The 121,896-nt window shown below is 41.8% G+C and overlaps 1 protein-coding gene across 4 annotated transcripts; it reads left to right on the forward strand.

Annotated features, from left to right (window-relative positions):
- Positions 1-46,628: 46,628 nt before the first annotated feature.
- Positions 46,629-117,163, forward strand: LOC115162382 (double C2-like domain-containing protein alpha). 4 transcript variants are annotated; one of them, XM_029713638.1, is made up of 12 exons: positions 46,629-47,162; positions 71,549-71,608; positions 75,538-75,893; positions 76,166-76,245; positions 79,730-79,804; positions 80,078-80,187; positions 88,644-88,770; positions 94,066-94,125; positions 107,079-107,269; positions 108,982-109,063; positions 110,027-110,123; positions 115,317-117,163. In XM_029713638.1, the coding sequence occupies exons 3-12, from the start codon at positions 75,542-75,544 to the stop codon at positions 115,451-115,453; spliced, it is 1,311 nt and encodes a 436-aa protein (XP_029569498.1). In that variant the 5' UTR covers positions 46,629-47,162; positions 71,549-71,608; positions 75,538-75,541; the 3' UTR covers positions 115,454-117,163. The 4 variants fall into 4 exon arrangements, with proteins under 4 accessions (XP_029569498.1, XP_029569490.1, XP_029569509.1 ...); XM_029713630.1 differs by lacking the exon at positions 71,549-71,608; XM_029713649.1 differs by lacking the exons at positions 71,549-71,608; positions 94,066-94,125.
- The last annotated feature ends 4,733 nt before the right edge of the window (positions 117,164-121,896 follow it).

Below are 121,896 nucleotides of genomic sequence, written 5' to 3' on the forward strand. Positions count from 1 at the left end.
ATCTACCTGCAGGTTCAGAGGCATCAGGCAGACACCATACAAGAGCTTTTAAACCTAAGTCCTACTTTCAGCATTGTACACTTTTGTAATTATTATATCCTATGGGAGCAGCCAGAACAGTTTTGTACTGATGTTGAAAATGGATGTAAAAAAAATATGACAGAATTTCCAGACCAGGGGCACACGAGCAATATTTACTTTTTTTTATTTTTAAGATATACCACATCAGTACACATTGCTGAAATTAGGACAGGGATTGGTGTGTGTAATTTTGTTTTACTTGGAGGCAAAAAAACTACTGGAAAATGTGGCTTTATGCTTCAAGTTACCCTTTGAAACTTCTAACTCAGTGTCATCTGTCAACTTTCAGTTAAAAAAACACACTTCAAGCTAATGTAAACATTTCATTAAACCAATTTAATCAAAGAGCAGTTGAACAACAGTTAGCAAAGTTTAAGATCAGGGGGATAAAGTCATTGATGTTGTCTGGCAGCACGAGATTGGCAGTGGTGTAAAAAGTACAACATTTTTATACTTGAGTTAAAGTAAAGATACCTTAAAAGAAAATGACTCAAGTAAAAGTGAAAGTCACCCAGTAAAATACTAATTGAGTAAAATTCTAAAAGTATTTGGTTTTAAATGTACTTAAGTATCAAAAGTAAAAGTATAAGTCATTTAAAATGTCTTATATTAAGCAAACCAGACAAGATTTTCTTGTTTTTTAATTTACGGATAGCCAGGGGCACAGTTCAACAGGGGCACAGTTAAATTCACAAACAAAGCATTTGTGTTTAGTAGTCTGCCAGATCAGAGGCAGTAGGGATGACCAGGGATGTTCTCTTCATAAGTGCGTGAATTAGACAATTTTCCTGTCCTGCTAATCATTCAAAATATAAAGAGTAAAAAGTACATTATTTTCTTTAGGAATGCAGTCGAGTAAAAGTTGTCAAAAATATAAATAGTAAAGTACAGATACCCAAAAAAACTACTTAAGTAGTACTTTAAAGTATTTTTACTTAAGTACTTTACACCACTGGAGATTGGTGACAACATCAAAGAAGCTTCCCTAATGTATCCTGGAGAGAAAGAGCGAGAGCATGTGGCAGTGGAGGGATCATTAAATTATGTGAAAGGATGCAGTATTTTAACACACAGGTAACAAGTTGGAAGGATTACTTTATCCTATCCCAGGTATTCCTTAAAGAGGTGGGGTTTCTGGTGTCTCCGGAAGGTGGTGATTGACTCCGCTGTCCTGGCGTTGTGAGGGAGCTTGTTCCACCATTGGGGTGCCAGGGCAGCGAACAGTTTTGACTGGGCTGAGCGGGAACTGTGCTTCCGCAGAGGTAGGGGTAGCCATTTACAGTAACTACAGTAAATGATTAGCCTACTCCATCAATGAGCATCAGCCAGCCAGAAGATCTAGCTAAGTTAGCTACAGAAAGTAATTTATAAATATCACCTTTCTGTAGCAGGTACCTCTGGCTGGGCAGCTTCATCTTGTAGCAGGTTGAGGGACTGACTTACTTCCACTAGCTAGTTACTACTAGCTAGCTATCCAGTCTGCTAGCTAGCTAGTCAGCCAGCCAGCAGTAATGTTAGCCGGCTAATGCTAGCTAGCCATGTAAAGCTGGCTAATGCTAGCTAGCCATGTTGTGCAAGCCAACTTTGCTCAGTTGTTGAGTATGTTCTATTGGCATGCTAACTTCATGATAAGTTAAGCATCTTAGCTAATATTACTATTTTTATATTCCTGTCACACAAATGTCTAACCCTTTCCCTTTCTCAGCCCAAACTGTAAACAAGCACCCAGATCTTCCGTGAACCTCAATTTTTGCTTGATGAGTAACTCACAATTCTTCCCTGGATTGTGAGTTCCTCATCAAGCAAAAATTGAGGTTCACGGAGGATCTGACCTCTAATTTGGACAGAACTGGGAGGCCTAAACACTGCCTTATTGCCAGGTGAAATCCAGCCTTTTATTTTAAAGAATTTACACAAACACTTGAATGAGAAAAGGATGAACTGAAAACTGTTAAACTAAACACTAACTATGGGTGAATAACGGCTTATTGTAAGGTCTACACAATGCCTCCCCCTTGTGGGAGTAAGAACAATTTGGAAACTTTTTGACCAGTATTTCTTCGTTTTTTGTTGAAGGGGTTAACAATGGTATGGAAATCTTTTGAGATACATATCCTTAGGAAAAGCTTATATTAGCATAACAAGGTTGTTGTTTGAAGTTTGTCTATCTGTTTGTTCAATTAATATCAGGGGTATTTGTAATTTACTCAAACGTAAGGCTATTGTCCTGTATTGCAAAAGGTTTAATGCAGACTTTTACTTTCTACAAGAGACTCATGCTTGTTCTTCCAATTGACCTTTTTGGAAAAATCAATGGGGTAACGATATCTGGTTATCATATGGCAACAACCACTCTGCAGGTGTAGCAGTTTTAAGAGGTGCATTTAAAGGGAAGGTCATCAGTAGTAAGACTCACCACTCTGGACGTTGGTTAATTTTAAAAGTGAATTTCAACAGTGAAATGTTTTTATTAGGGAATATTTATGCATCCAACAATAAGCAAAACAACAGGATATTATTTCAAGAATTTGAAGAGATTAATGGAGTTATATGTGTATTTCAGGATATCAAAATTATCTTAGGTGGAGATTTTAATTCTGTATCTATTGTGATGATAGAGACACATCCCCCCTCCTAACAGATCCAGCATTGTTAATCCTAAATTTAATAATCATTGTCTTGGATTAGTCAACAATTGGAGATCTAAATATCCTGATTAAAAATGACTTCACTTGGAGTAACAAGGACCAGACAGTCAAGAAATGACTTCTGGTTGATTTCTAATTCATTAGATAACACTGTACTCAAGGTATCCTTTGAACCATTAATTCTTACTGATCATAAAGTGATATTTTTATCTTTAAATATTAATGCATCTGAAGTTAATAAAACAAATCGCAGTTATTGTAAACTCAATAGTAGACTGTTGGAAGATAATTTTAAGATGGATGCCAAAGATATTATACAACAAAATTGGAGGAAAGCCCAACTATTTAAGTCTTGTTGGCATTATTGGGAAATAATGAAGTATGAAATAAGACAAACAGTCATGAAGAGAGGTAAAGTAATTGTTTAACTTAAAAGATTGAGGGAAGATCAACTTGGGAAATACTTTCTCTAATCTCTATGGAGGCCCCTAATGAAGAAGGAAAGGGTCAGTTATTCTCTTTACAACTAGAAATGGACCGAATGTATGAAGAGCGAGCAAAAGGGGCATTTGTAAGATCAAGGAGGAGATGGTTGATGGTGAAAAAAACACAAAATACTTTTACAATTTAGAGAGAAATTCTGAATTTACCTCTATTCATAAGCTTAATATAGATGGCAAAGAAAATGAAAACCCCAAAGATATGTTTCAGAATTCTATGGTAATCTTTACACCAGTAATGCCTGTCCTACTAGTGACATATCTGCCTTTCTAGACTCTGTCAAATATTATGCAAAATTCATAGATGAAGTCATTAAAAAGTCTTGTGATACATTTTTTATTTCATTAATAGAAATAAATTCATCAGCAAGTTAAAAGATAACAAATCTCCAGGGAATGCTGGCCTTATTAGTGAATTCTATAAATATTTTCAGGAGGATATTGTTGAATTTATATTTAATGTTTTTAAGGAGGCAATTGATTTAGGGGACCTGCCTGTTTCTATGACAGGCCTCATTTCTGTAATCCCCAAACCAAACAAAGATCCTAGGATGTTAGAATATTGTAGACAATCACATTAATGAACAATGGTGGAAAGATACTTGCATCCATCTTTGCAGAAAGACTTCAAGGTCTTGACCAAATCATTGACGATACCCAGTCTGGTTTTATGAAGGGCAGACATATATGTAATAATATTCCACTAGTATTGAACTTAATAGACTACAATGAGCACATTATGGAAGATGGCTTTATTTTATTTGTAGACTTTTACAAGGCTTTTGATACAGTTTAACATTATTTACTTTTTGACTCTTAGATTTTTTGGTTTTGGTCAATATTTTCAAAGTGTAATTAAGACACTTTACAATAATAGTAAGAGTTCTGTTACATTATCCCATGGAACTTCAGAGATTCGACATTAGATGTGGAACTAAACAAGGATGCCCGATTTCTTTTATTTTTTTATTGGCCACACAAGTTAAGAAATAAGGATTGCATTAGGACTATAATCCCTAATTTAATATTCCAACAGATTGGTGGTCAAGAATTCTTACTCAAATGCAACTTTGATGTGGGTAAGATCCCTATTAACCTTGCTAACTTTCATAAGTACTTCTAACTTGGAACCTCGTGTACAAACATTTTTCACCACATATCTAAATGTTTGTACACGAGGTTTCATTATTCAATAATTGTTTAGCCCAGATAATGCTGTTGTCAAACCAGTTATGGAAAAACAAAGACTTGTTTTTGTATTTTATGTCTTTATTATTCCAGATTGTATATCTATACAATCTGGAATAATAAAGACATAAAATACAAAAACAAGTCTTTGTTTTTCCATAACTGGTTTGACAACAGCATTATCTGGGCTAAACAATTATTGAATAATGATGGACAACTATATGACCAAACCAAACACATTAACTATTTCCAGTTTTTCTACTTCCTGGTTTGAATGGAATTACCAATGAATGGATGATACATGGACCACTACTGACTTCAACTTTGCCACGATTTGCTTAGCTAGATGCAGGTAGACTAAAGTCCCTGATAGGCCTACATCTAATTTCAGATAGCCTACAGTAGCCTAGGCAAGAAGTAAGCTGAATGATTTAGCAGCTTGCTTAGTTCAAATTGAGAGACTAATTTATCCAATATGAAGAGCGAGGCAATTTCGAGGAACAGTGCATTCGGAAGGTATTCAGTCCCCTTGACTTTTTCCACATTTTGTTACGTTACCGCCTTCATCAAAAATGTATTAAAAATATATATATATATATATATATATAATAGGCTACTGAGAATGGGGTCTTAATTTCAATCACTGAATCAAATAATATGTAGCAGAATTTGAAATGTGTTTTTTTACATCGGATAAAAGTAGATACTGAGAGCTACAAAATGATATATCATACACTGCATTTTTTAGGAAAACTTGTAAAGTAATTCTGCTTTGAAAGTTGTTGAACTTGTAAATTAACTTTTGAGAAAAGGGCCTTGAATGTTTTGGTACCTACTGGAGAGCTCTGCTTTGTCTACACCCATTCAGCATTGTTCACACCCATTAAGCATTGTTCACACCCTCTTAAACCAGCCCCACCCATCTCTTTAAGGATTCACATGTGAGGTCATGTGCTAAACAGTGAGTAGTGTAGTAAAGATTAAAAGTGGTAGTAGCCTACAATAAAGAACAATTCCAGGTAAACAGAAAGTGTCCAGATAAAAATATTTTATAAATATTAGATGATGCTCACCCAGACACACTTCATGTGAAAGAAATGCTATAACCCCCAGCCACATCCAGTGGTGGAAAAAGTACTAAATTGTCATACTTTAGTAAAAGTATAAATCATTTAAAATTCCTTATTAAACCAGACGGCACCATTTTTATTTATGGATAGCCATAATTTACAAACAAAGCATTTGTGTTTATTGAGTCTGCCAGATCAGATGCAGTATGGATGACCAGGGATGTTCTCTTGATAAGTGTGTGAATTGGACAATTTTCCTGTCAAAATGTACTTTTGGGTGTCAGGGAAAATGTACATGATTTTATTTCAGAATCTAATTAAGTAAAAGTTGGCAAAAATATAAATAGTAAAGTAATGTACAGATAACCCCCCCAAAATACTTTAAAAATACTTTATAGTACTAAAGTACTTTACACCATTGCCCAAATGCCTTCACGCCAGTACATTAGCATACTTTATATACTGTTACATACGCACTTATCACATGGTAAAGCCATGCAACCTGAGTGAGGTGCACATAAACAGATGCATGCGCCATATGTGGTGGACACTTGATACAGTTACATGATATTGTTGTGGTATGTCACAAAATCATGTTACGACCACACATATCAATATTCATTTTATATATCAATATTTTGCTAAGTCTTGCTAAGTGGATGGGTCTCTACAGAAGGTGTAAACAGTACAGCCAAATGGTTAGTTGCATCGTAGCAATATTATAAATAGTGTCAATATAAATCAAATAATATACAGTATGTACAAAAACAATATCAATAGATAGACGAGGTAGTTATATGCATACAATCAGGGGTAAAGTGGCTGAGCAGCAGGATAGAAAAAATTGTAGCGGCAACATATGTTAGGAGAGAGTCATTTGAATAGAGGCACTGCAGATAGTGCTAATGACTGGTCCGTCTGAACCACGCATGTTTCTGTCCTGCCCTTGACTTTGGTGCAGGGCATGTGATGTCCATATAATATTCTCAAAAATGTAAGTTTGTCTAGCTGTGTCCAGTCCAGGTGGTGCTTGTACAGGCAGACCATCTATGGGAGGAAGGATGGTCAGCGTTGCACATCAATTCACCTCCCAAGTTTAGATAAGAAGAATAACCTCATACAATGCAATGAAAATGATTTTCACCTGAAGTGCTGGTACTGCTTGATCTGTGGCAGTGGCCTGAAGTACAGAGTCAGGTATTGTTGCCAGACATAGCTTTCCACCAGCACCGTATCATCCTCCAGTCCAACCAGCTGTGGGATGTTGACCCCTGTCACAGTGCTGTCCTTCACAACACCAGCAATCTCAGACAAAGTGTTCACTCTGGTCTTTCTGAAGCGCTGCTTGATGAGGCCGAAGCACCAGTTGGGGGCAAACTTGGTGTGGCCTTTGATCTTGGAAGTGAAGGTCCAGTCTGTTTGCTGGTTCAGTAGGGGCCCCCTGAGACAGATTCCTTGTAGAGACGCCACACTGCTGCTTTTGTCACATGGGATGGCAGCAGCTTTCCACCAAAGAGTTTGTGTCCTGGGTGGTGTCCTGGTAATACTATTGCATTATCCTCTGCGTAGTTGTTGAAGTTCACCACTTGCTGCAAGTCCTCATGCTTCAGGTGTAACCTGTGCTTGCTTGGGCCAGCTCTCTTTTTGATGGGAGGCATTAGAACATTCTCCTTGTATGACTGGTGGGGTAGAGTCAGGCATGTTCTACTGATGCTGAAAGACAAATTCCAGATACAAATATTTTATAATTGTTATACAATAGATATGAAATGGCATTCTGAGATATCACTACACACAGTTCATACACGTAATGTCAGCTAGCTAGCCACCTAACGTTATCTAGCTAACAGCAAGCTTTAACTTGGTCTTTTGTTTAGACGTGTAGCTATCTAAATAATGAACAATAAGCCCAATCCATAAAGTACTAGCAATACAAACCGCTTGTCATAGCTAGCTAAAGTTAACCAAATAGGTTTAATGTTCGCTAGCTAACATTAGGCAATAACTAGCAATGCGTACTGGCACTCTGAGAAAACATCACTAACGTTACACACAGTTCATTGATCGCCGTTTCTTCCCCATCACTGTCATCAGAAGACTCTATAATGTCTTCTTCAATAATTTTTTGTAACCTAAATCGGGGATTTCCTCATCGTCTGATTCAGTTTTCAGTCCGAGAGAGTCAGCATGGCATGATCGTCCTCCAGAAAGTAGTCTATCACAACTTTTTTTCACTGACCGTTGTCGATAGCGCCTGATAAATTCAGGGCGGCAATGTTACTGAGAGCAGTAGCAACATATTTGCAGTTCTCCATGGCTAACATATCTTTTGAAAAGCAACTGCAGTAGAAAGGATTATGTACGCATAACGAGCAGCTCATTTTATAGACACAAGATGTTACACCGTAGACCAATCTGAAACTCATCTCTTGGCATGTCCAGCCCACTCATTATCTCAGCCAAGCATGGCTAGCAGGAAGGTTCCTTTATTTTTTCTTTGGCTAAACCAACTAAGCTCGTAATTTAACAACTTTATTCGTATTTACAGATGGCATGAAAGTTCACATGTTCGAGAAGGCATTTCTGCCAAAAAACACATTTTGATAAAACCTTTTTTTATTTATTTTTTTACATTCAAACGGCTCTCCTGTGAAGTCGTGACTTGCGACATACGCCTAGTTTTCTGAAATGGTTCACATATGGATATGAACGAAATATGCTTATCATCAACAGCCAGTGTAAAAAAGGCCGGCCCTCTCAGTCCGATTGGCCTTCAGGATGTTTACATTGCTGATGTGTGAATATCCTTGTTACCCTGTATTATTATTGCATTTGTTGATATGCTTTTATCAGAGCATATGTTTACACATCCTGCTGTTTTGTGTTCTTGCATTCCTATTTACAGTTGAAGTCGGAAGTTTACATACACCTTGGCCAAATACATTTAAACTCAGTTTTTCACAATTCCTGACATTTAATCCTAGTAAAAATTCCCTGTCTTAGGTCAGTTAGGATCACCACTTTATTTTAAAGAATGTGAAATGTCAGAATAAAAGTAGAGAGAATGATTTATTTCAGCACAGTCCCAGTGGGTCAGAAGTTTACATACACTCAATTAGTATTTGGTAGCATTGCCTTTAAATTGTTGAACTTGGGTCAAACGTTTCGGGTAGCCTTCCACAAGCTTCCCACAATAAGTTGGGTGAATTTTGGCCCATTCCTCCTGACAGAGCTGGTGTAACTGAGTCAGGTTTGCAGGCCTCCTTGCTTGCACACACTTTTTCAGTTCTGCCCACACATTTTCTATGGGATTGAGGTCAGAGCTTTGTGATGGTAACTCCAATACCTTGACTTTGTTGTCCTTAAGTCATTTTACCACAACTTTGGAAGTATGCTTGGGGTCATTGTCCATTTGGAAGACCCATTTGCGACCAAGCTTTAACTTCCTGACTGATGTCTTGAGATGTTGCTTCAATATATCAACATAATTTTCCTGCCTCATGATGCCATCTATTTTGTGAAATGCACCAAGTCCCTCCTGCAGCAAAGCACCCCCACAACATGATGCTGCCACCCCCATGCTTCACGGTTGGGATGGTGTTCTTTGGCTTGCAAGCCTCCCCTTTTTCCTCCAAACGTAATGATGGTCATTATGGCCAAACAGTTCTATTTTTGTTTCATCAGACGAGAGGACATTTCTCCAAGAAGTCCGATCTTTGTCCCCATGTGTAGTTGCAATCCGTAGTTTGGCTTTTTTATGGTGGTTTTGGAGCAGTGGCTTCTTCCTTGCTGAGCGGCCTTTCAGGTTATGTCAATATAGGACTCATTTTACTGTGGGTATAGATACTTTTGTACCTGTTTCCTCCAGCATCTTTACAACGTCCTTTGCTGTTGTTCTGGGATTGATTGGCACTTTTCACACCAAAGTATGTTAATTTCTAGGAGACAGAATACGTCTCCTTCCTGAGCGGCATAACGGCTGAGTGGTCCCATGGTGTTTATCCTTGCGTAGTATTGTTTGTACAGATGAACGTGGTACCTTCAGGCATTTGGAAATTGCTCCCAAGTATGAACCAGACTTGTGGAGGTCTACAATTTTTTTCTGAGGTCTTGGCTGATTTCTTTTGATTTTCCCATGATGTCAAGCAAAGAGGCACTGAGTTTGAAGGTAGGCCTTGAAATATATCCACAGGTACACCTCCAATTGACTCAAATGTTGTCAATTAGCCTATCAGAAGCTTCTAAAGCCATGACATCATTTTCTGGAATTTTCCAAGCTGTTTAAAGGCACAGTCAACTTAGTGTATGTAAACTTCTGACCCACTGGAATTGTGATACAGTGAATTATAAGTGAAATAATCTGTCTGTTAACAATTGTTGGAAAAATTACTTGTGTCATGCACAAAGTAGATGTCCTAACCGACTTGCCAAAACTATAGCTTGTTAACAAGAAATTTGTGGAGTGGTTGAAAAACGAGTTTTAATGACTCCAACGTAAGCGTATGTAAACTTCCGACTTCAACTGTAGGTAGTATAGTACTCATCCTCTGGGTCAGTTGGGAAAGCAGGAGGGTCATAGTTGGGGTCAACTCCAGTTCATCGTAGGAGGCAGGTAAAGCCAATACCATTAAACCAGGCATGGTCTTCTTCACTGCCCATTTACCAAGACAACAAAAAACAGTAAAAGCCTATCAACACAGGAACTACAAATGATAAGATACCCATTAAAATCTGGCCCATAACATTTCCAAATTTCCCAGTGAACCATTTACCCATCCTGGTCAGAACATCATCGTCACTAGGGCTGAGAGTATTAGAGAGCTTAGACATATCAAGCAGAATTTTGGTAATGTTATTGGAGGAGTCAGGAAGTAACATTACGCATTCGTCATCGAGGTCCAGTCCCAGGGCCTTACACCCACCTTCCTGTGCTGCCAGCAGGTAATCCAAAGCCAAACTGTGCCTACCCGTAACTGCCTTAAGATTCTGGACATCCAGGGAGAGCTGGCTAAAACCCTTGTAGGTCAAATTAATATGAGCTTGTAGCGAGTAAGTCAAATTATTAATCAATTTACCTAAAATGGATACACCAATTCACAGAGGAAACAACACCCGCGCCAGTTATTTGGAATGACCAGATAACCTCTACTGCCGCAAATCCACATAAACCCCTAGGGTGATCCCATACCATCGTTTAGAGCAAGATAGGTCACTCTAGCGCTCTTCTTCTTCAGGGAATTAGCCTGCGTAAGATCTACAATGCACTGTTACAGCCAAAGAGCCATTGTTACAGATGCATAATGGCGGAACGCGTTCTTGCTTCAGATTCTCTAAATTTGGTTCAGCCACAGTGGTCCCCAGGTTTTAACTCCAACCATACATCACTGGGTGAGTACACATAAGCCTTTTCCTTACTAAAACCCACAAGTTACAGTCCCTATTTAATCCACAGCTTCTGGATTCCCATTTGTCAAACACCCTCCCCAGATCTTGTATCCCCCAGTCCCTTTCGATATGTTCTTATTACCCTGATCAATTTGCTCATGTCCAAAAGAGTCCTTGGGTACAATTACGCTGGCTCTGCTTGTCTGTTGCCCTCCTCATAAAATACAACATTCCACAGGCCTGATCTGTCTCTGCCATTGGTCTACTCATTGAACCAAACAACTCTCTCATGGATTTGGGTTTAGACAAAATTAACACCGCAGTCCTGTTTGGGGACACTTTTCTACCTAAGTCTCGAACAAACTTTATCCACGTCTTGACAGGGCCAGCTTCACCCACATAAACAAGTAGTGTGGATAGAGCCAACACAGTCAACCACCAACAACCACATGCTGTCGTCTTCCCTCTCTTATACCCCCTAAGGGTTTGTTTATTTACAACATAACCTTGCTGATCATGTAAAACAATTGGTTCTTCAGGGCTTTGGTCTTGCCCTTCATATTTTTCAAGTCTTTGGTCTCGACTCACATCTGCTTCTGTCTCTTGTTTCAGGCTGTGTCTGGCTCCATAATCTCCTGTGGGCGGAACACCTTCTGGCAGTGGGACAGGTGGTGCCAGCCGGATCTTTCCTGAACTCTGACCGCCTTTGGTGTTGCCATGGTTACCTCAAATGGCCCCATCCATCTTGGCTGGTTCCATTTTCTCTTGTGGATCCAGATTTTGACCCAGTCTCCAAACTCCACAGGCAGGTAGTCGGGGTCCTCACCTGGTACCCTCTCCTGAGCTTTCCTAGTGTGAGAGTGGAGAGATCTGACAATAGTAGTTAGCTCTTTCATGTACTCCAAGTGTTCTACTTCAGCTAGAGTGAGGTCTATTTGTCTGTCAGTCATGGGTCTGTGTGCGGGAACATTCATGGGTCTTCCTGTCAACATTTCATGTGGTGTACACCCCAGGCCTTTATTAACACTACCGCACATTTTCATTAACACCAGTAGTAAACAATCCACCCAAGATTTCTTGGTGGAGTGGCATGCCTTAGCTAACCCTTGTTTAATGGATTGGTTAGCTCTCTCGGTAACCCCATTACTCTGGGGGTGGTAGATAGACACAAACTTCTGGTCCACTCCCATCATTATGTCTACCTGCTTCACTACATCACCAGTGAAGTGGGTACCATTGTCTGCAGATAATACCTAGATTTGGTTTTCCTGAGGTTTTATCTCCCTCACTAGTAGCTTTGCTACTATCTTAGCATCACAGTGTGTGGTGGGAAATGCCTCCACCCACCTGGTGAACCTGTCAATAAGGACTAAACAGTACCTTTTCCTTCTGCAAGATCTATAAAATCCATGGCAAGATGGACAAATGGTCCTCTTGGCGTAGGGAAATGACCTGGTTTCAGAGGTGTTCCTTTGGCAATGTTAAATTGCATGCACGTAGCACATCGAAACAGAAACTGTTTCACACACTGAGTAAAATTTGGACAAAACCAATCCAAAGAAATTGCCTCTATCATATCCCCTTTGACAAATGGGCCATACCATGGGCCACTTGGCAAACAGAGGCGATAAGACAAGCTGGCAGACACGGTCTGCCAGACAGTTGGTCTCCAAATTTTAGAAACGGGTTCAAGTTTACAACCCCGCTGTTGCCATACCAAATGAGAACCAACATCCAAAGCCTGTTTAGATACTAAATCATCAGCGTCTTTCCCAACAGTAGCAGAGAAGAACATGGAGTGGCTGTGACACTCGAGGCAGCCAATCTAGCAGCCTCATCTGCCATGGCGTTACCCATACTCACAAAATCTTTCCCCCCCAGTGTGAGAAGCAACCTTCACAATAGCCAAAGCAGAGGGCAACATCATAGCCTCCAAGAGATCGAAAACCATAGTTCTATTACGAATAGGACTTCCACAAGCATTGTGAAAACCCCTACTCCTCCAGACACCACACCAGGAGAGACAAACCCCTATTGCATAAGCAGAATCAGAGAAAATTGTAACCATTTTCCTTTCTCCCATTTTACAGTCAGTGGTTAGTGCCAAAAGTTCAGCCTGTTGAGCTGAGAAAGTATCTGGTAATGGTTGTGTGTGTGTGTGTGTGTGTGTGTGTGTGTGTGTGTGTGTGTGTGTGTGTGTGTGTGTGTGTGTAGTTCTATCAATTGTCACAATACCAAGGTTTGGGGTTGCTGCTGATGTCCACCTTATTGTTGGTATCCTCCTCGGTTTCCTCCTGAAATGTCCTCTCCCTCTTCGGTTCACTCCTGGTGTTGTAGCCCATCCTTGATATTGAGGATTAGGTGGACATTGGTTCCTCATGTTGGTTCCTCATGTGTCAATTGTCCACACCCCCAGCATTGCATAGGTGGCATTCTGGGTGATGGTGGGCCCCATGGTTTTGGGCTCCCATAGGTCTGAGGGGGAAATTGTACATAAGGCACTATGGGCTGTGGTTGCGGTGCAGGTCCACTTGGAGGCGCTGTAGGAGCAGGAGTGTTCATCACCACCATGTCAGGCTCACCTCCTTTATTACTCTTCTCCAATTGAGCCTTTTTTTTACTGCACCATCAGCTCCTGTTTTCTTGATTTCTCTGCTTGTTTATCACAAAGCCAGTTCTAGCAGTGGTGTCTCATATAATCCTCGCATTCCCTCCCGCCTTTCTATCCCAGCCCACGATATCCCTCAGTTGCATCTGTACTTTTTCTGGGAGGTTGCGGCAGGCTCTGTCATAAAACATGTTCTCGGTGGCTTCAGAATGGTCATGGCACTCTCCCAATTCCTCAAGCCATTTCTGTTTCAGGTAATCTATCCAATCTCCGAAATCTTAGTCGGGTCCAAATTTATAGTCAGTCTGTCTCACATGGTAGGGGACATATCTCTCAAGCACTCCCGTAGGTGTTGTCTGCACTGATTTAACTCCAGCTCAGCGCGTTGAGACAATAACCCACAACGGATCATTACATCATTGAACTGTCCATGGGTGAGTGCCCGGGATAAAATTGCCTTCATATCTCCAAGGCATAGGTTCTGGTGGCCGTGCCTTGTTTCAAATTCTCTTATCCAGACTTCAGCTCCTTTCGACATTCTTGGTAGGGATTTAGCAGCAATTTTAATGTCTCCAAAACTCTAGGGCTTGTATTCAGCATAAATTTCCCCCCCTCCCGGGCCTTGTTTTTACACTAGAGGGAACACGCCCTTTGGGTCATCTGAACTTCTTGCGCTATATCCTCTATGTTTTCCTCTTCCAGTTTCATTCTTTCCATTTTCTCTTCTATATCACCTTCCATTCTTTCCTCTTCCGTGAGTTGTTCCCTTAGTTTGTCATATTGTCTCCTGTTTTCCTCAGAATCGTCATCCTGTAGTTCCCTCAGTGGTTTTCGGTGTTTGCGGACTTTACGCCTTAAGTCTTTCCATTGTTCTTCGAAAACACAGTATTCTTTTACTCGTTTCAAATTTTGTTCTTCCATCATATGGCAGTTCTCACGGTTTGTATGAGATCTTTATCTTACTGCCTGTTTCCCAGTCCTTCTCCGGATCCCAGGGTCCACTACTGCCCTTATATGAACTGCTGGCCATATGCGGAATCTTCCTCTCTTTGTCTTTGCCTGGGTTTCCTAGAGGGGTTGACGAGGACCCGGGGGACCCGAATTCCGCAATTCGCCAATTACTGAAACTTTTTTCTCCATCTCGTTCTATTCTTATATGTTGTTGTTGTAGACTCTCACCCTCTTCTCCTTCTTCATCTTCTTTCATTAGTTCCCCCTTAATAATTACCTTTGTACCAGTAGCTGTTAAAGGGTATAAACCTTCTCTCACTTCCACACCTCCTTCTTTATCTTCATATGGTGGGGGAGCTGTAGGGTGAAGGGGCCCACATCCTGGGTCTCTCTTTTTCCCTTGTTCCGCCACCCTTTGACTCTTCAACTGTTTCAACTGACTTTGAGCATAAAATGTCTGTCCTTCAGTCCGAATTAGACCAAATATAGTGGCTGACAGTATGGTAACCTTCTTGTTACTCTTCTTCTTACTGCCTTGCCTTCCCTTGACTATGTCACTTATCACATCACACTTAGTCTTATCAAATGTTCCTGTGACCGGATATCTGTACTTTTCTTCTTTGTTTGTCCATTTATTCCATTTTACAAAACACCCAGTCCAGGTCGGTTTTCAAGTAGGGATATTTGTCCTGTAAATATTGTTTAGGACTAATTTGTTTCATTGGTGTGGGACCCACTGTCTCTGCACTGCCTTTGGTTGAATATGTCATGGTGCCCTGTGAGTTTGTTTTATTGGTACTGTAGAAAACTGTATGGTACTGTAGAAAAACCGAGTTCTATCCCCAGATTTTATATTCTTTACCTTTATTTAACTAGGCAAGTCAGTTAAGAACAAATTCTTATTTTCAATAACAGCCTAGGAACAGTGGTTTAATAACTGCCTTGTTCAGGGGCAGAACGACAGATTTTTACCTTGTCACCTCGGGGATTCGATCTTGCAACCTTTCGGTTACTAGTCCAACGCTCTAACCACTAGGCTACTTGCCGCCCCAAGGCGGGAGTTTACATACACCTTAGCCAAATACATTTAAACTCCCTGTTTTAGGTCACATTATTTTAAGAATGTGAAATATCCGAATAATAGTAGAGAGAGTGATTTATTTCAGCTTTTATTTCTTTCATCACATTCCCAGTGGGTCAGAAGTTTACATTCACTCAATCAGTATTTGGTAGCACTGCCTTTAAATTGTTGAACTTGGGTCAAACATTTCAGGTAGCCTTCCATAAGCTTCCCACAATATGTTGGGTGAATTTTGGCCCATTTCTCAACTGTACCCAACGCAGTTCTATTTTCTCTAACCCCTCTTCTTCTTTAGTTTCACTACATTCATTCACTAACCACACTACTGTAAATGGTTCCACATATGTGTGGTAAATAACCACAATTGGTTTCAATTGTATTTTAACTTCAGTACGGGATTCTCCCAGTCTCCTCTCTCGTGGATGTAATGGAAGAGGAAACTCACATCTCTTTCCCAATACGCAATTCACAAATATATCCCTTTCTTGTACTAGTCTTAAAAACGTGTCTATACCAGTCTAGATTTATTTCAGCACATAGAAATTCTTGATATTGACTAGCATATCAATCGCTGTTATCAAACACACTCAACTCATACAACAATTGTCCCACACCAAATCTATAATCCCATCAATTATACATATATCAAAACAAAACCAATGTCTTCCCTCAGGTAAGAACACCATACATAAAACCAGTGTCTTCCCTCAGGTAAGAACACCATACATAAAACCAGTGTCTTGTGGTGGCTAATTTCTGCATTACCAAATGAGGAGTTACAAACACACCAGTCCGAGTTAAAACTACATCTTTAATACTTAATTAAGATACTTTTGCAAAAGTACTTGACCTTCAATAATGCACTCTCGAATGAATCATTACAGAATGGCTACAGGGATCTTTTATAGCAACGATACCCCCTTCAACGTACATTGACAAACCACAGATACTTAGTAACAGTTCACAAAGGTTAAGTTTTGTATGACAGATATCAATAAAACCCATCAGACAGTAACTGCTATGTCAACAGGATTAATGGTATAACCCAGTATCTGGTCTCCTTAGAACCGTCCCTCCCTGGTACGGTATTGAACAGAACTATTTCATCCAATGGCATATATCAATTGTCAACTCTAGATACTCCCATCTCAAGCAAACCCCCTCTTGACCCTACTCCTGGACAGGCTCACTGGGGAGTGAGCCTCTAGGCCATATATTATCACAGGATAAGTGTGAGATCTAAGAGAGGACATACAAGGGTCCACACCCTACATAAAACCAGTGTCTTCCCTCAGGTAAGAACACCATACATAAAACCAGTGTCTTCCCTCAGGTAAGAACACCATACATAAAACCAGTGTCTTCCCTCAGGTAAGAACACCCTACCTAAAACCAGTGTCTTCCCTCAGGTAAGAACACCATGCGCATATAACACTTTCAATCACTTGTCACCCAGTACCTCAGCACTGACTTGGTTCATCCCAATCTATAACCAAGTTCCTCACACAAGGTTCAATTAGACCCTCAGGAATTTTTAACTATTACACCTAGTGTTCTGTGTCATTTATCACATATACATCCTATTACGGGCTTGTACATACATTTAGGTATCGACTGTTCCTGTAATTATCAACCCCATGAGTGAGGTGCCACTTACATACCGGAATGAGTCATCAACCACACAGTGCTTTTTCTAATATCAGACTTTTGGTTTAACAGGTGTCTGCTTACCTTATAATTTGATGCGCTGCACAGTGGGACGAAGATCATCCAGATGCGGTGGTCACTCACTCCTGGCAAGCTCGCCTTATGTTGGTTGGTCCTTTGCATGGAGTGATGTAAGTTTCCTTTAACAATCAGTCTTCCAGATAGATGACACAGGAACCTTGGTATAAAACTCTTTAGTAATAAAATGCTGAAATATGGATAAAACGGTGTACTACATATTCACGGAAAATGATTCAATACATTACAGAGAGTAGAAAGTCAGTCCGATACATGCATGCATACATGCATGCATACATGCATGCATGCATACATGCATGCATGCATGCATACATGCATGCATGCATGCATACATACATACATACATACATACATACATACATACATACATACATACATACATACATACATACATACATACATACATACATACATACGGAAAGTATTCAGACCCCTTGACTTTTTCCACATTTTGTAACGTTACAGCTTTATTATGAAATAGATTGAATGACTTTTTCCTCATCTATCTACACACAATATCCCATAATATAAAGAAATATCCCATAATGACAAATAAAAATAAAAGTATTCACACGCTTTACTCAGTACTTTGTTGAAGCACCTTTGGCAGCTATGACAGCATTGAGTGTTCTTGGATATTACTCTACAAGCTTGGCAACCATGTCTTTGGGGAGTTTCTCCCATTCTTCTCTGCAGATTTTCAAGCTCTGTCAGGTTGGATGGGGAGTGTCACTGCACAGCTATTTTCAGGTCTCTCCAGAGATGTTCGATTGGGTTTCAAGTCCGGGTTCTGGCTGGGCCACTCAAGGACATCAGAGACTTGTCCCAAAGCCACTCCTGCATTGTCTTTGCTGTGTGCTTAGGGTCGTTGTCCTGTTGGAAGTTGAACCTTCGCCCCAGTCTGAGGTCCTGAGATCTCTGCAGCAGGTTTTCATGAAGGATCTCTCTGTACTTTGCTCCGTTCATCTTTCCCTCGTTCCTGACTAGTTTCCCAGTCCCTGCCGCTGAAAAACATCCTCACAACATGATGCTGCCACCACCATGCTTCACCGTAGGGATGGTGCCAGGTTTCCTCCAGACGTGACGCTTGGCATTCAGGCCAAAGAGTTCAATCTTGGTTTCATCAGACCAGAGAATCTTGTTTCTCATGGTCTGAGAGTCCTTTAGGTGCCTTTTGGCATGCTCCAAGCGGGCTGTCGTGCCATTTACTGAGTGGCTTCCGTCTGGCCACACTACCATAAAGGCCTGATTGATGGAGTGCTGCAGAGATGGTTGTCATTCTGGAAGTTCTCCCATCGCCACAGAGGAGCAATGTCAGAGTGACCATCATGTTCTTGGTCACCTCCCTGACCAAGGCCCTTCTTCCCCGATTGCTCAGTTTGACCTGGCGGCCTCACCATCACACCTCCTCCATGCTTCACGGTGGGAACCACACATGCAGAGATCATCCGTTCACCTACTCTGTGTCTCACAAAGACACGACGGTTGGAACCAAAAATAAAACATTTGGACTCATCAGACCAAAGGGCAGATTTCCGCTGGTCTAATATCCATTGTTCGTGTTTATTGGCCCAAGCAAGTCTCTTCTAATTATTGGTGTCCTTTAGTAGTGGTTTCTTTGCAGCAATTCATGTTAAACAAATCAAAATATATTTTATATTTGAGATTCTTCAAATATCCACCCTTTGCCTTGATGACAGCTTTGCACACTCTTAGCATTCTCTCAACCAGCTTCATGAGGTAGTCACCTGGAATGCATTTCAATTAACAGGTGTGCCATTTTAAAGTTATGCTGAACCACACTGCTGACATTTTACGATATTTTTTAAGGTCAGTGAAAACTCGAATCTGGGCAAGGGGTGCACATATTTAAAAAAAAAATTTATTCATTACACAGCTGATTTAAAATAATTAAATATTTATTATGAGTTATTTGAACCAACTGTGTAGTCGTATTAATGCATAACCCCAAAATGTCCACCCCTTGGGGTCCCCAGGACCAAGTTTGGGAAACACTGCTATAGGTTTTTGGCAGAGTCAGCAGTCAGATCAAATAACTCAGCTTGAAAGAAATGGGAGCTTGATTAGTGGGGAGTTGCAGTAGGGTCCAAAAGCAGCTGGTCAGTGGTAGAACCTGCCAAGCTGGGTCATGGTTCTAGGTTGACTCAGAATGGACAGCTCTTTGGGAACAGTAGCATTAGAATAACAATATTGAGTTAGATGTCAGCTGGGCAGCAAGGATGACTTGTTAAACAGAACAAGACATTTGAGTAATTTTATTGAGTCACTCTATAAAAGTTAACAAAAGGAGGCAAGAAGACCAAATGCTGGAACCCAAGCCAATAACACACGGTTGCTGTTCCTGATCACTTGTTAACTCCTTCCATGTGCGAGTGTGAATGGATGACAGGGTGTGTCAATGTGTGTGAATCGGTGCATGTATTGTTTATTCACTTTAATGTGCCATCATTATGCACCAACGCAATCATTATGCAAGTTGTCATAGGTTTCACTTTTAATTTGTAATTTCATACTTCAAAACATTTTTCTTCATAACAATTATCAGATTATCTTGAACCAATAACAAATGGAATAACAATGACTTTTATTTAACTGGTAACATTGCCCAGTCCCTCAACCCAATGGTGCAACAATAGAGTGAGGGAGGGAACTGACTGTAATCAAACATGGAATGCATATATTGACTAGGAAACAACATATTAATAAATGTAGCCAATGATGCACAACACATGGCTTGGCTAGTTAGCAAGCAAGCCTACATGGAGCAGAAAACTGCTAGCCGAATTTCCAGTGGTGGAAAAAGTACCCAAGTGTCATAAAAAGTAAAGATAGCTTAATAGAAAATGACTCAAGTAAAAGTCATCCAGTAAAATACTACTTGAGTAAAAGTCAAAGTATTTGGTTTTAAATATACTTAAGTATCAAAATCATTTCAAACTCCTTATATTAAACCAGAAGGCACCATTTTCTTGTATTTTTATTTATTTACGGATAGCCAGGGGCACACTCTTACACTCAGACATTATTTACAAACAAAGCATTTGTATTTAGTGAGTCTGTCAGATCAGAGGCAATAGAGATGCCAGGAATGGTCTCTTGATAAGTGTGTGAATTGGACCATCTTCCTGTCCTGCTAAGCATTCAAAATGTAACTAGTACTTTTGGTTGTCAGGGAAAATGTATGGAGTAAAAAGTACATTTTCTTTAGGAATGTAGTAAAGTAAAAGTAGTCAAATATAAATAGTAAAGTACAGTTACCCCAAAAACTACTTAAGTAGTACTTTAAAGTATTTTTGCTGAAGTACTTTACACCACTGAGAATTTCTGTTTTTAATCAGATGATGTTACAATTTCTTACCTCTACACCAGTCGGGAAAGAGTGCTTTATCCTGCCATCAAGCATCAATTGCCCTGTTTAGTCCCTGAAAGAAAACATATTGAAAAATATATTTCCAACATTTCTCATTAGCTAGCTAGCCAGATCATCAATTCAGGATTTAAAAACGGAGTGGTTCTTCATAATTTACACATTCCTGAATTAACTAGTTCATTTAACTTTGCTTGTTCATCTAAACAGCTGATGAGATTTGCCTAATATAGTTCGCTAGGTTGGCTAGTGGGCTGATCTCGAAAGCACACACTCTGCGTTGCATGCCCCAATGGTCAAATTGAACATTTATATCAAAGTCATTAGTTTAATATTATTTATTTTTTTGAATAAATAAACATTATACTCACATTTCATGAAGTTGTTCTTTATTTTTATAGTTAGCTAAAAAAAACTTTCTCCCAAGAAATGGCTGAATGAAACACTGCTTCGTGTCATGAATTTGTTCTTAACGGACTTGCCTAGTTAAATGTTAAATAAAAAAATATATAATAATAAATGACAAAGATTATCCCAATGACTGGAGATCGCCGACTCTCATCTGAAGCCACATTTGTGGATTATAATACATGGACAGGCAAAAAAATAGATAAATTCTGTTAGCACAGAATACAGATCCACAAGCACTTTTTGAATGCGCAAATTGACCTTCCGCTGTTGTAAACGTTAGGTATTTCTGAACATTTGCTCACAAATCGTTCTACATTTCTTCTACATTTTACATTCTTAAAATACTGAGATGAAACTGAGATGAAATGTATTTGGCTAAGGTGTATGTAAACTTCTGAATTCAATTTTACATATGAGATGAGTATGTAAGATATGTAAACATTTTTTATTTTATTTTTGTAAAAAAAAATGTACAGGGACAGTGCACATTAATCAACGTTTCAGTAAAAGTGACGGTTTTAGCCAGCCGGCTAATTTTCAACCGCAGTCCCTGGGCAGGTTATTAAAAACAATTACAATATAGACAATCATTGAACAGTGAGCACACGCAGTGTAACATAGGACAAGCAAGACATAGCAACATAGGACAAGCAAGATGTAGCATATTGACAGAGCAACATAGAACAACAAGACAAAATCCATAAAAGCAACAAAGTGTTTCCACACCTCACAAGCTACAGACAACAGACAACATGGAAAGTAGCAATACACAGCTAGCGATTATGTTCACAAATCTGATTGACCTTTAGCCATGTCTTCATGCATTTTGTGAAAGTATGATATGTGGTGCAGTTATGTGTGTCTGATGGCAGTGTATTCCAGACATGGGAAGCTCTCACAGAGAAAGTGGATTTACTAAAGGTGCTTTTCCTTAAGGGAACTATACAGTCACCTCTCATGGCAGACTTTGTGGATCTGCTGCCATATGTTTGGGTTTTCTGTTTAACAAAAATACTGAGTGGAGGGAGAGCCAGGCCGTTTAGGATCTTGAATACAAGACATGCGTCGGTGTATTGCACAAGATTTTCCCAACTCAGGAGCTCATGCTTTCTGAGGATGTAACAGTGATGATGGCTATTGGGCTTCCTATCGAGCACTTTGAGAGCCTGTTTGTAGACAGGCTGAATAGGTTTTAATGTTGTATAGCAAGCTTGGCCCAACTAGTCAAGCAGTGTGTTAAGTGGGGAAGTATCATCGATTTGAAGTACAGTTTTGCTACCTCTGTGGTCAAACAATTTTGTATAAATCGGAAATTAGCTAGGTTGAATTTGGTTATTTGAATTACCTTTTTCACATGCTTTTCAAAAGAGAGGTTGGAATCAAGTATGATGCCAAGGTATTTAAAATCAGATACCACCTGGAGCTTCTCTCCCGACACATAGACATCTGGCTCAGTAGCATCTGTTGCCCTCTTTGTGAAGAACATGCAAACAGTTTTTTTTACATTGAGATGCAAACACGAGTCACTGAGCCACTTTAAAGTGACTAGTGATCCATTTATTAAAGTGGCCAATGATTTCGAGTCTGTATGTAGGCAGCAGCCTCTCTGTGTTAGTAATGGCTGTTTAACAGTCTGATGGCCTTGAAATAGAAGTTGTTTTTCAGTCTCTTGGTCCCAGCTTTGATGCACCTGTACTGACCTCGCCTTCTGGATGGAGAGGGGTGAACAAGCAGTGACTCGGGTGATTATTGTCCTTGATGATCTTTTTGGCCTTTCTGTGACATCGGGTGGTGTAGGTGTCCTGGAGGGCGGGTAGTTTGCCCCCGGTGATACGTTGTGCGGACTTCACCACCCTTTGGAGAGCCTTGCGGTTGAGGGCGGTGCAGTTGCTGTACCAGGCGGTGATACAGCCCGACAGGATGTTGCGCCTTCTTCACCACACTGTCTGTGTGGGTGGACCATTTCAGTTTGTCCGTGATGTGTATGCCAAGGAATTTAAAACTTTCCACCTTCTCCACTGCTGTACCGTCGATGTGGATAGGGGGGTGCTCCCTCTGCTGTTTCCTGAAGTCCACGATCATCATCTTTGTTTTGTTGACGTTGAGTGAGAGGTTGTTTTCCTGACATCACACTCTGAGTGCCCTCACCTCCTCCTTGTAGGCTGTCTCATCATTGTTGGTAATCAAGCCACTATTGTTGTCATCTGCAAACTTGATGATGTGCATGGCCACGCAGTCATGGGTGAACAGGGAGTACAGGACGGGGCTGAGCACGCACCCTTGTGGGGCCCCAGTGTTGAGGATCAGCGAAGTGGAGATGTTGTTTCCTACCTTCACCACCTGGGGGTGGCCCGTCAGGAAGTCCAGGACCCAATTGCACAGGGCGGGGTTGAGACCCAGGGCCTCAAGCTTATTGATGAGCTTGGAGGGTACTATGGTGATGAATGCTGAGCTGTAGTCATAGGTATTCCTCTTGTCCAGATGGGATAGGGCAGTGGTGCAGAGGGATGGCAATTGCATCGTCTGTGGACCTATTGGGGCGGTATGCATATTGTAGTGGGTCTAGGGTGGCAGGTAAGGTGGAGGTAATATGATCCTTGACTAGTCTCTCAAAGCACTTCATGATGACAGACGTGAGTGGTGGCACTGTACTATCCTCAAAGCAGGGCATAAAAGGTGTTTAGTTTGTCTGGAAGCAAGACATCGGTGTCTGTGACGTGACTGGTTTTCTTTTTGTAGTCTGTGATTGCCTGTAGACATTTCCACATACGTCTCGTGTCTGAGCCGTTGAATTGCGACTCCGCTTTGTCCCTATACCGACATTTCGCTTGTTTGATTGCCTTACGGAGGGAATAACTACACTGTTTATATTCTGCCATGTTCCCAGTCATCTTTCCATAGTTAAATGCGATGGTTTGCACTTTCAGTTTTGCTATCCATGGTTTCTGGTTAGGGAAGGTTTTAATAGTCAGTGGGTACAACATCACCTGCACTTCCTTATAAACTCACTCACTGAATCAGTGTATAAATTGATGTTAATCTCTGAGGCTGCCCAGAACATTTCCCAGTCTGCGTGATCAAAACAATCTTGAAGTTTGGATTCCGGTTGGTCAGACCAGTGTTGAATAGTTCTTGACACAGGCATATCCTGTTTGAGTTTCTACCTTTAGGACGGTAGCAGCAAGATGAGTCGTGGTCGGATTTGCTGAAGGGAGGGTGGGGGAGGGCCTTCTATACATTACAGAAGTTAGAGTAGGGGTGATTGTGTATTGCCCACACGAGTCCTACAATCAATATGCTGGTAGAATTTAGGTAGCCTTGTTCTCAAATTTGCTTTCTTAAAATCCGCAGCTACAATAAATGCAGCCTCAGGATATATGTTTTCCAGTTTGCATAGAGTCCAGTGAAGTTCCTTGGCATTTTTCCTATTTTGTTGCCTTACAACCTGGAATTAAAATTGATATTTGGGGGGTTTTGTATCACTTGATTTACACAACATGCCTACCCCCCAATACTTTGTAGAGACACCTTTTGCAGCAATTACAGCTGCAAGTCTCTTGCAGGCAAAACTGCTCCAGCTCCTTCAAGTTGGATGGGTTCTGCTGATGTACAGCAATCTTTAAGTCATACCACAGATTCTCAATTGAATTGAGGTCTGGGCTTTGACTAGGCCATTCCAAGACATTTAAATGTTTCCCCTTAAACAACTCGAGTGTTGCTTTAGCAGTATGCTTAGGGTCATTGTCCTGCTGGAAGGTGAACCTCCGTCCCAGTCTCAAATATCTGGAAGACTGAAACAGGTATCCCTCAAGATTTTCCCTGTATTTAGCGCCATCCATCATTTCTTCAATTCTGACCAGTTACCCAGTCCCTGCCTATGAAAAACATCCCCACAGCATGATGCTGCCACCACCATGCTTCACTGTTCTCGGAGTGATGAGAGGTGTTGGGTTTGTGCCAGACGTAGCGTTTTCCTTGATGGCCAAAAAGCAACATTTTAGTCTCATCTGACCAGAGTACCTTCTTCCATATGTTTGGGGAGTCTCCAACATGCGTTTTGGCAAACACCAAAAATGTTTGCAATTTTTTTTCTAGCCACTCTTCCATGAAGCCCAGTTCTGTGGAGTGGTCCTATGGACAGATACTCCAATCTCCTGCTGTGAAACTTTGCAGCTCCTTCAGGGTTATGTTTGGTCTCTTTGTTGCCTCTCTGATTAATGCCCTCCTTGCCTGGTCTGTGTGTTTAGGTGGGCGGCCCTCTTTTGGCAGGTTTGTTGTGGTGCCATATTCTTTCTATTTTTTTAATAATGGATTTAATGGTGCTCCGTGGGATGTTCAAACTTTCAGATATGTTTTTTTATAACCCAACTCTGATCTGTACTTCTCCACAACTTTGTCCCTGGCCTGTTTGGGGAGCTCCTTGGTCTTCATAGTGCTGCTTGCTTGGTGGTGCCCCTTGCTTAGTGGTGTAGCAGACTCTGGAGCCTTTCAGAACAGGTATATATACACTGAGATCATGTGACAGATCATGTGACACTTAGATTGCACACAGGTGGACTTTATTTAACTAATTATGTGACTTCTGAAGGTAATTGGTTGCACCAGATCTTATTTAGGGTCCTCATAGCAAACGGTGTGAATATATATGCACACACAACTTTCTTTTTTTATTTTTCATAATTTTTTGAAACAAGTTGATTTTTTTCATTTCACTTCACCAATTCTGCCTATTTTGTGTATGTCCATTATATGAAATCCAACTAAGAATCAATTTAAATTACAGGTTGTAATGCAACAAAATAGGAAAAACACCAAGAGGGGTGAATATCTTTTGCAAGGCACTGTATGGTCGGCATTTGATTGTAAGGAATTCTAGGTCAGGTGAACAAAAGGACTTGTTACGATTACACCTTGAGTCGTTAATCATGAAGCATACGCCCCCACCTTTCTTCTTCCCAGAGAGATGTTTATTTCTGTCGGCACGACGCATGAAGAATCCTAGTGGCTGTACCGACTCCGACAACATATCCCGAGAGAGCCATGTTTCCATGAAATAGAGAATGTTACAATCTCTGTCTCTCTGGAAAGCAACCTTGCCCTAATTTTGCCTACCTTGTTGTCTAGAGACTGAACATTGGTGAGTAATATTCTCGGAAGCGGTGGGTGGTGTGAACGCCTTCTAAGTCTGACCAGGATGCCACTCCGTCCACCTCTTCTAAGATGACGTTGTTTTGGGTCGGACTCTGGGATTAAATCAAATGTCCTGAGTGGTGGTACTAACAAAGGATCCGCTTCGGGAAAGTCGTAATCCTGATCGTAATGTTGGTAAGTTGACGTTGCTCTGCTATCCAATAGTTCTTCCCGGCTGTATGTAATAACACTTCAGATTTTCTGGGCTAACAATATAAAAAAAACTAAATACCGCATAGTTTCTTCAGGACTAGAAGTGAGGCGACTGTCTCTGTCGGCGCCATATTTTCTACTCCCTTCCTCCGGCGCTCGATGTCGCCGGTCTACTAACAACCGGTCCTGGCAACCCATTATTATGCACAACCTTCATTATGCACACCTGCACCTCATTAGTCACACCTGGACTTCATCACTTCCCTGATTACTCCCCCTTTATCTAGCATTCTGTTGTTATCACCCATCAGGCAGTATTGTTTCTATGTTTATGTTCAGATGCTACTCTATGTTCGTTCTTATAAAACTCACCGACTGCACCTGCTTCCTGACTCCCTGCGTCTGCGTTACAAACCTTGTATAAAATATGTTGAATTTGTACCTTTAAAACAATGTCAGAAGTTTTATCCACTATCAGAAACAAAATAGGCTGGGCAGCACCTCCTACTGGAGAATTTATCAATCTACAGCTACCCTTTGGTCTCCCATCTAAGATTTTAATCTTCCCTAGCCCTGCTTAGCTATGATATTTGTCACTTTACTATTACCATTGCTATTGTGAGAATGATTTTTGCGAGGTCTCCACTTAAAAACTAAATTGTTATCAAAGTCATTCCAAAAGGTAGGTTTTACTGGGAAATTAAATGTGACCATAATTTATCAATCATTAATGACGACATTTAGGCCTATATAGCATTTGAAAAGTAATCAACAATTCAACAGCAATTGTTTGAGTTCAACCCAGAATTCAACAAAGAATTGACAATACTTAGGGTTTCAAGCTCTCGTTGATTTCCAATGTAATTATATTTAGTGATATTGAATTGTTTGTTTGTCAATGCAACCAAATATCATCATTTTGAAGGAGATTTATCTTCTGCTTGGATAGGTACATCAGTGCCACTGACTTAATCTGACTTTAATTCCAGTTTGTCTACAAAAAGAAAAATATATACGTTGGATTCACATCTCCATCTCAACCCTAAATCTATTTAAAGTGCATTTAAAGTTCAATTAGAATTGATTTAGTCCTATTTTATAAGTTCGATTTTTGGTTGAGATGAAAGATGTAGACAAACTGGAATTTAAGTCAGTGTAACAAGGAACTATCCAAGCAGAAAATACATCTCCTTAAAATGTTGATATTTGGTTGCGTTGACAACCAAACACAATTCAATATCACTTTTTAAATATACAGTGCCTTGAGAAAGTATTCACACCCCTTCACTTTTTCAAAATGCTGAGTTATAACCTGAATTTAAAATGTGTAAAATAAAAAAATTGTGTTAGTGGACTGCTCACAATACCCCATAATGCCAAAGTGGAATTATGTTTTGTCATTTTTACAAATGAATTAAAAGCTAAAAGCTGAAATGTCTTGAGTCAATAAGTATTCAACCCCTTTGTTATGGAAAGCCAAAATAAGTTCAGGAGTAAAAATGTGCTTAAAAAGTTAGGGTTTAATGGCTATGATAGGAGAAAACCGGGAATCGATCAACAACATGGTAATTACGCCACAGTACTAACCTAAATGACAGAGTGAAAAGGAAGCCTGTACATAATAAAAAATATTCCAAAACATGCAATAAAGCACTAGAGTAAAACTGCTAAATATTTGCCAATGAAATGTACTTTATGTCCTGAATACAAAGTGTTATATTTGGGGTAAATCCAAAACAACACATCACTGAGAACCACTCTATTTTTTCAAGCATGGTGGTGGCTGCATCATGTTCTGGGTATGCTTGTCATCGGCAAGGACAAGGGAGTTTTTTGGGGGATAAAAAGAACAGAATAGGGTTAAGCACATGCAAAATCTGTGGTGGTTAATTTCTGTATTATCAAATGAGGAGAGACAAACTTATCCCACAAGTTAGAGTTATACTTAAACTGAATCATTATTAGTGAGAGCTCTGCAATAGCAATGGCTGGTCGACGAACCACCCTCAGATGATTAGTTGAGAGCCGCGACACAAAGGCTACAAAAATATTTTATAGCAAAGATCCACCCCATAGTCTACATGACAAACAACAGATGTGTGGAATGTGTCACAAGGTGAGACTTGATAAATGAGAAAGGAGTATCCCGCAGCCAGAGAGTTATCTATAATACCTAACTAATTCTGATTCTTCTGCCACAAATCCTAGAGGAAAACCTGGTTCACTCTGCTTTCCAGCAGACACTGGCAGACAAATTCACCTTTCTGCAGGATAACAACCTAAAACACAAGGCCAAATATGCACAGCAGTTGGTTACCAAGACAACACTGAATGTTCTAGTTACAGTTCTGACTTAAATCGGCTTAAAAATCTATGGCAAGACTTGAAGATGGCTGTCTAGCAATCATCTAGCAACTTGACAGAATTTGTTTTAAAGAAAAATGTGCAACTATTGTACAATCATAGATCACTTCACCTGTACATAGCCCATCCAACTACCTCATCACCATATTGTTATTTATTTTGCTCCTTTGCACCCCAGTACCGCTACTTGCACACTCATCTTCTGCACATCTATCACCCCAGTGTTTCATTTGCCATACTGTAATAATTTCGCCACTATGGCCTATTTATTGCCTCACCCCCCTTATCCTACCTCATTTGCACACACTGTATATAGACTTTCTCTATTGTATTATTGTGACTGTATGTTTGTTTATTCCATGTGTAACTCTGTGTTGTTGTTTGTGTCGCACTGCTTTGCTTTATCTTGGCCAGGTCGCAGTTGTAAATGAGAACTTGTTCTCAAGTAGCCTACCTGGTTAAATATAGGTGAAAAAATATATATAATTTTAAAAAAATACAGGTGTGCTCTCAGAGACTTACCCAGAAAACTCACAGCTGTAATCGTTGCCAAAGGTGATTCTAACATGTATATGATTCTAACATTTTATTTGTAATAAATTAGCAAACATTTCTAAAGACCTGTTTTTGCTTTGTCATTATTGGGTATTGTGTGTAGATTGATGAGGGGGAAAAAAAACACTTATCCATTTTAGAATAAGACTGTAATGTAACAAAATGTGAAAGTCAAGGGGTCTGAATATTTTCTGAATGCACTGTATGTGTCCCCCCTCCCATCTCTCTCTCGCTCCCTCTTCTTTTCTCCCTCATGCTCAGTCTTGGTACCCCTCTTTCCCTTTCTGCCTCTGCCCATCTCTCTCTATAGAAAATAAAGAACCACATTTCTTCTCTGGTTAACAAGTGCCTCCACATGGTGGCATGGTTTCTTTAACCTTGAGTTCCTTGCAAAATCAGCAGAGATTCCATTTCACATAAAATAGTTATTCAGGATTGGTGTATGATAGCTTGAGGCGATCCCATGACTACTGCACATTGTAATCCAGGATATAAAAATATTTTATCTCAGGGAATGTCTTGATCACACAGAGCTGAGATATTGATGGCTGAAGTATTGGCGATAGCCTGGTGGTAATTTGTTACATGAAACTTAACTGGCCATAAAGCTGATGGAAAGTGGAGATATAAAGTGGTGCATGTGATCCATGTGACGATACTCTTGAATAGAATAGGAGGCTTTTGTCCCTCTTCTAGCTAGAGATATTCTGTCACTGTACCACCATCATCATGGAAACACATTGGTAAAAAATGAAAAGCAAAAACAGCTCATGCACAATGATTTCCACATTTTTCAAATTCTGTTTGTGTGTGCGCACGTGTGTGTGTGTGTGCATGCATGCAAGTGCATGCTCATGTGCATGTGTGTAGTTTGGAGAGCCACATATGGATTGATTTAAATATGTTGTTTCCACACGTCACAGACATTCAATAATTATACATGATCATACACAGAAGCAACCAAGGGGTGTCAAAGTCAATTGAAGTTCACATGATATCCAGATTCAATAGGACTAATTACCAACCAGGCCTATTTGCATTCACCCCTCATGTTCTTTTTAAATGACCTGCTTCAGCTTCGTTCAGCTTTATTGAGCAAAAAAAATCAATGGTTAGTTATGTACTGAGATATACAGTTGAAGAAGCAACCAGCAGTTGTTACATACATTTTTGTACTTATACATTAATGATATGTACTAGGAGTGAAACGGTACGTGTATTCGTATTGAACCGTTCGGTACAGGGTGCACGGCGCACGGTTCGGTACGCACTGCGAACCGAACAATACATTAATCATAAATTATAGCGAGGGGGAAAAAATATATATATTTCATTGTAAAAAAATATATATTATTACGTAAACCAATGGCGTGTAAATTAACGTGGGAAAAATATCCACATAGTAATAAAGTTGTTTCGTCTCGTAGCTGTATGCCGCTCTGCTCAATAGTTATTTCACTCCAGCGAGAACAGAGCTGAGAGACTGTTGAGAGACAAATCAAGCAGCAATTAGCTTATGAAGGAACAGAGCTGAGAGACCATCGTAGCGGCAATTAGCTTATGAAGGAATTAACAGTAAGCTAAATGCAAAGGACCAACATGGCAAGCATTGGCGAGCCACAACTAGAAGACGCCCCAGTATCATTCAGGTCTGCCGTCTGAGAACATTTCGGTTTCCCTGTAAACTATAACGGGATTGCCAAAGAGTGGTGGATAAAACATCTACAACATGTAGGCTCTGTCCATTGCCGATTGCCTATTCGAGTGGCAATACGAGTAACATGACTACTCAAATCAAATCAAATCAAATTTATTTATATAGCCCTTCGTACATCAGCTGAAATCTCAAAGTGCTGTACAGAAACCCAGCCTAAAACCCCAAACAGCAAGCAATGCATGTGAAAGAAGCACGGTGGCTGGGAAAAACTCCCTAGGAAAAACTCCTGAGAAAGGCCAAAAACCTAGGAAGAAACCTAGAGAGGAACCAGGCTATGAGGGGTGGCCAGTCCTCTTCTGGCTGTGCCGGGTGGATATTATAACAGAACATGGTCAAGATGTTAAAATGTTCGTAAATGACCAGCATGGTCAAATAATAATAATCATAGTAATTGTCGAGGGTGCAACAAGCACGTCCGGTGAACAGGTCAGGGTTCCGTAGCCGCAGGCAGAACAGTTGAAACTGGAGCAGCAGCATGGCCAGGTGGACTGGGGACAGCAAGGAGTCATCATGCCAGGTAGTCCCGAGGCATGGTCCTAGGGCTCAGGTCCTCCGAGAGAAAGAGAGAATTAGAGAGAGCATATTTACATTCACACAGGACACCGGATAAGACAAGAGAATACTCCAGATGTAACAGACTGACCCTAGCCCCCCGACACATAAACTACTGCAGCATAAATACTGGAGGCTGAGACAGGAGGGATCAGAAGACACTGTGGCCCCATCCGATGATACCCCCGGACAAGGCCAAACAGGCAGGATATAACCCCACCCACTTTGCCAAAGCACAGCCCCCACACCACTAGAGGGATATCTACAACCACCAACTTACCGTCCGAAGACAAGGCCGAGTATAGCCCACAAAGATCTCCGCCACGGCACAACCCAAGGGGGGGGCGCCAACCCAGACAGGAAGACCACGTCAGTGGCTCAACCTACTCAAGTGACGCACCCCTCCCATGGACGGCATGGAAGAACACCAGTAAGTCAGTGACTCAGCCCCTGTAAAAGGGTTAGAGGCAGAGAATCCCAGTGGGAAGAGGGGAACCGACAAGGCAGAGACAGCAAGGGCGGTTCGTTGCTCCAGCCTTTCCGTTCACCTTCACACTCCTGGGCCAGACTATACTTAATCATAGGACCTACTGAAGAGATAAGTCTTCAGTAAAGACTTAAAGGTTGAGACTGAGTCTGCGTCTCTCACATGGGTAGGCAGACCATTCCATAAAAATGGAGCTCTATAGGAGAAAGCCCTACCTCCAGTCATTTGCCCCGACATCACCCCAAAGTGCCAAATGGTGGGACTAGGCCAAAAATGACACGGCAACCACTTCTCCCCACAGCCTTCAGGCAACAGTATGCTGCTGACTCCGGTAGGGCTAAAGAAATCAACGCAGAGATGGCAAAATTCATGGCGGCAGATATGAGACCCTTCTCTGTGGTAGAAAATGCAGGGTTCAGAAATATGTTTAAAGTGGTCAAGCCGCGCTTCACTATTCCTTCCCCTACACATTTTGCCCAGACATTAATACCTGCCTTATACAAAAAAACTAAAGAACAACTTGACAGTGAGTTGTCAGAAATGCGGTCTGTTGCTCCTAACAACAGACAGTTGGACGTCTAGAGCTACGGAGAGCTACCTTACTGTAACGGCTCATTTCATTACGGCAGAGGGAGAGATAAAAAGCCATGTCCTTCAAACACGTCCCCTTGACAGGAGTCGCACCAGTGTAAACTTGGGGGAAGAGCTAAGGGAAGTTGTTGCAGTGTGGAAGTTGGAGAGGGATAATGTAACGATTCCTGTGACCGCTGACAACCCTAGAAAAATTGTAAATGCAGTTGCACTAGCTGGATTGGGGCCACAGATAGGATGCTTTGCTCACGTTATTAATCTAAAATCTCAAAAAGCAATGTCAGTGAATCCAATCTCTCGCCTCCTAGCAAAGATCAGGAAGGTGGTATCCTTCTTTCATAAAAGCACAACTGCTGCACATGTTTTCAAGACAAAACAGGAGATGCTGGAGCTGCCAAACCACATACTAATCGAAGATGTCCCTACTAGATGGAATTCAAGCCATGACATGGCTGAGAGATACCTTGAGCAGAAAGTTGGTGTATTCTACACGGACTGATCAAGCTGTGAGAAAGAATGTCAAAGATAGTGTGACTTTGTCTGAAAATGACAAGACTAGCTGAGGAAGTTATCAAAGTGTGCAAACCTCTCAAAACAGTCACAACACTGATATGCACTGAGAGCCTTCCATCCGTTTCCATGGTCCTGCCTATGAAAACAATGATCCTGAAATCAATGGTGAAATCTGATGAAGATGAACCCGCATTAAGGGATGTCAAGACTGCTATCAGAGTTAACCTGGAGCCTAGATATGCTGACCCTGGTGTTCAAGACTTCTTACACAAGAGCACCGCTTTGAACCCCCGGTTCAAGTCCCTGCTGCACCTGGATGCTGCTGCTCGTCAGAGTCTACAATGAACTCACTGCAGAGATTTTGACCAATATACAACAAGTATTGCATTTATTTTGTTAATGTGACTTTTATTAATGAGTGATTTAACAATTCATTATAAAGTACTAATTGTAATTGTTATAAGTGTCTGATATATATTTCTAAAAACAAATCATATTTTTAAAGCCACTTCAGAGATAATAATTTTCATATAATTCTGCAGGGTCAAGCCACAGATACCACAGGAGCCAACCCCTCTCCAGAGACGGCAGACGACAGGGGTTGTCCTCCAGAAAAAAAGTCTGCCATGGCTGAGCTTTTTGGGGAGATGTTCACGACCCAGGAGCAGGGAACCAAGTCAAAGGTCATAGAGGAGGAGGTGACCTCATACAGGGAAGTGGACTGTATTCCCCTGGATGCTGATCCACTTACATGGTGGAAGACCAAAGAGTTAATATACCCTCAGGTTACCATGTTAGCAAGGCACTACCTGGCTGTGCCTGGGACCTCTGTCCCTAGCGAGAGGGTATTCTCCACAGCGGCTGACATTGTCACAGCAAGCCGATCTGTGCTCACTGCAGATAATGTGGATAGACTAATGTTCTTAAAGAAAAATTTGAAAATCTAATAAAGTTAAATTTTTTTCAAGTAACCAGTCTCAAGTGGTCCTATTTTGTTTAAGGCACTGCTATGTGACTTAATGTTGATATATGCTGCTGGACTATGCACTCTTGTTGAAGTTCTGTTTTAAATGACTTTTTATTTCATGTTATAAGGCAGGCACCGCTGTTTTTTGTTGTCCCTTTGTTTCCATATGCTCCTGGGAATTCAAGCTACCTGTAACGAGTGAGCTGAGAGTCGGGAAGCAAGTTCAGGGAGTGAAAACATTTCATTAGTAAATCAAGGAACACAAACAGCCCACCGACATAAAACAGGAACAATGACGACTGGGGAAGAAATCAAAGGGAGTGACATATAAAGGGCAGGTAATCAATGAGGTGATGGAGTCCAGGTGAGTGTCATTATGCACCTAACGCTGGTGACAGGTGTGTGTGCCCTAACAAGCAGCCTGGTGACCTAGAGGCTGGAGAGGGAGAACACGTGACACTACCCATGTATACTATTATAATAAATGGAAAATGTAAATCCAAATGACATATTTCTCAGGCATTTATTTTGTCGAACCGTGACACCGAACCGTGACACCACTGTACCATATCGTACCGAACTGACCGTGAGTTTTGTGAACCGCTTTACCCCTAATATGTACCCATTTGATTCTTGAAGAATATAACTTATAAATGTCTCATGAACTTAGTTCAACTGTCACACTCCATCAGAACCCAAAATATATGCATGTTTTACTCCAATGTTTATAAACAAAGTAAATGAAAACAAACACTATAGCCTCAAAACATTGATGAAACTATACATAGATGGTCACTCTTGCATCCATAACTCTGAATTTAAGAAGGATTACATTTCTCGAGCCCCATCCCTCAGCTTTATACCAAACACTTTGTTTCTAATCAAATCAAATCAAAGTTTTTGTCACGTGCGCCGAATACAGGTGTAGACCTTACAGTGAAATGCTTACTTACAGGCTCTAACCAATAGTGCAAAAAAGGTATTAGGTGAACAATAGGTAGGTAAAGAAATAAAACAACAGTAAAAAGACAGGCTATATACAGTAGCGAGGCTATAAAAGTAGCGAGGCTACATACAGACACTGGTTAGTCAGGCTGATTGAGGTAGTATGTACATATAGATATGGTTAAAGTGACTATGCATATATGATGAACAGAGAGTAGCAGTAGCGTAAAGAGGGGGTGGCGGGACACAATGCAGATAGCCCGGTTAGCCAATGTGCGGGAGCACTGGTTGGTCGGCTCAATTGAGGTAGTATGTACATGAATGCATAATTAAAGTGACTATGCATATATGATAAACAGAGTAGCAGCAGCGTAAAAAGAGGGGTTTGGGGGGGCACACAATGCAAATAGTCTGGGTAGCCATTTGACTACCTGTTCAGGAGTCTTATTGCTTGGGGGTAAAAACTGTTGAGAAGCCTTTTTGTCCTAGACTTGGCACTCTGGTACCGCTTGCCATGCGGTAGTAGACAGAACAGTCTATGACTGGGGTGGCTGAGGTCTTTGACAATTTTTAGGGCCTTCCTCTGACACTGCCTGGTGTAGAGGTCCTGGATTGCAGGCAGCTTAGCCCCAGTGATGTACTGGGCCGTGCGCACTACCCTCTGTAGTGCCTTGCGGTCAGATGCCGAGCAGTTGCCGTACCAGGCAGTGATGCAACCAGTCAGTATGTTCTCGATGTTGCAGCTGTAGAACCTTTTGAGGATCTCAGGACCAATGCCAAATCTTTCTAGTTTCCTTAGGGGGAATGGTATGTTTGGACCATTCTAGTTTGTTGTTGATGTGGACACCAAGGAACTTAAAGCTCTCAACCCGCTCCACTACAGCCCCGTCGATGAGAATGGGGGCGTGCTCGGTCCTCCTTTTCCTGTAGTCCACAATCATCTCCTTAGTCTTGGTTATGTTGAGGGATAGGTTGTTATTCTGGCACCACCCGGCCAGGTCTCTCACCTCCTCCCTATAGGCTGTCTCATCGTTGTCGGTGATCAGGCCTACCACTGTTGTGTCATCTGCAAACTTAATGATGGTGTTGGAGTCGTGCCTGGCCATGCAGTCGTGGGTGAACATGGAGTACAGGAAGGGGACTGAGGACGCATCGCTGGGGAGCTCCAGTGTTGAGGATTAGCGTGGCAGATGTGTTGCTACCTACCCTTACCACCTGGGGGTGGCCCGTCAGGAAGTCCAGGATCCAGTTGCAGAGGGAGGTGTTTAGTCTCAGGATCCTTAGCTTAATGATGAGCTTTGAAAACTAACTAAAACATATTCAAAGATGACAAAAAATGTAATGTGATACAATATATATGGTGTTGAACGCTGAGTTGTAGTCAATGAATTGCATTCTCACATAGGTGTTCCTTTTGTCCAGGTGGGAAAGGGCAGTGTGGAGTGCAATAGAGATTGAATCATCTGTGGATCTGTTTGGGTGGTATGCAAATTGGAGTGGGTCAAATCAAAATCAAATTTATTTATATAGCCCTTCGTATATCAGCTGAAATCTCAAAGTGCTGTACAGAAACCCAGCCTAAAACCCCAAACAGCAAGCAAAGCATGTGAAAGAAGCACGGTGGCTAGGAAAAACTCCCTAGGAAAAACTCCCTAGAAAGGCCAAAAACCTAGGAAGAAACCTAGAGAGGAACCAGGCTATGAGGGGTGGCCAGTCTTCTTCTGGCTGTGCCGGGTGGATATTATAACAGAACATGGTCAAGATGTTAAAATGTTCATAAATTACCAGCATGGTCAAATAATAATAATCATAGTAGTTGTCGAGGGTGCAACAAGCACGTCCGGTGAACAGGTCAGGGTTCCGTAGCCGCAGGCAGAACAGTTGAAACTGGAGCAGCAGCATGGCCAGGTGGACTGGGGACAGCAAGGAGTCATCATGCCAGGTAGTCCCGAGGCATGGTCCTAGGGCTCAGGTCCTCCGAGAGAAAGAAAGAAAGAGAGAAAGAGAAAGGTCTAGGGTTTCTGGGATAATGGTGTTGATGTGAGCCATTGCCAACCTTTCAAAGCACTTCATGGCTACGGATATGAGTGCTATGAGTCTGTAGTCATTTAGGCAGGTTGCCTTTGTGTTGTTGGGCACAGGGACTATGGTGGTCTGCTTGAAACATGTTGGTATTACAGACTCAATCAGGGAGATGTTGAAAATGTCAGTGAAGACACCTGCCAGTTGGTCAGCACATGCCCGGAGCACACGTCCTGGTAATTTTTTTCCTTCTGTTTGCATATTTAACATGATAGAAATTTGGTTGAACTGATTTAAGTTTCCCTGCATTAAAGTCTCCAGCCACTAGGAGCGCCGCCACTGGGTGAGTGGTTTCCGTTTTTTTTATTTCCTTATACAGCTGACTGAGTGTGGTAAATAAACAGCCACGAAAAGTATAGCTGAAAACTCTCTAGGCAAGTAGTGTGGCTGCAATTTATCACAATATACTCTACTTCAGGTGAGCAAAATCTAGAGACCGCCCCCCCGTGCTGTTCTATCTTGCCGGTGCAGCGTATATCCCGCTAGCTGAATATCCATGTCGTCATTCAGCCATGATTCTGTGAAACATAGGATACTACATTTTTTGATGTGCCGTTGGTAGGATATTTGTGATCGTACCTCATCTAATTTATTGTCCAATGATTGCACGTTGGCGAGCAGTATTGACGGTAACGGCAGCTTTCCCAGTTGCCTTCTCCGGGTCCTGACCAGGCATCCGGCTTTTTCTCCTCTGTACCTGCGTCGCTTCCTCTTGCAAACAACGGGGACGTTGGCCCTGTGGGGTGTTTGGAGAATGTCCTGTGCGTCCTACTTGTTGTAGAAAAAATCTTTGTCTAATCCGAGGTGAGTGATCGCTGTCCTGATATCCAGAAGCTCTTTTCTGCCGTAAGATACGGTTGCAGAAACATTATGTACAAAATAAGTTACAAATAACATGAAAAAAACAACATAATAGCACAATTGGTTGGGCGCCCGTAAAACTGCTGCCATTTCTTCCGGCGCCATTTTAAACTTCTACTGCTGATTGCTGCTTTAAGGTTGACTGTAAAACTTCCTTCCAGCTCAGCCTTGAGGCCGAGGGAAAAAGTCACATTGCTGGAGCAGCAGAAGAGACTGGAATGCCTGAATGAATCCACACTGCAGTTCCATTGAGAGACTGTAAGGCAGTGGCTTCGTCCAAAATGGTACCCTATTCCCTTTTTGGTGCATTAATTTTGACCAGGGCCATAGTGTGAAGTGACTTAATTTTCCCTTCCTCTTTTTTTATACAGCTGAACAAATAGTCCCACACTTCTTTAAAGTGATATTTGGTTGGTAGGCCTACTCATATTTCAATTCCAACTAAAGATTTAAATTTGATCTCTGCCTGGGTATAGCCTACCAAAAAAAGAACATATCGATGTGTCAAAAAGGAAAGAGTGCATTTTTATATTTCATGTTTGGAGTGTTCCCGAAATGACACCCCCTAATCTTCTTAATCTAACCTGAGGCATTGCTCATCAAATCGACATTGGGTATTGAAACAATGATGTTATGATAAGAGGTTGGCAGACTGGTGGGGCTGAGAAGTAGACAGGTCTGTGCATCGCTGTCTCTCCCAATCAAGCACAGGGTCTAAATGAAGTCCCCCTTTTCATCATTATTCTCAACCAACCCCCTTCACACATTCCCTCCTCTGACCCTCCACCCACGTCCCCACCCCCACCAGGCCACTGCAGTCATGATACAGATGGTATTATAAGTTCAACGGTTGCCTAGCAACTGAGTTGAGATTTGCAAGTAGGACCATACACAGTAGAGAATTAACAGTGTTTAGAGTTGTGTTTGGGGGGGGGATTGTGTATGTGCATAGCAATACCTCAGTCTTAAGTTCTGTTCTATACATTGTAGCTTCTGTTCCCCAAGTATTATTCTTCAGTTCCCCATGCATTAGCCTACAGTTTGTTCATTTGTTACACTTACTTCCACTTTTTCGGAGTTTTGGGGGGAAATAGTGCTTCTAACGAAAATATTACATGAAAGCTATTTCAAGTCCATAAAAGTGCAATGTCACTCTTGACCTATGATAATGTTTAATATATCCTCTTTCTCCCCCTCTTTCCCCTTCGCTATCTCTCTCCGCTCTCTCTCTCTTTCTCCCTCTCTCTTTATTTTCTCTCTCTAATTCATCATCACCGCTGAGGCAGACTTCCTGAGACTCTTCATGAGACTCTTTGTTTAATGAAGCAATCAATTAAACAGAAACTCTTCGAGGGCCATGTCACAATAACGCCTAACCACTCTCTATTAATTGAGTTTTCTCCAATTGGGGCATAATTTCATGCACATTACACGGCATCCACCTTCATACTACTTTCCCTATTCTAAGGGCTCTATTCAAACAGATCCGCTTTAGCCGACATCCGCATAGCTGTTGTTTTGGCGGTGTCGGAGGTGGAACTGTGTTAGAGCTGTCAAATTCACAAGCAGCTCCTGGCATTATACCTAAAGCGGACATTGCCATTGGTTGCAAGGAGTCACATTACGAGAAATCCCATGCAGCCCTGTTTATAAATTTGAACACTGGAATGTGAGATGTAATCTACACCTCCATTAGGCTGATAGAAATCCTCATTTTTTTAAAAATAATTTGCAATTTCGGCATCATTATTTCTTTATAGTCACAACTGTCCCGTGAGAGATTTTTTTTGCACCCCCAAAAAATGTTGGGATTTTAGTTTTAGACTAAAATAACCAGGAATTCAGCATAAAAAAATAATCTGTTGCCAAGTATTCCCACAAATCAAAAAATTGATGTGATCGTGTCTCAATGCTATCAAGGTATTAAATTATTGTCATTTTCAAATAATCTCTTTTGGGCTTAGTTGTGGTCAATTTTGTATTTATTTTTACTATTTATTTTTTATTTCACCTTCATTTAACCAGGTAGGCCAGTTCAGAACAAGTTCTCATTTACAACTGCGACCTGGCCAAGATAAAGCAAAGCAGTGCGACACAAACAACAACACAGAGTTACACATGGAATAAACAAACGTACAGTCAATAACACAATAGAAAAAAACTATATACAGTAGGTGAAAATGAGGTAAGATTAGGGAAGTAAGGCAATAAATAAGCCGTAGTGGCGAAGTAATTACAATTTAGCTATTAAACACTGGAGTGATAGATGTGCAGAAGATGAATGTGCAAGTAGAGATACTGGGGTGCAAAGGAGCAAAATATACATATATATATCTACAATATGGGGATGAGGTAGTTGGATGGGCTATGTACAGGTGCAGTGATCTGTGAGCTGCCCTGACAGCTGATGCTTAAAGTTAGTGAGGGAGATATAAGTCTCCAGCTTCAGTGATTTTTGCAATTCGTTCCAGTCATTGGCAGTAGAAAACTGGAAGGAAAGGCGGCCAAAGGAGGAATAGGCTTTGGGGATGACCAGTGAAATATACCTGCTGGAGCGCGTGCTATGGGTGGGTGCTGCTATGGTGACCAGTGAGCTGAGATAAGGCGGGGCTTTACCTAGCAAAGACTTATAGATGACCTGGAGCCAGTGGGTTTGGCGACGAATATGAAGCGGGGGCCAGCCAACGAGAGCATACAGGTCGCAGTGGTACGTAGTATATGAGGCTTTGGTGACAAAACGGATGGCACTGTGATAGACTGCATCCAGTTTGCTGAGTAGAGTGTTGGAGGCTATTTTATTAAATGACATCGCCAAAGTCAAGGATCAGTAGGATAGTCAGTTTTGCGAGGGTATGTTTGGCAGCATGAGTGAAGGATGCTTTGTTTGCAAAATAGGAAGCCGATTCTAGATTTAATTTTGGATTGGAGATGCTTAATGTGAGTCTGGATGGAGAGTTTACAGTCTAACCAGACACCTAGGTATTTGTCCATTTGTATTTGTCAGAACCATCCAGAGTAGTGATGCTGGACGGGCGGGCAGATGCGGGCAGCGATCGGTTGAAGAGCATGCATTTAAGAGCAGTTGGAGGCCACAGACGGAGAGTTGTATGGCATTGAAGCTCGTCTGGAGGTTAGTTAACAGTGTCCAAAGAGGGGCCAGAAGTATACAGAATGGTGTCATCTGCGTAGAGGTATTTCAGAGAATCACCAGCAGCAAGAGCGACATCATTGATGTATACAGAGAAAAGAGTCGGTCCTAGAATTGAACCCTGTGGCGCACCCCAATAGAGACTGCCAGAGGTCCGGACAACAAGCCCTCTGATTTGACACACTGAACTCTGACTGAGAAGTAGTTGGTGAACCAGTCATTTGAGAAACCAAGGCTGTTGAGTCTGCCGATAAGAATGTGGTGACTGACAGAGTCGAAAGCCTTGGCCAGGTCGATGAATACGGCTGCACAGTATTGTCTTTTATCAATGGCGGTTATGATATTGTTTAGGACCTTGAGCATGGCTGAGGTGCACCCATGACCAGCTCGGAAACCAGATTGCATAGCGGAGAAGGTTCGGTGGGATTTGAAATGGTCAGTGATCTGTTTGTTAACTTGGCTTTCTTACAAAGGCAGGGTAGGATTTATTTTTTATTTTTACTTTTATTTAACTAGGCAAGTCAGTTTAGAACAAATTCTTATTTTAAATGACGGCCTAGGAAGAGTGGGTTAACTGCCTTGTTCAGGGGCAGAACGACAGGTTTGTACCGTGTCATCTCGGGGATTCGATCTTGCAACCTTTCGGTTACAAGTCCAACGCTCTAACCACTAGTCTGCCTCCCGCCCCGGCCTAGGTCTGTAACAGTTTGGGTCTAGAGTGTCTCCCCTTTGAAGAGGTGGATGACCGCGGCAGCTTTCCAATCTTTAGGGATCTCAGAGGATACGGAAGAAAGGTTGAACAGGCTAATAATAGGGGTTGCAACAATTGTGGCGGATAATTTTAGAAAGAGAGGGTCCAGATTGTCTAGCCAGCTATCTGGATTTGGGTGAAGGAGAAATGGGGGAGGTTTGGGAAAGTTGCTGTGGGGGGTGCAGGGCTGTTGACCGGGGTAGGGGTATACAGGTGGAAAGCATGGCCAGCCGTAGAAAAATGCTTATTGAAATTCTCAATTATTGTGGATTTATCGGTGGTGACCATGTTTCCTAGCCTCCGTGCAGTGGGCAGCTGGGAGGAGGTGCTCTTATTCTCCATGGACTTTACAATGTCCCAGAACTTTTTGGAGTTTGTGCTACAGGATGCAAATTTAATTTTGAAAAAGCTAGCCTTTGCTTTCCTAACTGCCTGTGTATATTGGTTCCTAACTTCCCTGAAAAGTTGCATATCGCGGGGGCTATTCGATGTTAATGCAGGATGTTTTTGTGCTGGTCAAGGGCAGTCAGGTCTGGAGTGAACCAAGGGCTATATCTACTCCTGGTTCAGCATTTTTTGAATGGGGCATGCTTATTGCAGATCTCAAGCAACTGCACACACAAACATGCTCTGGGCAGACTCATGTGAACGAGGGTAAGGCCCTACAGAGAAGTGTGTTGCAGGCTGCCTGTCTCCAAGTGGCAACCAAGGACAGTGGGAATGGCGCTTTTGCCACTTGTCTATAGAATATACACTGAGTATACAAAACATTAAGAACAACTGCTCTTTCCATGACATAGACTGACCAGGTGAATCCAGGTGAAAGCTATGATCCCTTATTGATGTCACTTGTTAAATCCACTTCAATTAGTGTATATAAAGGGGTGGAGACAGGTTAAAGAAGGATTTTTAAGCCTTGAGACAATTGAGACATGGATTATGTATGTGTGCCATTCAGAGGGTGAATTGGCAAGACAAAAATGTAAGTGACTTTGAACAGGGTATGGTAGTAGATGCCAGGTGCACCGGTTTGTGTCAAGAACTGCAATGCTGCTGTGTTTTTCACACTCAACAGTTTCCCATGTGTATCAAGAATGGTCCACTACCCAAAGGACATCAAGCCAATCTGACACAACTGTGGGAAGCTTTGGAGTCAACATGGGCCAGCATCCCTGTGGAACGCTTTCGACACCTTGTGGAGTCCATGCCCCGGCAAATTGAGGCTGTTCTGAGAGCAAAAGGTGGGGGGTGCAACTCAATATTAGGGAGGGGTTCTTAATGTTTGGTATTCTCAGTGTAAACTTCTTTTGAATCATTTTGCAGTGCATATTTTACATTTTAGTCATTTAGCAGATGCTCTTATCCAGAGCGACTTACAGGGTGAGTGCATACAGGGTGGCAGGTAGCCTAGTGGTTAGAGAGTTGCACTAGTAACCGAAAGGTTGCAAGATTGAATCCTCGAGCTGACACGGTAAAAATCTGTCGCTCTGCCCCTGAACAAAGCAGTTAACCCACTCTTCCGAGGCCGTCATTGAAAATAAGAATGTGTTCTTAACTGACTTGCCTAGTTAAATGAAGGTAAAATTAAAAAAAAAAACATTTTCATACTGGTCCCCCATGGAACCCACAACCCAAGCACCATGCTCTACCAACTGAGCCACACAAGTTCACTAAAAGCTCACCAAGGCCATTTTGTTTTTTGTGTGAAATTATTGTTTTCTTCTTCAAGATGTCAAGACCATTATGAGTCGGAATATCTTATATAAAAATTGACAGTGTTTTTGGGATCATGGATCTAGCCTATTACCTTTCATTTTTACATTAATTATGTTATTTTAATATGATCTATTCTAGTGTTTGGGGTGGTCCTCTCACAGTATCATACACCAATGTTGGTATTCGTCTAGCTTGAGGGCCAGTCTGTTTGTGATATCATGCTAACTTCTTGTCATGCAAAACATGGCTTGACAATGAGCAATGGAGTTGGCAAGAGCACAAACAGACCTGGGACCAGGCTAGTATTTGTCTTAATATCATTAATAGACTATACTGTAAGTCACACAACAGCCTCTCCTTTATTTCAGGCAGGATCTAAGTTAATACCCGTAATGATGCCAACGTTTCCGTCTGTCACTTCTGTCAGCTAGTGAATCACCCAATACTCCAGGGTGGATCTGGATCACAGAATATGTACTGGAGAGGATGTCTGCTTCCCCAATAGCACCCTATTCTTTATAAAGTGCAGCTCTTTTAACCAGTACTTTGGTCAAAAGGGGTCTACTATATAGGAAATAGGGTGCCATTTGAGATGCAGTCGATGTACCAGAGAGATTCTTTTACAAGAGCCTTCTTATATTTCACTCCTCCGTACATGATCTTACTCGAAAAATATCTTATTCTCAGGAAAATTGCAACAGGAAAACGAAAGAAACAAACCTTCCCTTCTAAGTCCACAAGTCTCTGCGATCGTCGTCTGTGATTTTATTAGGGGTTCACCGCGAAGCTGTGAAATCTATTGTTATTGTTTGAATTATTAATTTAAAAAATAAGATTTACATGGTCAAATAACCTAAGCATAGATTGGTTAAATGTTTTCTAATTTGTCACTCAGAAACTAGAGGATATGAGTAACTTGGTCAAAACGAATGGCACCGATTGGCTTATAGGGGGTGCTATTATAAGCAGTCTCACTTACACCCTCATATCGTCAACCAATTTGACCTACTTTGTATGTAGGTGTCTTTCCTCATGCTGAACAAATTTCCCTCAAGGACCCATAAGGTCCGTCAGCATAGATTTTCCTCAATCTTATTTGTATTTTTTTACAATCTTTGAAAATCTTCTCATGAACCATATGGCCAAATAACACCAACTAAGGGATTGGATAAGGGATAGCTGAGGTATTGATCAATCAGGAAATCAGAATTTGTGTCCATTTAAATCCTTTGTAAATCCACTCCACAATGGCCTATCAACTTGAAACTTTTTAGGGTCATCAAAGGCATTACCAGGATGAACCATGTTACGTTTGGCATTGATATCTTAACAAATAGGGAAACTATTAACATTAACTTTTTTTACTATGCAACACTAATGCTTAAAATAACCATTAAAAAAATCTAAAAGTCAGATTCACTCCAAACGTGGTCTTTGGACTCATCACAAGAGTTTGAGAAAATAACATTGATGCATTCAAAGATGCCAACACTATGCCAGTAGATTCATAATAGCGCATATACTAATATGCAAACATTTTCCCAAAAAATACTTCAAAAATCTTCTTCTCATGAACCAAATGACACCAAATTACATGTACATGTTTTACTTTAGTTTGAGAAAAGCTAAGGAATTTTACATGTCAATTTAAATCACTGTAAAGCCACTCCATTGTGGCGTTTTAACTCAAAACCTGTAATCACTATCATGGACGTCCCTAAGATGAACCACACTGAATTCCTACATGATAGAGTGGTTGCTTTGTTGTTTCTGTCATACTGTGAAACCTGATCATTGCTGCTCACAGCTATATATTTTTTTTCCTTTCACCATCCATCATCAATCATCACTCTATTCCAGAGAGTCTTGGGATCCTTTAATCGATATTGCTGTATTTCTCATATATAGTCTTCTACTCACTTTGAGGTAAAATATTTGTCAGATTGAAACACCTGGTTTGTTATTATGCCAGCCCAATCTTTTAAAATAAATACAGAACTAGACATGTACAGTTCTATAATCCATATAATCCACAGGCATATGCAATATTCCTAGGAGTCGATCAATCGTTTGTAGACTTGGATGGATGGTCATTTTCTTCTAATGTCAACATAGCCAAGCATGACATTGCTGTGGAGATACTGGGTAATTACTTTCATGCTGATAGTGGACCACGTGCATTTTTTACGAGGGGATTTTCACTGTTCATCAACACTAGTGGATGTAAAGAGAAGAAAAGAGCAGCTTTGGGAAAGTGAGATATGAGTGAGGGAAAGAGTAGCGGATTAGAAAAGGTTAGAATGATTGAACACTCTTTTTTTTTAGAGTTTACGGGTATGTGTGTGCATGCGGTGTCTGCGTGCGTGCATGCATACTTGTGCGTGTGCCTGAGAGAGAATGTGACTGTGAATTCATATGCATTTGAGTGGAAGGGGGAAAGAATAGAAAGACATGAACAGAAAGAGACTGACTCTGTGCCAGCTAGTCCTAAAAATGGCCAGCTAGTCCTCATTGCTATACTACCATGCAACTTTGACATTATTTGTGCTGCTCTGTGATGGATGAATAGATTTAGAGAGTGGTGGCCAGGGATTGGGTTGTGAGAGCCACAGAGAGAAAGGGATAGGGAGGGAGGGAAAGAGAGACAGACTGAGAGAGAGGGAAAGACAAGGAGGGAGAGAGTGAGGGATAACAACAGGAAGACCCATAAGCAACACCAATTATGACCCTTTACCAAGAGGAGAGAAGGGGAAACAGCATGTCTGCCTGTGTCTATCACTGCCTGAAGTACAATTAGTTTAATTATATGGAGAGAAAGAGTGAGTGTGTGAGAGAGGGAGAGAGAAAGAGGGGCAGACAGAGAGAGACTGAGGGGTGGGGGGGGTTGACTGAGAGGGGGGAGTGGAGAGTAGAGACAGAGAGACTGGGAGGGGGAGAAGGAGGGGAAGAAACACATACTGAGAGGAGAGAGAGACAGAAAGGGAGACTGGGAGAGAGGTGGATAGAGAAGCGAGTGATATACTGGCACAGTCTGTACTGCATTGCATTGGCACTTGCTTGGAAAGCAAACAGAACAGAAAAGAGAGAAAGAGGAAGAGAGTTTTTCTGGTGATCCTGGAACAACTGCAACACTGCACTGAAGGAGGAGGGAGGGCAAGTGGGAGGAGAGAAAGAGAATGAGGGAGAGAAAGGAAAGACAGAAATAGTCACACACAGAAGCGCAAAACAGACTGTCAAGGAATATCTGTCAAGGAATAATTTTCCTTCCCGTTGACTCACTCTATAATCTTCCTCCTCCAGCATGCCTTTGTTCTTCCTTCTCTTTTTTATCTCAACTTGAGCTATTCATGCATTAAATTTTGAATGCATCTTTCTCCTCTCCCTGACTCTCTCTCACTATCTCTCTCTCTCTCTTCCTCCCTCCCTTCTCCTCACCACCTGTTAGTCTTGATTCTCTCTTCACCGGAATTTCCAGTTTTTTGGGGGGAGTTTCACACTCACGCTATTACTAAGGTAAGCCCATACTTTTATCAGTGGATATTGCATTTTGATCTATTTCTAAGCTCTCTTTTGTGATTGCAATGTTTTTTTTGTATCTTGATCTTTCGTTTATTCTATCACTCTGCTTATTTTACTGTCACATCCCCTCTACTCCTCTCTTTTTTCTCATTATCAGTAGGTCTAATGTGCAGTTTGTCAGTATTAGCTGTTTGAGCTGTCAGTGTCAACCTCACTCAATGTAGTCGTCAGTATGTCCGTTCACTTCATGTGACATTTACTCTCAAAGATTGTCACCTGTGCTACACTGTGAAACGAATACAAAAAAAAACCAATGCGTAGCCAAGTTGGAGGGTGTACCCACCCACGCACACATGCACGTACGTACAGACACATATACGCGTACACACACGTACACACTTTTAAGTTTGATTTATTTAACTCTCTCTCTCGCTCACACACAACTAGAGACTTGATGCTTTATCTCGCCCTCACACATATGCACATTTTTCGGGTCTTTTTTAAATTTAATTTTATTTTTGTATCTCCCTCTAACACACATGCAACCCCTACCCCAGCTCCAATCCTGAAACAAGCACACACAAAAGCACACACACGCTGGAAATAATTTGACTCTAATTGACAAGCGCTCACCGTGGTACTAGGAGGCTGAGGGAAACACAGACTGTTAGGTTCTAATGAGTAGAGCGCACTGCACAATAATGTCTGTCTCCACGGTGTTATTTAAAGGTGAAAAGAGACTGCCGAGGGCCTATTTGTGTTCTATGAAGGACTGGAAAGAAAGTAACACAACACAGGTTGGGGAAAGAAACGCCAAAAAGACTGACTGACAGAGATAATGAGGAAGATAAAGACAGGACGATGCAAGACGAAGGGTTGACGGATAGAGAGCGGAAACGAGGGTGAGAGGATGAAAAGAGGAAAGTCGTGGGAGCGACCATGCATATGATATGAGTCTAATTCAAAGTGAAAGAGCTAACTGAAGAAGGGAGAGGCAGGGTTGAGTTGGAAGGGGGACTCTTGTTGCTAAGAAGTTTTTCTGAGATGTTCTTGTCTGTCAGGGTGGATAAAGCCCTTTTTCAGGTCTCTAAATCTACAATTAGATGCCACCTCCATGCCAATAGGCTTTTTGGAAGGGTTGCCAGAAAAAATCCTTCATTGAGAGCCGGTTCCAATCCAATCCAACAAATGTACACACCTGGAGTTTGCTAAACGCCTGGAGTTTGCTAAATTGCATTGGCACCGGTGCTATTGTCCAATGAGAAGAAAATATAGCTCTTTGGTCATGCACACCAGTGGTGGGTTTGGCATTGAAAGAAAGCATTGAAAGATGCATATACAGAAAATGACCTCAATTGCAATAATGGCAATCATCCATTTTTTTATCACCAGTAACAAACAATTGGCTGCTAACAGCTGAGAACTTCTAGCTAACTGGCAAGCACAAAAACAGTCAACAACTTTGGGAGTAGAGAGACCCCTATAAATTGTCAGATCGCCCTCTAGTTGCGAAAGTAAAGAACCGCCGAAAATGCGGAGTCAAAGAAGAGAATACGTATTCTGTAAAGGAAACGTATATACAATACCAGTCAAAAGTTTGGACACACCTACTCATTCAAGGGTTTTTCTTTATTTTTTACTATTTTCTACATTGTAGAATAATAGTTAAGACATCAAAACTATGAAATATCACATATGGAATCATGTAGTAATCAAAAAAGTGTTAAACAAATCAAAATATATTTTAGAGTTTAGATTTTTCAAAGTAGCCACCCTTTGCCTTGATGACAGCTTTGCACACTTTTGGCATTCTCTCAACCAGATTCACCTGGAATACTATAACAACAGTCTTGAAGGAGTTCCCATATATGCTGAGCAGTTGTTGGCTGCTTTTCCTTCACTCTGCGGTCCAACTCATCCCAAACCATCTCAATTCGTTTGAGGTTGGGTGATTGTGGAGGCCAGGTCACCTGATACAGCACTCCATCACTCTCCTTCTTGATCAATTAGCCCTTACACAGCCTGGAGGTGTGTTGGGTCATTGTCCTGTTAAAAAACAAATGATAGTTCCACTAAGCGCAAACCAGATGGGATGACATATTGCTGCAGAATGCTATGATAGCCATGCTGGTTAAGTGTGCCTTGAATTACTACATAGTCCATGCCTTCACTATTATTTTACAATGTAGAAAATAATACAAATAAAGAAAAACCCTGGAATGAGTAGGTGTGTCCAAACTTGACAGGTACTGTGTATATTTTTTTTAGGCACGCTAAGACAAAAGAAACCTGAGACAGTGTGTAGATGATAACACAGTGCAGGAAATGAAGAAATTGATTAAAATGCTTAAAGTGAATGCTGGAATTAAACAACAAACTATGCAAATGGGAAAAGCAGTGTGCATTAAGGAAATAGACAACTGGCTCAAATAGATGCCTCCCTTGGAGGTTTGGAGATTTTTGCATTGCAAAAACAGTTTGAAAGATCCGCTGGGGGCAATATTTCGATTGGATGTTACATGTTACATCGGGTAGGGCACATTTTGTAGAAAGTCTCTCTCCGGGAAGATGTCAATTTATATTTAACTTTTCTCAGTTCAAAATTATGTAAATATAAAAAAATATATGTATTACTGTAAAACGATAATTAAACGCTGAGTCTCAAATAGCTGCCTTTCCTTTTTAAGAGCTGGGCAACAGCACACGCCAGCAAATAAACAAAAGCCTGTTTTAAATAAATGCCCGATCTAAATTAATTGTTTACAAGGTTATTATGAATTACCATGAATTGTTTTCAATGTTAAACGTTTGATTTTTTTTGTACATGAAATAATTCACTAATGACTTGAAAAAATGATGGCAATCATCCATTTTTATCACCAGTAAAAAACTGCTAGCCATTGGCTGCTGACAGCTGAATACTGCTAACATGGCCCCAGATGAGCCAACTGATCGATGTCCCCCTAGATATGATGTGCATCATTACAATAGTCTTATCTCCAGCTGTTGTGACTCTTATGCATTAATGGATATTTGGCGAGTTCAGAACCCATATGTCAAGCAATTTGTTTGGTTCAAACCCAATGGTCCCAGTAAATCAATAATTAATGATTGGCTAATTTCAAATAATTTAGCCACCTTCAGTTGAAGTCAGAAGTTTACATACACCTTAGCCAAATACATTTAAACTCAGTTTTTTTTTTTTTACAATTCCTGACATTTAATCCTAATAAAATGTCCCTGTTTTAGGGCAGTTAGGATCACCACTTTATTTTAAGAATGTGAAATGTCAGAATAATAGTAGAGAGAATAATTTATTTCAGCTTTTATTTCTTTCATCACATTCCCAGTGGGTCAGAAATTTACATACACTCAATTAGTATTTGGTAGCATTGCTTTTAAATTCTTTAACTTGGATCAAACGTTTCGGGTAGCCTTCCACAAGCTTCCCGCAATAAGTTGGGTGAATTTTGGCCCATTCCTCCTGACAGAGCTGTTGCTCGCATAAGCTTTTTTAGTTCTGCCCTGAAATGTTCCATAGGATTGAGGTCTGGGCTTTGTGATGGCCACTCCTGTCTGGTTGGCTGGGGAGTGTCGCTGCAAAGCTATTTTCAGGTCTCTCCAGTGATGTTCGATCTGATTCAAGTCCGGGCTCTGGCTGGGCCACTCAAGGACATTCAGAGACTTGTCCCAAAACCACTCGTGCAATGTCTTGACTGTGTGCTTAGGGTCGTTGTCCTGTTGGAAGGTGAACCTTCGCCCCAGTCTGAGGTCCTGAGCGCTCTGTAGCAGATTTTCACCAAGGGTCTCTCTTTACTTTGTTCAGTTCATCTTTCCTTCGATCCTGATGCTGCCACCACCATGTCATTTTTATTAAGCTTGCGTTCAAGTGCACCTACCTCCCTGTTGTATACAACAAGCTCCATTCCCCCTGTCTATTGGGGAGTTCTGGCTCATTTAATCCTTAAGAGTGTACTGACATACCCGTGGGTCAATCTTAGTAACATAATTTTTATGCATGGGCAACAATCCACCACATCCGCCTATGACGGCCTTCCGTAGCATCAGAACCGTTTGGGCTAAAAACTAATGTGACCCCACCTTGGAAAGGAGACACTCTCATGAACAGAACGTGTTCTCCGTTTTGCTTTACGACCCCACTAGTGTCACGGGATGTGTCAGAGGGTAGCCCATACAAATGAATGGAAGTATGGAGGTAGTTTTATGCCAACAAAATTAAGGGGTTAAATATGTGTAATATATACAGTGTATTCAGAAAGTATTCAGACCCCTTCTCTTTTCCCACATTTTGTTATGTTACAGCCTTATTCTAAAATAGATTCAACATTTGTTTTTCTCATCAATCTACACACAATACCCCAAAAGGACAAAGTGAAAACAGATTTTTAGATGATATTGAGTATGCCACCTCAGTCACTGGCCTCATCAATAAATGCATCGACGATGTCGTCCCCACAGTGACCGTACGTTCATATCCCAACCAGAAGCCAAGAATTACAGGCAACATCCGCACCGAGCTAAAGGCTAGAGCTGCCGCTTTCAAGGAGCGGGACACTAATCTGGACGCCTATAAGAAATCCCGCTATGCCCTCAGACGAACCATCAAACAAAGTGTCAATACAGGACTAAGATTGAATCCTACTTAGCCTATTCCCCCTCAGGAGACTGAAAAGATTTGGAATGGGTCGTCAGATCCTCAAAAAGTTCTACATCTGCACCATCGAGAGCATCCTGACCAGTTGCATCACTGCCTGGTATGGCAACTGCTTCCAACCGCAAGGCACTGCAGAGGGTAGTGTGTGTACGGCCCAGTACATCACTGGTACCAAGCTTCCTGCCATCCAGAACCTCCAAACCAGGCGGTGTCAGAAGAAAGCCCTAAAAATAGTCAGACTCCAGCCACCCTAGTCATAGACTGTTCTCTCTGCTACCGCACGCCAAGCAGTGCCGGGGCACCAAGTCTAGGTCCAAAAGGCTTCTTAACAGCTTCTACCCCCAAGCCATAAGACTCCTGAACAGCTAATCAAATGGCTAACCAGACTATTTGCATTGCCACCCCCCCCCCCTTACACTGCTGCTACTCTTTGTTTATTATCTATACATAGTCAACTCTACCTACATGTATGTACATACAACCTCAATTACCTCGACTAACCTGTGCCCCCGCACATTGACTCTGTACTAGTACCCCCTGTATATAATCAATCTACTGTTATTTTACTGCTGCTCTTTAATGATTTGTTACTTTTATTTAAAAAAAATTACTTATCTATTTTTTACTTAACAATTATTTTGATTACAACTGCATTGTTGGTTAAGGGTGTGTAAGTAAGTATTTCACTGTAAGGTCTACACCTGTTGTATTCAGCGCATGTGACAAATACATTATTCTTTCTTGTGTTTCTTGGCCCAAGCAAGTCTCTTCTTCTTATTGGTGTCCTTAAGTAGTGGTTTCTTTGCAGCAATTTGACCATGAAGGCCTGATTCACGTAGTCTCCTCTGAACAGTTGATGTTGAGATGTGTCTGTTACTTGAACTCTGTGAAGCATTTATTTGGGCTGCAATTTCTGAGGCTGGCAACTCTAATGAACTTATCCTCTGCAGCAGAGGTAACTCTGGGTCTTCCTTTCCTGTGACGGTCCTCATGAGAGGCAGTTTCATCATAGCGCTTGATGGTTTTTGCGACTGCACTTGAAGAAACTTTCAACGTTCTTGAAATGTTCTTCATTGACTGACCTTCATGTCTTAAAGTAATGATGGACTGTCATTTCTCTTTGCTTATTTGAGCTGTTCTTGCCATAATATGGACTTCGTATTTTACCAAATAGGGCTATTTTCTGTATACCACCCCTACCTCGTCACAACACAACTGACTGTCTCAAACACATTAAGAGGGAAAGAAATTCCACAAATTAACCTTTAACAGGGCACACCTGTTAATTGAAATGCATTCCAGGTGACTACCTCATAAAACTGGTTGAGAGAATGCCAAGAGTGTGCAAGAGCTGTCATCAAGTCAAAGGGTGGCTACTTTGAAGAATTTCAAATATATCATATATTTTTTATTTGTTTAACACTTTTTTTTTTTCATGATTCCACATGTGTTATTTCATAGTTTTGATGTCTTCACTATTATTCTACAATGTAGAAAATAGTAAAAATAAAGAAAAACCTTTGAATGAGTAGGTGTGTCCTAACTTTTGACTGGTACTGTATATTTCTTGAGCTTTCTTATATCTCCTAGATATAGGTCAGACCCTTCAAAACCTTATTACTTATGATACATTGTATGACTGTATTTTTTGCCATTTATGAATGTGTTACTCAATGCGTTTCTATGGGCTATAGTAGTAAAGGCTAAATTCAATATTTTATTAAATCATTTTTTTATATACGTTTTTGATAGTAACTTACCCTCCGCCCCTTTAAAAATGTTTTTGCCTAAAATGACATACCCAAATCTAACTGCCTGTAGCAAGTCTATGCATATTCTTGGTACCATTTGAAAGCAAACACTTTTAAGTTTGTTGAAATGTGAAAGGAATGTAGGAGAATATAACACAATAGATCTGGTAAAAGATAATACAAAGACAAAACCAACCGTTCTTTTATATTTTTTTGTACCATCATCTTTGAAATGCAAGAGAAAGGCCATAATGTATTTTCCAGCCCAGGTGCAATTTATATTTTGGCCACAGGATGGCAGCAGTGTATGTGCAAAGTGTTAGACTAATCCAATGAAGCATTGAATTTCTGTTCAAAATGTTGTATCAAGACTGCCCAAATGTGCCTAATTTGTTTATTAATAATTTTTCATGTTCAAAATTGTGCACTCTCCTCAAACAATATTATTTCACTGTAATAGCTACTGTAAATTGGACAGTGCAGTTAGATTAATAAGAATTTAATCTTTCTGACAATTTCAGATAGGTCTATGTCCTGGGAAATGTTCTTGTTACTTACAACCTCATGCTAATCGTATTAGCCTACGTTAGCTCAACTGTCCCGTGGAAGTGACACCAATCCCGAAGAAGTTGAAGTGGGCCTAAAATTATAAATCAAATAATCCATCCATCTTTAAACAATTCCATATATTAGCTTAGACCGCCTCCAACCCCAACGGTCAACACTGTTATAGTCAAACTTTTATAGTAGTTTTTCTTAATTGAATCTTTTAAAATGGGAAAACATGCTTGTTAAGAAGTTGAACATGTGCTCTTTATGGCAGAATGTAAGAATGTTCTGAAATAAATTAGCTTTGTCAAAATTACACTATCCAAAAGCCGCTCTATTTGTGGATGACACAGTTGTTGCAACAGCTAATGGGGATCCAAATAAACAAATAAATGCGTACTTTGTTAAAGGTGTGGTAGGAGGCTATACTTGGGGTTTGAGCAATGGCAATACATATATAATACATTTGAGGTATTCGGCAATACATCTTCTAGCAGAACGCAAGTACGAGGTGACACTTCCATATGAGTTATGCCTGAGGCAACTAATCTCTAACAGAATCCATAAGAAAGCCATGATAAGCTTAATTGGTGAGGATATTATGAAGAGGCATAATAAGATTAGTAGCCTCATAGTCATCATTTATATACCAGCCTATTATAAACTAGTCTGGTCCCAGATCGGTTTGTGCTCTTGCCAACTCCATTTCTCTCATTGTCAAGCCAAATATGTTTGGCATGACAAGTCCATAAAGAGGTGGTAGGAGAGCAGAATCAGTCTGGCACCCAGGCTACATATTTTTATGAACTATGAATGAATAATTTATTTGTATAAGCTGTAAGTTACGAGGCTCGGCGACTGGTATATAAATTATGACTATGAGGCTACTAATCTTGTACAGCAGCTATAAAAGATCCATGATAAAACCTGACAGCTTAGGATATATGACAATGAATTTGTACTTTGTATGAGCTGTAAGCTTTGAGGCTGGGAGACACATCTGTTTAATGTTCTGGAGCTGGTCATGATGTGTAGACAGTGCTGGTTTACGGGGGATTCTTCGGGCTTGTAGGTGACTGACTGATCAACACCCACCAGCTGCCATGGCGCGTGTGTGAGTGTGTGTTTTTGCGAATGTGTGTACCAATTTCCATCTGATCTTGATGTTGTCTGAGAGTGTGTGTGTGTGCTTGTGTGAGTTTTGCTATCTGTGTTTTGCCAGTTTACATCTGATCCTAAGGATGCTTGAGTGTGTGCGTGTGCATGTGTGAGTGCTTGTGTGCGTGTGTGTGTGTGTGTATGTATGTGCGTGCCAGTGTCCATCTGATCCTGATATTGTTTGAGAGAGTGTGTGTTGTCATCATGTATTGGCATTGCTTTCCAAGGATTGCTTGCATTACATTTTGAAATGGAACCGAAAAGCCTTCATACTCTGATATTTCTGATATCATTGCTTTGTAATGTAGGCTGGGCCCAATAGCGACTATAGCCTGACGGTTTATTCTTGTGGTGTGGTGGTCGAGTTGTTGATCGTAACAAGGCTCTCCTGTCACCACATCAAACCCCCCTACATTATCATGGATGGCGTGTCACAGAAACACAATGTGGATTTAGAGAAGCTCCGGGAAGAATAATGGCCCCTTTTCTTCAGGTGCTGCAATCCAAGATTTGTCTCTCACTATGCCACGCTATTTAATTGAGCGCTGACGAACTCTGACCCCGGGCTTCCAGCTTCAACACGGAGTCATTCATTCTGCCTTTGTGCTCTGATGTTGTCGGCTACGTCCCAAATGGCACCCTATTCTCTATGTAGTGCACTGCTTTTGACCAGGGCCCGTGGGACCTAGCTTCCCATGCTTGGGAAACTGGATGTGCACTGACAGTGCTACAACATTGAGTCAATATGGTCGCAGTCTGCCCCAGCCAGCCAACAGAGTCGTGTTCAGTAGATGTTATTAAGTCCACATAGTTACTCGCTTTATTTCGTTTGAGGCCCGATTCAGACGCCTTTCCTACGCACATCTTTCCTACCCACTTCTCAGTAGTTGGTATTCAGACTTACCTTATGCAGGTCCGTAATGGGCTTTGCAGACGTGTTTCCCTTGCACACGCGGAATACATATAATGAAAACGCTGAAAACACTCCCACTTGCTGGCCAACAGATTTTCTCGTGGAGTTTGCATTCAATAGGGGTTTCAGTACATTTACTGTGTCTTAAGCCATCCCTTTAAATACGGTGTTCTTTTCATTTGAATTTTGACAAACTCACAAGAATACATCGAGAGAATGGGTTCAGAATATAGGGATCAAGGAAAGCCATCTAAATACAGTTGAAGTCGAAAGTTTACATACACTTTAGCCAAATACATTTAAACGCAATTTTTCACAATTCCTGAGATTTAATCTTAGTAAAAATGCCCTGGCTTAGGTCAGTTAGATCACCACTTTATTTTAAGAATGTGAAATGTCAGAATAATAGTAGAGAGAATGATTTATTTCAGCTTTTATTTCTTTCATCACATTCCCAGTGGGTCAGAAGTTTACATACACTCAATTAGTATTTGGTGGCATTGCCTTTAAATTGTTTAACTTGGATCAAACGTTGCGGGTAGCCTTCCACAAGCTTCCCACAATAAGTTGGGTGAATTTTGGCCCATTCCTCCTGACAGAGCTGGTGTAACTGAGTCAGGTTTGTAGGTCTCCTTGCTCGCACATGCTTTTTCAGTTCTGCCCAGAAATGTTCTATTGGATTGAGGTCAGGGCTTTGTGATGGCCACTCCAATACCTTGACTTTGTTGTCCTTAAGCCATTTTGCCACAACTTTGGAAGTATGCTTGGGGTCATTGTCCATTTGGAAGACCCATTTGCGACCAAGCTTTAACTTCCTGTCTGATGTCTTGAGATGTTGCTTCAATATATCCACATAATTTTCCTCCCTCACGATGCCATCTATTTTGTGAAGTGCACCAGTCCCTCCTGCAGCAAAGCACCCCCACAACATGATGCTGCCACCCCGTGCTTCACGGTTTGGATGGTGTTCTTCAGCCTGCAAGCCTCACCCTTTTTCCTCCAAACATAATGATGGTCATTATGGCCAAACAGTTCTATTTTTGTTTCATCAGACCAGAGGACATTTCTCCAAAAAGTACCATCTTTGACCCCATGCGCAGTTGCAAACTGTAGTCTGGCTTTTTTTATGGTGGTTTTGGAGCAGTGGCTTCTTCCTTGTTAAGCGGCCTTTCAGGTTACATCAATATAGGACTCGTTTTACTGTGGATATAGATACTTAGGTACCTGTTTCCTCCAGCATCTTCACAAGGTCCTTTGCTGTTGTTCTGGGATTGATTTGCACTTTTCGCACCAAAGTACGTTAATCTCTAGGAGACAGAACGCGTCTCCTTCCTGAGCGGTATGACGGCTGCGTGGTCCCATGGTGTTTATACTTGTGTACTATTGTTTGTACAGATGAACGTGGTACCTTCAGGTGTTTGGAAATTGCTCCCAAGGATGAACCAGACTTGTGGAGGTCTACAATTGTTTTCTGAGGTCTTGGCTGATATCTTTTAATTTTTCCATGATGCCAAGCAAAGAGGCACTGAGTTTGAAGGTAGGCCTTGAAATACATCCACAGGTACACCTCCAATTGACTCGAATGATGTCAATCAGCTTATCAGAAGCTTCTAAAGCCATGACATCTTTTTTCTGGAATCTTCCAAGCTGTTTAAAGGCACAGCCAACTTAGTGTATGTAAACTTCTGACCCACTGGAATTGTGATATAGTGGATTATAAGTGAAATAATCTGTCTGTAAACAATTGTTGGAAAAATTACTTGTGTCTTGCACAAAGTAGATGTCCTAACCGACTTGCCAAAACTATAGTTGGTTAACAAGAAAATTGTGGAGTGGTTGAAAAACGAGTTTTAATTACTCCAACCTTAGTGTTAACTTCTGACTTCAACATTATATCAACATATTTAGAAAGCTGAGAAACATCCCTTTAAAATTATATGACATATAATAGCACCCACTCAATCCAAATGTAATCAGTTAAGAGAACACCTGTGAAAATGTGTATCGTATATGAAAATCAATGTATTTTTTCCAAACGACTGCCATTTACAACTTTCTAATGAAGATAGAGAAAAAATGTAATCATTCCGAGTGTTCCTTGTTTGGTAAAGATTGAACATCTGAAATCAGAATAGAAATACCTTTTACTGTGAACAAGCTACAGCTGTTTTCGTGACCGACGGTATTTTTCAATAATTCTATGGAATGTTCCTTGATCAGACACTTTCTTATCTGGATAGTATATTAAACACAAATCTACACCAACATTACAAGTAGCATTTAATCTTATATATGATAAGGAAAGACAAAAGCAATGATTATAAAATGAATAAAACTAACTTTATTGAAAGAATGTTAGTGGAATACATTGTCTCATTCAAACCTGTAAAAAAAATGTTTTAAAACGGAAAATGAATGTTTCTTATTATTAAGTCCAGGTTGTCGTCTTTTCTGTTTGGTGCCTAATGGTCTGTATCCTTTGGTCAATGGAGGTTATCTGCCTGGTGTCAGCTTGGGAGATGTTTGTTTGATCCCAGGCCAGAAAAAACTTGATGAGTTCTGCCTCCTTCCACCAATACACTGCAGAGAGCTTGGGCTCAACATGACCAATGACCCTCATGACTTTGTAAGCACTGTCAAAGTCATTGGTCAGTGACCCAAAGTGTGTCGCCACTACTGAACATTTCTTTAATATGTCACATTTCCCTTATGTTCCCAAGAACTCTAAGGCTTCATGCCACAATGACTACTGCCCTATGAAGGGCTTTGAGAGGCTGATTATGGCACACACAAACTCCATCATCCCAGACACCCTAGACCCACTCCAATTTGTGTACCGCCTTAACAGATCCACAGACGACGCAATCTCAATTGCACTCCTTACTGCCCTCACCCACCTAGATAAGAGGGATACCTATGTGAGAACTCTGTTCACTGACTACAGCTCAGTGTTCAACACCATTGTCCCCTCCAAGCTCATCACCAAGTTTAGGACCCTGGGACTGAACACCTCCCTCTGCAACTGTATCCTGGACTTCCTGACGGGCCGTCCCCAGGTGGTGAGGGTAGGCAATATCACCCCCGCCACACTAACCCTCAACATGGGGGCCCAACGAGGGTATATGCTTAGTCCTCTCCTATACTCCCTGTGTTACAAATACACAGAGGCTTGTTGTGCAATTAAACTGATCGTCTTTACTTCAGATCAACATGTTCACAAGTCGTACAAAACTCACTCCTCCCATCCTCGCACAACGTGCCTGATTCATAATACTGAACACAACACCATGGCCACGACTGCGTGGCCGTGCACGACTCCAACACCATCATCCAGTTTGCTGACTACACAACGGTAGTAGGCCTGATCACCGGCGACGATGAGACAGCCTACAGGGAGGAAGTCAGTGACCTGGCAGTGCCGGAACAAACTCTCTCTCAACGTCAGTAAGACCAAGGAGCTGACCGTGGACTACATGAAACGGGAGGGCGAACACGCCCCCATCCACATCGACAGGGTTGCAGTGTAAGCGTATCAAGAGCTTCAAATTCCTCGGTGTCCAAATCACAGACATAAAATGGTCCACTCACACGCGCACAGTCGTGAAGAAGGCATGACGGTGCCTCTTCCCGCTCAGGAGGTTGAAAAGGTTTGACATGGGCCCTTAAATCGTCAAAAGGTTCTACAGCTTGTACAACTGAGAGCATCTTGATTGGCTGCATCACTGCTTTGTATGGCAATAGCACGGCCCTACATCACATTGGCGCTACAGAGGATGGTACATTACTGGGGCCAAGCTCCCTGCCATCAAGGACCTCTATAAATCGTTAAAGACTCCATCCACCCAAGCCATAGAGTCTCTGCTTCCGCACGGCAAGCGGTACCAGTGCATCAAGTCTGACACCAACAGGCTCCTGAACAGCTTCTGTCCCCAAGCCATAAGAGTGCTAAATAGCTAACAAAATGGCTAAACAGACTGAGTTGACCCTTGTGTATATATATTGTGGTGGCTAATTTCTGCATTACCAAATGAGGAGAGTTAAACACACCAGTCTGAGTTAACTACATCTTTAATACTTAAGATACTTTTGCAAAAGCCTCTTTGACCTTCAATAATGCACTCTCTCGAATGAACCAGGAAGGTGATTACACAATGGCTACAGAGATATTTTATAGCAAAGATACACCCCCTTCAACGTACATTGACAAACCACAGATCTTAGTAACAGTTCACAAAGGTTACGTTTTGTATGACAGATATCCATAAAACACAGCAGGCAGTAACTGCTATGTCAACAGGGTTCATTGTATAGCCCAGTATCTGGTCCCCTTAGAACCGTCCCTCCCTGGTACGGTATAGAACAAAAACACCATTTCATCCAATGGCATATATCAATTGTCAACTCTAGATACTCCCATCTCAAGCAAACCCCCTCTTGACCCTACTCCTGGACAGGCTCACTGGGGGGAGTGAGCCTCTAGGCCATATATTATCACAGGATAAGTGCGAGATCTAAGAGAGGACACACAATTCCCAGGCACTACCATAAACCTCCCCACAATAAAGAAAAGGAGGGAGTGACTTGCTCACAGACATTGTGGAGACAAGTCATTGGTTCCCCCTTAATCACGCCATCCCTTCACATGGTTTAAGAATAGGTAAAGACACATTCCCATGACGACAATATCATTCTGTTCTCCTCTCTTGCTGATATTCTGCAGAGCAACAGAGACATGTAAAAAACAAGTCTGACCTCTCCCCTCTCTGGGCCCCAAGTGTCTGAGCCCCAGCTAAGGGAAACGTGCAACTGAAACATACCAGAGTCCAAAGGACACTTTCTAATGACAAGTATCTCACATAAGCATATTATACTAATAAAACATCTTAATTATCTATGTTACCCAACTAATTCTGATTCATCCACGACAATATAATATTTTTGCTCTGTCGCTATGCACACTCACAGGGCCCTACACACTCACGCACACTGACACTCCAACACACACAAACACTCACTTCATAATTTGCTCACACATATGATATGCACATACATTTATACTGACTCTACACACACGCACACCCACTCACAAACAATCATCATACACTGAGTGTACAAAACATTAAGAACATCTTCCTAATATTGAATTGCAACCCCATGTTGACGCCAAAGCGTCCCACAGTTGTCAATTTGGCTGGTTGTCCTTTGGGTGGTGGACCATTCTTGATACACACGGGAAACTGTTGAGTGTGAAAAACACAGCAGTGTTGCCGTTCTTGACACAAACTGGTGCACCTGGCACCTACTACCATACCCCGTTCAAAGGCACTTCACCCTCTGAATGGCACACATACACAATCCATGTCTCAATTGTTTCAAGGCTTAAAAATCCTTCTTTAACCTGTCTCCTCCCCTTCATCTACACTGATTGAAGTGGATTTAACAGGTGACATCAGTAAGGAGTCATGATTTTTGCCTGAACACAGGGCATGGGTGTCTGTGGAGGCTGTTGATATCCCACTGGGCACAGCACATCGTTTCTGTCTATGTCATGTTTTGTACGCTCAGTGTAGGTTGTAATCGACCAAAAATATCAACCAAATATTTATCCACACTGAAACAATGTGGTGTGCCCAGTGGGACATCACCAGCCACCACAGACACCCGTGCTCTGTGTTCAGACAATGTCTGAGTCCCAAATGGTACCCTATTCCCTATAGTGCACTATTTTTGACCAGAGCCCAGACAATGGAAACGTCCCAAATGTCACCGTATTCCCTATATAGCGCAATACTTTTGACCAGAGCCCAATGTAGTGAATAGGGTGCCATCTGAGATGAAACCAATATGAACCACTCAGTACAAGAACCACTGAGACATCTACAGCCACAATGAAGAATTGTCGTCCTCCATAAAGCAGACGTTTTGATAATTAGCCAACTCTTCAATAAGCTTGGTGAGGCAGTGTGCTGCATGTTAAGATAATGTGCATGTTTGAAGTGGCTCCCGGTCTGACACTGCTATCAGACCGGGATAATGAGGATTGGAGTTAGGGCGTTTTAGTTCCCCGGCCTTACTGTCTTCAGACCAGTAATTTGTTTCTCTGATATGCTGATGGTTTTATTCCGAATCAGTCCAATGACTTAGACTTTTATTCAGGATGAAATTTTAAGGGAGCAATTATATACTTTTTTTTTTGGGGGGGGAGATAAGAAAATGAATAAGTTAAAGCATAATTCTAAATATAAGGGCTCTATTTTAACAAACCTAACACAATGGCAAATCTAAGGTTGTTATATATTTTTTTGCTATGTTCAAAGCCATTTATGAGAACAGTAGCTGGCGGAAGCGCAAAGGGTCTCGATTTTGATGAATAAACAAGTTGTAGGTGTGAAGAGGGCTTGGCCATGGCTTAACACTGCATACGTTTGTCTCAAGTTGTGTAGGTTAAACCTTTACTTAACTGGGCAAGTCAGTTAACAACAAATTCTAATTTACAATGACGGCCTACCAAAAGGCAAAAGGCCTCCTGCAGGGACGGGGGGATCTTTTTTTTTTTTTTTAAACACACATCACGATAAGAGAGACACCACAACACTACCATCAAGAGAGACCTAAGACAACAACATAGCATGGCAGCAACACATGAGAACACAGCATGGTAGCAACACAACATGACAACAGCATGGTAAGCAACACAACATGGCAGCAGCACAACATGGTAGCAGCACAAAACACGGTACAAACATTATTGGGCACAGACAACATCACAAAGGGCAAGAAGGTAGAGACGCGAAACAGCCACAAGTGTCAGTAAGAGTGTCCAGGATTGCGTCTTTGAATGAAGAGTTGGAGATAAAACTGTCCAGTTTGAGTGTTTTTTGCAGCTTGTTCCAGTCGCTAGCTGCAGCGAACTGAAAAGAGGAGCGACCCAGGTTAATTTGGATTGATACTACAGTTTGTTAAATAGCATAGGCTAAAGTAACCAGTGATAGCAACAGTAAAACATTTAAATAAAAATAAAAAACAACATCCGGTGAAATTGCAGAGCGCCAAATTCAAAATACAATAAACGCAATATTAAACATTAATGATAATACAAGTGTCATACATGACTCTTTAGCTTAGAATCTTGGCAATCTAACCGCATCGTCGGATTTCAAAAAGGCTTTACCACGAAAGCACAGCATTCGATTATCCTGAGGTCAGCGCCCCACAACAGCATATTATCCAAACAAGCACATGTCACAAAATCCCAAATAGCGACAAAATAAGTCACTTACCTTTGAAGATCTTCCTCTAATCGCAATTACAAGAGTCCCAGGAACACAATGAATGGTCGTTTTGTTCGATAAGTTCCTTCTTTATATCCCAAATAGTCCGTTTAGTAGGCGTCATTGAGTTCAGTAATCCACCCGTTCAGAATGCAGACATGGGAGTTCCAAAAGTTACCAGTAAAGTTTGTCCAAACAAATAAAACTATGTTTCTAATTCATTATTAGGTACTCTAATATCTAAATACACGATAATATTTCATACGGAGCAAACTATTTTCAATAGGAAAGGAAAAGAGCACAGCACGCTCCCTCGGTCACGTGCGCAATGAGACTAGCTTTGCCATAGAGCTCCCTGAGGATAAACAACTATTCCTCATTGGTTTTTCTTAAAACAAGCCTGAAACCATGTATAAAGACTGTTGACATCTAGTTGAAGCCATAGGAACTGCAATTTGGGAGGCGGAAGTCTTTGTTTTCAATAGCTTAACCTTTGAATTGGCTGGCAGGTCAACAGAAAAAAAATGTGTCCTCGGGTTTTTACCTGCCAAATCAGTTCTGTTATACTCACAGACATAATTTTAACAGTTTTAGAAAAGTTCGAGTGTTTTCAATCCAATACTACCATGCATATGCATATCCTAGCTTCTGGGCCTGAGTAGCAGGTAGTTTACTTTGGGCACCTCAGTCATCCAAACTTCCGAATACTGCCCCCTATCCCTAACAAGTTTTATCCAAACTATTGTCCCCGGCCACCTTGCCCTGTTTATAAGCAGCATCTCTTACAAGGCTGCTATCAATCCACGGTTTTTGATTCAGGAGCATTTTGAAAGACAACATCGGTATCACGTCTATGTATTTTTTGATGCGGTGATTGAGTCGGAGTATCCATTGATGTTATCTCCAGAGACGACCCGGAATATACAGTGCATTCTGAAAAGTTTTCAGACCCCTTGACTTTTTCCACATTTTGTTACGTTACAGCCTTATTCTAAAGTGGATAAAATAAATAAAAATGTCCTCATGAAAAAGCGAAAACAGGTTTTTGAATTTTGTGAAAATGTATTACAAATAAAAACCAGAAATTCCTTATTTACATAAGTATTCTGACCGTTTACTATGAGACTCAAAATTGAGTTCAGGTGCATCCTGTTTCCATTGATCATCCTTGATATTTCTACAACTTGATTGGAGTCCACCTGTGGTGAATTCAATTGATTGGACATGATTTGGAAAGGCACACTCCTGTCTATACAAGGTCCCACAGTTGACAGTGCATGTCAGAGCAAAAACAAGCCATGAGGTCGAAGGAATTGTCTGTAGAGCTCCGAAACAGGATTGTTATCGAGGCACAGATCTGGGGAAGGGTACCAAAACATTTCTGCAGCATTGAAGGTCCCCAAAAACACAGTGGCCTTCATCATTCTTAAATGGAAGAAGTTTGGAACCACCAACACTCTCCTAGAGCTGGCCACCTGGCCAATCTGAGCAATTGGGGGAGAAGGGCCTTGGTCAGGGAGGTGACCAAGAACCCGATGGTTACTCTGACAGAGTTCCTCTGTGGAGATGGGAGAACCTTCCAGAAGGACAACCATTGCTGCAGCACTCCACCAAACAGGCCTTTATGGGAGAGTGGCCAGACGGAAGGCACTCCTCAGTAAAAGGCACATGACAGCTCGCTTGTAGTTTGCCAAAAGGCACCTAAACTCTCAGACCATGAGAAGCAAAGATTCTCTGGTCTGATGAAACCAAGATTAAACTTTTTGGCCTGAATGCCAAGCGTCATGTCCGGTGGAAACCTGGCACCATCCCTATGGTGAATCATGGTGGTGGTGGCAGCATCATGCTATGGGGATATTTTTCAGTGGCAGGGACTGGATCGAGGGAAAGATGAACGGAGCAAACTACAGAGATCCTTGAGCGTTCAGAACCTCAGACTGGGGGCGAAGGTTCACCTTCCAACAGGACAACGCCCCTAAGCACACAGCCAACGCAGGAGTAGCTTCGGAACAAGTCTCTGAATATCCTTGAGTGGCCCAGCCAGAGCACGGACTTGAACCTGATATAACATCTCTGGAGAGACCTGAAAATAGCTGTGCACATCCAACCAGACAGAGCTTGAGAGGATCTCTAGAAAATAATGGGAGAAACTCCCCAAATACACTTGTGCCAAGCTTGCCAAGCTTCTGTTTTTTTATAAATTTGCTAAACTTTCTAACAAAATCAGTTTCTCTTTGTCGTTATTGGGTATTGTGTGTAGATAGATGTATTTATTTTTTAATCCATTTTAGAATAAGGCTGTAACGTAACAAAACATGGAAAAGTGAAGGGGTCTGAATACCTTCCGAATGCACTGTATGTATGGCGTGCGCCAAGTTAATAAATGTCAATATCTGTGACAGTGTCTAGTCTTGAAATATTTAGAGTAAAATTTACACAACAGTTATAAATGAGGCCCCAGGGCATAACCTAGCGAGCCTGATCGCAGTTTTCAACATTCCATTTCACTTCACATTTTATGATATCTGAATTGAAATAGGAAGGTGAATGCATCAATCAGGTTGGTTCCACTAGGCTAATCATAACCACCATTGATAATGTAATCAATTGTCACGTCTTCTCCTGCTCCCCCGCTCCGGCGCTCAACGTCACCGGTCTACTAACCACCGGTCCTAGCAACCCATCATTACGCACACCTGGCAACCAGCATTACGCACACCTGCGCCCCATCATGAGCCACACCTGGACTTCTTCACTACCTGATTACTTCCCCTTTATCTAGCACTCTTTTTTTTATCACCCATTAGGTAGTATTGTTTCCTGCTTTCATGTTTAGACACTACTCCTGTTTTTGTATTCACTCCATGTTCGTTCCTATTAAACTGTATCTGCTTCCTGACTCCCTGCGTCTCCATTACACAATACGACCTCACAGAATGGAAGTTGCAGCCAATCGAGACCTCTCCCAGATGGTCTGCGAACAAGGGGACCTACTTCGCCAACACCATGACCAGCTGGCGCAAATGGGGACGGCTATGGATCAGGTCATCTGCTTTCTTCAAGGTCTAGATCTTCCTCAAAGGACGTTACCCCAACAAGCGGAGGATCTTCTACCATGAGTCGACCCAGCACCCCAGCCCAGTCTGTCAAGGTCAGCGATGCCTGTTTGTCCTTTCCGAACAAATATGACGAGACATCCAAATTCCGGGACTTCCTCCTCCAGTGCTCCCTCTATTTTTCTCATCAAACGGGAGTCCCCACCACCGAGAGGTCCAAGGTTATCATGGTTATTTCCCTGCTGACCGGGCAGGAGTTGCAGTGGGCTGCGGCCATCTGGGAGAGAGGGGAGGAGGAGCTGGGTTCCTATGGGAGGTTCATGGCTCTGTTCATAGGAGTCTTCGATCATCCACCGGAGGGCAGAGAGGGGAGTGAGCGCCTACTCCAACTACAGCAGGAGGACCAGACCGCTGTGGAAGTACGCCCTCATCTTCCGTACAGTGGCAGCATCCAGCGGAAGAAATGAGCCGGTGCTGCGCACTTTATTCAGAAGAGGATTGCGCAAGGAGGTACAGATGGAGTTGGCATCCCGAGACGACACCCTCTCATTGGACTCACTCATCACAATGGCCATCCGTCTGTATAATCTCCTTCGGGAGCGTCAGCACTCCCATTGCCTCTCTCCCTCCTTCATTGACCAATCTGAGTCAGAGTCTGAACCCATGGAGGTAGAGGCCACACGCCTCTCCACAGCTGGGCAACGCCATCGGAGATAGCTGGGGCTCTGTCCCTACTGTGGTCAAGAAGGGCACCAGCTTCAACAGTGTCTTCTACGTCCCAAACCCCGGGAGCCACTAGAACAGATTGACGGCCCTGTGATCATCCGTCTCCTGGGGTAGGTGTGAGTATTCCATCATCATCAGTCTCCACCAAAGCCTTTTTAGTACCGATTTCACTAGCTGGCTGTCCCTTGTGTGTTTCCTACAGCTCTAGTGCACTTTTGTGCCACAGGGAATTTATTGACCAGGCCCTTGCCTCCTCCCTGAACATAACATCATACCCGCTCTCCTCTTTTTCTGATTCATGCGCTGGATAACCGACCACTGGGATATGGGACAATCACACACATCACAGCACCACTCACCATCACCGTGGGACCCCTGCACCAAGAAAACTGCTTTCCCTTACCCTGTGGTTCCACGTCGGTTGAGAGTCCTGTAGTTGCCCTCCAGGGCCGACATGCTAGAGGTTTACCAGGATCGCCAAGTGTCGGCTGGAGTGATGTAAAGCTCGCTGGAAATGCTTTCTCTGGAGTGATGAATCACGCTTCACCATCTGGCAGTCCGACAGATAAATCTGGGTTTGGCTGATGCCAGGAGAACGCTACCTGCCTCAATGCATAGTGTCAACTGTAAAGTTTGGTGCAGGAGGAATAATGGTCTGGGGATTTTTTTCTGGCTAAGCTCCTTAGTTCCAGTGAAGGAAAATCTTAACGCTACAGCGTACAATGACATTCTAGACGATTCTTTGCTTCCAACTTTGTGGCAACAGTTCGGAGAAGGCCCATCCTGTTTCAGCAAGACATTACCCCCGTGCACAAAGCGAGGTCCATACAGAAATGGTTTGTGGAGATTGGTGTGGAAGAACTTGACTGGCCTGCACAGAGCCCTGACCTCAACCCCATTAAACACCTTTGGGATGAATCGGAATGCCGACTGCAAGCCAGGCCTAATCGCCCAACATCAGTGCCCGACCGCACTAATGCTCTTGTGGCTGACTGGAAGCAAGTCCCCAGCGCAATGTTTCAACATCTAGTAGAAAGCCTTCCCAGAAGATTGGAGGCTGTTATAGCAGCATAGTGGTGGCCAACTCCATATTAATGCCCATGATTTTGGAATTAAATGTTTGACGAGCAGGTGTACACATTTGGTCTTGTAATGTAGGTGTCACGTAAACCACACTTTGTATTCAGGACAAAAAGTTAATTGCTTTGATGCATTTTTTGCAGTTGTACTTTAGTGCCTTGTTGCAAACAAGATGCAAGTTTTGGAATATTTTTATTCTGTACAGACGTCCTCCCTAGTATTTTGGAGTAACTGCAATATTGTTGATCCATCCTCAGTTTTGTGGGTCAATATCAATAATGTACCAGTGCTTCCTGATACTGTCCTTAAATGCCTTCCCCAATGGTGAGTATTGGGTAAAGCATGATGGGACATGTTCTGATTTTTCTTTGACTTTTGGTTGAAGGCTTTCCAACTGTGTTAAACCTTCAAAAAGACAAACAAGCGGAAAACATTTAAGCGTGATACTGTGGACTACAAGGAGCAGAAGGTATATTTTTGGAGGGATGGCCGGAGACAGCCAATTGGCACTCCCCCACGAGCAAGCTGGAAGGGTTTACGCCAGCCCAGCCATAATCCTAGAGGGCCACTAATGAGGCAATCAACCACCTCCCTCACATCTGACTCCAGTGACCAATCCAGAGCCAGAACATCTTTATTTTGGGAATCCCGATGGACGACGTCATCGAATCGGCCATCATCACGACCACCGCCCACCCTGCGTCCCCGCAAGAAATGCAGAAGAGGACTACGTACAAAGACGGTAACACCCGAAATCCCTACCCCACACACGGAGCAAGACACACACCTGTTGGACAGGTTTATTACCGTATCTGATACATGTTCATCTGCCCTAGGTAAGGGATCATTTTCCCAACATCTCAGGCCAAGGACTTTGATACAGTTATAGACTTTCAAAAGTTTCCGCAGTTTGAGATTGACCGAGTTTTTTTGGTAATGGGGTTCCTCCCTATGCACCTGCCAATGTTAATCTATTGAACTATATTAGTAACCAGACAGGAAACGGTGCTAATGTTTTTCCCATTGATAACCTGAATGACAATGAACCTGACTCTCGCCCTGATGACAAGGGAAAATACATATTTTAAGAGGAAAGTCGCATTTTTACCACCTAAAAGAAAACCCTCTTGAAACATATTGCCGCCTAGATGAGAAAGATGTACATCATCTCCTGGCTAAATAAAAAAGGTATTCCACAATATGTCCAAAGCAGAGAAAGAATCTCTTATGGTACTGAAAAATAACTCCAGTATCATTATAAAACCGGTCAACAAAGGAGGTGCAATAGTGATACTAAATGCAGAAGACTATGAAAAGGAAATTCTGGGACAATTTAGTGATGATGAATTTTACAAAAAACTCAAAGGACCCAACTAATCAATTCAAGTCTCTGACAAAATGTTTGAATGAAGGAGAAATTACAAAGACCGAATATGAGTTTATGAAAGTTGACTGCCCAACCACACCTGTCTTAATACGCTCTACCCAAAATTCACAAGGGCATGACACCACCTATACCATTGTGAGTAGTAATGGATCTCTGACAGAGAATACCTCTACCTTTATAGACCATTTTGTGAAACCCTGGGCAATCTCCCTCCTCACATCTACTAGAGACTATTGATTTTATACATTTTTGGAAATCTGTGGACCATATGTGGACCATAAATTCCATTCTGTGTACTTTTGATGTTACCAGTCTATATACTAACATCCCCCATCAGGGCGGCCTAGAGGCCCTCAAGTTCTACCTCAATGAACGTCCCCCTAATGCTCTACCCAGCACCAATTGGATTGTGGACTTGGCTGAACTGGTACTAGCCTCCAACTATTTTCTTTTCAGGGGAGACTTTTTCCTCCAGACCAAAGGGACAGTGATGGGGAGCACTATGGCTCCTAATTATGCTCTCCTATATCTAGGAATGCTTGAAAAACAGGTGGTGCTGAATCCAGACCCTTTTCTCTCCAATATTCTCCTAATTCAGAGATATTTGGATGACATTTGTGATCTATACAGGCACCCAGGAAGAACTTTTGGAATTCTCAGATGCAGACCACATCGAATAAACAATAGTTTAATATCCCAACAGGAGCAGGCAATAGACAGGTCAAGGGTCAGTAAACCAGAGGTGGGGCAACAGTACTTGGCGGTAGGCAGACTCAGCGTCAGACAGAGGTCGGTAATCCAGAGGTGGGCAATGGTACAGGTCGGCAGGCAGGCAGGCTCAGGGGCAGTCAGAGTGGTCAGGCAGGCAGGCAGGCTCAGAGTCAGGACAGGCAAGGGTCAAAACCAGGAGGGCGAGAAAAGAGAAACTGGAAAAAGCAGGCGCTGAGACACAAACCGCTGGTTGGCTTGAACAAACAATACGAACTGGCAACAGACTAGCAGAGAACACAGGTCTAAATGCACAGGGGATAATGGGGAAGATGGGCGACACCTGGAGGCGGGTGGAGATAATCACAAAGACAGGTGAAACAGATCAGGGTGTGACACTTACCTAAACACTATGAATGAACACCTTCACGTCACCATTAACTATGACCAATCACAAATTAGTTTTCTTGATGTGATGGTTATTAAGGACAAAACCTCCCTCTCTACAGATCTCTATAGGAAATCTACGGACAGGAATACCCTCCTAAGAGGTGACAGCTTTCATCCACGTCCACTTATTAAAAGTCTCCCTATAAGTCAATTCAGTCGTATCAGATTAATATGCAGACCACGGACCTCACACAAACATGCCAATGATTGTTTTGAAGGTTTAACACAGTTGGAAAAACTTCAACCAAAAGTCAAAGAAAAATAAGAACATGTCCAATCATGCTTTACCCAATACTCACCATTGGGGAAGGCATTTAAGGACAGTATCAGGAAGCACTGGTACATTATTGATACTGACCCTCAATTGAAAGCCATTTTTAAATATCCCCCATGCATGGGTTTTAAAAGACCCCCAAACGTGAGAGATGTTGTTGTTAAATCTGATTACCCACCAGAGAAAAGGGAAACTTTTTTAGACAAGGTTCCGGAGGGCAATTACAAATGTGGCCAATGTACTCAACACAGCTTTACGTACAAATGCAACTAATTTACCCACCCCCGCACAGGACAAAGATTTAAGATCAAGGGCCTGATTACCTGCATGTCCACCAATGTTATTTACATGTTGAAATGTCCTTGTGGTCTGTCTTACATAGGGAAAACCTGTAGAAGCCTTAAGACACGGATCAGTGAGCGCCGCAGCAATATACGGACAGGTGAGACAACAAATCCGGTTGCTTCTCATTTTGTACAAGCTGGACATCCTATTAGTTCTCTGAGATAAATTGGAATAGAAATGGTCAAGATGTCACACAGGGGAGGGGACATTGAGAGGAAACTTCTTCAAAGGGAGTCTTTCTGGATCCACAGGCTGAACACACTGTCTCCTCTTGGCCTTAATGAGGAGTTTGACTTGGAAATGTTTCTATAGTTTAATACGTCTAAATAGTTTTTTTTTTAATCCAAATTGAATATTGTATGTATATTACTGTAAATATTGATCACATTCCCTGTGTATGATCATATATGTTGATACATTGAATGTTAATATTGTGAAAATATTCAAAAAAATAATGTACCTCCTTTTTGTAAATAATGTACCTCCCTCCTACACAGTTGAGGTCGGATGTTTACATACACCTTAACCAAATACATTTAAACTAGGTTTTTCACAACTCCTGACATTTAATCCCAGTAAAAATTCCCTGTCTTAGGTCAGTTAGGATCACCACTTTATTTTAAGAATGTGAAATGTCAGAATAATAGTAGAGAGAATGATTTATTTCAGCTTTTATTTCTTTCATCACATTCCCAGTGGGTCAGAAGTTTACATACACTCAATTAGTATTTCGTAGCATTGCCTTTAAATTGTTGAACTTGGGTCAAACGTTTCGGGTAGCCTTCCACAAGCTTCCCACAATAAGTTGGGTGAATTTTGGCCCATTCCTCCTGACAGAGCTGGTGTAACTGAGTAAGGTTTGTAGGCCTCCTTGCTCGCACATGCTTTTTCAGTTCTGCCCTCATATTTTCTATAGGATTGAGGTCAGGGCTTTGTGATGGCCACTCCAATACCTTGACTTTGTTGTCCTTAAGCCATTTTGCCACAACTTTGGAAGTATGCATGGGGTCATTGTTCATTTGGAAGACCCATTTGCGACCAAGCTTGAACTTCCTGTCTGATGTCTTGAGATGTTGCTTCAATATATCCACATCATTTTCCTACCTCATGATGCCATCTATTTTGTGAAGTGCACCAGTCCCTCCTGCAGCAAAGCACCCCCACAACATGATGCTGCCACCCCCTTGCTTCATGGTTAGGATGGTGTTCTTCAGCTTGCAAGCCTCCTGATTTTTCTTCCAAACATAATGATGGTCATTATGGCCAAACAGTTCTATTTTTATTTCGTCAGACCAGAGGACATTTCTCCAAAAAGTACGATCTTTGTCCCCATGTGCAGTTGCAAACCGTAGTCTGGCTTTTTTATGGAGGTTTTGGAGCAGTGGCTTCTTCCTTGCCGAGCGACCTTTCAGGTTATGTCGATGTAGGACATATTTTTACTGTGGATATAGATGCTTTTGTACCTGTTTCCTCCAGCATCTTCACAAGGTCCTTTGCTGTTGTTCTGGGATTGATTTGCACTTTTCGCACCAAAGTACGTTAATCTCTAGGAGACAGAATGCGTCTCCTTCCTGAGCGGTTGTCACGACACCTACAGAAGGTGGCGCCCCTCCTCGCCCGGGCGGCGGTCGTCGTCGCCGGCCTACTAGCTGCCACCGATTTATGTTTCACGTTCTGTTAGTTAGGCCTAGGTTAGTTACGCACCTGTTTTGTGTTAGTTGTTAGTGGGGAAGGGTATTTAGGCTAGCTAGTTAGGTTTGTTCGTTGTCAGGGTTGATTGTTGGTTATGAAGTTCTGTGTTTTTCCCTCTTGGAGTTACGTTGTATTGTTTTTGGGCTGCGTCCCTGGTGAACGTTCTTTTAAGGGTGGTGCCTTTATTTTTGCACACCCTGCACTCCGTTCTTTGCATATTTTTCCGTGTGAATATTTTATTAAACTTTATTCCCGGAATCATCTGTCTCCTGCGCCTGACTCCAGCTCTCCTGATTCCTCAAGCCACCCGTTGTGACAGCGGTATGACAGCTGCGTGGTCCCATGGTGTTTATACTTGTGTACTATTGTTTATACAGATGAACGTGGTACCTTCAGGCGTTTGGAAATTGCTCCCAAGGATGAACCAGACATGTGGAGGTCTACAATTTTTTTCTGAGGTTTTGGCTGATTTCTATTAATTTTCCCATGATCTCAAGCAAAGAGGCACTGACTTTGAAGGTAGGCCTTGAAATACATCCACAGGTACACCTCCAATTCACTCAAATGATGTCAATTAGCCTATCAGAAGCTTCTAAAGCCATTACATCATTTTCTGGAATTTTCCAAGCTGTTTAAAGGCACAGTCAACTTATTGTATGTAAACTTCTGACCCACTGGAATTGTGATACAGTGAATTATAAGTGAAATAATCTGTCTGTAAACAATTGTTGGAAAAATTACTTGTGTCATGCACAAAGTAGATGTCCTAACCGACTTGCCAAAACTATAGTTTGCTAACAAGAAATTTGTGGAGTGGTTGAAAAACGAGTTTTAATGACTCCAACCTAAGTGTATGTAAACTTCCGACTTCAACTGTATATAGGACCTTCCACCCCCACCGGGAATATGGATGCCTGATGAAGACCTAAGGGTGGAAACGTTGTTAATAAATATCACCTGGGAGCATGAGCGGCTGTGTTTTCCTTTCTGTTTTCCATGAGTTTGCCCTCAACTCCAGCTCCTGCGGAAAGTACCTGGATGTGCGTATGTTCTTATTAAATACACTTTGGATGGTGTATCAATACACCCAGTCACTGCAAAGATACAGGCGTCCTTCCTAACTCAGTTGCCGGAGAGGAAGGAAACCGCCAGAGATTTCACTGTGAGGCCAATGGTGATTTTAAACAGTTAGAGTTGAATGCCTGTGATAGGAAAAAACTGAGGATGGATCCACAACTTTGTACTTACTCCACAATACTAACCTAATTGACTGAGTGAAAAGAAGGAAGCCTGTACAAATCACAATTATTCCACAACATGCATCCTGTTTGTAACAAGGCACTAAAGTAATACTACACATTTTTTTGCAAAACAATAAACATTTTGTCCTGAATACAAAGTGTTATATTTGGGGCAAATCGAATACAACACATTACTGAGTGCCACTCTCCATATTTTCAGGCATAGTGGTGGCTGCATCATGTTATGGGTATGCTTGTAATCGTTTTTCAGGATAAAAAAGAAACGGAATGGATTTGAGCAGGGGCAAAATCCTAGAGGAAAATCTGGTTCAGTCTGCTTTCCACCAGACAATGGAGGATTAGTTCACCTTTCAGCAGGACAATAATCTAAAACACCAAATCTACACTGGAGTTGCTTACCAAGAAGACAGTGATTGTTCCTGAGTGGCCAAGTTACAGTTTTGACCTAAATCTGCTTGAAATCTATGGCAAGACCTGAAAATGGTTGTCTACCATTGATCAACAACCAAATTTGGCAGAGCTTGAAGAATTTTTAAAAGAATAATGAGCAAATGTTGTACAATCCAAGTGTAGAAAGCTCTAAGACTCACTGCTGTAATCACCGCCAAAAGTTATTCTAACATGTATTGACTCATGAATGCTTATCTAACATGAATACTTATCTAATGAAGATATACTATATAGGTGTTTTATTGTTCATATATTTTTTTACAAATGTTAATGTTGTTAGTGTTTTGTGTAGATCGTATACAAAAAATGACAATTAAATCCATTTTAATCCAAGATAAACAGCCCTTAGCTGATTGAGAGGGTTGCTGTCCACCTGTAGTCTTCCCAGAGGAAGATTGGCCGTTTTTAGTATAAACGTTTCTGTCCAGATTTTGTGGAAACTTACACTGAATTACTTGATACATACGACCCCGGGACTGAGTTGGAAAACACAAAGTGGTTAGACGGAAAAAGGATCAGATGTCATCAGACTCAAAGTACCACAACTGAATATATCCTCAAGGTCAATACCATGATTTGTGTCTATTTCCTGACTATAACAACTGTTTCTTTCCCCCTCCAGCCCTATGACTGTGCGAAAGGGAAACAAGCGCCTGACCATCTCCATCCAGGAACACATGGCCATTGATGTCTGTCCCGGGCCAATCCGCCCCATACGACAGATCTCTGCCTACTTTCCCCGCCTCTCGCCCACTTCCTCCGTCTCTGAGTTGAATCCAGCCAACCCATCTGGGTTTCCCTCCACGCTCAGTCCCAGCAGCGGAGGAGGGGCAGTAGGGGGAGGAGGAGGGGGCGGCGGTGGTCTGTTGTCCCCACTGTTGGCAGGGGCAACAGGAGACGGCGAAGGGGGCACGTTGTCGGCCATGAGTAGCATGGACGCATCAATCGAGATTGACAGCTGTGACAGCGATGACAGCAGTGAGTGGAAGGGTTATGGAGTGGAGTATCAGAGTGGAGCAACAGGGTAGAGTAACGCAGTAGATACCCAGGGTGGAGTAAGTGGGTCGCACAGGGTGGAGTAACATGGTGGCGTAACGGAGTAACAAGGATAAAGTATCAGGGTGTAAAAAAGTGAAGTAACGTGGTTGAGTAATGAAGTGAAGTAATGAGGTGGAGACCAGAACCATAACACAGATTTGTGCGATAAAGGAGTCATACATTAACGTCTTATTTCTGTTACTGTCTTTCAGCCGCCTTGGGGACATTGGAGTTTGACCTGCTGTATGAGCGAGCCACCAGCTCCTTACACTGCACCGTAATCAAAGCCAAGGTAGCTACACTCAAACCCCCAGTCTCAGAGAAACTGTTCTCTCCAGGCATCTTTCTCTATCCTCCACCTGCCACTAGTGGTGGAAAAAGTACCCAATTGTCATACTTGAGTAAAAGTAAAGATACCTTAATAGAAAATGACTCTGGTAAAGTGAAAGTCACCCAGTAAAATACTACTTAAGTAAAAGTCTAAAAGTATTTGGTTTTAAATATACTTACTGTAAGTATCAAAAGTAAATGTAATTGCTAAAATATACTTAAGTATCAAAAGTAAAAGTATAATCATTTCTAATTCCTTATATAAAGCAAACCAGATGGCATAATTTTCTTGTTTTTTTTAATTTACGGATAGCCAGGGGCACACTGGCGGACTCACTGTTTAGTGAGTCCACCAGATCAGAGTCAGTAGGGATGACCAGGGACGTTCTCTTGGTATGTGCTTGAATTGGACCATTTTCCTCTCCTGTTAAGAATTGAAATTGAGTACTTTTGGGAGTCAGGGAAAATGTTTGGTGTAAAAAGTATATACTTTTCTTTAGGAATGTCGTGAAGTAATATTAAAAGTTGTCAAAAATATAAATAGTAAAGTAAAGTACAGATACCTCATAAAACTACTTGAGTAGTACGTTAAAGTATTTTTACTTTACTTTACACCACTACCTGCCACCCTCTTTTCTACCCTCACCATGGAGCTCCCTTTCTACCCCCCAACCCACCTCTTGTTTCAAAACACAACACACCACCCCTCTCTCTCCACAGTATACCTGCCCAGTGTTGGGCAGATTACTTGAAAAATGTAGTCTGTTACTGATAGCACTTACATGACAATGAAGTAATCAGTAATATAATCCTTTGGATTACTCAAAATGAGTAACGTAATCTGAATACATTTGGATTACTTTCACTTCTATCACCCCGACATATTTGAAAATGTTTTAAAAGCGTGCACCTAATATAGCATTATTTAATTTCATAATATTACTATTTCCAAATTGGGGACTAGTGTGAGAACATGACATCCTAGAATTCACATGTTCTATATTATATGTGTGAGAGCATAGTCACAGGGCTCCTGAGCAATGAGCAATGTATTAAGCAAGAATTTAGCTAGGACTGTCTGGGAGTGTCTGAGTGGGGAGCAGTGTTGCCAACTTAGCGACTTTGTCGCTATATTTAGTGAGTATTCAGACCCCTCTAGTGACACATTTTCAAAAAAGCGACTAGCGACAAAAATAGCAACTGTTTCTGGTGTTATTGGAGCCTTTTGGAGACTCTGGCGTGAAAGCACGTATCGTTCTTACTCTTCTCAACGAGCAGCGGGTGCTGCCGTGGGCCCCACCCCCGTCCCAAAGCACTCACATGCAGCCCAGTCCTCGTGCAGCAGTCCCTTCCAGCTGCAGTCAGAGCAGGAGATATTCACCCCTCCGAGTCCAGACTGGAAATGAACCGCGCATGCGGGAACGCTCCGCTGGCTGATCCCGCCCTGGCTTACATTCAGGGCGGGATGTAAATGTAAAAAACTGAACTAAAAAACAAAAAAAGTTTATTTATATAAAATAAAAAACTAAGTAACTCTGCCAGAGTGTCTCTTTTGGGTCACATTTGCCGTTCCCAAGCCTGGATAAAGGAGGAGGGCTGGAATTGTGACATAAAAAAAAACAAGAATCGACAGAAGAAAGTTCATTTGTAGTTCTAAACATATTTAGGGTGTTTTTTTACTCACTTTTTGTCTCTCCTACGACGTTATTCCTCTCCTACAGCGTCCATCACAATTACATGCACATGGCCAATTATGCAAATTTGGTGATGACGTCATTTAGCGACTTTTAGGACAGCCAATAGCAACTTTCCTTATTGAGGAGTTGGCAACACTGGTTGGGAGGGGCAATTTGAAAACTAGCTGTTATTGGCAGAGAGGTTTGGAACTCTCTTTCTTATTGGTCTATTAACTAATTTACCGCCTGGTGATGGCCAACCAAAATTCCAACATTTCAGGCTGTCTGTTCAAAGAGCTTGTTCACTAAAAGCACATTGTAATCATTTTCACAATTTCACAGTATTATTCCAACCTCATAGCGTGGAAATATATATAAAACAAAGTAAAATGACTTAAATGTAATGTAAATGTAATGTAAAATCAAGTTTTTGAATGCACTGGGCCTTTAATCTAACATATCCATGCAGGAATGCATGATTCCAGGTATTTTTATTTGAAACTTAAAACAGTGATTGTCATGAATGTTGGGTTTGACAATAATAGGCAATTGGTGCTACTATTTTATTATTGAAACAGGGTTCCAGACTTTTCTTATTTTTTATCACTAGATTAGTGTCTACATCTTTTTGGACACCAATATTCCATAGGTTAATTCATTTGGGGGCTAATTCAGCACCTGAGGAAGTGGTTAGTTAAATAGCCTAGCCCAGCTTTTCCCAAACCTGGTCCTGAAGACCCCGAAGGGGTGAACATTGTTTTTTGCCCTAGCACTACATAGCTGATTAAAATAATCAAAGCTTTATGATGAATTCATTATTTGTTTCAGCTGTGAAGAGTTAGGGACAAAAAAAAACTTTGGGGTCACCAGGACATTGTTTGGGAAACGCTAGCCTAATATTTAGGCTACTAATAGTTAGCCGTGTAATTGATATGAGTAAATTTAATGATTAGGCCTATGCACTCACTCACCTTGAATGGCTGACGTGAGTACACTCTGGTCAATATTAAGAGTTGATATATAAAATTCTGACCAAAAGAAAGCTGGGACCCTCTTCTCTTTTACATTAACAACAGTTGTTGCTTTCAAGACATTGCGCAATAAATAAATCGCAAGAAAAACAATCACAACAAAAATGATCCCACAACAGAGCACACAAAAGAGAGAGAGTTAAAGTGGACTGCTACAAAGCAGTCTGATTGACCAAAAGGCCAGGTGTAAATGTTTTCGAAGTCTTGCCTATTCATTCAACCAGTTTGAATACAAAAGAAGCCACCCACCATTGATGGGCAATCAGCAGAACACTATAATATTTGAGAGCATGTGAGAATCTTGAGGGTGCTCTAAATGACAGCAATGCTGACAAAGTTTTATCAATTTTCCCTCTTGATAGTAATCTAAGTAATCCCAAATGTAATCAGCTGTTTTTAAGAATGTAACTGTAATCAGATTTTTTTTGTAATCGCGTTGATTACAGTTACTTCAAATTTGTATTCGGATTACGCAATCCCCGTTACATGTAATCCTATACTACCCTGTCCCCTCTCCCTCTACCATTATTATCCCCTACTATAGTAAGATAGATTTTTGGTGAGGTTTTCTAATAAATTGTTCATATGCCCACCCGTGTAGGGCTTCGACTGCGCACAATCGATGTTGTTAGTTGGACTTGATATTCTCTCTCTCCTCCCCACCACATGCTCTATACCCCCCTCTTTCTCCCTCTCTCTATCCTCTTTTTTTCTTTCCCCATCCCCCTCTACCTCCAAGGGTCTGAAGCCAATGGATTTCAATGGCCTGGCCGATCCTTACGTCAAGCTGCACCTGCTCCCAGGAGCCTGCAAGGTCCACTTTTATTATTAGCACACATTACATACAGTATATTGATAGCCTTATCAAAAGTCACATTTATTTTGCACCTGTTAACAGTTTTACACATAATCATTGTTGGAGTAGGGAAATTCCTTGCCAATGGTTATTTATTATTGACAAGGTTATCCTGTACCATGAAATGTTTCCCAAATAGGTTGGTACATTGCCCGTTAGGGCCAATGTAGATTGGTATGGGTTGCTGTTACTGTTTTAACCCTGCTTTGTTGTGATCTTCAACACTCCCAGGCGAACAAACTGAAGACCAAGATTGTGCACAACACCCTGAACCCTGTGTGGAATGAAAGACTCACCTACCTGGGCATCACAGAGGAGGACATGTACAGAAAGACACTCAGGTAAATGTTATACTCGGGCAGGGGTGAAAGTAGATTTCATTTATTTCTGGTATGGGACCTCCTATATGTGCACGCGCTTGCACATGTACCAAAATAATGTAGGGGCCTAATCATGAAATGACATATAGAATCAATGCATTCAGTTGTCCAACTGACTAGGTATCCCCTTTCCCTTTCCCTATTCATTCAATAGGATCTCTGTGGGCCTAGTCGTAAAGATTTGTCATTTCACTTAGAAAGTGTTTTACATTTTATTGTGGCATAAACACAGCCAGTCATGATGTTTTCATCTGATTGTCAAACAATCACTTCAAAGGGCTCCTTTGCTAGGCTACCCATGCACATTCATCCACTCGTGACATATTTCCAGCCTCCAAAACAGTGGTGATTGGAAAGAGACATCTGATGCTGCTGGAGGACCTGGAATATGAAATTTTAATGCAATTGGCCTAAAAGCATTTTTGACCTCTTTTGACTTGTTAGAATTAATTCTGAAAAGAATATCGTCAGATTATTTTAGATTGACTCCCGAATGGCGCAGTGGTCTAAGGCACTGCATCTCAGTGCTAGATGCGTTACTACAGACACCCTGGTTCGAATCCAGACTGTCTCACAACCGACCTTGATTGGGAGTCCCATAGGGCGGCACACAATTGGCCCAGCGTCGTCCGGGTTTGGCCGGTGTATGCTGTTATTTTAAATAAGAATTAGTTCTTAACTGACTTGCCTAGTTAAATAAAGGTTATATTAAAAATGTAAAAATACTACATATTTGAAACGGTCTGTGTCAAGCTGCCTGTCTGCCTGTCTGTCTGTCTGTCTGTCTGTCTGTCTGTCTGTCTGTCTGTCTGTCTGCCTGTCTGTCTGCCTGTCTGTCTGTCTGTCTGTCTGCCTGTCTGTCTGCCTGTCTGTCTGCCTGCCTGTCTGCCTGCCTGTCTGCCTGTCTGTCTGCCTGTCTGCCTGCCTGTCTGCCTGTCTGCCAACCATGTGACAGTCATCTTTTCCCATTGAATGAAATGCATTAATAAAAACGTCAACCATGTGACAGTCATCTTTTCCCATTGAAAAAAAACATTAACCATTTGACACCTACCTTTTCCCACTGAATGCAATGTATTGACAAAAACAATATATTGTGCTGTTTTCCTTTTTCCAAAACATGCTGTAACGATAAATAATGGTTTAATAGCCTACAGTTTTCTTGACCTATTGTGATAGGCTCATGTTTTACCGTTACGGTGTACCCCCGCTATTTATTTTGCTGGGACGTCGTACCGGACGTACCGCCTTACTTTCACCCCTGTACTCTGGGCTCCCTTTCTATTTCTGTCCTCTTTGCTCTCTCTCCCTCTGTCTCGCTCTCTCATATAGGCTCGTGCTCAGACAGACACACACACACACAAAAACAATCACACACAAACACACTTTCTTTTTCATTTCTCAGTGTCTGATTCACTCTCATCTGCATGTTTTGTCAACCCCTTTTCTGTCTTCCCCTCCTCTCTTTCTCTCCCCTCCCTCCCTCTCCCTCACCTCATCCTTCACTATCACTCACTCCCTCTCTCTCTCTCCCCTCCATCTCTCGCCCTCCCTCCCTTCCCTGCTCCTCCCTCCCCATCTCCCTCTCTCCCTCACTCCCTTCCGTCTTCCCTCTCTCTCTTCAGCTGCAGTGACAGATTGAGGTCGTAGTCATTACCAGGGGGTATTTAAGTTCATTGACCCCTCCCCCAGAAGTGACGAAAGCCTCAGATTGTTCATCTGGGCGACTTCAAAACTTTCTCTAAAGCCGCACGTGGGCAACGCGGTTGTATAGAATAGACTATCGATCTCCTGCGAGAAATTAGATTGTCTCTCATGCTGGTGACAATGTCCGCATCGAAAAATAGTGCCCTATGTAGGGAATAGGGTGCCATTTTGGCACAGTAATAAATCATATATATATATATAACTCAGCAAAAAAAGAAACATCCCTTTTTCAGGACCGTGTCTTTCAAAGATAATGCGTAAAAATCCAAATAACTTCACAGATCTTCATTGTAAAGGGTTTAAACACTGTTTCCCATGCTTGTTTAATGAACCATAAACAATTAATGAACATACACCTGTGGAACTGTCGTTAAGACACAAACAGCTTACAGATGGTAGGCAATTAAGGTCACAGTTATGAAAACTTAGGACACTAGAGGCCTTTCTACTGACTCTGAAAAACACCAAAAGATAGATGCCCAGGGTCCCTGCTCATCTGCATGAACGTGCCTTAGGCATGCTGCAAGGAGGCATGAGGACTGCAGATGTGGCCAGGGCAATAAATTGTAATGTCCGTACTGTGAGACACCTATGACAGTACTACAGGGACACAGGACAGACAGCTGATCGTCCTCGCAGTGGCAGACCACATGTAACAACACCTGCACAGGATCGGTATATCCGAACATCACACAGCGGGACAGGTACAGGATGGCGGCAGCAACAACAACTGCCCGAGTTACACCAGGAATGTACAATCCCTCCATCAGTGCTCAGACTGTCCGCAATAGGCTGACAGAGGCTGGACTGAGGACTTGTAGGCCTGTTGTAAGGCAGGTCCTCACCAGACATCACCGGCAACAACATCGCCTATGGGCACAAACCCACCGTCGCTGGACCAGACAGGACTGGCAAAAAGTGGTCTTCTCTGACGAGTCACGGTTTTGTCTCACCAGGGGTGATGGTCGGATTTGCGTTTATCGTCGAAGGAATGAGCGTTACACCGAGGCCTGTACTCTGGAGCAGGATCAATTTGGAGGTGGAGGGTCCGTCATAGTCTGGGGCGGTGTGTCACAGCATCATCGGACTGAGCTTGTTGTCATTGCAGGCAATCTCAACGCTGTGCGTTACAGGGAAGACATCCTCCTCCCTCATGTGGTAGCCTTCCTACAGGCTATGTAATAGTCATTGTATACATCACAGAAGACTGAAATGTATTTTGAAAAACATAATTCCACTTTGACATTATGGGATAGTGTTTTATTTGAACCAGTGTCAAAAAAATCTCAAATTAATCAATTTTACACAGCGAAATGTGGAAAAAGTCAAGGGGTGTGAATACTTTCTGAAGGCACTGTATAGAGATGAATGAGATCTATTGAGATTCATTGCTCTCGGTGGGGAGTGGAGGTGCGGTGATTGTGCGATATTCATCAGTGACAATTGTTCAGGAACTTTCTTGCTTTATCTCTTTATCTGTCCTCTCAAGAATCTTAATAATCTAGGGGCTTATCGAATTTAGTTTTACCGTCTCTACCTATCCATGACCTGCATATAAAATCTGTATCAGGGAATATATTGGAGTGTCTGACACCAAACTGATTTGTCAATTAATCTAAAATCCACCATTGATACACTAAATGACCAAAAGTATGTGGGCACCTGCTCCTTGAACATCTCATTCCAGGTGCATGGACATTATGGAGTTGGTCCCCCTTTTTCTGTTTTAACAGCCTCCACTCTTCTGGGAAGGCTTTCCACTCGATGTTGGAACATTGCTGCGGGCACTTGTTTTCATTCAGCCACAAGAACATTAGTGAGGTCGGCCACTGATGTTGGGAGATTAAGCCTGGCTCGCAGTCGCCATTGCAATTCACCCCAAAGGTGTTTGATGGGGTTGAGGTCTGGGCTCTGTGCAGGCCAGTCAAGTTCTTCCACACCGATCTCGACAAACCATTTCTGTATGGACCTCGCTTTGTGCACGGGGGCATTGTAATGCTGAAACAGGAAAGGGCCTTCCCCAAACTGTTGCCACAAAGTTGGAAGCACAGAATCATCTAGAAAGTCATTGTATGCTGTACCGTTATATGCTGCAGCCCTAGACCATTATTCCTCCTCCACCAAACTTTACAGTTGGCACTATGCATTCGGGCTTGTAGCGTTCTCCTGGCATTTGACAAACGTTGGACTGCCAGATGGTGAAGCGTGATTCATCACTTCAGAGAATGCGTTTCCACTGAGTTCAATGGCGGCAAGCTTTACTCCACTCCAGGCGACGCTTGGCATTGCGCATGATGATCTTAGGCTTGTGTGCGGCTGCTCGGCCATGGAAACCCATTTTATTAAGTTCCCGACGAACAGTTATTGTGCTGATGTTGCTTCCAGAGGCAGTTAGGAACTCGGTAGTGAGTGTTGCAATCCAGAACAGACAATGTTTACGCGCTTCAGCACTAGGCAATCCCGTTCTGTGAGCTTGTGTGGCCGACCACTTTCGCTGCTGAGCCGTTGTTGCTCATAGACTTTTCCACTTCACAATAACAGCACTTACAATTGACTGGGGCAGCTCTAGCAGGGCAGAAATTTGATTAACTGACTTGTTGGAAAGGTGGCATCCTATGACAGTGCCCCGTTGAAAGACACTGAGCTCTTCAATAAAGTCATTCTACTGACAACGTTTGTCTATGGAGATTGCATGGCTGTGTGCTCGATTTTATATACGTCAGCAACGGGTGTGGCTGAAATGGCTGAATCCACTAATTTGAAGGGGTGTTCACTAATTGAAGCATCTTCATTTAAATAAATTATTTCACTGATTGAAGCTTCGGTTTGTGCCACTCTCCCAGTGCGAGGATTAAATTCAAACAGCCTTTTATCACCGCTACAGACATTGTGTTCACCAAGGAGCTGAAAATGTCAGCCACCATCATGGTAATAGGAAATTGATAATGTATTCTGAGGGCAATAGAGTGCCGCTCCCTTCCTCCCCCCTCCATTTTTTCTGCTTTCTCTCTGTCTCACTGACTCCCTATCTGCCTCCCCGCTATCTCTCTCTCTTTCCCTGCCTCCTCTCTCTCTCTGTGTCTCTGTGTCTCTCTGTCTCTGTGTTTGTTTCGAAGGTTTTCTTCTAGAGGACGTGAAGTAAAGGTTGCTTGTGTTCTGAGGGCTAATAAGACAATACAGTGTAAATTATCTCTGGAGCCTTCAGCAGCTATCGAGTGGTTTCCCCGGGCAACTGGCCTCTCGCACCTGACCTCACATAAGCAAAGTCCTGCATGGCACCCTATTCCCTACATAGTGCACTACTTTTGACCAGAGCCATATGGGCCCTGGTCAAAAGTAGTGCATTATATAGTGTCATGACGTTGCCCTCTTTGGACACTGCGAGCACCATCCCCCGACCTCTATACTCCTGACACCAGGCTCTGTAAGAGCGATCGTAAATTCCTACGAGGAGACCCTCTCCTCATGGCCCCAGAATAGAGAGAACAAAGGAGTTCTTCTACCTCACAGAACTGGAGAACCGAACGATATTCAGGTTCTGGAGAAGGTATAAAAGATCGGTGAAGAATCCAGCTATGAACTGGTCCGTTTGGTACAATTTTGTGAAACTCATGAGAGACAATACGGCCACATTACCATAATCATGTTTATACAATAGCCTCAGCTATGAGACTTACATCTTAATGGTTGTATAAAATGAATGAATAAGGATGAAGCTATTTGTGAGATGATGGGATGATTTGTAATGATGTTATGTGAGAGAGTTGTATTTCTGTTTAAAGTTTCACTATGTCCTTGGCACGCCCCCAGGGACACAGACAGGACCTGGCGTCATGAGACAGCCTTTTTCTATGTCCCGAATAAAACCCCCACCTATGTTTTCTATCACCAGACCGAGCTTACCTCAATTACAAGATGGCTAAAGGTTGGAGACCAGCTTACCTCGATAACGAGAGGGCCAAGGTTTGAGAGGAGACCAAGCTTTCCTCTTGCTGAACTTTTAACTATACCACATGGTTAAACTCTTAGACTATCGATACCGACAGAATAAGAACAAGTCTTTGATATTAATTACTAGTCTGCAGCTAGGAATTCGGTATCATTGAACGCGAAGACCGACAACCGCCGAAACATCTGTCCTATAACGACATTAATGAATGTCACTCTGAACTACCCATTCTAACCACGACAGAGAGAGAGAGAGAGGGCGGACAAACTCTCCAACAGAAACAAACTTTTCAACAGAGATCCCGACGACACACTGAGCGTAAATATATATTTTGATTGCAGTTATTCCCGAATGAGTGAGCGTTCATGTGTAAAGGATTAGCATTTCAATTGTTATAATTATCAACTCTGTAGTGCCTTCTCAGCTGACCCCCACTCCCCTTTTGTCTAACAAGCCGCCATGCCGGTTTAGCCCACTAGGGCACATTCCTCTATCATTTCTTTGTAACGATATCTACTGTTTGTTATGCATTTCTGTGAATTACTTAGTTAGTAAATAAATGATTTTAAGACAATTGATGTATAGTGAAGACTGGACTCATAGTGAAGACTGGGTTCGTGCAGATAACCAACAATTTACGACGTTTGGAATGAGACTGACGAGATAAATAATAATTCATTAATTCGAAGACTAATTGATCAGATATTAAAATATCTGAAAGTTATATTGGGAAAATTATAACTTTGTAATCTGAATATTTTCCTTGGTGCCCCGACTTCCTAGTTAATTACAGTTACATGATTAATCAGGTTAATCTCGTAATAATAATTACAGAGAGTTATTTGATAAATATGTCTTCAGTTTTAATGATGCCAAAGACACGACAATAGGGAATATGGTGCCACTTGGGACACAGCCATATTTGTACAGTACATCCTTCCCAGTTCCAGGCGGCTGAAGACAGCCAGGCAATTTGGCCGTCTTGGTCCCTTGATCAAGGATTTAGTTAAAGAGGAAAATCAGACGATCGGGTCAGTGGACTAACAGGCAGCACATTCTATCACACACTCTCTCTTTCTCTCTCACACACACACACACACACACACACACACACACACACACACACACACACACACACACACACACACACACACGCACACACACACAAATGCCTGTGCATACAAAATAGAAGGTAACACTTTATTTGGAGAGGCAGAAACATCTCAACTATCTACTAACCCTAACCTTAACCCTTACTCTTACCCTTATTCTAATCCTAACCATAACCTTAGTAAGCAGCTGCTACTCAACAGTAGTTTGTTGATAATATGACCATCTGTACAGATGGACTATCCAGATTATCCAAATAGTGTCTCTCCCTAGTTTTCCTTTCTCCCCCACATCTTTCCCTCGCTTTCATCACCTTCCACCCTCTCCCTTGATTTCACATGCACACCCTCTCTCTTTCTCTCTCACCCTCTTCTTTCTCCATGTGTGTTTCTGTCTGATTTAGGTGACATAGTGGCAGGATATAAAAACAACTGCAGAGCCCATAAATATGGATTAGATTAGCCTAGCATGCTGCACTTTCACTCTCTGAAATCCTAGTGGTGCCACATGCTAATTGTGTCTGCTATGTGTGCATGTATTATACATTATATTTGCCTGTATCTTTATCAGACACAGCATACATTTATCATTTTCACTATGGCAAAAACATACTCTAAGCCAAAGCAGAAAATGTATGTTGCGTAACAGCATTTTGTATTATCTTTTAACCTTTATTTAACTAGGCAAGTCAGTTAAGAACACATTCTTATTTACAATGACGGCCTAACCCGGACGACGCTGGGCCAATTGTGCGCCGCCCTATAGGACTCCCAATCACGGCCGGTTGTGATACAGCCTGGAATCGATCCAGGGTCTGTAGTGTCGCCTCTAGCACTGAGATGCAGTTCCTTAGACCACTGTGCCACTCGGGAGCAGAATTATGATACAGTTGTAATGCATTTTAAGTCTTGTCATGAGCATATGAGATTCATAATGTCTTATCATTATGATGACTAATGACAAAATACCAGCCATTTGAGTCAGTTGAAATGTGAATACATAGAGACACATAACACGTTGTAAACCATTATAATAAGACATTATAAAGACTGGTGCATGTTTATAACGAGTTAAAAAGCATTATACTTGCAGGTGTAACAGATGTGGATTTGTGAATCTCACTCCTCAGCCTGAAAACTTGCGACTGGTTAGAATGTATCAGGACAGCGATCACGTGTCTGCAAGGCAAATGTCCCGGGTTCTAGTCTTGGTGTGAGCTAGAGCGGAAGGAATTGGTACAGCTAAGCAATGCACAATGACGTCCGCTACACAGGCTGTTTCTTTCTAATTTAGTGCATGTCAGTCCTGTCAATGGTTAGTCATCATAATTGAGTTAAGTTAGTCATGACCGACTTTGTTGAATGTTCATGTCTACTTGTATGCTCTCTCTCTGTCTCTGTGCCCTATTCCTACCCCCTATTAAATCCGCATCGTGGAAGTTCAGCTTTCTGGGTAATTGTAATTTAAAGGCAATGTTACTGCTTTAGTGGAGACTGCATTCACGGTAAACGCTGCATGTCTGCTCAACTGGAAATTACAGATTGAATAGAGCCCTTAGTCATGACTGAGTTAGACACAAGTGACCAACTCTGCTTGACTTGTGTGTGTTCTCTCTCTCCCTCCTTCTGTCACTCCTCCATCCATCTGTCAGGGTGTCTGTGTGTGACGAGGACAAGCTGACGCATAACGAGTTCATCGGAGAGTCACGGGTGGCCCTGCGCCGCGTGAAGCCCGACCAAACCAAGCGCTTCAACATTTGCTTGGAACACCCACCGCCTGTGAGAAAGAGGGAGAGAGGGATGAAGGGAGTGAGGGACGGAGGGGGGATGGAGTTCACTTTATTGGACTTTTCAGGAATTTCTCTCACATCACTTCCCCACCCCGTGCCAAACAAAACCAGACAGAAACCGAAGTCAAAATGTCAGATCCAAACCACCAGCGATGAGAAGCTAGATAAAGGCAGATTACAATAAAAAGGGATAAGGGAGTGAACGTTATTTATAATAAGGGTTACAAGAGGAAAATCAGACCACTCTGAAATTAAAATGGATGGCCCCCTCTTCAGCAAAATATATTTTACCTAAACCCTCCCTGAACGTTTGGAAATAAACACTTTGCTAAACACAAAATAAAACAAATTGGATAGCCGAGAACATGTCTACCGTTTTCCCTCACTTCAACAGACCAGAGTGTTAGATATGCATCCTGTAGGCATTACATGGCAATGTAAGAATTTTGATAGCGCCCAGGGCTGTGGGCCAGAAGGTTGTGGGTTCGCAGACCACTGTAGACAAGAGTTGGGGTGGCCCCCGCGTGGCACAAGGCACTGCATCATAGTGCTAGCTGTGCCACTAGAGATTCTGGGTTTGAGTCCAGGCTCTGTTACAGCCGGCCGCAACCGGTAGACCCATGGGGCGGCACAAAATTGTCCCAGCATCATCTGGGTTAGGGAGGGTTTGCCCGGCAGGCATGTTCTTGTCCCATCACGCACTAGCGACTCTTATGGCGGGCCGGGCGCAGTGCACCCTGACACGGTCACCAGGTGTACAGTGTTTCCTCTGACACATTGGTGCGGCTGGCTTCCGGGTTAAGTGGGCATTGTGTAAGAAGCTGTGCGGCTTGGTTGGGTTGTTTTTCGAAGGATGCGTGGCTCTTCGCTTCTCCTGAGTCCGTACAGGAGTTGCAGCGATGAGACAAGACTGTAACTATCAATTGGATACCACAAAATTGGGGAGAAAAAGTGGTAAAAAAAAGAGTAGGGGTGGAAAGATCTCCTTTATAGTAATAGTATTGCATGAATCTATCATCGTATTTGCTGGTCTGAGAAACAATTTTTTATAAACCTTTCATGCAATTCTAAATCATTTTATAAATTGTCACGAACCGGCTCGAAGTTCGTAACAAAAAGGGAGACAACGTGGAGATGAATAACAAAATATATTTATTAACTGAAGTAAACTAAATACAATTAACAATGGTGTGTGTAGTCAGTAATCAGTAGTGTAAGTGAGTGGTTGCATGCATAAATGTGATAATGAGAGATGTTGAAAGGTGCCAACATAAATAAAAACGGGCACAAAAATGCCACAACCAAAATCTATCAGTGTCTGCATAGAGAGTCTCCCCAATGAATGGGGAAGAGGTGTATTTGTAGCCCAGGTGTGTCCCATTTTGCTGACGACTCTCCCGGCTCCACCCACCGATATTCTATTAAGGAAAACAAGAGCAAAGAGAAAGAATTCGGCAGACAGAGTGGGAGTGTCGTCATAATATAAGCAGAATATTTTTTAATACCACAAATTATCAGGTGTGACGGTAAGACAGTGATGCAGACAATGTAAAATTGACAATGGTTTAATAATCCAACAAGGGCAGGCAATAGACAGGTCAAGGCAGGCAGGGGTCAGTAAACCAGAGGTGGGGCAACGGTTCCCGGGCAGCAGGCAGGCAGAGGTCAATAATCGAGGTGGGGCAAATGTACAGAGCGGAAGGCAGGCTCATGGTCAGGGGCAGGCAGAGTGGTCAGGCAGGCGGGCTCAGAGTCAAGACAGGCAAGGGTCAAAGCCAGGAGGGTGAGGAAAAAGAGAGAGACTGGGAAAAGCAGGAGCTGAGACAAAAACGCTGGTTGACTTGACAAACAAGACGAACTGGCAACAGACAAACACAGGTATAAATACACAGGGGATAATGGGGAAGATGGGCAACACCTTGAGGTGGGTGGAGACAATTACAAAGACAGGTGAAACAGATCAGGGTGTGACACAAATTATGGAAATTGAGAATAGACAGAGGTCGATGTGTTCATATTAATCCAATGCCAAATCAGTGTGTCTTGTTTGCAACTAAATTGTCCCTGTTTGCAAATAATTCAATCTGAAACTATAAGGGCACAAGGCGAAACCCAGATGCAGACACAGGAGGCAGATGGTTAGAGTCTTAGTTGCTTATTTATATCGAAAAGGAGTAGGCAAGAGAATGGTCGTGGACATGCAAAAGGTCAAAACCAGATTCTGAGTCCAAGGTACAGAGCGGCAGACAGGCTTGATGTTAGGGCAGGCAGAAGGGTCAGGCAGGCGGGTCCAGAAAAAAACAGGCAAGGGAAAATAAGCAACACCTAGAGGAGGTGGAGACAATCACAAGAACAGGTGAAACAGATCAGGGTGTGACAGTACCCCCCCCCCCCCGTGACAGTCACGTCGTTCCCGTGTATTTTACAGCTTGTTTCTAGAATAAAGCACTGCGGACCAAAGTGTTGTTATAGATCCTTTTATATAATCAGATCTGTTTTATTTTCTTCAAAATCTTAAGCTAACAAGGGGTAGGCCTATGGCATAAAATAAGGTAGGCCTATGGCATACCCTCTCATAACCCCTCAATTCGAGTCTTGGTTTTAACTTAACAGCCGTTCACTGACACAGAGGTAGGCTATTTTAAGATTGAATAGTGGGTGGAGGAACTGACCGACAAACCTATGTTTATAGCAGCCTATAGGTTAATTTCATCTGTCAAACAGTTAGGCTTACCTCTTATTTCTTAATAGGTAAAAATAGGCTCCAACACAAAGCCCTCTTGTTGTTAGTAGTCTAATTAAAATGAAGACGGTTGAAATGCCTAGTCGAATTTGCCTTCTTTCAGCACTATGAGCTGTCCATTTCCGATTGCTGCTGCTTCAAGATTCAGCACCACAATGTAAATTACTCGAATCTGTCTTATTGTGAGGTCAATAACTGATAACTGATAAATATATAATGGGCAAGAAACATATTGTTTTTAATAAAATCGATTATAATAACAGAACATAAACTATAAGCTAGTCTTCACGCACGTTTTTGGACTAGGCTTAATATCCACCAAAAATTAAAGAAGCCTTTGACTCTCCTCCTGAACTGCCACCGTAGGTCTACACAGCACAGTCATTGGTTAGGCAGCACACAAAAACTTTTTTGATCAGGAGGAGCAGAGCAGCCAGGGGCTCAGGGTTGGAATATCCTTTACAGTGTGTAATGCTGCCTAGTTTTATTTAGACCACCCCAGCAGATATCTTAGAAAGATAACTTTGCTCTGTGCTTCTCCGAGCACGCACTTCGTAGCCTATAGGCTATGGATCCTTATTGAGACCACATTAAATAGCCTATAGACACACTTGATATTGCGTGCCCAGCGAAGCTGTGAAACCTATTATTATTCTCTGAATTCTTATTTTCATTTACCTCAAGGACCCAAAGGTCTCTCAGGATAGATTTTCCTACATCTTTAAAATTTTTGAAAACGTATTCTCATTCTTCTCTTAACTTAGTTTGAGAGAGCTAAAGGATTGGTTAAGATATGGCTGAGTTATTGATAAATCAGTAAATCAGATTTACCTGTCCATTTCAATTCTTTGTAAATCCGCTCCACAATGGCTTATCAACTTGAAACGTTTTAGGGTCAGAATTCTCTTTTGACTAACTGTAATGCTTAAAATAATCCTAACAAAACTTCTTTTGGACTTAAAGTAAGATTGACTCAAAATTTCACAATAGTCACTAAAGAGTTTGAGAAAATAACGTTCAATAACATTCAAAGATGGCCACACAATACCAGCAGATTCATATTAGCACATACGTCTTCTCATGAACCACAGGATCAAAAGACACCAATTTGGAATGTAGGCCCATGGTACATGTCTTAACTTGGTTTAAGAAAATCTTGGTCAAAAGATGGCGGAATTATTGACAAATCAAAAATCAGATTTTACATGTCCATTAAACCCAATATTAATCCCCTCCGAAGTGTCCTATCAATGTGAAACTTGTCATCGCTATCATGAATGTCTGAAAGTCAAACTGAATTTGGTATGGATGTCTAAAAAAAACAAGGAAACTATTAACAACTAATTGCAGTGCTACCTTAGATGGCTGCACCAGACTAGACTAGATGGCGGCACTATAAATGTTATTGGCACCAGTGGCACCATAGGATCCTAGAGCAATAACTATTGATCAAGTGGACTTTGTCTAATCCAAATGATTGTTAAATTATGCTGACGAATAATGTGGAAAAACAGGCTTTTAGAAATGTATTAATTTATAAAAAATAAAAAATGGAAATACCTTAGTTACATAAGTATTCAGACCCTTTGATATGAGACTCGAAATTGAGCTCAGGCGCATCCTGTTTCCATTGGTCATCCTTGAGATGTTTCAACAACTTGATTGGAGTCCACCTGTGGTAAATTCAATTGATTGGACATGATTTGGAAAGGCACACACCTGTCTAAATAACTCCCCAAATACAGGTATCGCAAGCTTGTAGCGTCATACCCAAAAAGACTTGAGGCTATATTTGCTGCAAAACTTGCTTCCACAAAGTACTGAGTTAAGGGTCTGAATACTTATGCAGATGCGAAATTTGCAAACATTTCTAAAAAAACAGTTTTTCTTTGTCATTATGGAGTATTGTGTGTAGATTGAGGGGGTAAAAAAAAATGTTTTAATCAATTTTAGACTAAAGCTGTAACGTAACAAAATGTGTTAAAAGTAAAGGGGTCTGAATACTTTCCGAATGCACTGTATGTGGTCTGAACGTTGTGAAAAGTGAATATTTTATTTGGGAAAATATGAAACCGGAAGTCCTGCCACTTGCTCTATCAGGGTATTACAGTTGTGAGGGTGTATTTAAGTATTTTGGAATGCTAATGTGGAGTGAACCGACTGAGATTGAAATCATTTACACAAGCATATTTCGACAAAATTAAGTCCCAGAATTCAAAGATGACCGCAAGATACCAGTACATTAATGCTGAAAATATTTCAGAAACATTAGTCAAATTGACCCCAGAATTAAGTAATGACTTTAAGAATGATTACCAGCTGCATTCAAAGATAACGAACCTACTTCACTTGCGTCATCCTTGTGATACTGAGAGATAAACATGCTAATGCTTTCACTGATTGCACATAAAGGAAGATAGTTCCTACATGATAGTGCTTGCATTGTTATCCAACTGATCATTTGTCCTTTCCGTCATCCTGTGAACTGTGTTCATTGCTGCTCGCAGCTATATTTATCTTTATTCCTCTTTCTCTCTCCAGCTTCCCTCCCCTTCTGCAATGAGCGCGGCACTGAGAGGCATTTCCTGCTACCTGAGAGAGGTACACCAAACACCCCTTCGCCTCTGTCTGTCTGACCATTTTTCAAACAAACTGCGCTGTGCCAACATTGCACTGCGCTTGACTTTTAAAGGCAGTGTTGGCTTGAGCAACACCGGATTCAAAACATAGAATCTTTCCATTTAAATTATTATACAAAATTCTTGCCACCAATATAATGTTATATAAATGGGGGATAAAACCATCCCAGCTCTGCAGATTTTGCTACGAAGAGTCAGAATCATTAGATCATTTGTTTTGGTACTGACCATATGTCGCTTGTTTTTGGTTGCAGGAATGGTTGAAGAAGTGCAACATTTACCTGGAGCTAACTCTGCAGATAGCACTACTGGGTGACTTGAAAAGTCATAGTCAATCGATCAATAATATAATAATACTTTTAACAAAAATGTTTGTCTTTTTTTACAATCTGTAGAAACTATGAGAATAGAAAGGTTCAGAACTTTCAAAACATAAAAAAAACTGAAATATGACATTCAGACCCTTTACTCAGTACTTTGTTGAAGCAAACTTTGGCAGAAATTACAACCTTGCGTCTTCTTGGGTATGACGCTGCAAGCTTGGCACACCTGTAATTGGGGAGTTTCTCCCATTTTTCTCTGCAGATCCTCTCAAGCTCTGTTCATTTGGATGGGGAGCGTCACTGCACAGCTATTTTCAGGTCTCTTCAGAGATGTACGATTGGGTTCAAGTCCGGGCTCTGGCTGGACAACTCAAGGACATTCAGAGACTTGTCCCGAAGCTACTCCTGTGTTGTCTTGGCTGTGTGCTTCAGGTTGTTGAAAGGTGAACTTTCGCCCCAGTTTGAGGTCCTGAGCACTCTAAGCAGGTTTTCATCAGGAATATCTCTGTACTTTGCTCCGTACATCTTTCCCTCGATCCCGACTAGTCTCCCAGTCCCTGCCACTGAAAAACATCCCCACAGCATGATGCTGACACCACTATGCTTCATTGTAGGGATGGTGCCAGGTTTCCACCTGACGTGACGCTTGGAATTCAGGCCAAAGAGTTCAATCTTGCTTTCATCGAACTAGAAAATCTTGTTTCTCATGGTCTGAGAGTCCTTTAGGTGCCTTATGGCAAACCAAGCAGGATGTCATGTGCTTTTACAGAGGAGTGGCTTCTGTCTGGCCACTCTACCATAAACACCTGATTGGTGGAGTGATGCAGAGATGGTTATCCAGGAAGGTTCTCCCATCTCCACAGAGGAACTCTGGAGCTCTGTCAGAGTGACCACCGGGTTCTTGGTCACCTCCCTGACCAAGGCCCTTCTCCACCGATTGCTCAGTTTGGCGGCCAGCTCTAGGAAGAGCCTTGGTGTTTTCTAATTTCTTCCATTGAAGAATGATGGAGGCCACTGTTTTCTTGGGGACCTTCAATGCTGCAGACATTTTTTGGTACCCTTCCCCAGATCTGTGCCTTGACACAATCCTGTCTCAAAGCTCTTTCGACCTCATTGCTTGGTTTCTGCTTTGACATACACTGTCAACTGTGGGACTTTATATAGACAGGTGTGTGCCTTTCCAAATCATGTCCAGTCAATTGGACTTACCACAGGTGGACTCCAATCAAGTTGTAGAAACATCTCAAGGATGATCAATGGGAACAGGATGCACTGTATAAGCAGGAAGTAGAAGCCTAAGTGTTGTTGTCCATTAGTTTACTCCAATTAGTGGAGGGGTGTTAGAGTTAGGGGAAAATAATGAAGGAAAATATATTTTAAAAATATACACTGCTCAAAAATATAAAGGGAACACTTAAACAACACATCCTAGATCTGAATGAAAGAAATAATCTTATTAAATACTTTTTTCTTTACATAGTTGAATGTGCGGACAACAAAATCATACAAAAATAATCAATGGAAATCCAATTTATCAACCCATGGAGGTCTGGATTTGGAGTCACACTCAAAATTAAAGTGGAAAACCACACTACAGGCTGATCCAACTTTGATGTAATGTCCTTAAAACAAGTCAAAATGAGGCTCAGTAGTGTGTGTGGCCTCCGCGTGCCTGTATGACCTCCCTACAATGCCTGGGCATGCTCCTGATGAGGTGGCGGATGGTCTCCTGAGGGATCTCCTCCCAGACCTGGACTAAAGCATCCGCCAACTCCTGGACAGTCTGTGGCGCAACGTAGCGTTGGTGGATGGAGCGAGACATGATGTCCCAGATGTGCTCAATTGGATTCAGGTCTGGGGAACGGGCGGGCCAGTCCACAGCATCAATGCCTTCCTCTTGCAGGAACTGCTGACACACTCCAGCCACATGAGGTCTAGCATTGTCTTGCATTAGGAGGAACCCAGGGCCAACCGCACCAGCATATGGTCTCACAAGGGGTCTGAGGATCTCATCTCGGTACCTACTGGCAGTCAGGCTACCTCTGGCGAGCACATGGAGGGCTGTGCGGCCCCCCAAAGAAATGCCACCCCACACCATGACTGACCCACCGCCAAACCGGTCAAGCTGGAGGATGTTGCAGGCAGCAGAACGTTCTCCACGGCGTCTCCAGACTCTGTCACGTCTGTCATGTGCTCAGTGTGAACCTGCTTTCATCTGTGAAGAGCACAGGGCGCCAGTGGCAAATTTGCCAATCTTGGTGTTCTCTGGCAAATGCCAAACGTCCTGCACGGTGTTGGGCTGTAAGCACAACCCCCACCTGTGGACGTCGGGCCCTCATACCACCCTCATGGAGTCTGTTTCTGACCGTTTGAGCAGACACATGCACATTTGTGGCCTGCTGGAGGTAATTTTGCAGGGCTCTGGCAGTGCTCCTCCTGCTCCTCCTTGCACAAAGGCGGAGGTAGTGGTCCTGCTGCTGGGTTGTTGCCCTCCTACGGCCTCCTCCACGTCTCCTGATGTACTGGCCTGTCTCCTGGTAGCGCCTCCATGCTCTGGACACTACGCTGACAGACACAGCAAACCTTCTTGCCACAGCTCGCATTGATGTGCCATCCTGAATGAGCTGCACTACCTTAGCCACTTGTGTGGGTTGTAGACTCCGTCTCATGCTACCACTAGAGTGAAAGCACCGCCAGCATTCAAAAGTGACCAAAACATCAGCCAGGAAGCATAGGAACTGAGAAGTGGTCTATGGTCACCACCTGCAGAACCACTCCTTTATTGGGGTTGTCTTGCTTATTGCCTATAATTTCTACCTGTTGTCTATTCCATTTGCACAACAGCATGTGAAATTTATTGTCAATCAGTGTTGCTTCCTAAGTGGACAGTTTGATTTCACAGAAGTGTGATTGACTTGGAGTTACATTGTGTTGTTTAAGTGTTCCCTTTATTTTTTTGAGCAGTGTATATATACAGTACCAGTTAATAGTTTGGAATCACCTACTCGTTCAAGGGTTTTTCTTTATTTCACTATTTTCTACATTGTAGAATAATGTGAAGACATCAAAACTGTGAAATACACATATGGAATCATGTAGTAAGCAAAAAAGTGTTAAACAAATCAAAATATATTTTATATTTGAGATTCTTCAAAGTTGCCGCCCTTTGCCTTAATGACAGCTTTGCACACTCTTGGCATTCTCCCAACCAGCTTCATGAGGTAGTTACCTGGATTGCATTTCAATTAACAGGTGTCCCTTGTTAAAATTTAATTTGTGGAATTTCTTTCCTTCTTAATGCGTTTGAGCCAATCAGTTGTGTTATGACAAGGTAGGGGTGGTACACAGAAGACAGCCCTATTTGGTAAAAAAATAAGTCTATATTAAGGCAAGAACAGCTCAAATATGCAAAGAGAAATGACAGTCCGTCATTACTTTAAAACAGGAAGGTCAATCAATCCTGAAAATGTCAAGAACTTTGAAAGTTTCTTCAAGTACAGTGGCAAAAACCATCAAGCGCTATGATGAAACTGGCTCTCATGAGGACCGCCACAAGAAAGGAAGACCCAGAGTTACCTCTACTGCAGAGGATAAGTTCATTAGAGTTAACTGCACCTCAGATTGCAGCCCGCATAAATGCTTCACAGAGTTCAAGTAACAGACATATTTCAACATCAACTGTTCGGAGGAGACTGCGTTAATCAGGCCTTCATGGTCGATTTGCTGCAAAGAAACCACTACTAAAGGACACCAATAATAAGAAGAGACTTTCTTGGGCCAAGAAACACGAGCAATGGACATTATATTAGTGGAAATCTGCCCTTTGGTCTTATGAGTCCAAATTTGAGATTTTTGGTTCCAACCACCGTTTCTTTGTGAGACGCAGAGTAGGTGAACGGATGATCTCCGCATGTGTGGTTCCCACCATGAAGCATGAAGGAGGAGGTGTGATGGTGTGGGGGTGGTTCAATGGTGACACTGTCAGTGATTTATTTAGAATTCAAGGCACACTTAACCAGCATGGCTACCACAGCATTCAGCAGCGATACGCCATCCCATCTGGTTACTGCTTAGTGGGAATATAATTTGTTTTTCAGCAGGACAATGACCGAACACCTCCAGGCTGTGGGGCTATTTGACCAAGAAGGAAAGTGATGGAGTGCTACGTCAGATGACCTGGCCTCCACAATCACCCGACCTCAACCCAATTGAGATGGTTTTGGATGAGTTGGACCACAGAGTGAAGGAAAAGCAGCCAACAAGTGCTCAGCATGTGGCAACTCCTTCAAGACTGTTGGAAAAGCATTCCAGGTGAAGCTGATTGAGAGAATGCCAAGACTGTGCAAAGCTGTCATCAAGGCAAATGGTGTCTAATTTGAAGAATCTAAAATATATATATATTTTTTACACTCTTTTGGTTACTACATGATTCCATATGTGTTATTTCATAGTTTTGATGTCTTCACTATTATTCTACAATGTAGAGAATAGTAAAAAATAAAGAAAAACCCTTGAATGAGTAGGTGTGTCCAAACTTTTGACTGGTTCTGTATATATATTTGATGGGATGTACAGACATTGTGGACAGTATGGGGGTAGAATATGTAGTATATCTGTAGAATACGTGGGATAGAACAGTATATATACAGCAATAGTTGAATAGGATGGCATTGACTAGAATTCAGTATATACATATTAAATTAGTAAAACAATATGTAAACATTATTAAAGTGAAAAGTGTTATATTATTAAAGTGACTAGTGTTCCATGTGTATGTACATAGGGCAGTAGCCTCTAAGGTTCATGGTAGAGTAACCGGGCGGTAGTCGACTCGTGACAGTGACTAAGTTCAGGGCAGGCTCCATCCATTGAGGGCTATTTAACAGTCTGATGACCTTGAGATAGAAGCTGTTTTTCTGTCTCTCGGTGCCAGCTTTGATGCACCTATACTGACTTTACCTTCTGGATGATAGCGGGGTGAATAAGCTGTGACATCGGGTGCTGTTGATGTCCTGGAGGCCAGGAAGTGTGCCCCCGGTGATGCGTTGGCCATCACCGGGGGCACGCTCTGGAGAGCCCTGCGGTTGCGGACGGTGCAGTTGCCGTACCAGGCGATGATACAGCCTGATAGGATGCTCTCATTGGTGCATCGGTAAACATTGATGAGGGTCTTAGGGGCCAAGCTGAATTCCTTCAGCCTCCTGAGGTTGAAGAGGTGCGTTTGCACCTTCTTCACCACTGTCTTTGTGGGTGGACCATTTCAGATTGTCAGTGATGTGTTCACAGAGGAACTTGAAGTTTTTCACCTTCTCGACTGCGGCCCTGTCGATGCGGTTGGGGGTGGGCTCCCTCTGCTGTCTCCTGAAGTCCACGATCAGCTCCTTTGTTTTGTTGACGTTGAAAGTGAGGTTATTTACCTGGCACCACTCTGCCAGTGCCCTCACCTCCTCTGTGTAGGCTGTGTCGTCATTGTTGTTAATCAGGCCTACCACTGTTGTGTAGTCTGCAAACTTGATGATTGAATTGGAGGCACGTGTGGCCACGCAGTCATGGGTGAACAGGGAGTACAGCAGGGGGTTGAGCACGCACCCTTGTGGGGTCCCTGTGTTGAGGATCAGTGTAATGGAGGTGTTGTTTCCTAACTTTACCACCTGGCGGCGGCCCATCAGGAAGTCCAGGACCCAGTTGCACAGGACGGAGTTCAGACCCAGGGCCCGAAGCTTAATGATGAGCTTGGAGGGTACTATGGTGTTGAAGGCTGAGCTGTAGTCAATGAAAAGCGTTCTTACCTAGTTATTCCTCTTGTCCAGATGGGATTGGGCAGTGTGTAGTGCGATGGCAATTGCATCATCTGTGGATCTATAGGGGCGGTATGCAAATTGAAGTGGGTCTAGGCAGTCAGGTACAGTGGAGGGGATATGATCCTTAACTAGCCTCTCGAGCTCTTCATGATGACAGAAGTGAGTGTTACGGGTAGTCATTTAGTTCAGTTACCTTTGCTTTCTTAGGTACAGGAACTATGGTGGCCATCTTGAAGCATATGGGGACTGCAGACTGGGAGAGGGAGAGATTGAATATGTCCATAAACACTCCAGCCAGCTGGTCTGTGCATGCTCTGAGGACGCGACTAGGGCTGTTTGTGAGGGTTAACATGCTTAAATGTCTTACTCACGTTGGCTACGGAGAACGAGAGCTCACAGTCCTTGGGAGTGGCCCGCATCAGTGGCACTGTGTAATCCTCAAAGTGGGCGAAGATGTTTAGCTTGACTGGGAGCAAGACGCCAGCATCTACGACTTAGCTGGTTTTCCCTTTGTAATCCGTGATTGTCTGAAGTCCCTGCCACATACGTCATGTGTCTGAGCCGTTGACTTGCAAATCTACTTTATCTCTGTACTGATGTTGTGCTTGATTGATTGCCTTACGGAGGGCATAACTGCACTGTTTGTATTCGACCATATTCCCAGTCACCTTGCTGTGGTTAAATGCGATGGTTTGTGTTTTCAGTTTTGCGCGAATGCTGCCATCTAGCCACGGTTTTTGGTTTGGGTAGGTTTTAATAGTCACGGTGGGATCATCATCACCTAAACACTTCCTTTCCGACTGTATGTAATAACACAAAAAACATTCTGGGCTAATAATGTAAGGAAAATATATCCTGCAAAGTTGCTTAGGAGCTACAAATAGAGCTGCCATTTCGAAATTATTTGTGTGTTTTTATATATATAAAAAAGTAGTACTCACACTTCAAACAAGTTATAGGCTAATATTGTCACCCATCAGACTATTCTGAATTGAATCTTGTCTTTACATATACTAAATAATATATGTATGAAATTAGTTTTGATTTAGAATGGACCATTATCATGCACCTGTCTCAGAACAGGGGCAGGGGGAAAAAAATACATGTAATCTATATGCATTTTCCCATGGCTTATTTTCATGCCAGCCAGGTAGGTTATACTCCTGTTGTAAAGCTAAGCAATGTGATTAATAATTGAAAGTTGAGAAATAAATATAATAGGCCTAGCCTATAGAAAGCTGGTGGAATCCTCCTCTTTTTAATAGAGGCCATCAAAAGTCTGTTTTCTCAAGCAATTGCATAGGCTATAGAAATGTTGCCCAACATGAGCTCATGGGCTCTCATGAAGTGCTTTATTTTTTTTAATACATTTGCATTGATGTCAGTGTGATTAGAGGGACAGTTACTTACTTACTGACTTTATTGTCCCCATGGGGAAATGTTGTTGCAGTGTCATGTACACGTTTAAAGTGGCGTTTAAATACAAAAAAAATGTACAATACAACTTTCATAACAGTTACATACCAATAAAACCTTTTTTTTGTTTTTAAGACTAGCCTGCTGGCCTTACTGAGTCGATAGGAACATTAGCCCAAGCTATTTAGAAGGGATATCACCCCTGGCACAAATGAGTGTCTAGTTCTGTTTTTCCTGTTGAGTACCAGAGTGCACAGAGTGCTGAGAGTGCTGAGTACTAGGCAGTTAGCAAGTTTGGTATGCTACTGATAACCATCAGCAGCATCAGAACTTGGAGAAGCCTAGTTTCCTTGACTAAAAGGTCATGTGGAATTTGACTGTGGTCATGACTCGTGAATGACAGTGTGGTGGTAGTATGGTCACTGTAACAGCCCTAATCAAAGGTTGGCAAATTTATCCACTCACAAAAATAACCTAAAATAGACATTCATGTAAGGGGGTAAAAATGTATGTGGAATATAGACGAATGTATGCATCACTATTAATACATGCATGTAGCTCGGCTCTGCCTGTGGCCATGGAGTGACTCATGCTTCACTGAGATGTTGCATCTCATCATTCTTAGCTTCTTTGAGTGGCTGCTCCCTCGCTTTTCTTTTCTATTCCTTCACCCGTCAATCTTAATGTGATGTGCCATGATGCGTACCGTGCTGTACTTGCTATCAGACTCTTCCATCACAATAGTCAGTCTATAAGACACACAAGAGGATGAATGAATGGATAAAATGTATTGATCCCCAGAGGGGAAATTGAGCTTGTCACCAGCATAAGATCACTGGCGGGCTTACCACTAGGCAGAAAAGGCAGTTGCCTCAGGCCTCACATCATCAAGGGGCCTTGTGAGCTGAGCATAATAAAACAATAATAACACTAGTAGCCCCTCCACCATGCTATGCCTGCTAGAGTGGCACCTCCTCTCCTTATTTTCCTTCTTCTTCGTCTGGTTTTCCGGCAGACCAGATGCTTTGTTGCATATTTCTGTCCTTTCACAGTTGGGAAAATGCATTGCACATTTTGTTCACAAAAAAAGGGAAAAGGGAAATGGGCAACACCACCTTTCTGTTCCTTCTGTCCCTCACGCTTTTTCAGCTACGGTTTATAAAGTAGCTTAAAAATGGACTTTTCCGCAGCTTCCTTCACTCGGATCAGACCAGGTCTATACGGAACTGGTCTAGTTGTCCTCGGGTCCGTTCGGAATGGGTCTCTATATTAAACAAATACATTTATGCATATCAGGTCCAACGTTTTGGACCCATGAAGACCTCTAACGTGACATGCCATACTTCTTTTGGCCAGACAGCATCAGATACATGGCCTACATACACTGAGCGTACAAAACATTAGGAACACCTTCCTAATATTGAGTTGCACCCCTTTTTGCCCTCAGGACAGACTCAATTCATCGGGGCATGGACTCTACAAAGTGTTGAAAGCGTTCCACCGGGATACTGGCGCATGTTGATTCCAATGCTTCCCACAGTTGTCAAGTTGGCTGGATGTCCTTTGGGTGGTGGGTTATTCTTGACACACATGGGAAACTGTTGAGTGTGAAAAACCCAGCAGCATACTCAAACTAGTGCGCCTGGCACCTACTACCATACCCTGTTCAAGGCACTTAAATATTTTGTCTTGCCCATTCACCCTCTGAATGGCACACATACAGAATACATTTCTCAATTGCCTCAAGGCTTAAAAATCCTTCTTTAACTTGTCTCCTCCCCTTCAACTACACTGATTGAAGTGGATTTAACAAGTGACATCAACAAGGGATCATAGCTTTCACCTGGATTCACCCGGTCAGTCTATGTCAAGGAAAGAGCAGGTTTCCCAATGTTTTTACAGTCAGTGTACAGTATAGTTAGACAGAGGGGCGCTGTTTCCCTTGTTTGGATGGTTTCTCTGGTAAGATAAACTCAGCAAAAAAAGAAAAGTCCTCTCACTATAAACTGCGTTTATTTCCAGGAAACTTTACATGTGTAAATATTTGTATGAACATAACAAGATTCAACAATTGAGACACAAACTGAACAAGTTCCACAGACATGTGACTAAGAGAAAAGGAATAATGTGTCCCTGAATGAAGGGGGGGGGGTCAAAATCAAAAGTAACAGCCAGTATCTGGTGTGGCCACAAGCTGCATTTAGAACTGCAGTGCATCTCCTCCTCATGGACTGCACCAGATTTGCCAGTTCTTGCTGTGAGATGTTACCCCACTCTTTCACCAAGGCACCTGCAAGTTCCCAGACATTTCTGGGGGGAATGGCCCTCACCCTCACCCTCCGATCCAACAGGTCCCAGACGTGCTCAATGGGATTGAGATCTGGGCTCTTCGCTGACCATGGCAGAACACTGACATTCCTGTCTTGCAGAAAATCACGCACAGAACGAGCAGTATGGCTGTGGCATTGTCGTGCTGGAGGGTCATGTCAGGATGAGCCAGCAGGAAGGGTACCACATGAGGGAGGAGAATGTCTTCCCTGTAACGCACAGCATTGAGATGGCCTGCAATGACAACAAGCTCAGTCCGATGATGCTGTGACACACCGCCCCAGACCATGACGGACCCTACCTCCAAATCGATCATGCTCCAGAGTACAGGCCTCAGTGTAACGCTCATTCCTTCGACGATAAACGCAAATCCGACCATCACCCCTGGTGAGACAAAACCACGACTTGTCAGTGAAGTGCACTTTTTGACAGGACTGTCTGGTCCAGCAACGGTGGGTTTGTGCCCATAGGTGACGTTGTTGCCGGTGATGTCTGGTGAGGACCTGCCTTACAACAAGCCTACAAGCCCTCAGTCCAGCCTCTCTCGGCCTATTGTGGACAGTCTGAGCACTGATGGAGGGATTGTGCGTTCCTGGTGTAACTTGGGCAGTTGTTGTTGCTGCCGCCATCCTGTACCTGTCCCGCAGGTGTGATGTTCGGATGTACTGATCCTGTGCATGTGTTGTTACACGTGGTCTGCCACTGCGAGGATGATCAGCTGTCTGTCCTGTGTCCCTGTAGCGCTGTCTTAGGCGTCTCACAGTACGGACATTGCAATTTATTGCCCTGGCCACATCTGCAGTCCTCATGCCTCCTTGCAGCTTGCCTAAGGCACGTTCACGCAGATGAGCAGGGACCCTGGGCATCTTCTTTTGGTGTTTTTCAGAGTCAGTAGGAAGGCCTCTTTAGTGTCCTAAGTTTTCATAGCTGTGACCATAATTGCCTACCGTACGCTGTTAGTGTCTTAACGACAGTTCCACAGGTGCATGTTCATTAATTGTTATGGTTCATTGAACAAGCATGGGAAACAGTGTTTCAACCTTTTACAATAAAGATCTGTGAAGTTAGTTGGATTTTTACGAATTATCTTTGAAAGACAGGGTCCTGAAAAAGGGGCATTTCTTTTGTTGCTGAGTTTAGATTCAGACACTTGTGAATTGAAGGAAAGTTAGCGGGTGCACAGTGCACTGTTGCTGGAATTATTTTGGATGAACGTGTGACCTACTTTTTGAAGTGATTTGATAGTCAAAGGTAATACATGTTTACAGTTAAATTACATGTCTTTACTATAAATCCCCAAATCCCTAAGTCTGTCCATGCATAAGATAGGACACGTACAGGGACAATATAGAATGAAGTTCAGAGCAACACTGTATTGAATGTACTGACGTGGACATGTTTCAACCCAAAGGCTATTGTCTTATGTCAGATACCGTGTTCGTCTGTACTAGCAACGTGTAGTAGTGGTGCACCTGTGGAAGACAATGTCCCAATGCAGTAATTCAGCAATGGCAATAACAACAAAAATGCTAATATGACACTGTATCCATAAGTATTAAATATACTTTATGTAAGGGATAAACGCCGAAGTCATATATACATTACCTTGGAAATAATGGACAACGCAGAGGGACGAGGCGGGACCGAGTCCCTTTGCAGAGTTCATTTTTCCAAGGTAATGTACAGAACGGAGCCGTTTGTCCCTCTCATACCACCCACAGTTGCTAGAGAAAACAATATGATGAAAGCACACATTTACCAGTAGAAAAAAAATATATGTTTATATTTTTATAAACTAATTCATACTTTCTCACCTTTTGCTTGCTAGAGTCGCGAACAAGTCATTCGTTCAATTAGTTTGATACTTATGGACGCGATCCAGTCGTTCGTTATTTATGTTCTGTTGCCATGCTCGCTGGCAACCTTCTTATCCCTTGCTTGCTAGCTAGCCAGCTAGCTACGGCTCACACAGTCACGACCTCTGCAGACAGAATAACAACAAAGTAGCTGTTTTCTAATGACGTTAATTTGGATACATCCATAACAATGAGCTGATAATGCCCAATTTTTCCTGGCATAGCTAGAAAAGTTTGCCTTCACTTCAGGACACGCAACACTGTTCATTACGAGGAGATCGCATTGTATATCAAACACAACTAGTTTGTTGCTAGCAAACCTGCCAATATGACAATCAAATTAAAAAAGATCAGTTTCTGAAAACAGCTGGTCAAATTAGAAATGTGGGAGTATTTGACAGCGTAGAGCCACTTGTGTCATGACTGCAACAGTAGGGACCAGAGAAATTAATTTCCAGGACGTTAGGTCATCAGATGCTCCAAAAAATATGTGTCTCTGCAAAAACAAATCAATGCTAGCTAGCTAAGTTCTTCCTCGTTGGACCTGCGTTTACAGTGTATCCAATTTTGGTTTGTTGGTTTAGCTCTCTGTTACTTTGTAGCAAGTACGGTCTCCATGTGTAGCCGCTTATTGCATAATGATTCCAAGGTCTCCCAGTATATTTTACAGCTGTCCCATTATCTGGTTTTAATGTTCATTCTAGAATGTCCTTCTAACCAATCAGAAACGAGTATTCAACAATGCTGTGGTATAATTCTCATTAACTGGGCATTCCAAGGTAGTTGATAACTTTTTTTGACCTTGCACGTCCTTTTTCCCAAAAACTTGCTGCTTGGTCCTTTCAGCTAGTAGTTGCTATGTCAACATCGTGTCTGACAAATGCTGTCACTGCTAACTTAAGTGCCTTCAGTACAGACACAAAAGGTCAATACACAGTCATCCCAACAGACTGTTGGCCTAAATACTGAAGAGCACAAAGTAAAAAGTTCAACAGTTCTTTGGCACTTGCTCATTTAAGAGGGAGATGATAGCAGCCCCTGGTTTGACTCTTTCCTTTTCTCTCTCACTATCCTTTTTTTTTCTCTACTACTTTCTCTCTCATTCTCTATCCTTTTCTCTATATCTGTTCCTATCTCTCACTCTCTCTTTTTCTCTCTACCACTTTTTCCTCAATGTCCCCTTTCCCTCAGTGGGAGAGTGAACAGCATAGGAGTCTGGAGGAGAGGGGTCGTCTGCTGCTCTGCCTGCAGTTCCTCCCCACGTCCGGTGTGGTCGATAAGGCCACGGAGAGGGCCCAGGGAGGGCTTTGTGTGGGTGTGCGACGCTGCGCCCACCTAGCCGCCATGGACGTCAACGGATTCTCGGACCCCTATGTCAAAACGTGAGTATAGACGTTGACCGTGATACCAATATACTAGACCTGGGTTGTGTTCATTAGAGCAAAATGTTTTGCAACGGAAATGAAAATTAGTCTTTCTTATTGTACAAGTTTAGATGGTGCTTCCCTGTTTCACACGTTTTCGGACCGTTTTTCTTGTTTATAAATGTTTTGTTTTCTTTTAAATACTTAAGCTGCGCTTGATTGAGCTTGAATTTTGTAACGGAGCGAATGGAATAGTCCCAAAAGTGGAAACTCCTACCATTCGGCACTCCAGGCAGGCTCAAAGGCTCAAAGTATCTGAAAGAAAACAAATACTTTATTTTTTCCGGTGGGCAAGAGCGGTAGAAAGAGATGCAGTGTACAGGGAGTCATGGTTATTAAGATAACTATCTTACTGTATATGCCCTTCGAGTAACATACAGAGATTTACGGACTGGAGCTGTTGCAGAATTGCATTTCAATAGTAAATTATTTGAAAACAAGTAGAGAGAGAGAGAGAGAGAGAGCATATGTACATTCATGTGTGTGTGTGTGCAAGCCATGGCTAGTGAGAGGGGGAATTTTTCCCAGCGTGACTGATGCATCCTGACAGAAATCGGAAAAAAAGGAACTGAACATTTCATCCCTTGTCAATGTGTTCACTTCAATTCCATCACTGGCCTTGAGCTTTCCCTGGAATTAGTAAAAGAAAACTGGCCATGCCAAGCTCACTTTACCTCCCTTTCACACATACATAAACACACACGTACACACTTTCTTGGAGAAATATGCCAAACCAGCTATTTCCTCCCTCAGGTTAAAGTACAAGCAAGTCATACAAATAGACATGCCACCGTTTCCCTACTGCCAGTTCACACAATCAAATGTCTCTCCCGCAGACGCTTTCACTCTCACACACAGACACGATCATGCATGCAGACACAAACTCATGCATGCAGACACACACAGGCATACACAGACGCGCAGCGTCTCGTTCTGTTTCTTCTCTCGCTCTCTCTCTCTCTCTACCTCGCTCTCTCGCTCGTCGTTCTGTATTAGCGCTCAATAAATTCCCCATCTGTTTTGTTGTGTCTGAGTGGGGGGAGAACATCAGGTCTTCGTGCTGCGGGGTGGTGGGTGGAAAATGTGTGTGAGTGAAATGCAGAACACTAGCTCCCTGTCGGTTTATATATTAGAGAATGTGTCAGAGCACAGAGAGAGAGATACTCGGCACAGTTAACGATTCTGCTGTGTAGCTTAAGACTTCAAGTCTCAGACCATAAGATAATACGAGTTCACGTTCAGAACTGTCCTTGTTATGACACACATAGCTAGAAACGTACTATACAATATAGATTCGGACATGGGAAACATACCGAATAGCACCCTATTCCCTATATAGTCCATTACTTTTGACCAGGGCCTATAGGATCTGATCAAAAGTGATGCAATTGAAAATGAATAGGATGCAATCCGAAAGTTATGTTTGGGATTTCATGTGTTTCAGAAGACATTATAATTCTGCAAAAGTTTCAGTGGATGGGGATTTGCAATTACAATAGCAGCAAGAAATCATGCAGAATGTACAGTAGCTTTAAACAGGACCTTGCCTTAGGAACGACAATGGCAAATGGCAACCTATTCCCTACATAGTGTACTACTTTGGACTGCATAATAAATTGAGTTTGTGTTTTCTTAATGGAGCGTGACAGCCTCACATTTCTCTGTATCAGGTACCTCAAGCCAGACCTGCAGAAGAAATCCAAGCATAAAACAGCCGTCATAAAAAAGACTCTTAACCCCGAATTTAATGAGGTTTGTGTGTGTGTGTGGTTCTTGTGCTTGTGTGCAAGTTATAATCTGCATGTTTGTGAATTGTGCAGTGTGTGTGTTTGTGTGTGTTATTGTGCTTGTGTGTGTTCTTGTGTTTGTGTGTTGGTGTGTGTTTGTGTGCCTGTTAGAATCTGCATGTTTGTGAATGGTGTTTGTGTGTGGCGTATGCGTGTTCTTCTGCTTGTGTGTGTCTGTGCCTGTTAGAATCTGCATGTTTGTGAATTGTGCGGTGTGCACCATGCAGTGGCATGAAGAAAGCTTATTAGGACTATAATCAGTCCTCGTAGACACAATTTAAAATGCCCAATTATATACCATTTTGTTGTACAATACAGCACTTACATTTCACATTGTAGTCATTCAGAGGATGCTCGTACTCCGAGCCATTTGCACTGCGAACATACTAATACATGTTTTTGGAGTTTCTCTGCTCCAGTCCTGGAGACAGCCACTGTTTGGGTTCTCATTTCAACCAATCACTTCTACAGCCTGAGTGCCAATCTGTTTTTGTTAGCCTGATCCCAGATCTGTTTGTGCAAGATGTTAGTTATGCTGAGCATACATTACACAACTTCTAAAAACATAACTTGGACGTGCTCACATTTCGCAATTTCCTTGTTCCAAATCTTTCATTCCGTCCATCCTCAACCCAGGATGTAAAAAAATGCCAACACGCAAACAGTGAGCTAAAAAATGTAAATACATTGGAATAATAATGAGAAACTGAATCTGTTACCATTCTCATAAGGAAATGTAAGAAATGCTGTTCAACAGTGTGTTTCTATGTTTCTTTCATTGCTTTACTTTTTCTACCCAAGTTACTAGACATGCATACACTACTTCTATATTAATTATCCTTATAGGGCCCATTTTTCTCTCTCTATCTCTCTATCTCTCGTTAATGATTGCCTTTTGACCCGCCATCCATCCCCTGGCTCTCTGCAGGAGTTCTTCTATGAGATCTCCTTCACGGAGCTGTCCACCAAAACCCTGGAGGTCACCGTCTGGGACTACGACCTAGGGAAATCCAATGATTTTATTGGTGAGTTGGCCACTGTCATAAGTGGGATTCTAGTTATGGGCGGCCTGGTTGCCAAATTGGGCAAGTTTCTTCATTTTCTTAACCAAGGCCGTGGTTTATTCAAAGACACGGTGGTGTAAAGTACTTAGGTAAAAATACTTTAAAGTACTACTTAAGTAGTTTTTGGTGGTATCTGTACTTTACTTTACTGTTTACATTTTTGACAACTTTTACTTTTACTTCACTACATTCCTAAAGAAAGAGTGTGCCCCTGGCTATCCGTAAATGTAAAAAACAAGACAATTGTGCCATCTGGTTTGCTTGATATAAGGATTTTTTTAATTATTTGTACTTTTACTTTTGATACTTAAGTATATTTTGGCAATTACGTTTACTTTTCATACTTGAGTATATTTAACACCAAATACTTTTAGACTTGTGTCATTTTCTATTGCGGTATCTTTACTTTTACTCAAGTATGACAATTGGGTACTTTTTCCACCCCTGGTCAAAGCACTGATTTCATCAGTGCAATTGCTCCAGTTCTTCAACAGTGGTAAGCGCAGATGCAAGCAGCTACGGCTTGGGTGGGGTACAAGAACACGACGGCACCCTTAAGCCTGTAGCTTTCTGCTCGCGTACACACAGTAACGCTGAAAAGAGATCGAGAATGATTGACTCGCAGGCTTGTGGGCATCAGCAAAGATTTACTAGCATTTGTGAGGGTTGGAGAACTATCGCTTGATCGCAGATCACAAGCCGCTGGTGACATTGATAAACAACAAAGACCTGGACAATGCACCCCTTTGATGTCAGTGGCCGCTATTCGACTTGATGAAGTTCAACCCCATTGAGAGAAGAACGGAAGAACCTGGTCATCACCGATGCCTTGTCTAGGCACCCCAAACCTGAGATGGATGATACAAGGTTGGAAGCAGATGTCCAGGCTATGGAAAGGATCATACAGTGCCTTCAGAAAATATTCATACCCCTTGACATTCCACATGTTGTTGTGTTACAGCCTGAATTCACCAATCTAGATATAATAGCCCATAATGGCAAAGAGAAATCATGTTTTAGAAATTTTAGCAAATGTTATTGAAAATGAAAATGCAGAAATATCAAATTTACACCCCTGAGTCATCACATGTTAGAATCACCTTTGGCAGTGATTACAGCTGTAATCAGCTGAGTCTTTCTGGGTAAGTCTCTAAAAGCTTTGCACACCTGGATTGTACAATATTTGCTCATTATTCTTTTACAAATTATTTAAGCTCTATCAAGTTAGTTGTTGATCATTGCTAGACAGCCATTTTCAAGTCTTGCCATAGATTTTCAAGCCGATTTAAATCAACAACATTCAATGTTGTTTCGGTAAGCAAGTATATTTGGCCTTGTGTTTTAGGTTATTGTCCTACTGAAAGGTACATTTGTGATGTTGGCAGCAGACCTCAGCGAGTTCAAGGGGAAAACATTCCTAGTCTTCATAGACTACTACTCTTGGTGGCTCAAGATCTTGAAATTCACAAAGACAACTAGTGAGGCAGTCATCTGAAAACTTCCAAGCATCTTCGCAAGGTTCAGAATACCTGAAAAATGGTGACAGATAATGGCCCACATTCTAAATCGCAGCAACTTTGAGATTTCTCAGCCAAGTACGACTTCAAACGCACAACTTCAAGTCCATAATATCCCCAAGCAAACGGGATGGTGGAATGGGAAAATGGCAAAATTCATCCTCAAACAGAACAATTCACAGCTCGTACTATGAGCTACAGGGACACTGCAAAGGAACCTACACGAGAAAGTCCAGCCAGACTCCTTATGGGAAGGAGACTCCACATGACAGCTCCTACTCTGAAACAAAACCTGAAGCCAGCATGGCCAAACCTGGCCACTGTAAAGCACAATGATGCCAAAGCCAAACGCGCCTATGAGAAAACATACAACAGGAGGTACTCTACCAGACCACCTTGTGCTCTACAGATTGGCTACAAGGTTTGCTTGAAAACGGATGGAGAGAAAGAGTGGAAAACGACCTGAGTCATCCAAAGTAAGCGCTTCACACCATAGTCCTTTGTCGTACAAACATAGCATGGGGACTCGACAAGACGGAACCTCCAACACCTGCAACGCGGTCAGAACGCACAGAACGCAGGCAAAAGTAGGCAAAAGTAAATTGACCAAAGTTGCTAAGCTTGCTAGATAACCTCCTTCAACGAATTACAGAATATCGCGTTTGATTATACAGATAGCTCATGAATAATGGGGAGATGAAGAGTGGAAATATACTGAACAAAAATATAAACGCAACATGCAACAATTTCAAATATTTTACTGAATGACAGTTCAATTACAGGAAATCAGTCAATTGAAATAAATAAATTAAGCCATAATCTATGGATTTCACATGCCTGAGCAGGGGCGCAGCCATGGGTGGGCCTGGAAGAGCATAGGCCCACCCACTTGGGAGCCAGGCCCACCAACTGGAGAGCCAGGCCCAACCAATCAGAATGAGTTTTTCCCCACAAAAGGGCTTTATTGCAAATATAAATAATCCTTAGAACCCCCCCCCCCCCCTATAGAAAATGTGTGGGCAGAATGATGGGGTCAACTTTGGGTCATGATAGGGGCTGCACCAAATGTTTTATGTATTATAATAATTGATTATGCTTATGTTGTATTATTAGAAGGGGAAGGGCTATAAGACCCCTCCCCCACTACATTTATAGGGTCCTGGACTCTAGATGAGCCATATATAAATTCATTATGAGGTTTAATGTTGTTCCACAGTTATTTTCTAGTCTCTGCTTCTTATAAGAAACGGTCTGAGAAATGTGTGAGTTATTGCAGTCAAAATAGGGTGTCTTTGAGAAAGAGCCTCAAGGCTAAAAGAGATTCATAGACGCAGAACCCTGCAGGGGAGTGAAAGAGATAAGACACTAGTCAGACATATCACTATAAAGCAACTTGGGGAGTGGAAAATTACTGCTGAGCCCTTAGAAAACACTGGAACTATAGTCTCTCCTGCAAGTTTGTAAAACTGTTTGTGCATGGCCTTGGTCTCATGAGTAGAAGGTATTGACGTAGGCAGTTACATCACTAGGGGTTGACTGCAAGCATATTAAAAGTAACTTGGACTTTTCCTATTTTGCAGAACTCAGGAGAGACATCGGTTGCATGTTTGATCTTTGACTTCTGTCTACAGCTGTATTTTTTATTCAAATTGTTATGATTTGTAAGTGTACATTTTGAGTATTCCTTATTTGTTAAGTAAATGATGGAGCCCAGAAAAGTGGAACCAACAAGAACTGAAAAGGCGTGTGCGAGCAAGGAAGCCTACATACAAACCTGACTCAGTTACACCAGCTCTGTCATGGAGGAATGGGCCAAAATTCACCCAACTTATTGTGGGAAGCTTGATGAAGGCTACCTGAAACGTTTGACCCAATTTAAACAATTTAAAGGCAATGCTACCAAATACTAATTGAGTGTATGCAAATTTCTGACCCACTGGGAATGTGATTAAAATAAATAAAAGCTGATATAAATCATTCTCTCTAGTATTATTCTGACATTTCACATTCTTAAAATAAAGTGGTGATCCTAACTGACCTAAGACAGGGAATTTGTACTAGGATTAAATGTCAGGAATTGTGAAAAACTGAGTTGAAATGTATTTGGCTAAGGTGTATGTAAACTTCCGACTTCAACTGTAGTTATACACGGTATGTTGCTTGTTTATATACTGTATGTGAACCTAGTTATTATGGGATCAGCCATCTTGCTTAAAAACTTCTTAGGGATAGGCGTCCAACTAGCGGGACACCAGCTGACAACATCCGGTGAAATTGGAGTGTGTGCAATTCAAATAAATAATCGTAATATTAAACATTCATGAACATTCAAGTATCTTATATAATTTAAAAGCTTAAATTCTTGTTAATCTAACTGTGTTGTCTGATTTCAAATAGGCTTTACGGCGAAAGCATACCATGCGTCTGAGGACGGCGTCCCTAATCAACATATTTTTCAACCAGCACAGGCTTCATAAATTCACAAATAGCGATTTAAATAAATCACTTACTTTTGAAGATCTTCCTCTGTTTGCAATCCCAAGGGTCCCAACTACAACATGAATGGTAATTTTGTTAGATAAAAGCCTTCTTTAAAACTCTACAAAGTCAGTTTAGTTTGCGCCATCGATTTCAGTAATCCACTCGTTCAACATGCAGACAAAGGAGTCCAAAAAGCTACCGCTAAACTTCGACCAAACAAGTCACACGACGTTTCTATTCAATAGGAAAGGAAAATTAGTAAGCGCGCGCCCTCTCCCTCGCACGCCGAAAGACTGATATTGTTCCAGTGCTCTTCTCACCAAAACTCCAAATTCTTGCTTGTTTTTCAAAAAACAAGCCTGAAACCTTGAATAAAGACTGTTGACATCTAGTGGAAGCCATAGGAATTGCAATCTGGGAGATTTACATAGAAACAATAGGTCTCCATTATAAGAGCCTGGGAGCTAAAAAAAAAAATCCAGTTGGATTTTCTTAGGATTTTCGCCTGCCATATCAGTTCTGTTATAGTCTGAAGTTTCTAAAACTGTTAAAATAATGTCAAAGTGTTTTCTATCCAATGCTACCAATTAAATGCATATCCTGGCTTCTGGGCCTGAGTAACAAGCAGTTTACTTTGGGCACGTCAGTCAGGCGGAAATTCAGGAAACTAGACCCTATCCCTAAGAAGTTTAAGGGGGAGATGTGGCAATATGCTGATAACCTAACATCATTAAATAGATTTTAGCCTAAGTTCAAGCACGCACTGCCAGACATGCGCAGTTAGACCAATGATGTTCAGCAATAAAGACCCATAAAGATATCTCCCTGTATATCATTTCATTTATACGTTTATACAAATTAATACAGTTTACCAGTAAGACAGCAGAACTTTACAGTCTCTTTTATTGAATCCCGGCCTAAGACTTGTTGGGCAACAACTAGAGGTATTCAATGGTTGCGTTCCAGGCCGACTACATTGCAGTCACCTGCCAGAAATCTCAACTCCTGGATAAGTGTTTATCAGCTAACCCCATTATAAATAATCTGCTCCTGACTGCAAAGTTAATAACTTGGAACGCATCAATGGTTGCCTGGCATGCCATCTATTGCTACACAAATTGTTTTGTAACTTCATTTTTCTGTCTACATCTGCTAGGAGGCGTGTCCTTAGGCTGTCACTCACAAGGAGAAACTCTCCAGCATTGGATAGACTGTCTGAAGAACAAGGGCACAAAGGTGGAGCGATGGCACACGTTGACCAATGAGCTGCCTGGATCCACATTCCATGAATGAAAAGGGGCCAATAATAATATCTCACCACTGTACTGTTTTTGGCCAAAATGTTTGGCTAAATTGGGATTATGGATGAAAAGGTGTTCATCATCGCATGTTATGAAGATGTATTCTGCATGACTTGAACATTTGAGTTCAGAAAGAAATGGTAGGGGTGTGGAGTTAGTTGAGCCAAAGGGGTAAATTAAGGCATCCTTGTTTCTAAGAAGCCATACACAACATTTATAATTTGGCCAAATACTTAGGAAGCGGTCATCATTTCATGGAGTCTGTGAAGAAGGGTTTCCTAAACTCGGTCCTCGGGACCCCAAAGGGTGCACTTTTTATTTTATTCCCTAGCACTACACAGCTGATTCAAATAATCAACTAATCATCAAGCTTTGATCATTTTAATTAGCTGTGTAGTGTTGAGGCAAAAAAACTAAACGTGCACCCCTTGGGGTCCCAAGGACCGAATTTGGGAAACGCTGCTGTGAAGGAAGAAACCAGGAAAAAGTGGGACTCAAGTCAGGTCCCAAAAAATTATTTTCACCAAGTCAAATTAATATGTGTTAGAGGTTTCATGGCGCTTGTATTTTAACCAAAGTAGATAATTTTAAGATTGTTCTATACATCAGTTGGGGTCTTTATGAGCTTCAATATGAGGTCCTAAACCTAGCATGAAGTTCATCCTTGTAGCTGTGTGGGCTAATATAGTCAAAGTGTTTGCATTTTGGGTAAGTTGAGCCAATGGCAATGGGGTAAGTGTTTTCTTCCCAGGCATAATGCAAGGCATTATCGCTGGGACATGAGGTAATAACAGGGCATGGCCTAGGTTAAAAATGCTTTAAATGATTCACAGACAAAAATTCATTGTGATTGTGTTGAATTGTGTTTGGAAAATAAAGATAGACATGGTTTTAAAAAGATAGTGGTAATATTTCATTCAGTACAGAAATGTGTAGCCAAGTTTGTCCCGCAGCTCAACTTACCCCATACCCAATGTAAGTTGTGCCAAGAGATCACTTTTTTGGGACAAACTAGGCTTTCAATATTTAACCTTTAATATTTATATTTAATATAACATCCTGAAATATATATAGAGATATCTTTGTTACAAAGAATACTATACTGTATGTCCCTTGATGGAATGAGGCTGAATGTTAAAAATGGCTCAACTTACACCACACTCCCCTAAGTAGAGAATATTTCCCTATACTTAGGCTATACATAATTCTCTTTTACGTTACAGAGGGCCATATCCATTCTGTATATTTCATTTTGCGCTCAGTGTTCAGAAACATAGCTCCCTAGGCTACTAAATAGACGTCCTGTGAAAAAGGGAAATTAAAATCATGTAAATCGTGTCTAAGGAAGAGAAAAAAATGAATTATTTTGTCAATTTACTCCTCATTATTCATACTGTTTCGTTTGTTAATTCTTCTAAAATTAGATTTCGTTCTTTCATTAACTTCTGATTTATCCTGACCTGGAAAATATCCCCCTGTATATCGCTTCTCACTGCCTGAATACCTCTCCCACAGCAATAACGTCTTGCCTAATGCTTCCAAAGAATTCTAAATGGGTCTTATTAGTAACAAACATTTTGTATCGACTGATGTAATTGCCATTAAATTATCTGCAAATTATAATTCATTTGATTAATAGTGCAAAGTAATAAGACAGTTGGTTCTTTGCATGTTTGATGTAATAAAAAGAAATGTGACTCTTACGTCTCCTCCATTTTTGGTGGAACAGACACAAATGATTGAAGAGCATCATTTCAAGATGTAGGCCTACATCTCTGTGCTGTTCCAGATTTTCTCGAGTCACATTGGGATGACTAACCTTGTAAAATAAATATGTACTTTGTTCAAGGAAAGCATTGTGGAAATGCTTTACTTTTGCCTTTTTTTGTTTTTTTGGACAGTCTAGGGCTGTGGCGGTCATGACATTTTGGCAGCCGGTAACTGTCATGCAATTGACCATTAATTGTAGAATAAAAAACATGAGCTGGCGCAAACCCAGAAAAATGTGTTCGTGTGGAGGTGCAAACTAACGGCGAATTAACTATAAACTATCAAAATAAAGAGAGTCGCACCCTCCTTACATAAACTCCCAGTAATTTATTAGGTATTATGCCAAAACGTTGGTAAATATAAATTACTGGGAGTTTATATATGGAGTGTGCAACTCTCTCTATTTTGATAGTTTATAATTGACCATTAATTAACATAAACATGTTTAGCAACTCCAGGCTTCCACAAATAGTCTACAAGCCACTGATGCAGACCTTTGGAACATCTACATTTTAAATATGGCCTATGTCATAACAATAAATACATGATTTATTTTAGGCAGGTCTAAATAAGCATAATATGATGAAAATATAGCCTATTTCAGAACAACAGAATAATAGTATATTCTGAGTCATCCTTTTGTTTGGCCCTGATCTGGCTATGCCATATGGACGTGGACTAAAATAGTTAATTTAGCAGATAATATTTTCTTATAGCAATTTCATAGTAAGAAGAATACATTTTAACATTGCTGAGTAAAATAGAAAGGATATTTTTCCCAAACAATTTCCAAAGGAGTGCGGACATGTGGCTATTCTGTGTTGAGCGGTTAACAAAGTGATCATTTGAAACATGTCCTCTTATATGCTTAATATATAAATTTTGTTGTGATACAAACCTTAGGCTATACACTGAGCGTAGAAAACATTATGAACACCTGCTTTTTCCATGAAGTAGGCTGACCAGGTGAATCCAGGTGAAACTGTTGGTTAAGGGCTTGTAAGTAAGCATTTCACGGTAAGGTCTACACTTGTATTCGGCTCTTGTGACAAATAAAGTTTGATTTGATTAGCTTTGATTTTGAACGCTATGATCCCTTATTGATGTCACTTGTTAAATCCACTTCAATCAGTGTAGATGAAGGGGAGGACATAGGTTAAAGGAGGATTTTTAAGACTGTAGACAATTGAGACAGGGATTGTGTATGTGTGTCATTCAGAGGATGAATGGGCAAGACAAAAGATAGAAGTGCCTTTTAACAAGGTATGGTAGTAAGTGCCAGATGCACCGGTTTGTCAAGAACAACAATGCTGCACTCAACAGTTTCCCGTGTATATGAAGAATGGTCCACCACCCAAAGGACATCCAGCCAACTTGACACAACTGTGGGAAGCACTGGAGTTAACATGGGCCAGCATCCCCGTGGAACGCTTTCAACACCTTGTAGAGTCCGTGCCCTGATGAATTGATGCTGTCCTGAGGGCAAAAGGGGTGGTGCAACTCAATATTAGGAAAGTGTTCTTAATGTTTTATATACTCAGTGTATGTTTTGATTTCTAATACATTCTAAGGCTGGATGATGCGATGATGCGACTCTCATGATGATTTGAAAAAAGTTGCATGAATGGCAAAGGCTCTGCTCTGTTTCTTGCGCAGGTGGGACACACTTCGTCGGTCTCTAATTGTCAATTTGACAAGCACTTAATAATATTGTCACCCATTAGACTATTCTCAATTTAATCTGGTCTTTATATATAGCCTACTATTATATGTGTAGGAAGGTAAAATAGAGACATAAGTGTACAAGAATGTAAAGTATGATTTGCACATGTAAAATATGAGTTGCACCTGTATAATCAGTTTTGCAGTTGCAAACATGTAACTTCTTTTGAGAATCAGTGCAACAACACTTGCAAGCAGGTAATGTGATGTGTGAATAAATACCAACAACACTTGCAAACATGTAACGTGATGTAACATGTAATCTTCTTCTTTGAATCAAAACTAAATTAGCCGATGTCAAATCTGTGCACTCTGAGTTTTGTCACTAATTCTGTGCTTTTAAGAGCTGCTCTGCAGGAAAGCAGCAGAGATAACGTTACAGCTCTGGTAGGCAGGGTTTTCTCTTCAGATCAATCAGGTGAGGTGGTGTCATTTTGGAACGTGCTTTCACGTTTCACAAGGTTCCGATCTGGAAGCAAGTTTGTTAAAATTACTAGCTAAATGATTATTCAGAGAATTTGAAAGCTAGAGCAAGGGGATGACGAAGAAGAATTAAAACGAGTATTTGGACATTCCCTTTCAGTCCTTATATACTGCTACACAGACAAGTTATATAAGCATGATTTACATTATTCATTATTCATTATAAACGTTGGTTCCTGCATGTGACTGATTGATAACTCACAAGGCTTCTTCTCTCAAAGCTGAGACCTTAAAACTGAGATACTCCTTTTGGTTCCCAGAGCAACGTTGTACAACGTTGCTTATCAGTGATTGTGTAGATTTCTCCCATGTACAATCAATCAGTCACTCGCATGAAGTTGGTTAGAGAAAAGCAGCATTGTGCTAAACATACGATCTGATACACACAGATAAACTTCCATCACACTCCCTCCTTTTATCACTCTGTGACAACTATTGTTACATTTTAAGCTAAGCATTAGATTATTACAAGTAAAACCAGACACTTCATCCTTTCAAACCCTTAATTCTGGGTTGAACAATCTAACTAGTAACTGATCCTTATTCTATAGCCCTTACACTTGTAAAACCATTGCAGTAGAATGGTTTAACTTAAGACCTTCATTTCATAGTGTTACACACATGCTTTATTACACAATTTCATTCATGTAAATTATATCATCATGAGCAGCACCTTCAATGAGTTCCTTATAGTCTTCATTATCTTCATTATTGTCATTAGCAAATGGCATTTATTTTAGGCTGATCAAATGAACAGTCTCTCCTGCAGTTGCGGAAGTGAACATAATAGTTGCTGAGACCTGTGAGACAAAAGAAGAGCGCAGAGCTTTACAACACAAAATCAATGTTATAACACACAAGGACAAATACTCCCAACATGGCCCATTTTGCAAGGTTCACAGACTATGATTCAAACATAGCTGACAGCCAAGCTGTCACCTCCCACTCGGTATCTTCATTGCCAGAGTAGCTTCTAACGGTTTCTGATAATGACATTTCAGCTGGAGCTTTTGACTTTCTTTACTTCCTTCGGGTTCTTAAGAGAGTGACAGTAAAACACTTGAAAAGAAAAAGAAAACACAAAATATAAAGTATTAGTAATGCGTTAAGCTATGCATAATCATATATGGCAAGAAACGAAGTTTGATAACATGACGATTCCCACTCTCCCTTCACCTGACTCTATACCTTTGGGATACTGTTCTGCTGGGATGCACAAAAACGAAGGCTCTAAAAACACCTACTCATGCTTTTACCCAGGCTTCCCTGTCAGGCTACAGGTGTGTGAGAGGTTTTCCCACGCCATATCACCCTCACTTCGCCCTCTATTTGCGTGCTATGTGCAGTCAGCTAGTATAATTAATGTTTTCCCAAACAAGCTCTTCCCCCTCCTGAGTCTAGGATGAACAATGAATCTCTGTGGCTAGGCAGGTGGCGTTATCGTCCCAGCCCAAGTCCAGAACCTTTGAAACTCCTCCACACATCTCCCGGTCTTCTTATCAGTCAGGGGAAACCTGACAGTCCACTAGTTTCAGAGACAGGCCCCCTTTGTACTTTGCCTCCGGTCACAAATACATTTACACATAAATCATTCCATTTAACCAATAACACATTAATTACTACTTCTAGACCAATTATATAGTTATAAACATCATAAAACGTGCTCAAGTCAATTAGTCAGTTTCCTAACAATCCCTCATCTGGAACAATGATCACTGAAATGTCCATGCCACCTAGAAAACATATTGACTTGAACAGGGAAGAGAGAGAATACATCTACACACAATAATTTCACACCACCCTTGATGAGAATGAGATTGGGACAAGGACCACAAAATCCCTACTATCAATGTCCCAAATATGGTAAACCTCCCTCTCAGAAGACACGAAAGATAAGGTTTCCCTGAGAGGAACCATCCCTAAACTCACTGGATTCTACAAATATTTAAATTTGAGTGATAGACTCAACGTGAAGCACTAAGGACTGTCATTCTCAATTTGGGTTGGATCATTTTTTAATAGTTCAGATTATGATTCGGAAAGGCAAGAAGGAGAGACAGAGTGCTGCCCCTAAACTGTGAGTAGAGCACTAAGTGAGGGGAGGGTCCACAGCTCATCCTGTAGGTGGTTTATGAAGACCTTCAACTTAGCACACACCGATAAAGGCAGAATGTACATTTACATACGAGAAACAAATATACAGTATGTACTGCTAACATTGACATACAGTATATTCATCTTATATTTCTAGCATTAACTTTTCTCATCACGGCCCCCATTTCTCCCTGTCTTACACTTGTCACATGTGCCGAATACAACAGGTGTAGACCTTACCATGAAATGCTTACTTACAAGCCCTTAACCAACAATGCCGTTCAATAAATAGAGTTAAGAAAATGTTAACTAAATTAACTAAAGTAAAAAATAAAATAAAAGTAACACAAGGCTATATACAGGGGG

The sequence above is a fragment of the Salmo trutta genome, chromosome 2 (genome assembly GCF_901001165.1).
Source record: "Salmo trutta chromosome 2, fSalTru1.1, whole genome shotgun sequence".
NCBI classification, from domain to species: Eukaryota; Metazoa; Chordata; class Actinopteri; order Salmoniformes; family Salmonidae; genus Salmo; species Salmo trutta.

What these genes read in the sequence shown, in the direction of transcription:
- LOC115162382 (XM_029713638.1), top strand. Translation starts at nt 75,542, where the DNA reads ATGACTGTGCGAAAGGGAAACAAGCGCCTGACCATCTCCATCCAGGAA. An exon ending in CTGTGACAGCGATGACAGCA is followed by an intron (nt 75,894 to 76,165) that starts GTGAGTGGAAGG and finishes ACTGTCTTTCAG; the next exon opens with CCGCCTTGGGGACATTGGAG. An exon ending in GCTTGGAACACCCACCGCCT is followed by an intron (nt 88,771 to 94,065) that starts GTGAGAAAGAGG and finishes TTCTCTCTCCAG; the next exon opens with CTTCCCTCCCCTTCTGCAAT.